General features: G+C 38.5%; 2 protein-coding genes across 2 annotated transcripts in view; both read left to right on the forward strand.

Moving 5' to 3' along the window:
- LOC139717035 (low-density lipoprotein receptor-related protein 1-like) overlaps positions 1 to 1,365 on the forward strand; it is a 184,005-nt gene extending 182,640 nt beyond the window's left edge. Inside the window, exon 90 of the mRNA XM_071628550.1 lies at positions 1 to 1,365. This exon is cut by the window's left edge and continues 2,208 nt beyond it. The gene's annotated coding sequence lies outside the window, so the exon portion shown is untranslated.
- Positions 1,366 to 11,763: 10,398 nt separating this feature from the next.
- LOC139717064 (A disintegrin and metalloproteinase with thrombospondin motifs 6-like) lies at positions 11,764 to 81,282 on the forward strand. The gene is made up of 19 exons (XM_071628573.1): positions 11,764 to 12,021; positions 12,476 to 12,776; positions 13,336 to 13,592; positions 14,351 to 14,440; positions 14,769 to 14,917; positions 15,526 to 15,684; positions 16,398 to 16,529; positions 17,164 to 17,335; positions 23,048 to 23,131; positions 25,482 to 25,697; positions 29,761 to 29,887; positions 30,129 to 30,209; positions 31,938 to 32,166; positions 34,026 to 34,104; positions 37,237 to 37,365; positions 37,873 to 38,077; positions 39,110 to 39,267; positions 40,099 to 40,106; positions 81,138 to 81,282. The coding sequence occupies exons 1-19, from the start codon at positions 11,764 to 11,766 to the stop codon at positions 81,280 to 81,282; spliced, it is 2,979 nt and encodes a 992-aa protein (XP_071484674.1).
- Positions 81,283 to 103,024: the final 21,742 nt, after the last annotated feature.

Below are 103,024 nucleotides of genomic sequence, written 5' to 3' on the forward strand. Positions count from 1 at the left end.
ATTTTGTGTCGTTCCTCACTGACTGAGCACTGAAATAGTTTCACAGATATTGTTTGTTTCTTTCAGTTTGCCTATTAGAACGTCATGCAGCACTTTTCTTGTCTCCCGTTCTTGGAGCTTGAAACAAATCGCATCGTCTGTGGCAGCAGTTCCCACAGGAAATATATATTGTATTGACATTTTTACTGAAAATCCAGAATGAAGCTGTGAATTTCAAGCTTTGATTTACATCGAATGATTTGGTAATCATGACCTTTAGATGATTGTCACATAGTGCAGCACAAAGCACTGCAAACAGTCTGTGTCACACTAACCAGAGGATATCTTTTGATATATCCAGGTACTGTGACCTAAGACATTCTACAGGAATAAATGTACTCATGCTTTGTTTTAGTGTGAATGGAAGAGACATACAAAGACAGTGTAGCAAAACTGATGGAATACATTTCACCATTTTGTGAAAACTGGATGAACTTGGTTTTGATTTCTACTAGAGAGTGCACTTTAAAGTATTTGTGCACACTAGATCTTTTTTGTTTTGTTTTGTTTTGTTTTATGACAAACAGGATATTTTTGTTTTGAAATATAGACTGTGGTTGTTGGAAGCTTGCTCTGCAAAGAATTGTATTTCAACTGGTTCTTTATAAACCTAGGTTAAAGTGTGAATTGAATTTGCTTCATGGAGTTTGATTTGGATTTTACTGGAGAGGATAAAAAGTGTTTGGTGCAGTCAGGGAAGGTGGTTTCCCACCTCCCTGGTGCAGTTTAGCATGCCATGCACAGAGTAATGATTATGTAAGTACTTCCATTGTGTTTAATTCTGTAGAAAATAGTGCTCTCATTTAAAGCCAGAAAGAACCTAAACCTATTTTTCACTTTGATTCATTTTTATTATTCAAATTGTATGTATTAAAAAAAAAAAAAATCACATACAAGTCATATTGACGAAAGACATACACTGCTTGATAAAAATCAAGGTAGTTGGTGTTCCCCTTTCTTTTTCTCATAATTATGTTTCATCTCTTAAAAAAGAAAATGACCAAATTCTCCCTATCATACTATTCATCATAAACAAACTCAATGGTGTATCTATAAGTCATTTCTTATGCAGCTACCTATATTTAGAGTGCTCTCCACTAAATATGCCCTATCGTTTTCTTTCAAACTTCTATACTAATACATGTACTTGTCTATTCTTTATTGCGATTAATTTCTTAACTTAATGTATGTTTTACGACTTCATCCAAGAATTTACCACTTGATTGAATGTGCATTGACTTTTTACCTGGCATTGTATTTCACATTGTTTGTATTCGTATGAGAGTTATGGTCCCCTTGAAAATTCAAGGTTTTGTCAAGACTTAAATCTATTGTGCTCATTATGAATTATGTAATTTTGAATAATTTTGATAATTTTGATTTGCAAAAGAAATCTAAGATGGACATTTTCTCATTCATTTTTTTTTTTTTTTTTTTTTTTTTTTTGGTCTCTGAGGCAAATGATTTTTAATTGACACATCTTGTCTAACCTTTTCGTCATTCTAAATTATTGGCTTGGTACATTTGGTATGAAATGGACGTCACCATGCTTCACATATCACTGTACAAAAATATTTTTGCCGGTGCTAGCCGTAAATATTTTATCCTTGTATCTTTCTTTCGGTGAGGTGTCTTTCGTCTCGATTCATCTTGCTATATGAATATGTTTACTTGAGAGTGGTTATCTTCTGTATTTTGCCATTTTATACATAGTTATCTTGTCTACCCACCCACAAGACAATTCATTAGGTGTGAGTAATTTAGAAATGTGCGTGTCATAACTGAAAACGCAAATTCATCTGTTGTTATGCCGGTGATCACTTGTCTTTAACACTTTTAAATGTCGTACATTCATTCATTCATTCACTATTGTGGCGGTGCTTTCACAAGAATTTTTTTGTTCTTGTCTGCTTGTAAATTAAACCAAGTGAAATATGTATGACATGTTATGGCCATATTTCTGTGTTTGTTTTGTGTCTTTATTTTGAGAACAATGAGGGAAGAGAATGAAAGTTGTTTTTTTTTTTTCATGGTCATGTGAAAGAGGAATGTATGTTGCGCATACATTATGATAGATATAAACGTACCATAAAGTACATGTACATACCATTTTTATACTGAATATGATTTTTAACCGATTAAATGTTAATTTTAATCGTACAAATAATTCTGGACTTGTATCGAAACACGAAAACAGAAGCAAACATGAAAAGATGCCTAGGTTTCGCCATAATTTGCTCAGAAATTTGTGTTCCCGACTATTGTCTCGCTGGATATCTAGTGCGTAGTCGATTGTTTCGAAGAGTAGAGAGAGCAGTGTATAATGAAACAGGAGTATCGCCCATTCAGCCGTATTTACAGAATACAACTAGATGTAATACAAAACAATGTGCATTATTCCCAAGGTGCAGTCAAAAGGTCACATTTTCCGCTGCGCGCTCAACGGACTGGCGTGTGCGGTTACCATGACAATTGTCCATTTGCTTGGGGTTTTTTTTTCAAACTTTTTTTTAATCATTACTCCTAAGGGTGCACGTTATTTTCAGAGCTAGTGAACACAACTTTTATCGAATTACAATGTATTTAATTTTCCGCATAGCTAATATGCGGACAATTGTGGGAGCATTTGTGAAAGGGGGTATGACAGGCCCTTGGTTGAGCGGACTCCTCCCTGGGAGCCCCAATCATCGGACACAAAGCAACCCTGCTCTCGGAACGCACCTTTATACTCGCCTATTCCACTATTGGCATCCAGGCTGGCATCACCACCACAAGCTCACCCTATATACACACATAGTACGTTACGCTCACATTCAATTCGATTCAATTCAATTTATTCGGCACAAAATAAAGCAAAAGTACATTATGTACACAATAAAAACAAAAGCAATGTGCATAAACATACATGCACATGTTATGGAAATTAATGCCGGGACACCTTTGAAGCATCTGGTGCTTGTTGTTGGGGCCCAAAACAAAATTATACAAAATGCAGTTGTTAATGGCATATTGTGCAAAAATGAAAAGAAGGGGAAAAAAAAGAACACACACACACACACAAACTTATCAGCCCTACACTATACACACACAACATGTTCTTATCACACACACAGCGCAACACACTCATTCAGTAGCAATGTCAGGATCAGAGAAGTGAAGAGAAGAAGAAATCTGGTATCAAGCAGTCTACTCAGTCATGGATAACAGTTTCTTAAAAGTATGTCGTTTGAATAATATTCTGAAGCGAGAAAGTGTAGTGCTGGACTTGAGATCTGGAATAACTGAATTTCATTCATTTACACCTGTAAAACGAATTGAATGAGTTCTAACTGTTACGAGCAATGTTCATATATACGGTCACGTGGTTTGCAGATCCCGCACTTTTATAATTAACATCCAACAAAGCAAACGTTCTTCACAGAATATGCACCACATGATACATGGTTCACACAGTTTCCCAATCTACTGACGCAATATCATGACCCAATGTATCATGATAATATCAACATACCGTTACCGCTTGTCATTTCCCTTTTACGATGTTTCAACACCTCCTGATAGGAACTACATTGCCGGTTGTATGTAAAACGCGACCACCTCTCATCTATGGGACCATACATACGACGTCAAATACGAGATTATTATTTTTTTTTAATGAAAATAGCCCCTCCCCCGACAAAAAAAAAGGACAGACACAATGACAAGTACAAAATTGCCCTTGGATGTTTAATTGATAATCTCAGTTTATTGTAGATTTTTTTTAAAGAAAGATTTTGATATTTCACTTTCACTTTAAATAGCAATACGACGTAACATCACAAATTTGTGTTACCGTATGACGCCTGTGTAACGAAGTTATAGAAATTACACAACAGAAAATCGGCATGTTTTTGTCATTTGTCACTATCAGGGGAAAAAGCAATTTAGAATTTGAACTGCAGCAGGTAGCTCTAGGGTAGGGCCTACGCTTTTTAAATAATAAATGTCAGTTCTCTCTGCCGGACAAAACTGAGGGTATATATAGGCCTATTCGGTGACCTCGAAAGAGCAATGAAAGCTACACACCAATCGTAAGAAATTGTGAAATGAGATTTCGGAAACATGGTTTACAAACGGAATGCACCTTATCAATGTGAATGCAGTGATTGCTGTAATAAATTGATGTTAAAATTGTGTTGTTATACCTGTTTCAATGTTCTCCTTTGTCTTTAAATAAAACTGCAATAAAGTGATAATGTTGCACAAATAATGAATGTTTATGAGTTCAATGGATAGAATATTTCATGAGGTGAAAGATGAAATGATCCATTCAACTCTGCTGCGCCTCGTTGAATGGATCAAACATTTCATCTTTCACCGAATAAAATATTCTGTCCATTGCACGAATGAAAAACATTTAGAATTTGTTTTATATAACGCCTAAAATAGATCCTTGTCATTTGATGTTTTATTAATTTAGAAACAAGAGAGAATCTGAGATCGTTAGAGTGCTCACTGGTAGCGCGCTGTCGCATATTATTCACACTGCAAACGCAAGCGTTTTACACGCGTATAATAGTGTGCCAGGCTCTCAGCGAGCGTGCAATGGAGCAAAAAATCGTATCCTCCCGGATCCAAAAAAATTGCGCGGAATGTAATGAAGTTGCTATTGCACAAATGATGACGTCATGGTGAAATGGGCCGAATAATCAGTGTCAAACAACCAATCAAAAGTAATGACAAGGATCTCTTCAAGCGTTATGTAATGAAGATTATTAATGAAGATATAAACTAGATATAATCTACATAAAAGATGATCCTTGTCATTACTTTTGATTGGTTGTTTGACACTGATTATTCGGCCCATTTCACCATGACGTCATCATTTGTGCAATAGCAACTTCATTACATTCCGCGCAATTTTTTTGGATCCGGGAGGATACGATTTTTTGCTCCATTGCACGCTCGCTGAGAGCCTGGCACACTATTATACGCGTGTAAAACGCTTGCGTTTGCAGTGTGAATAATATGCGACAGCGCGCTACCAGTGAGCACACTCTCAATCTCAGATCCCGCACTTCTCTCTTGTTTCTAAATTCATAAAACATCAATGATAAGGATCTATTTTAGACGTAATATAAAACAAATAAATGTTTTCATTCGTGCAATGGACAAAATATTTCATTCGATGAAAGATGAAATTATTGATCCAAGGGGGCAGATAACACTAGAACGCAAACGACTTAAAGGCCTGCTCAAAACATATAAATCCAAACAAAGTCCCACTGCATTCTATCAAGACATTAGCAGATTATGCAATAGTTGCTGGGGGGGGGGGCTGCTACCCCCCCCCCCCCCCACACACACACACACACTTTTGGGTCCGCAAAAAAGAAGAAGAAAAGAATGCGAAAAAAATCACAACCCATGAATTTTAGTTTCCAAAGATTCCGCTCTCAGATTCTCGACGTCTAAGCCGGGGGGGGGGGGGGGGGGTTCTTGACCTTCAACCCCCCGTCCCGCAGGCGTTTTTTTTTTAAAGACGGCACAGATTGGGGCATGGCGCGTGTTAAACCTATGGGAAAAACGTTGGGTTAGGGTTTTTGGTTATGGTTAGGGTTAGGGTTAGGATTAGGGTTGGGGTTAGGGTTAGGGTCAGGGTTAGGGTTAGGGTTTGATGGTTAGGGTTAGGATTAGGATTAGGGTTAGGTTTAGGGATAGGGTCCCCGATAGATTTTTAGTTTCCCCAATCTGTGCCGTCTAAAAAAAAACACGCGTCCCGCAGCCCCTCCACACCAAAAAAAAAAAAAAAAAAAAAAAAAAAAAAAATGTTCCGCGGCCCCCTTTTTAGGCGTTATATGAAACAAAACAATAAATGTTTTTCATTCGTGCAATGGACAGAATATTTCATTCGGTCAAAGATGACACCTTTGATCCATTCAACGAGGCGCAGCCGAGTTGAATGGATCATTTTCATCTTTCACTATTGCACTCATAAACATTCATTATTTTTGTACACGTTGTACTAATTTATGACGGAGCATGTGCTCATTGTGACGTAGCCTAAAGCAAGTTCGCGAGCGTGACCGACTTTAATACGCGCTTCGGCAGAGTGATGCGCGATTTGTTTGTTGTTGGTTTTTTTCACAGTGCAACGTCGCAAAACGATACGTGGAAGCCTACTCAAGTGTAACCGTACTGTGTGATACGGTTACGTACACCACGAGTATCTTGTGTAGGATCTTTGTATTGGATGATGTGCTGCTGGCATGGCCGGCTTGGGTTGCGCTTGCGCATAATCATATCAGCATGTGTGTAATCACATAATCATGTTGATAATCTTGGGCTAGCAATGTGATTATTATGCCGCCGGTCGCCCGTTTTCATTCACATTTTAAGTGAATACATCTGTCATGTATGAATGCCACTAATTCATCTCTGGAAAACAAAGTTGAATTGATGAGATTGCCCAGACTGCAACTTGCATCCAAAAACTGTAATCATGGGTCAAACGCACTGTCGTGGCGAGTATCGTGACACCAATGACAATGTCATTGTCAGGCTGATGCCACTGGCGATGATGATGACGATGGCGATGTCGATGGTAGTTTGTTTCAATTCGATAGCGACTGCAGAGGTACTTGTAAGTATAACGTTAGAACTCCGAGACTTATTTTTACAATTGGTTAATACAAAATAATCATTTAGATCTAGGTCTAATGCGACTGCTGTTGAATTTAGAATCTCAGAATCACATCGTTAACTCACTTGATTGTTGTATTGTCATTGATTGATTTTCTCAGGACCGAACGTTACAGCTTAATAGATGTCTATTTTCCAATCTATCAAAGACTTGCATGAAGTTTCAATATCTAGAACTAACGTTAGAAGTCTAGACAGACTCTAGATCTACAGCCACAGGGCCTATTCTAGTGCTACAACCAACCTGACGATCTATAGGCCTATACACCTTTGTCATTGGCTTTGGCTCACTCGTTTTTTGTTTTGGTTTTTTTTTTTTTTTTTTTTTTTTTTTGGGGGGGGTTGTTTTGTTTTTGTTTTTGTTTTTCGTTTTGGTTTTGGGTGTTTTTTTCGTTTTGTTTTGCTTTTGTCTTTGTTTTTGTTTTGTTTTTTGCTGTTGGGGAATTCGGTCGCAGAAATCATTTTACTTTGAATTGAATTGAATTGAAAAAGATGATTTATTGATTAATAGGGCCTATCCATCGCAGCCCACAGGCTGAATTGCAGACATTGTACACAAGGGACCATGAATACATTAAAAATATGCACATGATACAACGTATCTTTAGTAAATAAAAGAATACATAGAACAAAAAAAAATCAGGCTTAATCATAGCTATTGCACAATGAGATCAACCTGTGTCTACAAAACAAACACAAAATTACAATTTCTGAAATCACTAGTTGCGATAATTTTAAATAAATTGAGTAGATCTATGTGTCAGTTGTGTATAGCGGTCACTTATACTTATTAATACAGGTGATGATGTTATAAACATTCCTAAAATCTACACATTTTATGCAACAAAAATAAGTTTAACAAAAGAAAATATTTTCTCACAATTCGTTCATTCATTCATTTATTTTTCCATCTCCAACAGAACTTGTAAATACATTTTTTTTCCACATAAGATATAAGCACAATGTACAAATATGTCAACATTACAAAATATGAGAGAGAGATGAAGAACTGATAACATGATTGGAAAACACATAGTAAATTAAATGTCGATGGTGGAGACAAGTGATGAGTGAATTAACGGAGCAGCTAAGCCATACGCATGAAATTGGAGAAAAAACGAAATTAAATGTTCCAATACTTTTACAATTTTACATTGAGAACTTCAGCAAAAATTTGCCTCTTTTTAATTAGAATATGAAAATATACATATCTAATGATGTATTTAATGAGATACCATAGTGACACAATTTATAAAGAAGTATTTCATGATCGATGGTATCGAAGGCCTTGGAGAAGTCCAGGAAAACTCCCACTGTATGATAGCACTGGTCTACGGCTTCGGCGACTTTTTCATCAAAGGAGAGAATAGCTTGAGATAATTATGTTATGCTCTTTACGAGATCGTAATTGAGAGTTAGAAACAATCTTCTCTTTGTAAGCATTAACTCTCATAATTATTAAAATTTATTCAATCTCCACAAAACACATTTAATCAAATTTGTGAATAAATAACTAAATACTATGTTTACATTATTATACAAAGATAGCGTTTAATATTTGCACATCTCTCTCTCTCTCTCTCTCTCTCTCTTCTAATTCCCATTCCACTAATACACACACTCTCTCGTTTGTGTTATATCTACCAACGAATAACAAAATTATCTAACCAACATTTCTATTATTATGATTGCACATAATTACGACAGAATCGGATCTCAAACAATAAACAACACCAGAACGCTGAAACGTTACATCATGAAGATACATTGTACCTTGAACCAATTCGGAGATATGGAGAAAATACTATTCCAATATTTTAACATGTCATTTAACCCTTGGCCCCATGGTCCAAACCTCTCCTATGGAGAGACTCTCGCATTGCGTACTGTGCACACCATATTTGTATAAAAGTACTTTCAGGCTTTACATCTTTACATAAATATGAGGGAAATAGTGAAATGCCCGGCGGCACCTTATGGAAGAGGCATAAAACATTTATAAACAAACAAGCAAAACATATCTTATTCATTTAATAAGCGTATGAGATAGGGAAGGGCACTACTTTGATAAAGTTTGATAAACCGTTTTGTTTTGCAGTTAAATTGTTGGTATACGTAGACTGTAATTGACATCCTGGGTAGTGTAGGAAGCCAATCACTGCACAATGGGTTTCTGGCGATTTTAGTGGCAAAATCCAGGTAAAGCTTTTTTCGCCTGTCTCTGAGGGTTTCCAAGGAACATATCATACGTGGTATTTATTATCCTGAAAGACCGTTGTGTTTTCAAGGAGATCACTATTTTCTATTGTTAAACTGGCCCTGAAGAAGGTGCTCCGTATACACTCAAGGATAGGACGGATGTATCCACTATAGATTGTGGTCATGTCACGCGATGGCTGTATCTTTTCAGATACTTTAGCATGTAGTGTTTTGTTCACATCGTTTCAGTAGGTCAGATATATGGGAATCCCATTTCATATTTCTGGAGTCTAGTATTTTGGGGGTTGGAAGTGCGGCAAAGTTACTCTCACTGGAATTTTGCGGTTTCAAGCTTATTTCGCTTGTCGTATTATTCACACAAAGTTGTGTATGGCGGCATTGCTTTCTCGTACCACCCGAGTTCCACGCGATTATGAAGGGAAATAGCCGTAATGCCGAGATTTTTTCATCACTTTCCAAGCAGACAAAGGTGCTCTCAGTGTCTCGCTTGAATGTCTCAGTTGGTTAAGTGTCGACAAGGAATACAAATGTCGATGAACCGAGAGTGTTGCAGGATCAGGTCCAGGATAAGGGCTGATGTCACCACAAATTAAAAGCTCATTTGAAAAGATGACGTACTATTACTGTAGTACGGAATTCGTACAGTTTGAAGTCATTACAGTTACACTATTTAAACACCCGACAGTGCCGCCACTGATTCCGAAATGAAATGAAATGAAATGAAAATTTTATTCATATTCCACATACATTGCGGACATTGTAAACTACAGTCTTCATACCGGTTCAACATAACGTGACATTTTTGCATCTGTAAGTATGATGCATGTGGCGGGGACTACTAAGTAACTTTACTATGACGAAGAAATGGAGTTGTGGGTGGTAGGAATTGGTAAACTCAATGACGCAGGATAGATCGATCTCGTTGCCTCATTCTTGAAAAATTTCTAGATATCTAATCGTTCATGCAGAACCGCAATTTAAAAAAAACAACAAACAAAACAAAAACAAAACAAAACAAATCCAGCAAAGAAAATAGCTGAGCTTTGGGTTAACAACTTGATGTCGAATGCTGATCCATCATTACCAGAGGCTTACTCGTACAAGTTGAACGTTGATCGCATCATTTCTTGACTTCTATCAGCACTTCTCGTTTCATTACATTTCATTTTCAGAAACCGTTGCGTCTTTCCATTGAAGAAGTCCATGTTTATACAAATGGGAGGGACATAGATGGTAAGTACTCACTACGGTGCCAGGTTTAAATGTCAGAGGTAAACATGTCATTGGTCAAATATTCTAGGAAATCAACTGTAACGTAAAGGTTGATCTTTTAATAATACCCGCTACATTTTGGAGTGCATGCTCGAAGATTCATTAGAAATGGTGTCATTTTTGCCGTGCTTTCTTTTCCTCCTTTTAATTTTACTTTTGTGTAATCTTATATTTGCGTTGTTTCAGTTTTCCCAATCCCAAGATTTAAGATGTGAGATATTTGATGACTTCATCAGGAGTCTATAAAACGAGATTCCAGTAGGATGGAATCTGATAGTATTGCAGTCTCCGAAATTAATTCGTCAGAGAGCATTTTCACTTTGTAAAAAGCATTATTTTTCCACGCTTAATTTCCCCTGCTGATGATCGCCACATACTATTGTCAATCCATAATTTCAGCACTGCACTTTATGTGGTTATGTTATCTATGTATACGCAAAAATGATGTGCATTGGTGCATTGAATTTATCTATTTGGGCTTATTAAAGACACGATCCCGGGAATACGATCGATTAACAATGATCGATGAAGAAGGTGTACAGGGAGAGGGGGCTGCAGCCAACTTCCCCCCCCCCCCCCCTTGTGAAAATTACAACATTCGAGCAACCGCCACGAATTATATAGCGAGAAGCCCGAATTTCTTCATATGTACCGGAATATTTAATACGTATATCTCCTTTTCTCTTTCACAACAAAAAGGCTCAAGGTGTTTTATTACTCACTTCGCTCCCTTGAAAATCAGTGAACACACACACACAAAGGAAAGTTGATAATCAGACAAAATGTAAAGTTTTTGTAAGCTACTTTTTTTTTCTTTTGTGAGTTTGATTTATGTGCACTTTTTTGCCTCACATATTTTTACTCTCACTTTTCAACCTCCGACATTTTCACCTCTGACGACTTTACACCGTACCTTCGCTGCAGGAAATAAGGGAACTTGTGATTGTGACATAGTATACATGTTTGTACATAATCGGACTATAAGGCAATAATGACTATCTACTCATAAATTTGTGAGTAACTCGTGCAATTCGTGATTCTTGGATATAGGGATGCAGCAGTAAGAAGTCGCTCGTACATAATATGTATTGTATTTCATCATGAAATGACATTGTCGGTTTTTTCATATCACATGAGATTTTTCAGGAAGTAGACGTGCACAAACAAAAAGAAACAAAAAATGTGACGGACTTATAGCTCATTTAACAAGGTAGGAATATTGCTTTTACCAGTTAAGAAACGCTGAACAACCACTAATTCGTTCAATAAAATGTGCACCCTTTGGACCAGTGTGTTGTTTCTTCCTTGTATTAACATCTGGACAAAAGAACGTTGATATCTTGATATAAATGTTAGGCAACAGATAATATGAGACACACCATTACCTGGGGGAATTGCCTTCATCATCTCTTCATATATCAGTGGGGCGAGATTAATCTGTTGTAATATGTCAAGCTTGTTTTATGTAAATCTCTACTGATAAAAATCAATGAAATTCTCTCTATTCTAGATCACGACATAACGTCACCTGAATATCTCGATGCATCCGTGATGACTAAACGCAGTGTAGACTCACAATCAGCCGTTGATGGCGATCTCCTGGTGAAATTCCGTGCCTTCGGTGAGGATTACCTTGTTCATCTCCACCCGAACTACTATCTAATGCGGCCAAACCTCGTTATTGAGACACTGGGAGAAGATGGTGTGATTACAGAGGAAAGCTCGCCAAACCGAGACTGTCACTATTTCGCGCGTTTATTATCGCATGGAGACGAGTCGGAGGGAGCCCTCAGCACGTGTAATGGACTTGTGAGTAGACTGGAGACTGTACCATGTAACAAGTACAACCTGCGCATATCATCCATGCGTTGCCTAAAATCTATATCAGTCTGTGATATGTGCTTTATCAATATCCATACATTACATGCTGTTGATTGATCTTCTGAGAACTTTATTTCTCTGCAATAATGAGAAAAAAAAAAAAAAAAACCTTACAGGACAATTGTATTCGTGATTACCAAAAACGGCGAGATCAAATGTATGGTATAAATATATGCTGCTCTCTGCATTCCTATACCTGTTGTAATACACATAAATGAATGTGCATACATGTACGTAATATGTATCGTATGTCAATGTTGGTTTTCTGAAGTCACAGTGTAGTACTCTAGTCAATATATTCATAGATTGTGCAAGTACATGTATTAATCTCTACAGTAACCTGTCATCAGCATTTTTAATACAATGTATGATTTCCTTTCAGCGCGGTGTCATTATTCACGAAGACAATGAAATTTACGTAGAACCGCTAAAGGACGATCACGAGTCTCGCCTTAGACGCGATGTCGGGATATCGACGCAAGAACGTGCTCATATTGTTTACAAACGAAGTGCGACCAGCCCTTGGTCGAGTGGGTCGCCGTCGTACGGCTCGTCGTCGAAAAGTTCGTCGAGCAGCTATGAAGACGAGGACGAGTACGGCCAGTTTGACGAGGACCAGCACGAGGCTGATGTCGGCCGTGACAACGATACAGAACCAGAGAAGTTTTGCTCTCCAGCTACACGTGAGTGCACGAAAAGTCATCTTGACGAGAAAGTTTTTGTCAACAGCGGACAATTAAAGTCCTCAAATATAACCGTCAGTAGCAAAATATGACCTACATTTTAGTTATTGAAATAATGTTTCACATGGGTAACTCTAACAGTAAAACGTCTGATGGGTTCAAATCACCATTAACCTGTCAGCAGTTTGCTACTCTTAGCTGATTGCAGGTTTTGTCAGATTTCATGATATTAATTATTACCTTAGAGAATATCACATTTTCACAGTCAGATGTGCATTTTCACAGTAAATGGACACAACACTAAAGATTTCAACCATTAGCGAGTGCATTATTCGTTCATTTATACGTCCTCTTCTTTCCTACATCTTTATATCATGCTCTGTTGTCTCGGCATATATGTAGTTTCCTATCTAATCTTAATTGTGTTTCCTGGTCCGCCATTTTATCAATATTGATGCTCGATTGTTGTTTTTCAATGAATTACAATCTGCTATTTTTTAAGTACACTGTATCATATTAATTTAACACTTTTGACGTGCAATCTCCGTTAAATTGAAAGCCCCTGGACACAACCCATACCAGCCCAGACAGAAATTGCCGCCGTTTTCTGTGAATCCTAACGTGGGGAGGGCGGATGTATCTAACGACGAGGAGCCACAAACAGAGGACTTGGCAGACGAGCAGCCGAGGTTCGAAGACTTCCGACAGGCTGTGGTCGGGCAGCGATATATCGAGATATTTCTCTTGATCGATCGCAAGATGGTTAAATTCCACGGCGATGATGCTGTTAATTACACGATGTCTCTGATGAACATAGTAAGTGACCACTACAACAACCCGAAACAAGTACTAACATATGTCAACAACTCCATTCCTATGCAACCACGGCAGAGCGTTCACGCTCGTTTCATATCTTCATCAGATCTCATTTCATTTCAAAATCGTTAGTCTTTTAAGCTAAAAAAAATAAATATAGGCAGTTGAATACTTCTGCTGCTGTAGTTTTGACGAAAATAGATTTTGGTCATGTTGATTAAAGTGTTTTCGCTACTTTACCAAGAAGAATAAGGAAATAATTGATATTATGGTAACTCTGTATAAAATGATTTACAAGAATGATTTTTTTTCCCTCAATTCTAGCGACCAATAAGACCAGTGGTGTATTGCACAAAATGTTTGACCATTGCCTTCAGTCCAGGTCAATACCTTTATGTGTCTAGATAGGTTAATGAATACATTGTAGGTGAATAGATTCAGAACGTAGTAAAATTTGTCCCTAAATTTGACAGTTTCAAAGGTATCCTTGTCTAGCAAGATATTGTTCAGATACATCGTGGGAAGATACAGCGCAATAGGGAATGATCCTAATTCGCTTTGCTCATAGATGCAGTCTGTACTACCCCGAAGAGAAATAATTTAAATGGTAGTTAAAGTGCAAGAGGTTGCAACGCACAGGGTCACCTCAGCGGTAGATGTGAAAACACCGGACAAGATCAGAGGGTGTGTTACTCTGCACGTGGATATTAATCTTAGCACACCTTTAACGTTAATCAGATCTCTGTTCTCTTACACAGGTATCTAGGAGGTATGCACAAGGGTCTGTCGGTGCACAGATCAGACTTGTTATCGTACGGGTTTTGGTTCTGACGACGAACACGCCTTGGGTAAGTCGCACATTTCCTGGAAACTGCAAACCTGCCGTATACGGCCTGGCAGTGTGCCGGCGTCAAGAAACTGAGGTCGTGTTCAAGTGCATACTGTAGTTCATACTTTTGTTTAAGAATGAAATGAAATGAAATCATCCGACACGGATATAATATGCTTTCCTTTACCATCTCCCTTTCACGGCTTGCAAACCAGCACAGCCTTGCCATAAAGCCATTGCCGTGTAATCGGTCAGTCGTGCCCTCTACTATGGAAGGAAACCGTATAAGCAAAGAAGAATGGCAGGGCCTGGTATATTTAACGACCATTTTACATTTTAATTTTCAGATGATAGGGCTTGACGGGATAAATAGAACAATGGTCGTCTCTGGCAACGGTGATGAGGTCATGGATGAGCTGTGTGGCTGGCAGTATCACTTCAACCCCGTGAGTGACGACGATCCGGGCCACTGGGATACGGCAATATTGATCACAAGGTAGGTCTGACTGCCGTGAGCGTGGCAGTATAGATCGATATCCTACTTGGCGAACGCCCAACGCTATGGAACTGCGGTGTCCCATGCGCGCACACGTATGGCGAATACACAATGTAATGGCGACTGGCTTGCGCTCGCCGGCGCCGCAACATTATATCATGCATTCAGCACACGCGTGCGGAACTGGGACGCCACAGTTATAATGACGAATTTTCAGCCACGATAGGTTGAGATGGGTTGGAAGCAAATGAATAGAAGTCGGACCCTCAGTTGTTGTTTGGATATTGCTCAGAGTTTTGTTTCTATGTCTTTACTTGTTAAATTTGCTGATTTGTTTTGTTTAATCATAGTTCATATTATATCTAACTTTATAATTTTCAGGGAGTATACTTCTCACTACTACTACATAACAAATACAATGCATCTGACAAAAAACTGAGTATTTTACAACCTTGATAAGAGTGCAGTAATATAAAGTAGACAGGAATGAAGGCTGAGAACTGGCTGTTGTTTAAAGAAACTGTAACTGTGAAAATTTCAAAGTAGTCATTTGATAACAAAATATCAAAATTACTTTAATGATCATTGCATTTACTTAATTCGATAAGGTTGGATCTATACACGATGGCAGCTAACAATAGAAAAAGCTTTTCCCTGCTCGGCCGTGCCTATGTCGGAACAATTTGTGACCCCGAGTGGTCCTGTTCAGTCAACCAGGATGATGGTCTCCCCGCGGGCTTTGTGATCACCCATGAGCTGGGTCACAGGTGGGTTAGCTGAAAATGGCCATCGATGAGCATGCCAATCAATCATAGTACGTACTATAATCAGACAATAGAATCTGGCAATAAGTAATATCTTTGACAAGGTTTTGTTTTAGATACAACCACTCAACGCAAACTTTCCCGTTTCTCATTGATACTATGTTTAACCATTAATGACATATGACGTTGAGATTACGTTGGGACAGTGTTTATTTTGTTTGTTGCTGCATCAGTTCCGATGACCATTGATGTCGCTTTTGTTGTAATCTTGTCTTTATTAATAAATAAAAACAAAGGACATGTTGACATATATATCAGGTCCATGGTCCTATTCTGAACACATGGCAGGTAGTGACACACTTACAAATACTTACACAGTGAATAAATAACAATGTAGCTGTATTCGCAACAGATTTGTTAGGTTGACAACAATTACACAAAATTAACTAATCTACGTACATTTACACTGTATAACCAATGACTCATTTCGTTATTTTGTCCGGGATTTCTATCCAGAGAGGAAACTTTTTTTTTTCTCCTCACAAATTGCGCTCTTTCACGCGTGACATGGAAAACCGTTTGACATCGCGTCTTGACATAGTACCTTTTAAGATACCATGTAATGAAATATGCCAAAATTATAAGCAGTATTAAGATTTTGTGGAACGTATGTGCGTTTGTTTGATTTTGTTCATATTGGTTTCCACACCAACCAGTCTAAGTTTGAGCCATGATCCGACCTACGGCTGCCAGAACAATCGTAACATCATGTCATCCATGCGCCCCTCGGGAATCCACTCTCTTCAGTGGTCGCAGTGCAGCCGCGAGTACCTGGCCGACTTTCTTGAGTAAGTCCTTGGACCTCTCTTGCTCCGTTTGTACCAGCGACTTGCGACTTCGTCTGTTATGTTAAGATATTCTATCGTTATAGACATTGTAGATGTATTAAGAATCAGTGGGAATCTAAATTCATCGCCAAGTCCATACTACTAATGTGACATAACACTATTCGAAGACTGCTACCAAGCATATTTACTTTCCTCATTGTTCACAGAGAATTGCGTTATCGAACCTACAGTAGGCCTACTCTACTATTGTATGTCGAGAGTTTGGTGCTGTTTTCCACGTCTTTTCGGTAGACTATTCTTCCATTGACACACAGTAACTGGGTGTCACGCACACACACACGCGCGCATACACACTTTATAGAAGGTGGATGCATAGTCATAATGAGTGCGCTATATAGGTTGACAAAACAGGAAAAGCCACCATGTGAAATGTGTGATAAACCTTGCAGGCCTGACCGGCTCAATTACAGCAGATGTTATACAGTACAGGCGCAAGTGACACAAAGCCCCAACATTATGGGCTAGCTAAGGTCGTTTTACATTTTATGCACATGAATAAGGTATCGTGTCTTTCACTATTTGATGAACGTCATTTTTTTAAATTGATCTATTTTTTTTTCTTTTTTGTTGCCAGATCAGACAAGTCAAGCTGCCTCTTGGACGAACCAGCAACGGATGAGGAGAACGTCCAACTCCTCACGTGGGACCAGCTTCCAGGAGTGCGATACGATCGACTAGAGCAGTGCAATAAAGCGTATCGCCATCACCATCGCATCACGGAATATTGTTGGGCGAATCGACTTAACGTGAGCATAAAAAGGAAAGATCATAAATGAGAAATAAAAAGAGGTGGTAGCGCCACCTCGATATGATGAATGAAGCTTGAAAGAAGTTGCCCGGTTCGTGCAAGCGCATTGTGAGATATTTTCTGACAAACTTGCTCTCAGCCAATTAGATGCAAAGATTTCAGTAGCTTAAAACAGTTTGACAGATAAAAAAATCTAACAAAACGCTTGTTGAAATGCCACCAGGTGTGTTCAACCTCTCGGACAAGACACTTTAATACCCACAGTGTCCATTGTCCCCTAAGTCTAATATAAGTTGGCGAGGCGGTGGCAATGATGGCGACAGAGCTCCCTGGTAGAGTAGTGATGATGTATAAGAAGCTCCTTTAAACTATGCAAATGAAGACTACTATCTTTCAGAGACAGGGAGGGAGGAGAGAAGGGAAGGGGGGGGGGGGGGGGAGAGGGATTTATCTTTTGAGACACAGCCACAACTCGTTTTCATTAGTCCAAGATGCCGTGCCTCCTGCGTTCATGAAATGGACTGATAATTTACTATAAATTAGTTTACTATAAATGTAAACATGGCTTTAAAAAACAAACAAACAAACAAATGAATGATGGGTCACATGATTTAATTTGTAAGCATCAGCATACAATTATTTATACCCCCACCCACACATAGTGTGTATGGGGGTATTATAGGAATCACTCTGAGATCGGGTGGCCGGTCGGTCGGTCGATCGATCCGTTGCAGAATCTTGTGGATCGAACTCCTCTCTCATTTCTTGAGCAATTGACCCCAAATTTGGCATGTGTGACCGATATCAAAGGTAGATGTGCAAGACGCATTTTTCGTTAGTATGGCATGATGCGTTGCCATGATAACGGCTAAGTTTGATAAAATCTTGTGGATCGAACTACTCTCTCAATCTTTCGAGCAATTAACCCCAAATTTGGCTTGTGTGACCGCTATCAAAGGAAGATGTGCAAGACACCATTTTTGTTAGTATTGCATAATGCGTTGCCATGGCAACGGCAAATTTTTAAACAAATCTTGCCAAATGTGGATTAAACTACTCTCAGTTTTAGAGCAATTCAGTTGAAATGTGGGATATACAATCAATGTAATGTTTACTATTTCAAGATGCCCTTTTTTCATGCCGTCAAACCCCCGTTTGAGGCGAGACCCCATTGCCAAACGAAGCTGATGGGGTGCTATACCCCCCTAACAATTCCTTGTTTGAGAAGTGGAAGTCGATGTATTTGCCCACTGCAAAATAACTTTCTACTCAGGCGTGGCAAACCTGGAGGCCAAGCCAGGGTTTAATGACTGCAAAAGCTGTCATATTACGTAAGAGCATAATAAGGATATCTGCCTGTGGCAGACCATTCAAAGTGAACTCAATTTTCTCTATTCTTTCTAAAGTTTTAGAGTTTATATTATATTGAGAAATTCTATAGTCATCCGTTTTGAATTTCGAACGAAAAAATTTGACCCATAAATAACGAAAATACAGGAATAAGGAGAGCATTGTAGAAATTTGTCGATACACACACGCACCATGGAGCTACATAGCCCATGCCAAAACCAAAACAATCTCCTCCTCTCGCGGGTGCCCCCCCCCCCCCCCTCCCTGTGGCGGTGACTGATGCTTAGATTAGACCAGGGTCAAGAAACAGGTGTTTTATATCTTTGGTTTTTAAATCCTTGATTGCCAAGATATACACTGGCATTGTCTACAGGGGTGTAGCTTCTTCAAACGAGGGATTTGCCTCATGTGTGTGCGAAAAAGTCTGTTGCCGTGGTAACAGCATTTTTTATGCTAAACATACAAAAATATGAAGATTGACAAAACTCTCTGCGTTTTTTAGTATTTGACTTGAATTTTGGCACAATCATGTGACCACTACAGTATGTAGACGAGCAGAACACATTTTCTGTTGATGTTGAACAATAACAGCATATTTTGAATGAAAAATCATACAAAACTTCTCTGGATTCGGTTAACTGAGTACTCCCTTGAAATTTGGCACATGTGCCCACTATGATACGTAGATGTGCAAACTTAATCTTTCGTCTTTGTTAAACAATGCGTTGTCATGGTAACTTTTTTTCACTAAAAGCATTACAAAATATTGTGGATTCACTTTATTCCCTCAGTCTTCGAGCATTTGGCTTGAAATTTGGCACATGTGACCGCTATGGTATGCAGATGTGCAAACTTAATCTTTCGTCAACGTTGAACAATGCGTTGCCATGGTAACAGCTTATTTTGAATGAATAATCATGCAAAACTATTGTGGATTCAGCTAACTCCTTCAGTCTTTGAGCTTTTAGCTTTAAATTTGGCACATGTGACCGCTGTGGTATGCAGATGTGCAAACTTAATCTTTCGTCAATGTTGAACAATGCGTTGCCATGGTAACAGATTATTTTGAATGAATAATCATGCAAAACTATTGTGGATTCAGCTAACTCCTTCAGTCTTTGAGCTTTTAGCTTGAAATTTGGCACATGTGACCGCTATGGTACATAGATGTACAAACTTAATATTTCATCATTGTTGAACAGGCGTTGCCATGGTAACAGTATATTTTGCATGATAAATCATACAAGAATACAATGGATTTAGCTAACTCCCTGAGTCTTTGAGCATTTGGCTTGAAATTTGGCATATGAGACCTCTATGATACATTCATGTACAAATTTATTTTTCCGTCATTTTTGAACAGTGCGTTAAAAATTATACAAAAATGCTGTGGATTCAGTTAACTCCCTCAGTCTTATAGCATTTGGCTTATAATTTAACACATGTGACCGCTGTGGTATATAGATGTGCAAACTTAATCTTTCATCATTGTTGAACAGGCGTTGCCATGGTAACAGCATATATTAATTGAAAAATCATACAAAAATGTTGTGGTTTCGGCTAACTCACTGAGTCTTTGAGCATTTGGCTTAATATTTGGCACATGTGACCGCTATGGTGTGTAGATGTGCAAACTTAATCATTGTCATTGTTGAAGAATGCGTTGCCATGGTAACAGCATATTTTGAATTAAAAAATTAAAAAAACAGTGGATACTACATGTAGCTGACTCCCTCAGTCTTTGAGCATTTGGCTTGAAATTTGGCTCATGTGACGGCTATAATATACCGGGTGTCCCAAAAAAAGCGGAACGGTGGATTTTCAGTACCTTGCGTTCTAAAAGTGATATATTTTTTGACATCATTAGAAGGAGCATCTTCCACAGAAGACAATGATACCAAAATCATAAAATTTGGTTCAGTACTTTTTGTTCTACGCCAATTCCTGAAAATGCAGTCATTTCAAATTTCGCCGGATTTTTGCGACTTATGAGATAATAATTTGAGTGCGACACGCGATCCATATACGGTGAATATTGTGTAAGCTCACTGATCCATGTCAACAAAAGATACAGCTTTCACATTGGGCACGGGCCAGAAAAAAACAGTGTGTGTGTCTGTGTCTCTGTGTGTTTGTGTGTACGCCCAATATGAAAGCTTTATCTTTTGTTGACATGGATCAACGAGCGTACACAATTCACCGTATGGAACGCGTGTCGCACCCAAATTATTATCTCATTAGTCGCAAAAAATTGAAAATGACTGCATTTACAGAAATTGGCGTAGAATAAAAAGTACTAAACCAAATTTAATGGTTTTGGTATCATAGTCTTCTGCGGAAGATGCTCTTTCTAATGATGTCAAAAAATATATCACTTTTAGAACGCAAGGTACTGAAAATCCACCGTTCCGCTTTTTTTGGGACACCCGGTATAATTGTGCTGACTTCATTTTTTTGTTCATGTTAAACGTTGTGTTGACATGGTAGCCAGCATTTTTAAATGAAAATATTAGAAATTGCCAATTACTCACTCAGGTTTTGAGCACTTTTCTTTATATGTGGAACATGTGACTATCAGTGAACAAAATATACATTTTGATTTATCTGATGTTGAACAATACTTTGCCATGCTAACATTTTTTTCAATAAAAAGCATATAAAGCATTTCCTGGTTGAGCTAACTCTCTCAGTGTTAGATGGGGTATTAATCACATTGAGTGGTAGTGCTAATTTTAAGATGGTTTGCAGAACGAGAAAGTGGTTTTAATCATCAAATTAATATAATTCGTGTGTCGACTTGTTTTTATTGCAACTGATTAACACATTGCCGTACGTGATGTAAATAAGCACCATATTCATTGTTGTTTAGTAGTAGCCACGACAAAAATATTATGGGCATATACATATACTCGGGCAGGATTCGAACCTACGACCTCCTGATCACCGGACATTGTCAGACAGGCATCTTATCCACTAGACCACCTAGCTTCCGCCCGACAGCCACTGCTGATGCAGCGGGTACTCGTAATTATGCAGATTAATTAAATTCTTTAATCGAGTTCTTTTTGACAAGACCCTCTCGCTGTATGGTTAAGAGATCAGCTGAGTGGGGTCGCTCGCCCATTAAAGCGAGGGGCCTTGAAAAAAAAAGGCTATCTAAGGACCAGAACTCTGGCATGAACTGGAAACAAATAAGACACGCCCACTTCAGAGATGGCGTAAACAATGAGAGCAAAATATACACTGCTCGATTTCAAATTTTTCGCAGAATGTATATATATGTTTGTATGAAAAATGCCTCATTTTGACTACTGACAAATGTTATTTTTTCCTATCTATGTATCATTCCTGCAAACGCATGTCGAATTTATACTTTTTGTACATTCTGTTGAAAGAAGTGAAAATAAAACCTTTGAATTGAATTGAATTGAATATTGATTTTAACGCTAGAGTATAAAAATCACATATAGCTCGACCTCTTTGCTATATTCGAATTACTGTCCCATTTCCCCGGTCTTGACTACCGGCGCCCCATGAGGGCGTTCTTGCCAGTCAGTGGAATAATCAAAGAGATTTTTCTCCTCCACTTGGGAAACCTTTTGGGTGTAATTCATAAGTATTCCAGGAAACCTGAATGGTTAACCTTTTTGGGTGTAATTCATAAGTATTCCAGGAAACGTGAATGGTTAACCTTTTTGGGTGTAATTCATAAGTATTCCAGGAAACCTGAATGGTTAAATGGATGATACAGTAATTGGCGGAAAAGAGGATTGGGCTTTTAACTTTATGCGAGATACCTAGAAACCACTTGTGAAATAGTACAGAGCAAACTGTTCTAAGAGGAATTCAAAGTTTAGTTGGTGAAAAATTGTGGAATTGCTGCGACATAAAAAAAAAAACAACAACAACAACCAAACAAACGAACCAAAAAACAATCGTAATACAGGGTGGGACCAAACTCTTATTAGGAATACCTTGTTTTGGATATCTCAGCTATTTCAAAGCCAACTTTCATCAAAATAAACGATAAATTCCTCTCGGAATTACATGCTCTTTCACATTTCATAAGAGGTTTCTCATTATCTCGTTAAAACATTGTTAGAAACCTGAAGTTAGGTCTCATCAAAATAGTGGGGGATAATAGAGGGATAACGACGGGATTGAGCCTAGCATGTTTGTTTCCGAGTCTAAACGCTGTAGATCCCACGAAATGAGACACATATTTTCACCATGTGGAGATGGCGGGTTATTCAGAATTAATGAAATGATATGTGAGGGTGCAATATAGCATCTCCAGGGAGAAAACACTGGTTGCTTTCTCGCCAAATATATTAATAAACTTCCCTCTCTAATTTTACAGACTTGCGGTCATATTGGATGTAAGGTGTGGAGCTCCTGCGGCTGGATTCAAGTGATGGAGGGCACACCGTGCGGGACAAATAAGGTGAGTTTTAACCTTGACTGCAGCAAAAATACATATCAGCCCAAAACCGGAAAAAATATATTTCGTTAGAGAAGAAATCCACCCCAAAACTTTATAAATTCCATAAAAAGAGAAACGAAATTCCCTGCAGTCTAAACAGTCTACAAATGATCAAAATCGGATAAGAAATAAGGAAGTTATGACATTTGGAAATTTCAGAATCTTTTGGAAAAGACTTCTTGACCAGTCAAATGTAGCTTTTGACAAGTTTTCAAATTTTCATAACGAAACATGAAAAATTGTGCGGGCATGACATCATCAACTCGCTCATTTGACTGTTCATAAGGGATAATTAAGAAGTGTTTTCTGAAAAAATGTGAAATTTCGATATGTCATATCTTCCATATTTCTTATCCGGCTTTTGTTATTTTGGGGAGGTAATGAAGGGATTTTCTCTCTCTTTTTCTCGTCTTTTGGAGTTTATCTATTTTTGGGGTGGATTTCCTCTTCAAGAGGATTGGTTTTCGTACAGTAAGAAAGAAAAATTGTTCTGCACACTGAAGTGATGATCAATGCAGAGTATGGACTAAATTACAGTAAAGTATCAACATTTTGGTCGTATCATTTTTTATTTCCACTAGGGCTTTTCTGAAGTGTATTTGTCCCAAAATTAATGTGAAAAAAGAATCCTTGAAAGTTTCCATTAGGGCAGTAGATGTATAGAGTATAATTGTACGCACACATCAAAAAAGCAACGTGTAATACAATGTATATCACTTAGTTCTGTGTGTCGCAAAAGAGATAAGAGCATGCAGCCCTCAACTCATCTTTGCTTTGACCGATCAGCGAGAAACAGAAATAATTTCTGACAGAAAATGTGAAATACTAGGATTTAATGTCTTCAAAAGAAAACACACACACACACACACAAATACACACGCACTCACACAGCAAGAGTCCCTTGTCTAAGATTTCAGGGTACATCATGTTGGTTATGTCAGGGTCACCCTATAGTCCATGGGCCAGGCCAGATATTGGTACCATCTGAGGTGGCAAAACCTTTTTGGTGTCATTTTGTTTGTCGGGCATAGATATGCTTATCAAGCTATGATAGCATTTCCAAATGAGTAGCTTAGTCATAGTAAATGAATTTTTAACCAATTTGGTCTCGTTGTTATATCCCTATACTTCTGAATCGAAACTAACCGCCATATAAAGAAGAGCACTGTCTTCTGTATGTTCCATAGAGCTGTAAAATGCAGCTCTATGGTATGTTCACAGGTGTTCTGTTGTAAACGCGGTGCGCTTAGTCTTTATTCAAGGCAGCGAAGGGAATATCCAAAGGTTATGATGTCCACAGCGCTTAGTCTTTATTCTAGACGGCGAAGAGAATATCCAAAGCGTATGATACAGTGTATATCCTTTTATCTAAAAACAACAACAACAACAAAAGCAATTCCTAGTGAATATTACCGTATTTTTCAATCATTTATCATTTTCCGGTGAAAACGCTACGGTGAAAACGCTGATACCACGCCAATGTCGCTTTATTTCCCTCCAACAATATAAGATAATGCAAAAACAATGTACCGGTACACTACGATACATTATAATGAATGATATTGTAAATGAACAGAGTGATTTTTGTTTAAAACTGATGTATTTGTTGATAGGGTAGTATAAAAACAGTATAGATAATCCCTTTTATGAGGAACTTTAGATATGATAACAGTACATTGGTCTAGATAAAGAACTAAGCGCACCGCGTGACAGCTGTGGACATCATAACCCTTTGGATATTCCCTTCGCTGCCTTGAATAAAGACTAAGCGCACCGCATTTACAATAGAACACATGTGGACATACAGAAGGCAGTGCTCTTCTTTGTATAGCGGTTTAGTTTCGATTCAGAAGTATAGGGATATAAATACGAGACCAAATTGGTTAAAAGTGCATTTATTATGACTAAGCTACTCATTTGGAAATGCTATCATAGCTTGATAAGCATATCTATGCCCGACAAACAAAATGACACCAAAAAGGTTGTGCCACCTCAAATGGTACCAACAACCCATTTTTCGGGTCTTGGCCCATGGACTACTATAGAACGAAATTATGTCTACTTAAAAACATACATAATTATATACATGTCACATTTGAACGTGTCTTGTTTCTTTATCTTGAATATCTTTGTTCTTTCATCTTCGAGTGCGCCTTGAGCATTTCATTTAATCGATATGGTGCGATATAAATAACAGTTATTGTTATTTACATATAAACATATATTTATGTTCTTATGTTTAAATCTGCAAATATGGCATTCCTGAATAAGCTAACATGTAAGTTAAGTGGTTTCGTGCGTTATGCTCCAGTGGTGTTATAACGGACATTGCAAGTCGTCAATCGGAGGAGTTCCCGCACCGATTGATGGGGGATGGTCGGAGTGGGAAGGCGAATTCACCACATGTAGTAAGACTTGTGGTACTGGAGTCGTGTGGAGGCGGCGATACTGCAAAAATCCTAGCCCCCGTCACGGTGGGAAGGGCTGCGTTGGCAGCTCAGCTATCATGCGGCTGTGTAATACTGAGGTGAGTCGATCACTGTCCTACATCGTATGCCTATATCGGCCTTCATGAGTTTACTCATGTAGGTTACTTTTAAAGCAGGTTAAATGTCAGTTATGTCCACTAGATTTTGAAATGGCTGATTTTAAGCACAGCAATAGTGTGTGTGTGTGTGTGTGTGTGCGCGTGAGTGTGTGTGTTTGTGCTAATCGGAATTGAAATTCTTCTGGAAACATATGAGAACTTCTGTAAATAACGATGTACTTTGTGGTTTTTGATTTGTAAGTGTAATAGTATTGAATTTAACGGTGCTGAAAATTATTTATCACACCGCCAATTTGGAATCCGGTCTAATCAAACATACTTGAGATAGTCAACATCGTTAACGATAGTAGTTAAAAAAAAAACACCTAGACACCATGACGTCAGTAATTTTCTTCTGAATCGGGTAATATCGTCAACTGCGGATCCTTTCACTCACATATTTAATCCATTACTTTTTTGACGGCATCGACCCCGAAAGTATGAATATAGCAAAAGTCATCCCTTTGTTTGAAAAAAGGTGGCAAATTAGATGTTAACAATTACCGACCAATTTCTTTGTTATGTACATTGTCCAAAATTCTTTTAAAATATTCATAAAAGAACAACATATATTGTAAAATTAAATTGTATATTTTCAAATTCTCAGTTTGGATTTAGGGAAAAACATAGCATTACACATTACACCAATAATCATGATATTATAATTTTTAAGAAGGCTTTTAAGTGGTTTCAGGAGCAACCTCATGAACAGGAAGCAATATGTCTCTTTAAATGGTTGTAACTCACAAATGCTAAATATCAAACTTGGGGTCCCACAGGGATGTTTATCAGGTCCGCTCTTGTTATTGTCTCAAATGATTTTTTTTTTTTTTTTTGGTAGCTCATCAGATGTTAGCTCTTTTATTTACTTAGCGGATGACTTAATGTATTTTTTTTTTCGCAAAAGAGTCCTCTTACCCTTGTAAATACAAAAAAAACCAAACAAACTGTGAATTAGAAACTGTCGCACAATGGGGAAAAAAAAAGAAATTGTTGTAACTCACATTATGCAAGCGCGGGCTCCTTCGGAGAATTTCAGTATAGGTCCGCTCTTGTTTATTGTCTATACAAATGATTTTTGTAGGTCATCAGATGCTCTTTCTTTTATTCTCTTTGCGGATGACTCAAATTTATTTTCTTTCCACAAAATAATCATGCTACCCTTGTAAATACAATAAACTCTGAATTAGAAACTGTCGCTCTATGGATAGAAGCAAATAAATTATCTCTCAATCTTCAAAAAACAAAAAATATATGCTTTTTAGCAAATCTACAGAGGCACTATCTGGTGAAATTGTTTTTGACAGTACTCCGCTGGAAAGTGTTATGTTAAATTTCTTGGAATAACAGTCGATGATAAGCTTTCATGGACATTTCCTATTGACAGTTTATGCAAAACTATGTCACGAAACATCGGTATAACTATCAAGCTTAATCTTTGTCTTCCTTTATCGTCCCTGCTTACATTATATTCATCTGTAATATTGCCTTATTCAAATTATGAAATCCTCGGATGGGCAAATACATATCAAACACTCTGAGATGAATTACTTCTACATGTATTACAAAATGTCATACTGCATTTTTGTATTATACTGTACCGCTTTTTTAACAAATATATTGAAAATGAAAGATTTGTATTTGTTTAGTTTGGGACTATTTATGTATAATATTGATAGGTGTCCGCTCTTCTGCATTCTTACACAATTCTTTGCAATATAACAATCCAGGGTGCGTCTTATCATTACTCTTACATCATGGATTCCAGTTTGCTCGTGTCCACGATGGCACGTGTTGTAGTTTCATTTTTTTTTCTAGTTTTTCTTCCTAATTTGATCTCATGTCAGTTGACATTGGTTCCTTTGATTTTGTTTTATCTGTTTGTAGTTTCATTAAATCATAATCGTTCTCTTACGTATTTTCTGAGGGTACCATATCGTACAAGCTTTGCTTTTTAGTGGGACCCTCCGTTTCCATTCCCGTAATCCTTATTATACCCCCGCCCACACATAGTGTGTAAGGGGTATATAGGAATCACTTGGATGGCGGGTAACCTGGTGGTCGGTCGGTCGGTCGGTCGGGCGGTCGGTCGGTCGGGCGGTCGGTCCGTTGCAAAAAATCTTGTGGATCGAACTACTCTCTCATTTTTTGACCAATTGACCCCAAATGTCGCATGTGTGACCGCTATCAAAGGTAGATGTGCAAAACACCTTTTTCGTCAGTATCAAATAATGCGTTGCCATGGCAACGGCACATTTTCATAAAAATTGTGGATTGAACTACTCTCATTTTTTGAGCAATTAGCCCCATGCAGATTTGGCATGTGTGACCGCTGTCAAAGGAAAATGTGCAAGATACCTCTTTTGTTAGTATCTTATTATGCGTTGCCATGGCAACAGCAAATTTTGTAAAAATCCTACAAATTTAAATGTTGTGGATCAAACTACTCTATAATTTTTTGAGCAATTGACTTCAGATTTGACATGTGTGACCGCTATCAAAGATAGATGTGCAATACACCTTTTGCGTTAATATCGCATAATGCGTTGCCATGGATTTGCCACTGCTGCTCTATTCTTTTACTCAATTGATGAAATCGTGCAATGAAACGAAATTAGATGAAATGAAATTTTCCAATACAAAGTATTCGCGCATCCTTGTTTAGACTGTAATCAGGAACGCTGTACAAAAAAAAAGAACAGAAAACAGCAACAACCAACAAACCTGATAGAGAAAAATTTGTCTGTGAGTGTACACACGTTGTATGTGTGTGCATCCGCGTGTGAATGTATAGCCACGGCAACATACCATTTATCGTTCAATTTACTATACCGCTGCGATCGTTCTTTCACAGCCCTGTCCTGGAATAGTTACCTCTGATGACTTCAGGCGACAGGAGTGTACAGCAACAAACCCCGTGAGGTTCAGGAATCGACTTTTTACCTGGGAACCAAACTACGAGGGACGAATTGACGGTCAGATTATATCATTCCTTTCGTCCGTCATTCGTTTCTGACAACATTGTACACGTATCAGGATTAGCCGAGATTTTCATCTAAAGATATGCATGTATAATACGTAGGCCTACCTACTACATCATAGCTATTAACTAGTTGTAAAAGAGTGATATGTACTAGTACTTGATGTGTATGATTAGAGGAAGATTCAGGGTTCATTTCGTGAATGTTTGATGTGGTTTTTACTGAAAAGAGAATCAAGGTGAAAGAAACAGAGTTTTACGGCAGAGAGCAAAACAAGGATTAGACATACTACTCGGGGAGTAAAGACGATGCGCTCTCACGTTGCGCGTTGAACTTGTATCCATGGCGACGCAGATGGCAATCTACATCTAGGCTAGTAAAAAGCGATGAGGCACAATTCACATTAGTATTTGAATCATTCTCTTCTCTGCGAAACGAAACAAAACACAGGTAACGAACTTTGCACATTGGCGTGCAGAACCACGAACGGCGAGTTCTTCGCCAATAGAGATCCCAACAAGTTCGTTGACGGCTTGCAGTGTTGGAAGTACAACACCGACTCGAAGGAACTCCAACGAACCCGGCACTGCGTGGATAGGCATTGTGTTGTAAGTATGAACATGTGTTTATCCGTTGTCATAGAGACGCTATGTACTCTTTTCCCAGAAATACAGACACGGAAGCTAAATTCTACAAAGAGAGACAGAAGAGAGTCGGAGAGAGAAAGAGGAAAAAGAGGGACGAAGAAACAATAATAATAAAAAAAAAGAACCGAAAAGAAGGTTGGACAAGTTACATGACCTACATGAAACTAGATGTACGAGCTTTAAATATACATTTGACAAAGAGTGCTATACAAATATAAGCAAAATAATTATGAACATTTCCAAACAGTCATCTTCGCGACAAGTGAGCCATTAAACCAGCTGCATGCTTAACCTAATCTCGTTTCGTAAGTTGTTTTGTTTTGCATTGCTCTGCATGTACATATTTTGTTTTTACACATCGTATCTATTTTCAAGGAGTTTGGATGTGATGGAATTTACGGCTCTGGAAAGATGAAGGATGTATGTGGCATATGCGAAGGAACCGGTCGAACATGCACCCACGTCTCCGGGTCACTCAATGAGGCTTTACCGAGATGTAGAGGTGAGTTTATGTTAATTTTATGAGCTCTTCACCAGTCACTTGTAAACTTTTCTATTCAACTCCATACTTTATCATTGACAGGAGACAAAAACTGATGTTTCAGCAGTCACATTATGCAGTTATTGCAGTCATGACTTGGTATTTGTTTCTCCTGATTTATGAGCTAATGAAAAGTAATATCAACACAGCAAGGAAACAAGGCAGAACTATGCCTAATCTCAAGATGTTGTCATTTTTGCAGAGTGGTATAAGCTGTTTATCGTTCCCAGAGGCGCTGTTGGAATCAACATCACTAACATGAACAATCGATACTGCACATTAGGTGAGTCACTATAATAATTATGCTCTGCCTTACTCCTTTTCACAACTTATCATTCTTCATCTACTGCTGTCATTTGATTCTGTTTCGGTTAAATTTGTGTTTCATTGATAAGGTTCCTTTTTTTCTCCGCAAATGAGAACACGTATCGCCATTTTCTTGAGTTGTACCACCTCTTACGCATGAAAGATGTCTCTAGGATTAAAAAGCAAAACAAAGCAAAACGAAAAATTTTGCACTCCTCAAACGAATTTCTTTGCGACACCCAGCGCTATTCATGCCACCTCGGAGTCATTTAGCCTGTTTCATAAAATTTGTAATCAGTGACAACTGCTACATTTGACAAATGTTTTCTCAGCCAATCAGATGCAAGAATTTCAGTAGCTTGTCACATCTATGATAACAATGACAAGTTTTATGAAACGGGCCCCAGGATCTCAGCTAAATCTTTCATTGTATTGTACATTTTCTTATTACGCTCCTGCATTGGGGCAAATCATTGAACAATTATTATACCCCCGCCAAACGAAGTTTGAAGGGGGTATATAGGAATCAGCGGACGGTCGGTCGGGCGGTCGGTCGGGCGGTAGGTCCGTTGCAAATCTTGCGTCGCGAACTACTTCCTCAGTTTTCAACCGATTCCCATAAAACTTGGCACAGATGTGTGCCTTGGGTTGTAGAAGTGCAAGACGTATTTTTTGACAGTACCCAAAAGTGCGTTGCCATGGTAACGGCATATTATTGGTAAAATATAGGGCAAAATGCTTCATGGCAAAACTGCTTCATCAGTGTTCTTCCAATTCTCATGGAATTCATATTGAATGTTTGTCTTAGGATATAGGTCAGCATGACACATTTCTTGACAGTGACAAAAAGTATGTTGGCATGGTAACAGCTCACATATTATGAGCCAAAATGATGGAAAATTTTGTGTTGCAAACTACTTCCTCAGTTTTTGCCCAATTTCCATGAAACTTGGTACAGATGTGTGCCTTTGGTTGTAGATGTGCAAGACGCATTTTTCGACAGTACCCGAAAGTACGTTGCCATGGTAACGGCATATTAATGGCAGAAGATCAAGCAAAGATCTTGCGGATTTAACTACTTCCTCAGTTTTTTGACCAAAGCTTATGAAATGTTGTTTTGACCAAAGCTTATGAAATGTTGGTTGGCGGGGGTATAACCAGTCGCTGTAGCGACATTTCTAGTTTCGACATTCGTCGAGGCACATTTGTCATCATTAATGAATAATAACATGCAAATAGATAACAATAATTAGGCAATCAATCACTATTCACAGTTTTTGTAGGACATTCCAAAAACTAGGCCTTCCCCGATTGCTCCCATCCTTCTACCTGAACGTGCAATTGTAATTGTATAAAAACGTTGAAATTACAATACAGCGCAGTATTAGAAAGTTCTGTCATTTGTACTTTGCGCTAGGTTGATATGTCAGTTGCTCTTTAATTCTGACGGAAATACATTTTAATGACTGAAACATAATCCCTTTCATTCATTTGGCCTCAATATGTATTCTGCTGTTTGTTTGTTTGTTTGTTTGTTTTTCAGTTTGGTTGGTTGTCTTTATTTATGTATTTATTTATTATATTATCATATTTGTGTGTGTGTGTATGTGCGGTTTTTTTTTTCAAGGTTCGTATTTCAGTTCTTACAATACACATGTAAAAGGAATTTAACGTTGAAGCTTGCTTGATTTCTATCCATATCAAGGGTTGTATTACGGTGGGGTATCCATCTTTCAACCCAGAACGCTCGACCGAGTGCAAGACAGACGCTACACTGTGCAAGACGCACTTATTGTGCACTACGCGGATACATACGATTGGGAAAAGATTTGGGTCATGTCTGGACCCACGCTAAGGAAAGTCAAGGTTGAGGGTAAAATGGACTGGCCTTCCTGGTTCGGGCCTAGCCGCTTTCCTAAGTTCACCTGGGAATGGTATGAGCCAACCTCCCTCCCTGTCTCCTACTAGTGAGTGTTATATTGTCATACTTTTTCTTTTCTATTGTCTTTTATCCGTGGCAATTTTTCCCTGAGTTTCGTCCGACCTGACAGCAAATGCGCCATAACTGCGCGCATGGGTGTGCTGAAAGCATTATACAGCTGTACATATTGCGGCGGGCGCGAACTGCAGGCATGGGAGCACTGGGCGATTTTGATACACGGTCGGATTGGTCCACCAGCAATTAAGCGCCAGAAAATAAAAGCTGATGATGTTTAGATGAAAGTTTTAGTTGACTGATGGATAAAAGCAGGTTAGGAAGCAAACGACAATGAAATTTTCATTAGAAATAGGGCAAAAATGAGAAAGTTATAAAATTTCAAAGGTTTGCGTGTGATCACAAGCCCGATGTCGTTCAATGTCACTGAGGCTGGATGGATGAGACTCTCATGACATTGCTTCACAACTATCTCATTGGTGTGGACACAAAATGTTTTAAAATGATTGCTAAGGCCAAGTGTGGACACCATGGAAAGTTAAGTCACATTCCAGCCCAATTCATTTGTCCCGTAATATACCATTATTATTATCATTGATATTCTTATTATAATCATTATTATTATTATCATTATCAACTATTATACTATAACTTATTTTATATAACCATATTTTCAACTGGCATATAATACACAAATTCAAATAGAAGAAATAGAAATGAGACAAAGGAGGTATTGAAGGTTATTCATAGATATGGGAAGGAATAACCTTCGATTTGTGCCATTCCCTCCCGTTCTTTTCTTTGATAATGACTTTACAGGGGCACTTATTTTGATATTGCATACCCTCCGTAAAGCACATACCTTACCCCCAAAATAGGCATGCTATAGCATTCATTCTCTCTTGCACTGCCACCTGCACACACGACGCACTGTCACTCGCACACACCTACACTTCTATTGTCTACTATACCATGCAGAAATCAATGGTGCTGCGTGCTTTTTTTCTTTTTAAAGCGCCAAGTCACTGTTTTTCTTTTCAGTTTTTTTTTCTTTAGCAAAATGTGTTTCGTGAATCAAGATTAAGAGTTTTATGAGTACATATATAATTGGTGTTGTATTATATTTGTACTATATAGATAGGGCCTCATCCACGTCAAGCTCTGCGTATGATGACGGTCCCCTGTATTGATTTCTGCTTTGTTCATAGATACAGTATGCCTTAATATGATATTTTGATTCCTATGCCACTATAAAAGATTGATGTTGTTACGAAAATGATATTTTTTTTGTATTGATTTGTATGTTAACTCTCTTTTTTGTTTTTTTGCATACTCTTTATCACTCTGTTTTCATTTGCAATTGTATTTGGAGAAAGAAAATACAGAAATAAACCAAACCAAACCAAAAGCTATAAAAGGTTCAGTGAGTTTATTTTATTACCCTTGTTGGACACTTTGACATCGTCTGATATTGTGGGACTTTTTTTAACGCAGTCTGAAATTTGGTATGAAAGTAATACCAAAAAGGAAAATGTCCCAAACTGTCTGAGCCTTGTATCTGAAAGTACAGTGTACATCAAGTGTTATTTGAGGTCAATAAATGACACTTACGTATAGAGTCATATTCGGTGAAAGAAATGTTAAGAATTAACTTTTTTTTAACCTTTTGGCACAATACCTTGTTAACATTTTCAATCAAGCATTGCAGAGCCGTTACTATTCAATTGCGAACTATCAGGTATGTTCGGAATTTCAAGCTGAAGATCTATCATGTAAATTATTACTTCTATGTGTTTCCATAAATCCGTGTAACTTATTGTTCATATGTGTTTTTATTTGCATCTTTCTCATTCCCAGCTGGAGGCAGACGATTCTAACTGAATGTCCGGTCACGTGTGGTGGTGGAAACACGACTGCCGATATTTTCTGCGTGGAGGTAAAAGATCACAAGTCGATTAAAAAAAAGCTCCACAAAAGCACTTGCATTTGGCTTAAGCGACTTCTAAGCGGCACTCCATTCACAGTCACGTTCGGAGAGATGCTGAGCTTTTCAGAGTAACAGACACAGATCCAGATTCAGATTCAATCCTAATTTCATCTGAGTGATGATTAGCGACACAATAGAATTTCTCAATGTATCGATACCATCGATAGCTCCGAGTGTGAATAGTAAATCGGGTTGCAAATCACTAGCTCGACACCCATGAGTCATACAGGCTACGGGTCATACAGCCCAGGAGCTAGACACTATACATAAAGTGAACGAGGCCATTGAGCTCGAAATAACTAGAATAGGCCCACGAGCTGTACGGTCCACCAGCTCCACGCCAGGCGAATGAGACCCACGAGACCGACCGACGCAGTTTTGGTCTCGTGGGCCTTCTTTTGCCTAGTGTAGAGCCTGTTGGTCGTATTTTGTCTTGTGTCGGTTTTGTTGGCCTTGTGCCTAGTTTGGCACTTGAGGGCCTTTTTTGCTTAGTGTCGAGCTCATGGGCTGTATGACTCATGGACTTTTTTTTTTTCAATGTCAAGCTCGTGGGCTGTATGACTCGTGGGTGTCGGGCTCTTGGGATGACCCCGTCAAATTGACCATTGAACCCTAATCAGCCGGGGGCGGAATCTGCCCCTCCCCCCCCCCCCCCGACGTTTCGCGCAATAATTCTGCAACACGAGAAAGCCTCATCATGAGGCTTCTTGACTTTTTTCTTTCAAGTCTGGTGCAAGTTTTGAGAACAAATTTGCCAGGTCATCGCGTACCGTTATCAAGCCACGCCCATTTTTTCAAAGATTCAAAGATTCAAATTCATTTTCACTTCCATCAAATAAACAAAGAAATCATATACAATGTACAATGTATATGCACAATATATTTGTAATAATTACAGATATTTTTAATAATTACATTTTCATAACGACATGTCACGCCAAAACGTGCAGAACTTTATGATTTTATGTACATTGTACTGTACGTTTCCTATGGAAAACAGTGCTCAGTCTTGAAACTCATAAAAACCTATTTTTACTATTCATCACTTTGTTTGATTTTATGCAAATCATGGTAGATAAGTGGTCCATGGCAATTTCCATTTAAAGAATTAAACCGAAGTAAAAAGGTGAACAAAAAACCAAAAAAAAAAGATACATAGGAATTCCGAAAACAATAAAATAGTAGGAATTTAAATGACTTTAGGAAGTTTTTATCATGATGTAAAATTGTACTAAAACAGATATGCAAACCCAAAACATAGACTCTCAATGCTCTTAGTTAGTATTCAACAGGCTAAAAATAAGATGTTGGGCTTAATCTCTCTAATTAATTGATTAGAATAAGAAATTGATAATTAAAAAAGAACATAAGACACAATCTTGTAGATTATGACTTGGGTGTCGTTAACACGTCACTGATGTCCGACATGGGGGGGGGGGGGCTGATTACGTCCCCCCCCCCACCCTCCAGCATAGCCAAAAAAAAAAAAGAGCCTAGCTTGTTTAGGCATATACACTCAGCAAAAAAAGAAAGTAAACGCTTTTTCAAGTTTAGATTTCTCATCGAAAATTTGGCTGAAAGCTAATTTATTATATACCATATTAAAGGTAATTTAATTGGCTGTCAACCTGGTAGGTCAACATAGAGGGAAACTTAATGCATGAGTGAACACCATTGTTTTTCTCTTCCAGGGCACAAAAGTAAAAATTGCAAAACTGAACAAGTTGTCATTCATGCGTATGTGCTCTTCCATAGAACAAACAACAAATTTCACACAAAAAGAAACATGAATTAAGCTGCAAAAACAAACCTTTGATCTTTATGATATCTTTAAAGCCTAAAAGGCCAATGACGGCTAATAATAATGGAGGAAAATAAAGCATCTTATGTCTGATCTAAATTCAAATGAAATAAGAGAAGAAGTAATAATTAACCAAAATGGTACAAATTTGAGCTTTTTTTACAAATTAGGAAATTGTAAATAATGTTTGGTTCTTGAAATTGTCACATGCATATTAAATCACTAGTTTAAAAGAAATAAAGAAATTCTGCTCATTTAACCATCTTTATGCTTTTTATTCCCAATGTCATTTAAAGCTTGACTTGACATAAAATTCTTATTTTTCCACTTTAGTTTCTTAGTTTGTCTTTCTTAGAGGTAATACAGAGATAAAGAGAACAAAAACTTATTCTTCCTATTTCATTCACGCTCTTATTGTGTTAAACTGGTCTTTTGTTGTCAACGTTATCGTAAAGGTCATTTGCAAATGAAAGAGAACATGTCAATTTTTGCAATTTTTAATTTTGTGCCTTGTAGGACAAAAACCGATGTGCTCACTCATGCGTAAAGTTTTCTTTTGAATTTAATAATGAGCTTAATAGCCAATTAAATTACCTTTAATATGGTGTATAATACATTGATTTTCATAAAAATCTTCTATGAAATATATGACCTCGAAAAAGTGTTTACTTTCTTTTTTTGCTGAGTGTACAATATGCCTGTTGGAAGCTGGACTTCTACAGGTGGAGATGAGAACTACAGACTGAATTTGGTGATGTAAAAACATGGGACTATTTCATTTCATTTCATTTATTTACACTTTAGAACTACATTAGGTTTACAAAGTTTGCATACAGAAACACATGATATCTAGTATCATAGTGGCGGAATCATGAGAAGTAAAAAAAAAAAAAAGAAATACAAGGCTTATTGAAAACTAATTCCTAAACTAAAACTTTAATGTAAATACATGTATTGTATGAGGGTATATTCATTTTGTGATTAGGTGGAAACAAACATAAATTGTACAATTTATACAATACAAAGAAACACTGAATTCATTTTGAAAGACCAAAGAAGAGAAAATGAGGAAAATCTCCATTTGGGCTATTCATCAAGTCGTAGGTTAATTGTATCAAACACATGTAGGTGTTTTTTTTTTTATATTTCAAATTGTCATACCGTCATACTGGTCTTAAAGGAATTTTAAACAACAAGAAACAAAAAGACTCACAACCATATTATATTAATTGTTTATTTATTCTCAGTCAGTTTTAATCTTGCCCCTTTTCGTCTCGAAGGAGGTCGACGGTGTTCCAATGAACGTCAGTCATCGACTATGTGACGCTGAAACTAAACCAGCCGAGTATCCACCATGTAACACTCAGTTCTGTCCTGGACTCATGTGGCTGATAGGCGAGTGGTCCGAGGTATGGCAATGTGATTTCGATCACAAGTAAAAAAAAAAAAAAAAAAAAAAAAAAAAATGTCTGCTGCTTTCAGTGTCAATGTCATTTACATGAAAGCTCCTCAAATCAGAATGAAGCAGCCACGTCTATAATGAAATGCTTTATTGTTGAGTCATCCTTGTAAGCCTAAGCAATGGCTGACATACCCGCAGACAACAGCTAGTATAAAACCAGAGTGATTTCAGACATATCACTTATCTAGTGCAAGTGTCTGGTCTGTGCAATTGTTAAAAGAAACTCGCTAAAATGTGTAGACCAGGGGGGCATTTTATGTAGCGTTTTGTCTGATAATTTTTCTGGCAAACTGTTATGAGTTATGGAAATCCTTACATCTGGTTGGCTGAGAGCAAATTTGTCGGACAAATTTGTCAGACAAAACGCGTCATGAAACACTGTGAAATACCCCAAGAACTCAGCACACTGTGTGACATGTTTTTGGTTCTGTTTCTTCCTTAACTAACCACCAAGTGTTCGGCAACGTGCGACATCGGCCAGCGCAGCCGGGCAGTCGACTGCATCGAGGGGTCTACGATGCAACCAGCCCCTACGATAGACTGTATAGCGCACTGTTGCTTCAGGCCTAACAACACCAAGGGGTGCGAGGAAGAGCCTTGTCCTACCACTGCCTTACCTACCACTACCTTACCTACCACTACATCCCCGACAACTTTAGGTAGGATGCCTCCCAAATCTTAGTAATTGGCACAACAAAACTCAAATTTAAAAACAGTAGGCTACTACTCTTCTATCATGAATGCCGAACCTGAAAGCTAAAAATACAATTCATTCATGACATAACGCAATAAATCTAACTAGGCAAGCATTTCCTCCTTGTCATTATATAATTAGTTTCCAAGTAAAGTGTGACCAGGATATCCTTTGCAGTGTGTTTTAATTCATGATGCAAGTCAAGCCAAAGATATAAGTCGCCATCGCTGTTCTTGTGACGACTGTGTCTGGTTGCGTTTTCAACATCAGTACGAGCATCGTCTGTAAGAGAAAAACACGCCTTACTGTTTCGCGCTCTAATTGATAGTAGTCATCAAACTTGGCGATGTCCTGACTAGGGAGGAAGCCAGTAATGATTATGAAGTCTACCATCTGCTTGACCCACTAGTGTTCAGTTTGGCAGGTTCGGTTCGGTGGTCGAAATAATCATAATGGTTATGATTCGTTACTTTTAGAGTTAGAGGCGTCCTTTTCTTGGAGGTTGGATAAGAGTATGATGACTCACTGAATGTGACTTACTCTATTTCATTCGAAAACCTGAAGCTCAGTAGTGGTGGAACATAGGAATGAAGTATTTCGTACACAAGAAAAGGGGATTAATTTTCAAGTTTAAATAAGGCGTTAGGCAGAACATATATAGGCTAAAGGCAAAACATAATTACAGGTTGAGCATTTCTCGAACTACCGAATAGAAATATAAATGCATTCTATTATTGCAAAGCGTTATTGTGTGCAGTGCTACGACTGTTCGTACAGAATTATGTTACATCATTCCATGCAGCTTCACTCCATGGTTATTCCAAGGAGTCGAGAAACTTTGTCCAGCCATTATATTATATTTCCCTGTATAATCCTTCGAGGGGGAAAAAAGGTCAGAAAAGACATCAAATCAACGTCTAGAGAAGCTAGTCCCACGCAGATGGGCGCAAGCAATAGTGATTTATTTTGTCGTATTTTTTTTTCTCGTAACATGCAGAGATTACAACACAAGGTGGCGCCACAGCGAATCTCGAGAGTCATACGGACTCGACTGAGCTTGGTGATTGGGGGACAGACATTACCAGCGTGGGTGTCGATATGTCGGCCCTTGGCAGTACACAAGGCAACATTGGTACCGAAACAAATCAGCAAAGGGTAACGCCCTCTACAGCTGAAAACCCACTTTCATCTATTCCAAGAGGACACGCAAATGGCACGCACCCCCGTCTCCGCGACTTAGCATTCCAACTGTTTTTATGCGCATTCATGCACAGTTTGAAGTGAAAAGACAGTGGACTGTAACATACGATTAGGAAGTAGATTGCTCCTAATGCCTCATGGATGAGCTGCATTATTTTGGGTGGACAAATAATAATAAAAACCTCCCAGACGTTATGGTCGAGACGTCTGTCTTTCTTGACGATTCCCATTTTCTGGGAGTAATCTTTCTTAAGGTTGTTACTTAGCAAAGGATAATGTAGTGTTATTGTCTGTGAGAGCCTATTAGCCCGTGGTTAAAGAGCAGTGGTGTTGGCTACGAGTATGTTTTACAAGACATTTTATTTTAGTTCAGGCCTACAGTTCTTTATCTCGACGATTACACAATATCACCCTCTGACAAAGGCAACGTTTCAATGTTATAGATGTCACCATAAGTGCCATATCTATCTGTGGACATCAGAGGGTAACTCGAGGTCGTGAGAAGTCTCTTAATGACGTTTCCAATTTCATGAACGTCTCTGCCAGACAGGCGTTATACCAATACCAAAGACATAATTCACTAGGGATAGTCATGAGCGGTTTGTAACACCCCTCTCAGTGTCACTCTCAACTAATTCCATGTACAAAAAAACAAAAACAAAAACAAAACAGCGTTTACAGCTTTATAAAACTGCATTGAGATTTGTCAAATCCTGCATCCTTAGTGCAGAATTATTTTGCATAGCATATCCTCTCCTCCCCATCCCCTTGCTGCCCATGTCTCAGTACGTCAGGTAACCACGAACAATCTACGCCTTCAAATTCTCCCTAGATATTAAACTTTCGGGAAACCAACGCAAAATATGAAAGTAGGACTTGATTGCGAATCGTATGTTATCTACAATTGTATGTGGCATTTGTCTTAAGTAATCCTGTGTGGACAGATTCAAACGTTCTTTACGTAAATTTGTGACTTTCGTTTAGTTCGGTAAGAAAAGAAAAAATTTTTCCATTATTTAGTGGCACCTACTCACTTCAGGATGAAGGGAACAGGGTGATACTGTGAAGAGACGTAGGGTTGAGGATAAACCTCATTTGTTTTGTCTGTCTTCGTGCATACGTAGAAAAACAAAACCAACAGCTACTCAACTGCTTGAGCTTGAGTTAAAACAATACCACTTTAATGTACAGTATGTAAATTTTAACGTGGTGAACATTAATAGACATTGAGATGAAATGGATTAAATACCATGACATATTTAGGATGAGCAAATCTGCGAATTTTCTAGAAATGTGTGTGAATGATTCATTAAGGGTCCTCAATACTTTTGCCCCTGGTATTAAAGACTTTCTTGTAAAAACAATTTTAAAAAATGAAATCAGTTGTCATTTTCATCATTATTACCAGATTGTGTTATCGCGAGGATATAATGATATGAATATGCGTTCATACACATAGACATGATATAAATGGTGATTTACAGGGAAAGGGGACACGCAGCTTGTTTCATCCGAAGGTAAATCTCCTGACTGGGGTAGAATTAAGATCAATACAGCGATGAAGGGTAACATATGTTATGTAGATATTTGATGTGAGGCTAGTTTGGAATGAGTCAATTAAAGATATGATTCATAAATTGAAATATTTGCTGCAGAAACAAAGATATACAGTATGTCCCCAAAAAATTACAACGGGGCCCTTCGAAATGATATCTTTAAAAATAGTGAATCAATCTAAATACAAATTCAGGGTATGAAACTATAACTCATTGCCCACATCTTACAGAAAATCCCATTCGATTTGCTTTAGTGGTCAAAGAGAAATGAGGAATTTTGTAGAGAATGTCGGGAATCTCTTCTGTCCAAATTCTGTCTATTATTCACACACAAGAGCATTGAATTGCTAAATTGGAAGAATGAGACTCATGACATGCTTTAGAACAATCCTCATTTCTCTGTGACCGCTTAACCAAATTGAATGGGGTTTTCTGCAAAATAGAGCTAAGATGTTATATTTTAAGACCATGAAGTAGCACTTAGACAGGTTGATCATATTGGGTGCTATCAATTCGAAAATCTGATTGTTAATTTTGGTGCGACTTACTGCAGTATGTCCCCCCAAAAAATTACAATCAGATTTTCGCATTGATAACGCCCAATATGACTAAATTTCTAAATGCTACTTCAGGGTCTTAAAATATAACATTGTAGCTCTATTTTGCAGAAATCCCCATTTGATTTGATTAAGCGGTCACAGAGAAATGTGGATTGTTGTAAAGCATGTAATGAATCGGATTCTTCCGAGTTTAGCATTTTGATGATCTTGTGTGTGAATAATAGACAGAACTTGGACAGAAGAGATTCCCGACATCCTCTACAAAATTCCGTATTTCTCTTTGACCACTGAAGCAAATCAAGTGGGGTTTCCTGTAAGATGTGGGCAATGAGTTATAGTTTCATACCCTGAATTTGTATTTGGATTGATTCACTATTTTTAAAGATATCATTGCGGAGGCCCCCGTTGTAATTATTTTTGGGACATACTGTACTCGTAGCTCTTTTTATCCTTTTACCTGTAATTGCAGAAGCAAGGCTACATGAGATTCCTTGTTTAGCGTTTACACGAATGTACGTATGTGTGTATGCATGTATGTATCATGTATGTATGTATGTGTATATATATATATATATATATATATATATATATATATATATATGTGTGTGTGTGTGTGTGTGTGTGTGCGTGTATGTGCGTTCCATCAATAGTAGAAAAGATAACAGTAATAATAGTAATAATTGTGATTTATACAGCGCATGAAAGAATTCTTTATACGCTTTACATACAAGACAGGAAGGTATATAGTAATTCAGAAAGGTATATAACAAAAAGAAACGAATTACTATTTGAGTTATGAAATAATTTTTTACAGTATTTTTCAATTAACGGAAGATATCTTTGTGAAAACACAAGGAACTTTAGAACAACCTTAAATAATGCAAGTTAAATGCATAATTTGCCATTTGCAGACGAAACAAAAACCTTGCTTTAGTGCTCCAAAATAGTTGTGAAATGTGAGTGAGGGATAGAAACAACCAGTGTAAAAAATATTAATCAGTATAATCAAAGTTAAGTATTGTTAAATATACAAAATGTGAACAATAGTTATAATAGAATTGTGTCTAGACTGAAGTGTCTGCAGTTATGGTTTAGTGAGAAAGATAGTGACATCTCCTTGTATTTTAGGCTTTATTGCAATTTTTTTTTTAAATATGGTAGGATATTTGGGGATACAACCAACCTACACATAATATTATGCATAAAATGTGATAACTTGAACATTTTTGAAATCACCTTTCCCAATGGAAAAGTGCACCTTTAGGGTATTTTACTATTAACCAGATTATCATATTTTGACAAATTTTAGTACCGTCTGCTCAGGTTCGTTTTCATGTTTGTATTTTCTTTCTGGTGGGTGGAGGTTGGAGCATACTGAGGATGATTTCAAACTAACGTATACAAAGTTACCCATTGACAGTCAGCAGTTGTATGGAAAGAAAGACTAGATTAAATTGTACGAGTACACGACACTGGACTTTTCGCCGCCTTACACTTCTAGAAGCGGGTCAGGGAACTCGGTTCATGGGCGGCGTGTTTCCACCGGTGATCTGCGGGTCGCTGTACACACATAGACAGACGGAGGCCACAGGTCGACCTACAAGCCAATGTGCCGTTATTTCGATCGACTTTAAAGATAATCAGCAATAAATGTCGCCTCAAAAAAGCAGCTATCACCTCGAGGGATTTTACAATGGCATTGAGTTCATGAACTTGCGGAGCTGTCCTGCCGTATATGCAGCGGTCGTTCGACCGTTTAATCTCCCTCCCCCCCCCCCCCCGCTTTCTTTTTCTCTCCCTCTCTTTCTTCTCATTCTTCAACCGCAGACGATATACGATTTTCGCCTCTCTTTTGACGAAGTTTGATTCAGATTTCTGATTTCTTGATCCAATTTATTGCCTCCGCGATTTCGGTTTCCCACCACAGAACCCATCACCCCTATCATTTTTGGCGATCTTTCGGCGATGAGGCGGATGATTTGCCGAGTGGTGTACCGCGCGCGACCTCACGCAAGCCGTCCGGAGTCTTGGTGGTTTTTGGATCCTCTGGTTCTTGATAGTTTTCTGTTGGTCACTAGTTTAAAATGCACTCGTTGTGATGATCGACCGACACTTTCTTTCTAATCTTCCTTTATTTCACTTGAATGTATCAACCATCTTTCACCAAAAAAAAAAAAAAGAAAAAAAGAAGAGAAAAATGAGGTCGTGACCAAGAACAGGCTGCTATGCCTCAACTGGGTGACTTCTGCATTTTATACATCGCCAAACTATAGTTGAACTGAAATTGAATTGAATTGAACTGAATTGAATTGAATTGAATTGAACTGAATCGAATTGAAATTGACGTGGTTTTAATTCTGATTCTAGACTGAGATATACATGAAATAAAACTGAAAGCATCACAATAAATTCGACCATTTGAAAATGAATCAAAACACTTGAATAGCGCCGGAAATCAGATATGCATCATTCTTCAGGCGAAACCACTGAACTCAAACACTTGAGTTCCGTGTTTGAGTTCAGTGGGCGAAACGCAACTCTCTATAGGGATTTTGACAAGTTCAACTATCGTACTTTATGTTGTATAGAATACCAGCATGAACCAAATCAAGACAAAGTTCTTCGTCGCTGTAGATAAGTGAACATGGACAACAATAACAAGGACAAAAGAAATACGAATAGAACGGCTATAGTTTTTCCCGATTTTGAAACTATTGTATCGTGCGCATATTGGCTTAAAATCAGTGTCAATATCGCTCGTAAAGTCTTGTGATGTTTCAATGAGTCGTAGTGATCCTCTGACGTCACATTTTACGTCCATTTTCAAACTTCGTTCATTGTGGTAGCACGGTGGTACAGTGGATAAGACTTTGTAATTTCAAACTTAATTTTCAACGTATGATGTTGATTATTTAAATGTATACATAATGAAACAAATAATATATTCAGTTTTGAAACCTTTACTTTATATATTCAATTTATCTCTACAAACAGGTGCAGTTCCAAAAAAATTGAATGTTGCAAAGATAGTACCTGTTTATAAGAGAGGAGAATCTCATTCATTTAATAATTATCGACCCATATCAATATTACCATGCTTTTCAAAAATAATAGAAAAATGTATATATAATTGGGTTTTTTCTTTTTTGTCTTTTAACAATATCCTTTGTAACAACCAGTATGGTTTTAGAAAAAATCATGGGACTGATCATGCTTTGATAAAACTCCAAGATACAGTTGTTAAAGCTTTGAATATGAATAATTTTGCATTTGGATTTTTTTCTGGATCTTTCAAAGGCCTTTGATATTGTAAATCATGAAATATTATTGTACAAATTACATTATTATGGTATTCGAGGGACCCCTTTAAAATGGTTCTCAGATTATTTATCAAACCGTTTTCAATATACAGTTTTCGGAAATTGTTCCTCACCTTTAACTGCAGTTAATTATGGTGTCCCTCAAGGTTCTATTTTAGGTCCTTTGCTGTTTTTGATATATATTAATGATATCATCCATTCTTCTACAAATTTTGATTTCATATTATATGCAGATGATACCACCTTATTTTATACCCAATCTGGAACTGAAAATTTGAAGGATAATATTGAGTTTGAGTTAGAAAAAGTTAGTAACTGGTTTAAAAGTAATAAGTTAATTGTTAATTTTGATAAAACTAGTTTTGTTATGTTTTATAATAAATTTAGTAAGGTTTTTGATTCAATACAGAACATTGAAATTTCAGTTGACTCACATTGTATTGAAAGATTAGAGAGTGTTAAATTTCTTGGTGTTTATATTGATAAACATTTACAATGGAATACACACGTAGATTATGTTAATAGTAAAATTTCGAGGTGTGTCGGCATATTGCATAAGGTAAAATATCATTTGCCATTACGTGCTCTTATTATTTTGTATAATTCATTGATATTACCTTATTTAACATACTGTGTAGTTGTTTGGGGAAATTGTAGTCAGTATAAAGTAGATGCATTGATAAAGTTGCAGAAGAAGGCAGTTCGTATTTGCACTGGTAGTGATTATTTTGCTCATTCAGCCCCTTTATTTAAAAAGTTGAAGATTTTGAATTTCCATGATTTGTTCTTATATTATACAGCAATAATTGGATTTCTGCATTTTCAGAATATGTTACCTCTTAATATTTCTGAAATGTTCTTCGTAAATAACAGCATCCATCATTATGATACTCGTAACAGTAATTTATTTCATATGTTTAAGGTTAATACAACTTTTGCTAAAAAATCTGTCCGGTTTAATTTACCCGTTGTTTGGAATTCTTTGTCAAGTGATATACGCTGTCAAAAATATTCAAAGATGTTCAAAAAATCTCTCAAAAAGTACTTTCTTGACAGATACTGAACCATATATTTTTTCTGCACATATTCATATGACTGTTACATCTATATGTTTTAGTTGTTTTTGTTCTGTTCTTGTCTCGAAACTGTAAAACACTCTATGTGCCTCCATAATCTAGTACTCGTATATACCTGAGGGAACTTATTTCATACAAGGCCGCAAGGCCTTTCTCTAGTTCTCTTTTTCATTTCCATGAATTTTTGATTTTTGGCAAATATGTAAACTTGAACCTTGTTTTGTCTGTATTATGTCAATTTTCGATTGATTATTGTTTTGTGTGTTTTGTAACCACGGATTTTTATTGGAATGAATAAACGAAACTGAAACTGAAACTGAAAACTGAAACAGAAAGTTCGGGTTCGAATCTTGTCTGATGCGTTCATCCCCACAACTGCCCTCTTGGCGTATTGTATTAATAGGTACCTAATATCGGGAAAACAACAATGAAAAAGCCCTAGAAGAACAGGGGCAACATTGGAACATCTATACTCTAGGAAAATATACCCATTACAAGCAGCTTGGGCCCCCTTTGGAGAGTTGTAATCAGTGAGACCAGAATTACGTTATTCGCAAAACAAAACAAAAAACTTTCTACCAAAAAAAAAAAAGAAGTTTAGGAAAAGTTTTATTTACAGCTTAATGAGAGGTTTGTGAAGCGATTTCATCATAACCTCATCCCATCTGCATAGTATGTGATTATCATGTACAGATAACATTATTTCGTGAAGCGTTGAGACACTGTATGATTCCTGTCCAATCTTTTCCAAACTCTCACTGATCTGAATAATCCGATTTTGTTAGTTTGCCAAGTCAACTTGAAATCCGGAGCAGAGTTTCTCTTTAAGAACACAGACATCACCTTGTCTGACGCCGGAAGTGATGAACTCAAAATAATACAGAAGGGCTGCACATTTTGTCCGAAATAGTGATTATGATAGCGCACATCCTGCATTAATTATCAATGTCTAAATGGAGAGTAGTCAGTAAAACTCTTTGACGTCATAAGTCTTAGATTTGCTCGAGCAAGGCATATTTCAAAAAATGAGGGATGCATGAAACCAGTCAATGTCATTGCGTCAATACTTCAGAAGAATAAGATGTGGAAAATGCACGAATCTATTAAGTTGATTTCTGCCTTGTTCTTGTCCTTACTCCAAAAAATCAATCCCACATCATGATCAAGGGCAGTCAATTTGCTTGTATCCACTGTCATATTTCTCCGACGTCCAGCATGAGGTAACAAATCATTATTTCTGTGTCCGCTGAGGTGTGAGCTGGTCGGTGGATGTCGTGTCCTCCTCCGTACTAACAAGGGCGTGATGATTGATAGAAGACCAAGGCGGACTGTGACTCAACGATCCCGGCAGTAATACAGAACCACTAAACCTAGTGTCAAGATCTTGGAATCTTTTTGTTTCTTCCTGCACTTCTGCGTTCTCATTACATGTTATTGCAATGATCGTCATTCTGAATCGACTTCCGTTTTCTTTTTTCTTTTTGTTGTTTTTTGTTTTTTCTTACGTTCTAACGTTCTTTTTGGGAAACAGGGTTTTTTGTGTGCAGCTTGCCTTTGTGGGTGGCAATGAACTTGCTTCTTTATATTCATCGTGTAATGACTCATATCGAACTCATTTGGGCCTACCTTGATTAGAATGACAAAGATGATTATGATTACCATGATATAATGATACGACAAGAAATGTTCCTGCTCTTATAGGTTGTAGTATTTTGCAAGTTAGTAAACATACATTTGTTGAAATCTAAACAAAAAACCCAACAGAACAAAACATGTTCTTCTAAACCCCTCTCTTTGTTTTCGCTGCCGTTGTATTTGTTTTATTTTTTTAATTTACGTACATCCACACTCTGTCAGTCTGTTGTAGCATATTCTCAATGTTCATAAAGTAAAATTGTTTACTAGTATGTTATGAAATGCAGTACATCAATGAAAGATTTCATACATCAATGAAAAGTGCTAAATATCAATGAAAATCACCGCCTGACCTTGACCCGTTTTGTGCTGATCCCTTGTACTGCCCTCATCGGGCAAACAGCGTATAAAGCTCACACCATCACCCTTCATAATCAGTTTTAAAATCAATTCAACGCGACAGGTGAATCATAGTGTGGTATAGTTTTGTCAATTAGTCAACTCATTAAAAGAAGACACCAAGTTCAAATCCTGTTTGAACCCTTTTTTCCTCGCACAAGTTGATCCACTTGACCCCCCCCCCCCCAAAAAAAAAAAAAAAAAAAGTGTGAAAATTTTATGATAAGAACCTGCACGGATGCAGTCGTGGTGATCATGTCAGGATCGCTGTAAGATCAGCGCTATTGGCCTCTTTCGTGTTAAACACTGGAGAGGCCAACTTCGGAACCTAATAATTATAGACCTGCACTGCAACTACTGCCTCTACTACTGCTGCTGCTGCTACTACTACTATCACTACTACTACTACTACTACTACTACTACCACTACTACCACTACTACCACTACTACTACTACTACTACTACTACTCCTACTATTACTACTACTACTACGTACTACTACTACTACTACTACTACTACTACTACTACTACTACAATACTACGTACTACTACTACTACTACAACTACTGCTACTACTACTACGACTACTACTACTACTACTAGCTCTTTGTTTCCAGTGTAGATAAGAGAAAACAAAAACAAACAAAAAAGCAAGGACGAAGTTTACTGAATAAGGGTTACATCTTGGCATCAAAGACAGTTAACAGTTATTAGGTTTGTCCTCGTATAGCGTTTGCTGAAGGTGAAATTTATAAATTTACGTCGATGTCGATGTAATTTACGTCGATGTAGGGCAATTCGTCAATCAGTTGCAGTGAAATTTAGAGTTTCGCGGGTTTTGTTGTTTTGTTTCATCTGGTACTAAGTGACAAGGTAGTCTTATCTCGGCTCGCAAACAAAAAATGGCTTCTCTTGAAATTTCTTAATCAGTGAAGTGAGGTTAAGGACCGACAGTAGTAATGTTTAAGAAATTCTTCACCTCTTAACACAATGTTTACTTGCTATCCTGCCCCTCATATTTTGGTGTCCTCTCGCGTTCTTGGAATGTTGCGGCTGCTGCAGGCTCGCGACAGGTCTTTTGTCATGAATGTATGTTGTGACCTCAAATGTAAACGTTCAGACTAATGCCACAACAAAAGAGTGCTAAACCGATTTACTTTACCACTCAAACGCTAGGACTGAAGGGTTTCCAGAAAGAAAACGAACGTGGGCTGGTCTCCCCACCGACCTTCCACTACACTATGTATATCTTACAAGCCATTGAGTGCATAATGATAAACTTTCCGCGGGAACCAATTCGATAAACATTATTTATTGTAAATTCACAGCATTTTCTTTGTAACAACTTTGTACTGGTCTTGTGTTACTATGTGTATGTAAATGTTTTGTGCTGTTAGAAATGGAATAAAATGAAATGAATGATAAACAAAGGCGTCTTAATGAACAAAGTTTGATATGCCATGCTTCTTCGCCGTCGATTTGAAGAAGGGAAATATTTAGATTCATTATGATCAAAGACTTACTTAATAAAAGCATCGTGAAACATTGTACTCATTGACGTAGCGCCTGTTACTGAATACGTGTCACATGCACCACTCAATAACTAGTCAGAAGTACCATCCTTCCCTCTTTCATTGTGTGAATTAGATAGAAAGAGGGGGTGATGAGAAGAATTCTGTGAAAAGCAGAAACTTTTTCCTGGAGGATTTTTTTACGTGTCGAGGTATCACTCATTACGGACAAGAGCTGATACAATTCTATTTTGTCTTGTTTGATTTTTTCCCCCTAACTTTACGCTCTGGCTCCGTTTTGACGTTATCAGAGAAATCTGGGAAACCGCCTTGCAACGCCAGTGGCTGTATACGAGCAACGTTGAGCCCTTTCGATCACTTGAGCCCTAATCCTAATCCTTAATCTAAGTCTCAATGCTAATGCAATTCGTGTCAACTGATCCAGTGACTGCACCGAAGCCATTGATGCCTGTCGTGAGACACTACAGTGCTGGGAACTGCCACAGCCTGCGTCTTCTCAGTAAGTGATGATTACCTTGGTACATTATTGGTTGTCAGCATCCGTATCTATTCACTTGAAGAAAAGAAAGAACAAACAAAACTATACATTCAGAAGAAATCTGTCCAGCATCATAATTCCAAATGCTAGTATACAATGTATGTTAATGATTTGAACAACGATGCAACAGTGTCGTTATCATCTCATGTGTTTGATAAACTAGTGCGGGGGGGGGGGGACACCTTCCTTATTATGATTAACGTTCTTTGGCACGTGGGGTAACCTGTTGCGTATGAGACATTTTATTGTTCTTATATCGGCTGTATAGACATAGATGCGGAGAGCATTCTGTCAAATAAATGCCGAAATAATTGTCCTTTTACATTTTGATTTTCAGAAAATGAATAATTTGCTTATCAAAGTCCCTTGTGAAACGTTTGAAAACTGCTTTGTTTTTATATGGTTTCCATAAACCCTTACAAGCGTTCTCAGAAGAGTAAAATGAAACAAGATTATTCTAAAAAGAAAAGGTGGAAAAAGAAATCTGAACACCAAACAAAGTGATGACTTACAAGCATTCCCGTCCAAGCTTGTTGATGACCGACATTATTTTTCACCATCCTGTCACATGAGAAAGGTGCGCACCAGTGCTTCGCAAAGACGACCGTATTAGCACTATCCCCCAAAGGACAGTCTAAACAGCAATAGAACCTAAAATACATAGCAAAGAGATAGCAAAGAGTCGGCTTTGTTTCCACCTGGCATACCCCAAAACAGCCATGGGCCTACTTTGTGAAAAGGTGCATTGGCGGATTTATTCGCATTATTTTGTTTTTGGAATCAGTTTTGCAGTAAAAAAAAGGGGGGCAATTATTTCAAGTCTTACTTGATATTGGGCCCCATAATACCGGCAAAAATATCAAAAACAGCGCATAAACGAATCCTATAGCAACGGCCGGTGTGGTAGCCTATAATATTGTGGTTCTATATTTTGTCTCTTTGTTCTTGTTTTTCTCCCAGTACGAAATATTCAAGTTGATGTAGAGTTGCACCCCTTTCTTTACAGGTGCCATTATGACGGTTTCTTGATTCCAATGTTGCATGCATACATTCATATTTCTTTTTAATGAAACGAACGCGTACAAGCCAATAATGTAAATGTGAGTTGTATTGGTGGTACAAGATACTCAGATAATTAATTTATTCTTTATTTTATGTGTGTGCGTTTTTAATACATTATGCTTGTACTGGTGTATCTGCAAATTACGGAATATCTTATTGTTTATTATAATATGTGCTTTTTATGAAGCGAATAAAGAGTATAATAACTAAAAAGATGTTCACCTCTTGGTTCGCTGTTATATGCATGTGTAGTGCTGTCCATCTTAAAGCGGAATTAAGCGTCACGTATAGCAAATAGATATGGAGGAAACATATGCATTTCATGGCATCTATTATTTACGTGCTAATGTGCACGAAAGAAGTAGGTCTAACCAAGAGTAGGTCAGAGTGAAATGCTGACAATCAGACTAGCGATATGAATCAGACATTTTGATTGATGAAGACAGAGATAAAGGGGCAGGATATGATCATTATCATAAAATGACATTCCTGATTCTACATAAAACCGAACACAAGGAGATGAAGGAGAGTTCAAGAAGCTAAGGTCATCAAAAGGGGCAGCTTATTTTATAGGGTGGACGAAATAAAAGGCTCTTGATTAATGGATCAACTGTCATGGTGTTGTCATTCGAATGTCCTGCGATTATGCTCATTTCAACTGGTCGTCTATCGGTCTTTTCTGTCGAACCGTTTCTCTCGCGTTATTTCTGTGCCACGCACTTCAGGAAATATTTTTATTTAGGTGTTGCGACCTTGCCACCTTGAGTAAATCAAGTTGTCATTGCAATGATTTTTAGCCTTCGGGCTACGATTTTGCAAATTTTGCCTAATAAACCATTCTAATAATACCAATTGTTGATCATGCAGTACATGTATTAACAGTTGGCGGAGAGAGGATCAGGGAACGTTAAAGACTTGTTCATGTTTAATTACCAGTTATTAACGTTTTGCTTATTAGAAGCAGCAGTCACTGAAAGATTAAATACTATGCATACAAAATGCGGCGGTAAGACTCGTACCTCGAAAATCGGAATATTTGAAATCTTATCCCCAATCTTACATGACCTTAATTTATTGCTGGTTGAATCCCATATCAAGTTTAGGATCACTTGTGCTGGTACATCGCTATTTTGATGTCTTCATTGCAAGGTACCTGTTTACCACAAATAACTCATTCCCCTCTATCACCCCAAACCCTACACCCAAACAAAGAAGCTTAATTGCTGATTCCCAAGCTATTTCCTTTTGATCTGAAAGGTTAGGAAAAGGGCGATATTGGTACCAGATCTGTGCAATTCTCTTCATACTATCATATAAAGGAAGTTAGCGCAACCCAACCAGTTTCCACACAAGTGTTAGCTCTCAAAATGTTCAGACACTTCCTGTTATCAACTTCGTGATGTTTTTATTTTTATGATCAACGCACACAGGTGAGAGACTACTAGTATAATGGTGGAGTCGTGGTTTATTTTGTTATCAACGCTAACAGCCAAACACATTCGAGCTCTCCCTTGTGTTACGAAATACAACACGTGGAATGTTGGATATAACGGTTACTGTCATGGTGGAATGTTCTTGTATCATACAAGCGTACTTGAATGCTACAAAGGAGAATTAAACTATTCTTTACTCAACATCGACGCACATGCGAACATAATAGGAAGCAAAAGCGTTGTATTCTGTAAACAGCCGGGTTTGAAAAGAAATTGGGTCCCCTATACTCCCACCTCTCACCCAACTATGTATTGCAAAGTCAATCGATTAGGTAATCAACTATTGCGCTTGACATCTTCTGACGGCTGTCTTTTCCTCAGTGTAAATATTTTATGCATATAATTGCCAAGACCCATATATCATGAAGTCAGATGATCTTACCTAATGATGTTCGATGAAAACATAATGGCATATCCTGACAATGATGACAAGTGAAGAATAAGAATGAGAACATTAGGGGCGTCTACAAGTTTGTGACTGACACGCTATAATTGCTTTCCAGATGATGATTGAAACAAACGGTTTATTGTAACATTCATATTCGTGCCATTACTATGATTATGCTGATGACACTACCTACTTCCCTACTACAACTATGGTATGTGCTGCTGGAGGATGGACGTCAGAAAATACACGACGGGCTATCACAGACAGCTTATGGCTTCGGCAAGATTGAATCTGTTGTTGACAGACACAAACTTGGGAAATCTTTGACTTTGTGATAGATGAAAGTCTCGTCTGCCCAACTCTATGCATTGTGATGATTAAAGGATTATTGATAGGCTCGTCATTATGTTTTCCGCTTGTCGGGATGCGGCTTCACTGGCGCGTTTAAGAACCCCTTCCTAATCCTCTAATTACGCCTCTATTGTTTGTTGATGTTTGGGAAGGGATGGGTGAACTAACTGTCGACAGTTAATCCCAACTTCCCCTGCAAAACATGGCAAGGAGGTACTCTGCGAGCTTTTAGTATCTTCTTGCGAAAATCGAAAGCTCGGTCCAGCTGTCCATGGGAGTCAGAAGGTGCAACATTTTACTCCTAGATTTGTCGTTGAGCGAAGACAAATCCATAGGTTGTGACTGTGCACATATTGTGATAATTTTAGATAAATAATAAAATAATGATAAATCTAAGAAAAAAAAAACATTATGTCTCTATAATACTCTATATTATTACCTTCAATTTACGATTCAAACACATTTTGTCATTTTTTTTCATAAACGCAAATTCAAATTGGGTATCTAATTTGTAGTTAAGCGCTTGGTAGATAAGAATTCATGTTTTCATCATGTTTTATTAGTATTTAACTTTAACAATGTTTAATATAATTGTTGCACAGATAATGGAATTCTGTATTAGTCAAATTTCATGAGAACTGCATAAACTGCTACTGATGCCATTTTCACGAAATGAGTGAACAGGAACAGAGTAATCAATAATGTGTTTTAATAACAGCTTTGTTCATATATAACAGTAATTTCAAATTGCCGAGACCAAGCGAGCACACGGTATTTTGAACATATTTGATAAAACCCAAAGAGAGAGCAGGACTATTTACTTCACAGGTGATCCCGAGGGACTGTCATCTTGTCTCCCAGTTCTATGCCAGGTTTCACTGTGCTCCTCAAAAACTCGACCCCCTATGACAGAACTCCCAAGTGTGAGAAAATTGGGTCGCAGCCAAAAGAACAGGGCACCCCCCCCCCCACACACACACACATACAAAGAAAACCAAAGCAAAAAATCAAAATACAAAACAACAAAAATGCCCTCAACTACTTTTAAAAACACACACGGAAAATCATACTATTGCGCATATACCGTATACTGGTGAGTAGTTGGTAATCCAATTATTGAAATGATGCATTTTATTCTGAGCTGGAAATTTTCCTTTACTTGGTATTCGATGGTTTCGTGGTTGAGAGTCTTAAAGTTTGTTTGTTTGTTTGTTTGTTTGTTTGTTTGTTTGTTTGTTTGTTTTATCCCAGCTGATAATGTACGTTTAGATTAAGAAAAGTTATGTGCATACGTTGGAGGAAAAACATAATTTCGGGGATGGGAATGAACGGCTTGATTACTAATATATGTCTTGTTCTAGTTGCGTGCAGCAATCCAGTCTGTGTACAGAAGTCTCGCCTCGCGAGACGAGGATTTCCGCCTTGACATCTTCACATCATAACTGACGACGAACACAAGTCATTAAAACTATCATTTTTAATCACTGCTTGTCTTTCTTTCATGCTTGTGTAACTTATCCCCCAAACCAGAGCCCTTTCTCAGAGGAAGAAAAACACTTCGTCGGCAGTAAAATGAGATTTTGACAGGTCTGGCTGCCCTTGTATTTCCATGCATTTAGTGGAATCGGTAATGACAGTCACACACGGCCGGGTCACAAAACGGATTTGATCCGGGTGAAAATGAGCCGGATTAGTCCCGGAATGGAGGGTAATTTATGATACAGTCACACACGGCCGGATTTCGAACCAGGTCCATAAGGAATTAAAACCGCGCCGACCGGTTCGAGTCGTAGAGACCCGTATTGACCCGTATCGAACCGTATAAAAATTCGCTTTAAATCCTGTAACTGAATTCTTTTCGACCCCTATATATCGACCCGTGTCAACCCGCTTCGACCCGTACCGACCCGGATGTAAACCTTGTCATCATCCGTTGCATGAAGGCAATGCGGTACACGGCAAGGGTCCATACGGTTTTACGCTGCGGATTGCAGCGGGTCGATGCGAGTCAATGCGGTTTGAACCGAGTCAATTCGGATATCAATGACCAAAAAATTTTTCACCGCCGTATCGTAGCCCCCGGAAGCGATCAGGAATTGACACGAGTTACGATGCGGATCAATGCGGGTCTCTACGGCTCGAACCGGGTCGATACGGTTTTAATTACTTATGAACCCGGTTCGAAATCCGGCCGTGTGTGACTGTAGCATTAAGTGCTTTGAGTACCAAATGACATAGAAACCGTATGGCGTTGTACACACCGTTCAAAGTTCTGGCATAGAAAGAGTTTAAGGAAAATGTTTACCTTTAAGGAGTGATGACCATTCGTAAATGAAGTGTATCGTTGACTTTGTATTTGTATGTTTGTTGGTAAAAGATTGTGCACAAGTGACGTACAAAAGCATCGTATTGATACACAATTATAAAGCAATAACAACTGAGTGGGTTTTAACCTAATAAAGTCTTGTTGTAAGAATCAGCACTAAAGTGCATGGTGCCATCAATTATATTTTGTAACATTCATTCATATTTTATGCGTAAAGTAAACGCAAACCCATAGAACAAGGTGTCCTCTTTTAAATCGCCAAACTGATGGGAGAAAACCATTCATATACACAGTCCTCATGTTGTGGCCAAGAATATTTATGATTTTTATAATTATTATACCGTATATTTTTTATTTTACTCATTTTACACTGCATGCAAGGTTGGCCTGGAAAGTTTTGTAAAACTGCTTTCCAAAAGCGCCCTGCAGTAATAACAAACATAATTCTACATGAAAATACACAATGCAGTTATATTTTTATGTAACATTGTAAACTACAAACATCGAGAATGGATAAATGATAAATAAGTATATAATACGTAGATATATGGATATACATGTATAAATCACTATTACAAATGAATTGAATCTCTATATAAAACTACAAAATTGTATGTAGAAAACGATTCGTTACTCTTCTCATGATTGCACAACCCGGAAAGATGCGATAAAGTGAATTCAAAGGTGAAATGCCCAGAAACATGTGAGTGAATTAGTAATAATTCTTATAATATACTTGACTGAAAATGCAACTCTTCCTGTCTGAACAATTGTCTTCCATGAACAATCACACTGATTGATATACCTCCATTGCTTACAGAATTCCCACATAGTTTACTCGCCGAGCACCTAAAATGGATATCATGACAGTGACTATCGTGACATTTCAGGTGTACAATCATATTTATGTCTGATCGTGATGATTACCCGTGTACCGCCAGGACTCGGGACGTCTTCCACGCTGATTTCTCGTCCTCTGGCCTGACCAGTTGAGTGCCAACAACTTCCGACCGTGTTCGGGGTTCAGACACCTTATAATTGACGGTGACCTCGGCGACCAAACATTAAATCAAGACTTCCTCAAGATGTTGCTCTAAGATCAACTTTCTTCATAATTCATACTACAAACATTGAGCGAGTAAAGAGGATCGACTTGGAGCATTAGTTGGAAAGTTATCGCTTTTGTGTGATGATTACTTGTTTGTCGTTCGAGTCACGTCTAGCCGACGAAATGGTACTTCCAAGAATAGCTTTTTGAAAAACAAGAGGTTAAGCACGTGGGCGGTGGTTGTAAGTATGCATCATGAGGCTGATTAAGGAGTTTTCTTTGTTTCATTTCTCCTGGTCTCCCTGCCACAGAGTGAGCGTGACACGGGACAAGGAATGTTTCACGTCTTGCGGTTTTTTCTTTTTGTTTTTTTTTCAATTGAACAAACACAGAACAAAAGGATGTTGCGAATCTCCCAAGCACTACACCGTTGCTACATTATTTCCCCTCTTTGAAGATTTTCTACCAAGAATATCAGAACTTGAATTATGAGTTTCAAAGTAATTTTCTTTGGTGATTGTTTATAGATATTTGATGAGAATAGATAAACTATTGAATTGAATGGAATTGAATTGAATCAAGGTTCTCATGCTCCGGATATTGTTTTTTCATATATCCGTTTATGTCCAAGACTTCAGATTTTTTTTTTTTTTTTAATGTGAGAGAGTAGGGAACTTGGTCTATGATTTTTTTTTCTTTTTTTTTCCAACTATGAATTTCCGTTCTGTCTTTCCTTCCTTTTTTAAAGAAAATTAAAATTCGACACATCAGAAGAGTATTGAAACATTACATGTACTTTCATTTTTCACCTCTTGTGACAGATGCGCGCCACAACGTATCCTCTAATCTTGCTCTTGTACCCAATTAACTGATCCTCTTATAGTACACAGCATCTGGGGTTGTACGTGGCGTTGCGTGCAATCTTGTTTATAGACAGGATATCTTGACAGTTAAACTGAACTTCTTGCTTTCAGGACTTTTTAAAGAAATATCGTTATTCGTGAAGAAGAGGTCTCACGACCGAAAATATATAGGCTCTTTATAATGTTGAAATCGATTACAACAAAGTCTAATTTTTGAAATACAAAACACACTTATTCTTTAAAATACAGAAATATGTTAAGGCTAATAAATATGATAATCCTACATACTTCTGAACGAACTCCTCCGATGTCATAGGGAAAAAAGAATCTTGTTCAATTCTTTTGATAATTCTTGATATCGTTGTTCTCGTAGGACATCCAAAGTTTTGAACCGATCGTTCGATTTTCCTCACAAGCCCAGACTGATGCGTTTCATTATCTGTTACTGTATTAATTGAATTTACATATTTATGTCTCAGAAAATTTCTTGCCTGAAGAGGCTACTCTGGATGAAGAAGACCTGATGATAATGACGATGATGATGATGATGATGATGATGATTGTTGTTATTATATTTCCTGTCGTCTTTTTTCATGAATCAAGTGTTACATGTATTGTTGTTATTTTGTTGCTCTTCCATTTATCCCACTTTTTCCATCAACCACCCCCTCTCTATTTTTGCTTTCCAACAGGTGTGCATGCACAGTTCTTTTATTCATTAAATTCACCGTTTACTTCTTTTGTAGGGGCTGCTTTCATATTCCTGACACATACATCCTAAACCAACTGAACAAATACGGGAAGTGGCAAGGTTTGTTTGTTCGTTTGTGGAAGTTGTTTTCTTGTGATAACCTCTCTTTTTGTGGAAGGGGAGATACTAGTACTCACACGCTGTCATTTAAAGGGGACCTCCGGATGATTTTCAGACTTTTACATTTGAACAGCTATAAATCAGGTAAACTGAGTACAGAGTTTCAGAATTTATAGTGATTGGGATAAGGAATGAGAATGTTTTCAAAATTTATAACAAATTGCAATGAACAAGGATGATGACATGCCAGCCTCACCATAAGCATGATAAGAATGCATGAGTTGGGGCTCAAGGAAGCAGAATAAAAGAAGAAAGCATGCATAGATTTTTCACAGGTGAACTTGTTGAGCAAGTGGTATTGTAATGGAATTACACTGCTACATTTGTGAAATATATGAGGCTCTGATGTCATCAACACTGTTCAGTGTGATTTGTTTAAGATTTTCAATTTATTGGTTTCTCTGCTCAAGGACCACAATAAATTCCACGAATCTATACATGGAGCTGTTGATTTATGTACTTCATGATGTGAAATTATGAAAATCGTCCGGAATGCCCCTTTAAAGGGTGTATACAGTTCTGGTCAAGGTGAGGATTTAGCTTTTAATGTTTTGAGAGATATTCAAAAACCACTCTATGAGATGCCAAAGAGCATGCAATTCTAAGGGGTATCAAAATATTATTTGATGAAAATCGGTTTTGAAATGGCTGAGATATCCAAAAACAAGGTGAAACAAAGAGATCCTAATGAAGTTGTGGCATGTCGCCTTTTATTATTATCACTTTTTTGGATATCTCAGCCATTTGAAAACCAATTTTCATCAAATAAACGTTGAATAATTCTTAAAATTACATGCTCTTTCATATTTTTGTAAAAGGTTTCTCATTATCTCACTTAAGAATATTCAAAACATGAGTCCCCACCTCAACCAGTACTGTACAGTCCCTTTAATGCATTGTATCACGTTTGAATGTCTGTTTGGTTTGTTGGACAGACACGGGGGTGGGACCTTTGTATTTTGTGCTTATACTGTGTTAGAACTGTCTTCCATTTTATCATTTTGCAAAAAAAAGGGAAATGAAGGAAATTGTTAATTAATATAATACAAAATAAAAACAGTTTATGATGTAAACAAACTCCAAAGTACGTGTATATCGAGCAGAAACAGGGGGATGTGACGTGGGCATTAGCCTGTGTCTATACGTGAAAACATTGGGCCATTTATTTTGTCTTCAACGTTCAATGGTCACGTATTTTGCGTCTTGCCAGGTAGGCCTACAATACCTGCGGATTAGACGTCGTTTGTTATATAGGTAAACTGTAGTCCTACGTGCTGTCGAACCAGGGCAATGATCAGCTAGAAAGATTTGTGAAGAAAAAAAATCACCCCCAGGAGTTCTATAATCCAGTTGCGAATGTTTGCAGCGGCGGTTATTATCTCACTTATCACAACCAGGCAAACAAAGTTGGCATTTGATATAACAACAGAAGCACTTTATATCATGATACGACAATAACAGCGACAGGTAATTGATCACTGGCATTGAAACTGTTTTCATTGTATGTCTCTCCATAGAGTATAGGTCCAGGCGGTTTATCTAATTATCCTATGTGCTGTAATATGGGGTGATATGACGGTTCATTATTGTTGAGCCAGGTAACAAAACGATATACACCGTGCAAGGCATGAGCGACTTTTTAATGGCGTTTCCTCCTTTTTATTTCACTTCTATGCTATTCTTAGTTCTTTGTTCTCTTATCTACATGGAAATCAAACTCTAAAGATTCAATTCGCCTTTGTTCATGGAAGGTATACCAGCCCCAGACGTCACTCTTCATTGCAAGGTATATTAATACTTACAGAGCTTGATGGCGAACCCCTGCTGCCATATAGTCTCTCATTTTCATCTTGTTCTTTTCTTTTAAATAAACCAATTCCCAATTTCAAATGTGATGTTTCATGAAAGTGTTCATGCAGGGTAATGATAAACATTCACTGTAAAAACATCGGTGTTAGATTTAACACCACGGGTGTTAAATCTAACACCGATCAAACTTCAATAAAGGACCACACCCACAGGTGTTAAAAATGCACTGTGATGGTGTTGAAAAGTGTTCACCTGACACTTCGTGGTGTTAATTTGACACTGTACCTGGTGTTATTTTGACACTGTACTGGTGTTAATTAAAAAATGACACCACATGGTGTTGATTTGATATTTGTTGGTGTTAATATCAATGGTTTAACACCCGTCCAGCTTCAATAAGAGACCACACCAGCTGGTGTTACTTTGGTGTAAATTTATTTTCACATTTTTTCAAAAATCTAGTATTTTAATGTAAAATTCTTGATCGTCTTGTTTAAATTCAAAATCAACAAAAAGTGCAGTTACTAAGAAACTCTTCAAAAAGCAGTTTTAAATTTGGAAATGACACCTGGAGGTGTTAATTTAACACCATAAATGAGCACCGAAAATTTAACACCAGCTCGGTGTTCGCTATTTAACACCGGACTTTTTGCAGTGTTATGTCAAGAAATGTTACATTACTAGAAATATATTAAGTCTCCACTAAGACACATCCAATTCTAGCTAGCCCAGAAATTCGTTCATAGGACAGCGAGGTTCGAATGGTTTCAGCATGGAGGCATGATATTTACCTCCTTGTAGATTCCAGGGAGGTGGCTTTCCTGGTTTGGCACAAATGAACCTATTAAATAAACCTGCGACCCGGCGGCGTGACACCGACTCACACGATCCCGAAGAGTTTGGTCCTACAACAGAAGTAGGCTGAGATTAAAGACTTCCCTTACAATAAAAGAGAATGAAAGTAATCAAAATGATGTTTGGCAACAGAGATGTTATCCCAGGCCCGTGCTTCGTCAGCGTTTGATTGGAGCGGGAATGGAAACTCTCGGATTATTTTTATCACCTCCTATTGCGTCACACGTGGATTTCCCGCTAGGATTATAGTTTCCTTGTTTTAGGGTGTAAGGTCAGGGCATGATCGTTCTCATTAGCACTTGCCCCTGACATACAAAGTTGGTAGGCCCTGTAGCCAGATGATTGAAATGTTTTATAGTGAGTGATTACTAGGGTAGGCCAGCAAGGGGTGAAGCCGCGAATGTTGCCTCTATTCTTGTCAAGGCTCTGAATGAAATATGATGCGACATCAACAGTGACAGAAATTACCATCGATCTGTCACTGCTGTCACTGATAAGAGCAATGCCTTTCAGCTCTGTGGTATTGTTTCCATTGGAATTCATTTTTGTCATGTACAAACACTAACGATTGTGTGTTGCTGTGGGTTTGATTTTCCCCCGCAGAGCTTCTAAACAATTCATCAAAAGTAGTCAGCTGATTTTGTTCACCCACATTCCACACACACGCTATTTGCTCAACGTCGTTGTCGGATAGCTGCCAGGGTGGGAGGAGACAATTTGTGCGTTCAGCGTGGTTCCGCGTCAAAACGTAACCGCAGACATACGCGAGGGGAGCATTCAGCGCAGGCGATCGAGCGAGCTGCGGCGGCATTTCAAACAACGTGCGGCCATGTGTTCGTATCGTCTGCCCGCGTGCACAAGGCTAACCACGATATAAAGTCGTAGCAGACGAAATGAGTGACAAACGCATCAAAGCGACTGGAAGAAGTGCTTGTGACAGCCGTCACTTCGACGCTCGGCTTGAACTCAACTCGCCGTTGCTTCGCGACCCCGACTGACTATTCACTGCGCAGAATTTATAAACCCGATTAAACCATTTACAGTAAATCCCTTTTCTACACGAACTCTCAACTGTTTGCTCTAAGCCGACGTTCCGCGGCGGGCTCAGGTGTGAGTAGCGGAGAGTTGGCGTGCCCCTCTTGACAACTTGTCTTGAGAAGAACTCTGGAAGTGCTCTCATGCTTCGGAGAGCAATTTGAACCAACATGAACGTGAATCTATGGAATTTATTCAATTTCGTTTCGATTTGGTCATGTATACTTCACAGCACCGTCGGGAAGATAGTCAAGGTAAGTGCCAAGGGCTTTTCCCTCGTTAAATACACTTAATGGTTTGTACACAGTAGGCCCTATGCAAATTACTCTTTTTGTTTATATCTGCATGTCTCTTGTTTTGGTGCAGATTTGGTGAAGGATATCCATGCTATATCCAGAGGGGCACTCAAAAATGACTCCTAATTTAGCTTTCCTTAAGTAATCCTGTATATCCTGTACAAGGATTTAGCTTGGAATAAGCATAATATTTCCGAGAGTATATGGGGTACTTCTGCGACACATCGGATCTCAATGTAAACCACAGCACCAGTTCCTAGTGACGGATCCCCATGAACCCCTTATAAATTATGTGTTAATTAGCAAATCGGTAGGGGTTGCAATGTTGCTATACACACACTGACGTCCTAACCGGACGTCACATTTTATTCTCGGTCTATTTTTATTATCTGTTTTTAATGACCTTGCTCTTCTCTTGACAGGATCCAAGTAGTGTGCTATGTAGTTTGGTTTATATCGTTGTTATTATAGTCAATAAGTTGGAATGACTGGGGGCGGGAGGTAAAGTGTAACTTTATTCATGGAGCTACAAACGAAACAGATGTTCCTCTGCAAAGTGTCGCCCTCAGATGCCTTATACAGAGTGAATGGCATCCGAGAGTACATTCCTGTTAGTATTATCGGAGTCAAGACTAGTATTGACATCTGTCTCATTAATTTTGTGTTACGACTGGGATATTATTTTTAATCAGTCGAAAGCTTCACCCGGCGGCTTTGCTTTAGGCAGATTAATGTCTTTAGGCGTTATTTGTTTGTTTGCTTTTTTCAGGGATGATAATGTACGTCTATTACGGACGATCGTACATAAAGTTTACATATAAAAGAAAACAGTAGGTTTTATTTACTCCGGGTAGCCTCTTCAGCATTAGCACTGTTTTTTTGCGGAGAACCCTGGCGCTGTGTTCCCCAACACTGTCTCGTACCCATGTATACAGCTGGGTCGCGCGTGCGCGTAATCAAGGACATAGGCACTTATCAGGACTCGAACTCGGGACCTGCTTTTCAAAGTCACCATACCACAGTGCCTCCAATGTAATAGTTTATATCAAGAGGACATTTCATCATGGAATTTCACCTGTGTCACTGCATGCTGTAGATTATGGTTTGTGTGAATTCCACAACATTGAGTTGGTAATATCATTTTGTAATATTAGTGATTTTTTTTCTTTATGTTTAATACGTCGTATACATCTGCGACGTGCACATCAACTCCAACAACCTTTACATAGATACACTGATTCTGAATTACCCCCTTATAAATAGGCAAATGTATATGGTACGATACAATTATTAAGCCCTTAAAACTCAATCAAAATAATCTCAACGCATCATGAACCCCAAAATATGATTTTTTTTAATGACCTACATGATGATAAGATTGGAGCTGGGTGTGGTGCTACAGTGGTTAGGTGAGATCACTGCGACTGCGGCAGTGTGACAGTGTGTAGCGGCTACCTGACGTAAGTTCCCTCTCTTTATTATAATGTTCTTGTATAATGTCTCACTTCGAAGAATATTGTTATGCTGTCATGAAACCAAAGGACGTAAGTACGCGTTGTCATTTTAGCCGTGCAAGAGGGAGAAATAAAAACAAGTACATTACAAAGTTCTGTTGTTGTTGTTGTTGTTGTTCCGCACTTGCAATATTAATAATCGTCCTTAGATTATCTTTAAATGTGAATGCGAAATGCTAAAATGCATCCGGAGACAGACATGTTTTGATCACACAGGCAATGAAGGAAAAGCTATAGACTAAGTCAATGAAACAAGATGCGTAAAGACGAAAAAGAAACGGGAGTTCATTTTCTTGGAGCCGATAGAAAGAAATCTGTAAACTTGCAGCCCTGAGGCTGCTGCATCCTTGATGTTATGTATCCCGAGAGCAGACCAGCGTGAAATATCCGGGGTGACAAACCGTTAAATTTCGTCACTACTCGGTGATGATAGCAAAACTCTAAGATCAACTGATAGGAAAACGAGGTTAGAAAACTGATGTGTGAGCGAAAAAGTACAGCACCGTGTATCTAGTCTCGTACCAGAGGAAAGTAGTTATTTAGGACGTCTATCATAAAGTTGTGGGGACTCCAGAGGGATCTTTGATTTTCTAACACGCAGTCTGAGATGAAACTCGTACTTCTTTCTCATCTGCAGCATGCATTGGAGTTTGCTCCACCCTACGTTTGCACCAAGCTATACACTAAAAACTCGTCTGGGTTGTTGCTTGTCTATTCATGTATTACTGCAATATCCTTCGTGAAGTGCCCACTAATCCCCCCCCCCCCCCCACACACACACCATCCCTCTGTATACCTGTCTACAGTGAGCTACCTGTATTGTGGAGATCACTCCTCAAACTGTTTCTTGGTATCAGTTGGTATCGTATGTTATTACTGTGCACTTGTACATTCTTCATTTACGAGATTTAAGAGACATACAATATGCACAACCAGCATCATCCCATGAATCGGGTTAGACTCCTGAAATTACCAATCACGTTATTGCAAATTGTTATGGTTGCCATATTGCCCACATACATGGCGTACTAAGCATATGATTATAGTGTTTATAGATGGTACGTATAGTCAATACATTGGTATCACAGCAGAATTGCATTGCAGACTCCGAGGTTCTGGATTTACAGTACGTATCGTAACGACCATTGCCCGCCCTTTACAAAACTTTTTTTTCCTCTTCCTTCGGCTGTGAACAGAAATTGGACCGTAAAAGTAACTTATACAAAGCTAATCCACTAAGATTTAATCTGGCGTAATCACCGACTGCATAAAAAGTGGGCAAAAGGCATCGGGGAATCATCCCGCTGAATTCTTTCTTTTTACGCTTGACCAGCGTACAATGTCCAATTACTGGAAGACGTATAAGGGTAATAAAGATGATTTAAGCTCCTAGGGGAGGGAAAAGGGAGGAAAAGATCTACTGAGTATGATAAACGCTGAGAAAACTAGGAATGAAGAAAGTAAATAGATTAAAATGAAAGACGGGTATAGGTGGAGAAGGAAAACGGGTAGAGGTAAACATTTATTTTGCGAATCGTCGTAGAAAACACATCTGATAATCAGTTAGGGGCAGTGGTGGAATCTGGAAAGACTATAGAAAGACAAAACTTAATTTCTAGCAAGGAAATTCAATGAAATAAATTTAAAAAGAGAGAAATGTTGAGAAGATGTAACGATAAACTCTTACATTGGAAGCGGTCATCAGAGTATAGCAAGATAATTAATACTTAAAACATCGATAGGTATAGACAACGACTTACACCTTACAGTTTCTCTTACCCCCGAGGATCTCCTCACTGGGCGTGGATATGAGATGGATAACGGACGCAGGAGGGTTACGGCGTCCTCACTGTGTCAAAAGAATCTTACTTCCGTGAGTTAAAAAGGTTAACATCCGTGTAGACTGGTGCCTCCAGCGATGAGGAGCTATACAATTTACAGCTCGGCCATTCAGTGACCTTAGCTACAAGGCAGCATTGCTTCTACGGGGGTATATGGTCGATGTAATATGAACTAAAAAGACATGCTACAGGAAAGGAAGTATAGAGAAGAAGAAAAGATATGCAGAGCAATGGATAGTAAGCCTGAGAGCAATGGGAAATAAAAAAAAAGATGAGAAGAGGATCAAGAGAAGGAGAAGCTGAAAGCAAAAGGAAAGGAGATAGAGAAGAAGAGGAACAAAGAAATAGACCAAGACAAAAACGAACACGGAAAAAGCATATAAAAATAAAGGAATGGGAAAGGAGGAAAAGAAAGAGAAGCGACGGAGGAGAAAAAAGACACGAAGAAAAGACTAATTTGTCGAGATGCGATGCTGCAAGTACTTGAATAACTGCTCAAGCCGAACCTGCCACTAATGATATGGAATATATGATTTTACTGTAAAGGTATATTATCCGCAAAGTCTGGTTAATTGGGGCTTTCAAGTTCACAGAGGACTTCTTATTGTCATATCATGACCCACTTTCCTTTGGATGGCCGTGTCGTGACCTTCGTGATAAGGTTTGATGAGGCTGTCATAACAGCGCGCATTCTTGAATACTTTAATCACACTCAATTACTGGGAATCAGTGACTAAGCCCTATATAGTCGAGGTGACTATACATTTAACACGTCACCACGGATGATCACAATGTATAGCTATACACCTTGTAAGTACATGTAGTTGTATGCACGCTTGGGTACACCGTTATGTGTGTTTAGACATGTATCAAACATGGTACAACATGATACAATTATAGAGGTATAGTCTTTCTACCGCCATGATACAATGTAATGAGGAAATGGTGTAGGTTGACGGGTTCTGGCATTTTAGGTAACGTGTGATTGATAGGTGATGATAATCATATATTGCCATATCAATCAGTCGTCTGCTCATAAATCGGAATTACTATTGTAACGCTCTCATGGATCACTACTGTTCACGAACATAAAATATTAATTATCCACTTACGGTCCACATGCAAAGCCACTTCAACACATCTATTGATAAACAATTCAGTCCGAGTGATCATTGTTAAATCTGAGTGATTGTTGTATAGGGGCACGCGTATGTGATGGTGGATAAGATGTATACATCATGACGTCATCACCATTGGTTCCAAACTACATTCAAATTGGCTCAACAAAGTTACTTCAGGCCAGGTATAGGTGGCATAATAAATTTATTAACACTTATGCTCTCGAATCTTGCCAATAGTTTTGCTGTGATATCAGTGTAAAAGAGCAGGTATCGATACCTATAAGACTAGAATAGAACATCGTCCTGTCTTCACTATACATCTGTCGTGGTTTTCTGCTGGTCGAGTTCAGTTTGAACTGGCTTGGATATGCCACAGTTGATGATGACATGATTTCCCGTCACTCTCCAATATTTTGTGAATATTGTGGGCAATAAATCAAATGAACACTGCAAATATGATGGCGGTCATTCAAACAGGACAATTTATGTACTTACATGTATAGTTGTTTTTTATCGGCCAAAATTAGTTCCATGAAGGATGGTGAAGAAGAAGGGGAGGGGAGGAGTAGGAGGATAAGAAGAAGAAGGAGGAGGAGAGGAAGAGAAAGATGGAGAAGGAGGGATGGACAAAAGAAGAAGAACACTTTACCCACAGGGTCCTGGAATGAAATTCCGATGATACACAGACTGTGACTTGTGAAGGTTGAGGAGCAGCGAATCGGCGTTTTAATGAGCCCGAAATCACGTGGAACTTTCATCGTGTTGTCACATGTGGGCAGTCAACATGAACACTGAGAAGAGATAACGATGGCCTCTACACCTCTCCCCATGGCACACATTGGTCGAGAGCAAACGTGTGATCGGTGGATAATGCGATCAGCACAGTCCACATTGATACAGACCCGTGTAATTTGATTCCCATCATGATTATTGTAAGTCTCACACGATGAATTTCATTTGTTCATAACATTAGAGAATTAATGGTTTTCTGTTACCATTTTCTTTGCAAATAGTAAGACGAGTCAAAATGGTAGGGTGGAAAAGAGGGTAGAATAGTAAATAATCACCGTTGATATAGACACATCTAGTGATTTAGATATCTGTACATTGTTTTATTTGAAAACGTGTGACAACATACACCTATTGTTTCTCTGTATATCCATGATGAATTTGCCAATAGCACAGGATTCTGTACTACGTGCATCATGTCCATGGTTATTTCTAGAAGTGTTCCTGATAGAATTCATTATAAAACTCATGAAAAGACCTGTCACCTCTACTTATGACCCAGTACCACATCTCCGCGTTAGAAAATATCGGCGCAATCTCTCTAGACAGATCTAGATCCGAGGTCGTTGAACTCTATTGAGACATTATACCTTTTCAAACGGTCGTCATGAAACCAGACATGAAAGAAGAGTTTGTTCAGTCGTCATCCATAAAGATTCGGGATCACAAAGCCAGTATCCCCACGGTGTATTTCATGAGTATTTCTTTCAGAGAAGGGTGTCAAGCCCAATGGCGAAGGTTTGCCCCGAGGCCTGCCTAACCTATCAACGAGTAATATATTCTCTACCCTCATTGTCGCTCGCAGGGAGTAATAGCTTCTTTCAAAGACCATCAACGCTCTTGTGCTCCGAAAATTACGTGCTGAAATTTTCTCACAATAACCACGGCGAAATTGCCTTTAACAAAGGCTAAAGAAGCAAGTGCATTGATAGCTGATAACTGAGAGTTCGAATAATTATAAACAGTCATGATAAAATTCTCACTTCGTCTTTTCCATAGAGTCGTATATTGTCTAAGTTGAGATGTGTTTTGCATGTATCAGTTTTTTTTAATAGATCGAGAAATATTTATCAAACCGCAAACGAGTTTTAATTTACATTGGAGATGTATGTCAAAGGAAACAGAAACCGTTGTCACTTTGATGCATAACGAAAAAAATATCAATCTCAAAATCAAACCATAAAGTGACAAAAGACGATGCGCTATTTTACAGCTCGAAAAGATTGCAAACTAAGAGGGTGGTACAAGTGAAATGTTTATTTACAGAGTAAAGAATTTCAGATTCAAGCTGGTGACTGTGAGACAATTCATACAATTCTATGTATGATATGCACTAAACCTATATAGAAGGAACAGTAGCTTAATTGGCTCTATGATTTTTGTAATTTAGCTTCATCTCTAGTTCATTTTAGCAACTGCAATATTCTGTGAGCATGGTAAAAATTCAACCACTAGTGGTTCATTTACTTAATTGTCATACTTACAGTGTATATCATATTTTAGAACCTCGCACATAGTGTTTTCAACGTTAATAAGATTTTCACACTCCGTGTGAATTTGCACAAAATCGACTGGAATATCACAAAAGAACCTTGACGAAATCTGCAGGGCAATGACATTTACACTTGCCAGTACAATGTGACTATCGTTCCGAATTCTTCGTCAGTCGTACCCATGCACCGTCCGACGATCACAAAAGCGGTTCCATTTCGTCACCTCTAAAAGCCGTACAAAGAAATTTCCTGCTAAAAAGAATTACGTTTCATCGAAAAGAATAGTGTACTGTGTTAAAAATTATGATTCATTTATGACAGTAAAAAGACGCCCACTCCTATTCACAAATCCTGTCCTATATGAGGTATCGGGAGGGGAATTGAAGGTGGCATAAGGGAATAGAGTATAGAGCATATCTCATCATCAAGAGTAATATGAAATTACAGGGTATATAAAGGAAAGAATCAATACTGTTTGAGAAAATGACACAATGTCGCTTGTCTTGAACTCAAATGAACCGGAGTTTATGCATGTAATGATGATAAAGATTATAGGGTATTTGTAAATGTGAAAAATCAAAGTATATTAGGGCGTTTTGGGATAACGCAATCGTAACCCAAACTGATTAGCGTCTCGCAGACTGTTATGTTGAATTATTTACAGACTGTCATTTCTCTTTTAGACCCTTTTCTTCTAAAATTTGATAAGCATTGCTCTGAAAATTCATTTTGCAAGTCTAGCCTGCAATTAATGGCGACTTATACCACAATATCAAAACCGGGATTGTGAACTATAGCTAACACCGAGCCAGCTCAGTCGCATCACTGTGTTTATGCTGTAGGTTTGGCGCGGTATTGTTTAAATAGGAACACAAAGGGATGGAATTTGTAGAGGAATTCGAAATATTCGTAGGGAAATCACGGACACCCACCAGGATGAGACAGCTCTCATTATTAGGAGACAAAGGCGGTGTTGAGGTCTGCTGGTTTCATGATGTATGCTGACAGGTCTTGCGGTTCAAGAACAGGTCGAATAGCAGACAAACGGACCAACAAACATACAAACAAACAAAAAATCGTATATATTATATGTACAGACTTCCTTTATCCCAATACCTCTCTCGAAGTTTATTATTTTTTTTTATTTTTTTCGTAAGATCAGGATTTTCATGATTATGTAATAACAGTACTGTAGAAAGAGCGGAAGGCTTTGTAGAACTCATTTCCAGCAACAGATGCGGATGTAGCAGTGTCATATACTTTTTGCCATTGTGGTAAAATTACCATGGTATCTACATTTCCACGAATAATGAGGAATGTAAATGTTGATTTCATCATTAGGCTAATGCATTAGTAGAAATTCAGTAGAAATTGTATAAGTTGTGGTGACAGCAAAAGTCTTTTCTTCCCTTACAAGAGAGCTACCTCGTGATTGTTAATGTGCGTCCTTGTGTGTACTTGTACATCAGTGTATTTATGTGTGTACTACTCTGTCTTTTTTCTATCTCTTAGGCAAATTGTCCTGTCTTTTTGGGTGCAATTTGACTTTTTTTACACTTTTTATGAGGGGACTGCATACTGCAAGCTCTGCTTTTTAGCAGTCACCTCCATTTCCAACAATTTTTTCTTCTGTGTTAAACATAATGATATAGCATTTAGGGCTTATTTGTATCTCTCTTAATAATTTATCTTTCTCTTTATTACATGTTATTATGTTTATCATATTGTTGTACTGATTTCGTGACATTATTTGTATACGCGAACTTAATTGTATCCCTAATTTGTTAGAGATAAATAAATCAACTTGAACTTGAACTTAAAGTAATAGTAGCAGCTGCACTTTTTAGATCTTTAAGCTCACAATATAGTTGTACAATATAGTTGTGTAAGAATAAGCTGAAGCATGAAAAGAGCTCTTAATGCAGCAGCTATGAAATCATGTTTTCAATCAGAAGAAAATGACAGCTAGTAACGCTCTCATGGTGATGACACCGGGTTCAGTCGGGAAGACACCAACTTCCTCTTGCTAGGTTCCCGTACCCTTCGCTATACACACCCTTCCCAAAGAGATTGAGGTTACACCCGACACCAGGGTGGAGTAGGCGGGGTGTTGATCGACGTTCTCCCCGGTACGGAAAGGGAGGGAGATGTACAATATCTAGTGCTTAGTGCAATAATTAGTAATGTGTTCTCTGGCGTTGGCTGCTCAGAGATGCGCTATGGTATGACCTACATGTCTGCAAACTCGGTCTCGGCAAAAGCGCGCCAAAAGGCAGTAGCGCCTAGTACATCTTCTTATCTGTCACTGCCAAAGTTTTTCATGACAAGGGTGGCATTATATGAATGCATTTGGCAGCGATGTGCGAAAAAAAAATCCCGATTTTTTTTTCTTTCTTTCTTTGGATGCTCCACACGTCTTCGAGACTCTTACAAATAAGTTTTATCTGACGTCTTGGCTTTTTTCTGTTTTATAGCGTCATTTATCCAGTGTTGAATTGACAATTAATGAGGGTCCCTCCACCCCAAGAAATGACCTATAGCACTAACGGTCCTTTTCTATATTAAAGCGTGAGACACTGTCACACTGCCTCAAAACAAAACGAACTAGTTGTACTGCAATAAGCACGAGCTCTGTTTACCGGTACAAATTGGCAGGAAGTACCGTTCGTATTCTCTCCCGGCACGTCGAACTTCATGAAATTGAATCGAATTGACACAAATCATGATATGCAAACTAATGAGGATCAGCTACGAACTGAGCACCGCTTCGATCACACGCAGTTCGCCAACATTTGCTGTCAACACATCAGCACTAGCCCATGTGTAGAAGAGGAAAAATTTGTAAAATAAGTGAAACTCACTCACTGACTGATAATTGACAGACCGTATAGATTTCATCGGTCAGCGGGTGGAAGCCCATGGGAATGCCATGCTATATGATATCATTTCATAGCTGAGCACTGACGGCGAAGATTGAAGCGGGTCTGTCAGCATGCCCAGATGCCGAAGACGCAGTACGCAGAACAAAACGTATCAGCCATCAAAACGAAACGTGTCAGCCATCCAAATCTGCTTAACTTTACACACATCACAATGGTACCAGTTTGAGTCATCGAATGCAGTAGTAAGAAGAGCATTTGACCATAGCTCTTGACATTGGGATAAAACATGATAGCAAATATAGGGGGAAATCTACATCTCGGGAGCAAGAGCTTCATAATAATGAGTGCTGTATTCTTAGAAGATAGATAGATATTAGATGTACGGTGAAATGATGGATAGATAGGTATATAATCGATATAACCAGGTTGATACTAAACGGACACCAGAGTGAGCTACTGGTGCTATTTTTGTTTTCACTAACGAAGATAATTATGTAGATGACGGGCATTCATACATTACGTTATATAATGTAAGCATGCACAATTTTCATTGATGAAGAAGAAAATGAATATAAGATTGAAGGCAAATGAGAGACAATTGAAGACTTAAGACGAACGTAAAGAAAATACTCTAAAGTGCGTTGAAGGTAGCTTGCATTTGGTTTGTTTGTTTCTTTCTTTCTTTTCAGGCTGAATATCAGTTTTATTCACAAAGCTGATACACGGCACACTTTTTAGACTGCCGTTGGTCCTAAATGGTGGTCACGCAAAATAAAAAAAAAACGTAATATTTCTTTTACCGACGTGACTCTTAAAGATAGACGGAGGCATGTCTGACAATCAAATTGGTTATCAGTGGTTATAGGCGTTTTTGTCGATAAGTAAATATTGACAGAGTCCCTAAATAGTTACTTTTTCATTCCATAAATTCAGAAATTAAATCAAAATCAAATCAAAATCAAATATAACATTTGCAGTAGACTGTTCCGTGACACCGCAACTTCGGCATTCTCTTGCAACTCTCTGGAGATTGCGCACACACATTTTCGACAAGGGACTGTCATCAAATATACCTGTCTCGAAGTAAGATTGTAAGTTAACTTTTCTGGTACAAATCACAGAGAGAATGAGAGGGAGAGAAGGCGAGAAGAAGAAAGGACCGCACGTCAAGGTGAAGGTTAATTTGACAGCCGCAACTACTCTGAACAAGTCAAACTGTCGGGGAAAAAATGCCAGGTATAACATTTTGCTATAGGATAGGACGAAAGCAAGAGTTGCGTGTCGGGGTCGTATGCCTGCTGAGAAGAGCAAGGTTGGATCTCGCCCTGCAACATCGCGATATTTAGATGACCTGCTTTCTTTCTTTTCCAGCAGTAACCATGGCTTTCTTGTGTCACGGAATATAATATCAGTGGGAGTTTCTCCGCATTAATGGTCGAAAATGATATTCTGGACGGGGTTTCACATCAGCCCTGAATCGAATGACACAACAATTGCACAAAAACGCAATTTGACATTTCGTCAACGATTCAAAACGTAGTGTAATGTAACTCATACGAGCTGCAATAATGAAATTAGCGTATACAATTCAAACCCATGACCTAAAACGGCATGTCACAAAGGGCAATGGGGATGGAAATGAATGAGATTGAAAGGCCTGGCAAGAAAAGTTGTGAATAGAGAACTGCGCTTCGGTTGCCACAAATGATAACCCTGATTTGATAAACGAGCGAAGGAACCTCTGGCTTTGGAAGATGGAAGACCTTTAAGGACAAATTTATAGGGCACCTTATGATCAGTTTTTGAAAGGATCTTTTTACGTTTGATATAGGAAAACTCTAGGCTAGCAGAAATCAATTAAAGAGAATGTAATGTTTCCTCGAAATTAATCAGAAGAACAGTGCTTTCATCCTGTTTTTTTACGCACTGTCTGAAATCTAAGCTGAACCAAACAAGTCTACATCTTCACTTCAAACCTTCGCCTCACACCCACTGCTTGCCTTGCTACGGTAGTCAGTGAGTTATTTGTCACCAAAAGATCGTCATTTGTTTCCTCTGCTCCTCCTGCATCACACTCCTCCCATTCCTGATTTCAAGGTTTCATCTCTAATTTGTGGTCGATTCCCAAGATGATAGCTTTGACCTTTACCTTCTTTGGCTAGCAAGTGATGCGCAGTCATTTGAAAGGGACTCGCCGCCATTTTAATTCAATTTTGAAATAGACTGAAACAAATTTCGTGCTAGTGATGTCACCTCCTTTTGATATTCTGCTGAAGAAGTGTACATGAAGGTTACAGAATTACATTTAGTAAATTGTAACATGTAGTTCAGAAACGTCAAAATGCATTCCCCCTCCGATCGATACAAGATTGTTTTCTTTAAAAAGAATGTAATGGAATCGCTCTTTCAGGTCACGATGTAATGGAGTCTCGCAGGTCACGATGTATTAGTTATTCAGGATGTGAGAAAACAAAATGATGTCAACCTATTGTTGAATTGTCAGTCAGTGCGTGAGACTAGGCCAAAGGTATCTTATTCATTAACAAAAAGAATAAGTATATATATCATGAAGATAAGACCTACTATCCTATCAAAATCACGGACTACTCAATTATGGTGATTGATCTGCTAATTTGAAGCACAAAAGACTCCTTAAAGGTCTGATATTGAATTGAATTGATATACAGACACGAAATTGACGTGATTGATTTCAGCTTTCATCTCTTTCTGGGAAAAGAGTATGAAATGTAAGATTTTATTCTCTTTACAAATAGCGAATTTCTAGGGATAAATGAATCCAAATTTACACGTGCACTTAAAATTGAATATCTTCATAAATTAATATTCATACCGAAAGCCACATTCATCACATGATAATATGCACACAAACATATAATACACATAATCATATACATATAATAATTGATTGCACTGATCGGTCGAGAGAGAGAAAAAAAAAACAGACGCAGGCAGAATCAGAAAGATTGACAAGAGTGGCAGGTGGAATAAATGAAGTACATTCCTCAGCTTATGCATTATTTCCGGCTTAGGCCGTCATCCATCCCACTTACTTTTGGTACTTCACAATTGGAATTTTACAGCTTTGTTGCAATATTTGACATTTGAATGGAAAAATGACTTCAGAAATAATTTTGGATCAGTGCTATAGAATTATATCGCGCCTCCACCAACCACAGGCATTTGTCTAGTATCAGCCTCTCTTTACATTCACATACCTTACATAACCACGCGTATTTGCTTTAGCTTATCATTCTGATTGCAACGTGCAACAGACTGTAACCGATAAAAAGGCCACTTTTTATTTGCAACCAAGACAATGGGATGGTAACGTGCCTGTCATCGAGACATGAGAATGATACGCAATGCACGATTAGAAAGCACCGGACGAAAATTAGACAAATGCACAATGCCGAGTCAAACCGCATTAACACATTTTACAGTTCATTAAATCTCATCTCGTTAGCCCGAGTGCCTAAGACGACCCTCGGTGTTCCTAGGGTAGCTCCTTAAAACGGAAATCTGGGCCTTCTGGTGAAGCGATGATTAAAGAAAAAGTTAGGTTCTGCTCTGTTAGAACTCAGCGGCTGCGAAATCCTCTTTGTGACTTGTCACTATGTTTATGGATGTTTCAGATTCTCACAGTCCACATTCGTCATGATTGTATTCGAAGATTTTCTTTTTGTTTTGTTTTGAATTACAAAAGATGGTATTCAAAAGAAAATATAGCATTGACCATCCGAAAACAAAATAAGAATACAAGAATATTTGCCATCATTGATTACGAGTGGTGCGGCAACCAGTTACGTGGAATTTTAACGTCCAATCGTTTCTACTACTAAATTGTGGTATCATAGAGGACGTTGCTTTTAACCCCTTGAAGACTAGTCCCGCGCATACTTGAATAGATGTCTATGCATGGGGAATGCGTGTTATATGAACATCTGCTAGGCCTCAACGGGTTAAGATTATTGTAAGTGAAGTCAATGATTGTGAAGCTAATCTACTAACGAGAAACGTACCGATGTGTGTGTGTCGAATGAGATGCTCGGAATAGACTATACATCTACCCGTCATACTATGATTTGTGAAAGGTGGTTTCCGAGTTCCCCGTTTCAAATTAATCTCGGACAGAAATTGGGCTCGTAGAGTGACAATCTGCTCCGCAGGCACATTGCAGTATTCAGATCGCCGTCGCATCATAACATTTTTATCTGACAAAATTGGATCTGTTACGTCACACGGCTGCTTGATGACATCTCAAGGAATGATGGAGGAGAGCCATCAAGTTCTTATAGGTTAACGAATAACTCATCCAGCACATGCAATATTAGCTGATAAGAAATGACATTTTCAGGTGAAATTAGATAGATTCTGGAGGCTATCCAAAAGGGTTATTGCTTTTAATCCGGTATTCTGAAATGTACATCCATTTCAACCAGACGGACATACACACTCACACACACACGCACGTCATATGTATCAACGTGTGCCATCTGTAACGTGAGATATGAGTGAGTCAGTTCTGAATTAATGATCGCTGAAATCAAATATGTGAATAATCATTGTAAAACCGCAATCTAATCAAGTGTGGACTGCCACTCAAGTAGTAATGATCAGCGCGTTAAATCATTTCCTCTAAACAGACCGAAGTAGTCTCACTCTCTACACTTCCAATTTCGTGAATAGGGTGGTTAGTTTTTGGCATCAACATGTGAAGTAAATTGATTTGCTTGATCTGCCAGTCTGTTGTATTAACAATATTCGATTTCCCCAATCCAATCTAAAGATCATATAACCGCCTTCCACGTTACCATATGGCTCTATATCGAATAAGGTGACATATTTAGTTCATCGATTTTTCTTTTCTTTTTTTTTTTTTTTTTTGAGATACGGAGCCGGACACGTTTTGTTTTTAAACAATGTAATCTGATGATGTGACAGTGATCAAATAATTCCTGCTTGTCTAAATTTCATTCTCCAAAACCCCTGATGGCATTTTCGGAGTCAAGTCACTTCCCCTTGTAAAGGTCTGTCATCCAGGCGTTCAAACTTTGATGGGGAATAGAATTTTGAAGAAAAAAAAAATGAATAAGTGTGAAAGAAAGTGAAAAAGCCAAGCATTCTCTCCCTTGTCTTGTGTCGCACTGTTATTAGAGTGACAACGCCTCTTGAGCGCTGAGGTCTCTGGCACTCTGCAAAGTAAACAGCTCGCAAAAAGTTCGTCCTCTGAGCTTCCAGCGTGCTTTTGTTGTTAATCACCAATGGGATGACAAGAGGAGATGGGGGGGGGGGGGGGGAGGGGGAAGGGGAGGAGGGGGTTGAGGGGTAGAGGGAGGGCTAGTGGATCCTTACCTCCCCTTCCTCCCTATCCCCTCCCACCTTTCAATTTGTCATCCCTGTAGGAAATGCTGATTTTGATTCCCATTAAGAAAGCAATTCTAGCTGGGACTGGGTTTTGGTATGTGTGTTGTTTTTGTTCTTTGTCTTTTTATGTCTAACTTTCCACTCTGATCCTTTGGAGAGGTTAATTCTTCTGACTGGTCTTCCGACTTTTGACTGGTCCACTAGTGTTCTTTGAAGTATCAAAGCAGTGGGTGGTTTTCCAAACAACGAGCATTTAACAATTTGCTAAGAATGGACATTCAGACATCAGAAGTTGGTACAGAGAACCCCTTCAGACAGGCAGTTTTCTTTCAATATATCAAACTCGTTATAACTGAACAACAAAGTAAATAAAGACAGTAAATGTTAGATGATTGCGAGATCTGAACTTTTACCATGGTGTAATAAGATTTTTGTGATAGCCGTTTTCATTATAACAGGAGTGCACTGTATCTGAATGATAAAGAGCCAAAATACAAATTGATAGATGTATATTGCCAGTACATTGAGAGGCAACATCATGAAAATGTCTGAATTCAGCAACAGGGTGATGATTTTATTATGCCTCCGCCAACGAAGTGGCCGGAGGCATGTTTTCGGGTCGTCCGTCCGTATGTCCGTCCGTTTTGTTTTTGTCGATATCTCAAGAACCGTGTGTTGGTTTTACATCAAACTTGGTATGAAGGTATAACCTGGGGGGATAAAACTTTGTTTAGATTTTAGGGTCACGGGGTCAAAGGTCAAAGGTCACAGGTTATTTTGTGAAAAAAGGTTGAAATTTCATGTTTTTCTCCATATCTCGCAAATGGTTCAAGGTATCTTCATGGAACTTAGTATATATGCATGTACCGATGGGCAGTGATTATCTAGGGAAGTTGGGGGTCATTGGTCAAAGGTCAGGGGGTCAAAGGTCAAGGTCAACTCCTCAAAATATCACTGCTTTCCTCATATTTATGCAATGCCTGAAGGATTTTTTTTAAAAATTGATGTATGCATGTATAACCCAATATATATTCTTTGGGAAGTTTCTTGCCAAAAGGTCAAAGGTCAAGTGAAAATGCTAAATTGCATTTCTTCCTCCATATCTCAAAAGTAACTCAAGGTATTATCATGAAACTTACACATTTATGCATGTTCTACCTAACAGTGATTCTCTTTGGAACTGTGAGGTCAAAGGTCAAAGGCCAGGTTTAGATAATACTATTTTACCATTTGATACTGAAATTGTACTTTTTCTCGATACCTTGAAAATTACTCAATGCATAAACTTATAAAAGGGTCAAAAGTCAAGTAAAAATCATCAGTTCCCCAAATACCTGCACTCTGACGTTTTAATCATTCATCCAATTGAACCTAGTTCTAAGAAAGTGAACATTCAGCACATTTGTGGCAAACCTGTTATTTTAATATTTTGCCAATTGTGTGAAACTGTCATCACACATTGTCAGGACATTGTACTATAGACCTATCAGGAGAACCATGCATTATTGCGGAGGCATACACCAGTCGCCGTAGCGACATTTCTAGTTCAGGATGAAGGCATTCAGCTAACTTTTGATTGAGTGTGATTTGATTGAAACATAGTCATCCTAATTATATCTTTATGTGTTGATGATCTGTTTCTGATGTGAGCATGCAGATCTATTCCCAGAGAGTGTTGAGGTTTTTATTCCCAAGTGATAATTGTATGTGTATGGTGGCCACTGTGTACATACTCCCATTTGCAAACACGGAGTGATATTGAGGCCCTACAATAAGTACAGGAAAAACAAAAAACAAGAACTGTGAAACTTCTTGTTTATGCTATGTCGTTTGATGTTTAACCTTAGTGTTAAGTTGTCAAGCAGTGAAGTCAAGGAAAAGTCCTTTATCTCCACACTCTCTTGACATAGATGTAAATATGTACATTGCCAACAGGGAGGTGGAAAGTGATTTGAGTTCAGTGCACTGTGTGTATTCATGGCTGATGGTGCTCTGTTCACATCGTTCCATGAGCTAGGGGTTGTTTCACAAGATATGGTCACCAGTGTAAACGAATCTTAAGTGCCCTTTAGAACATGTTCGGAGAACATGCACACAGCTTTGTTTGAACAGCAATCACAGCCCTTCAATGACCTCACATTGCTTTGAGTCTTTACCGCGTTCTCCAAGGCTGACCAGTTATGTCCTGTGGTCAATACTGATTCTCGTTCTTCACACACACACACACTACACAAACACACACTGGCATATTATACTGTATATATGCTGTTATTTTGGCGAATGAGGAAGTCATAGACATTTTCGCGAGATGTTGTTTTCGCGAATTGATGCCGAAGCTAACATAGATGTGCTATTAGCCTAGCACATTAGGCGCGGTCAGACTGGCAAAAGATCGAGAAGTTTAAGATCTCGATCTTTGAGATCTCGAAGTTTTGCCAGTGTGACCACAAACTTCCCGCGAAACTTCTCAATCTGTTTGCGGGCGTTGTCTCCGAATCACGAGACCATTTTCATGTACAGATGTGCATTGTTACGTCACAATCACTAGCCATTGGATGGCGCACTCTTTCTTGTGTGCGTACGAATGGCCAATCTTCGCGATCTTAAACTTCTCGATCTTTTGCCAGTCTGACCACGCCTATTGAGACATTTTTGGGGTGTTGTTAAATTCACGATCCAACTGAGAGTCGCGAAATTCGTGAAAATTAAACCCTCGCAAAAATAACAGCTTATAGAGTAAACATATTTAAGTCTCTCTCTCTCGCACTCTGTCTCTCTCTCTATAGGCCTATATGTATGTACGTATGTTTTCCATATCCTATGTGCATTTATACAATATGTATAGATAAATATTCAATTTTTCAATCTGCTGTAAAACCAGAAATATTCACGTGCATGAATTTTGTGAGGAGACATGATTCGTGAAAGTAAAGTGCACACAAAAGATTTTTGTCTGCATAATGCATTGAATAACAATCACCAATTCCCAATAGTTTCATGCCCAAAATGTTTCTGATTAAATTACAGTACTGTCAAAGTGGATATTTTTGTGCGAGTAATTTTTTTTGTGTTCGGCCGGGTAAGATGAATTTCATGTGTTTTTAATTTTTGGAAATCGGGACATAAACTATGGAACATTATGGCGTACAAAAATATTTGTGGCTGATATTTTCTTGCTATCTTCTAGTAGCGCAACATATGCAATAATTTCCATAACCTGAAAATTTCCACTTTTACAGTAGGCTTATGAAAATGTATGTAATTTTTCTCAGTATAGTTGATGTCTCTTTCAATCCGTCTGTCAGAAAGCCTGTGATATGTTTCATCTCTCAATTCTACAGCTCCATCTGTGATACTGGTTGTAATTCCTGTCCTAAATTTCTTTTGTTTCTCTTTCTACGTTATACATTGTACTTGTATGTTACTAGTATATGCAGCAGTCTCGGCATATTTTTGTACAAGTATTTTATGCTCACCTCAGTTCCCTTTTTATATCTTTTTGTATTTCTATGGTGTGCATCTTCTATATTCACAAGCATTTGAATCATCCATACAACATAGCTGTCAGAAGTTGTCTTATTTTTGTATTTTTGTTAAATCTGCTTTATGGTACCAGGTTCGGCACTTGGGTGTGGGGAGGGGTCATGGTCGTTGTCTTTACTGTCAACCTCTCGCAAGTTGTATCAATGTCTCTTACTGGTGCAATATGACCATGTTATCCAATGTACTTGTACGGTAATTTCATTATCCGTGTTGATTTCTTGGATTCCCATTGGTCATAAAAGTGTTCCCTGCCCCGGTCATTCCGCGCGAGTCTCCCGTGCTTCGGCGAGTTTGAGCGGAGTGCAGCCTGCTCCGAATGCCTCGTATCCTCAGGAGGCAGTGTTAGGTGGCTACTGCGACAAGCTGCGGAGGAATGTCTGGCTCTAGTTTTGAGCAGGAATTGGCCTGTTCCAATCCTTGCGTCCTCATTTAAATGAACTGTGGCAGACAAGAAATGTCTTTTCAGCTAGCCTTCATCAAATCACGCAAACTCTTTTTAACCTATTGAAGACTATTCCTGAGTATACTTGTGCAGGTGTCTATGGGAAACATTTGTTATAACAATATCAGTTCATCCTCAACGGGTTTGAAGAAGAAAAGTCACTTTCAGGAGCATACTGTGGTGTAGCAAATAAAACATTAATGACCAATGGCTATAGGCCTGCACATTTCAACTGTAATATTTTGCTGTAATACATATCTCAGAAATGAAAGCTGTGACTGTCTTTATTCATTCAATCAATCTGGATGCCATGTCAGATCATGACGTTAGCGGCAATCACGTCTTCCTCTCTATTCTTGCAGCACTTGATGAGCTCAGTGGTTCTATGTAGCCATCCTAAGTGTGTTAGGTGTTGCTGGCCACGTGATCTTTAACCTGTTAAGGACAGACTGATATTGCTACAACACACATTTCCCATAGACACCTGCCCAAGTATACTCGGGAGTCGTCCTCAGTGGGTTAATCCTCTATCTTTCCTGTCAGGGCTGGGTCCTCAAGCTGCTCTTTTCTCAAAGCTTATCCAGGAAAGCAGATCTGGCTCGTATTGATAGCCTTCATAAGCTGTCTATTTGTGACAGCTGGATCAAGAACTTATTCATTTGTTATTCCCTCTGTCTGAGCTATCCGAACCATTCTTTTTAGGAACCTTAGTGGCTTGAAGACAATCCTGTGTGGTTTTACTGAATTTCTCAAATACCAGCTGCGTAAAGCAGAACTGAATATATATATAGCACTTTATTCATCGTCAGTAACAAATTGCTATTGGAGCGACAAAACCTCGTATCAGAAAAATGTAAAATGTTCAGAAGAGCGAAAAAAACATGGCAGCCACGAACTTTATCAAATGGGATCGCCTCTCCTTTGAAATGTTGTGGTGGCTTCATTTTTGTGGGTAAGAAAGCTAAGATTTGGACAGGACCCCACTTAACTGATTATCTGATAATCAATCCAAAAAAGTGATTTGCACAAAATTTGAGATACATGGTTTTGTTACCCAACTATGAAATGTGATCGGCATAAATATTGCATCGCACATCTATCCAGTTTGACAAATGTTTGCACATACTTACAGGGAAACATCTCCAAGTCATTTCTGGTGGATGCATCTCAGTGGATTTGTGTTGTCAAGTGTAAACTAAATCCTAATAGCAAACCCATTCACATACTGGTACACATCCACCATGACTTTGTCTGAAGAATGTAACCCATCCTTTGTATGAGGACATAGTGACATCACCACTATGTCAGAAGAGTGTCATACATATGAGTGTTTTTCATTGTCATAATGAAATTATAATTTTATATACTGTAAAAGTGGATATTTTCGCGTGACTTATTTTTCGCGGTTGGCCGGGTCAGAAGAGTTTCGCGTGTTTTTAATTCCGCGGAATCGATACATCATGCACGGGAGCGTATGGCAAGCAAAAATATTCGCGTGCATTTATTTTCGCGCTAGTTTCTGGTTGCGCGAAATGCGCGAAAATTTCAACACCGCGAAAATTTCCACTTTTACAGTAATATGCTTCCCCCCCCCCAAAAAAAAAAAAGTACTGAAGAAAGAGGACATTTCAGTGTGTCAGATTTGTGACCAACAAAGACAGTGGGAAACACATGTGAAATGTTGACATCATCTAGCTTGCATATGATATGGAATTATAGATGTCACTGTTTCATGGAAATATGACAGCTTTTAAAATTTCATAAGTTTCTCATCTATTGTCTGATTTTCATAAAACCATTAACATCTATGTATACTTTTCTTTGCTCATTTTTCCACTACATGGCAGAAATTGCTGTGTTGACCTGAGGCATGTTACCATGCAGGGGCCCTAGTCCCCAGGATTGTTGTGATGTTGGTTGATAAGTGCATGCATGGTGAGCTCAGTTATGATTTCACACTCATGTGACAAACTTTTCCACTGTTTGACTTACTTCCATTCAAATGGTCCTAACTAGCATAACTTCTCTCTGGTTACTCTTGAATTGTCTCAGATGTCCTGCCTTCGATTTACAACTTTCACAGGAACTAATTCTGAGGTGTATTACCAGTAGACAGTGTATAGTAACCTGTAACTTGTCACCTGAGTTCCAGAAGGGTGCAAACTGCAGACTTTTTACCATAAACGTCCTTTGCTGTGGGGGTGCTGTGACACAGTGGATAAGACTCACGACTCCCAATAGGAGTACCCGAGTTCGAGTCCCGCCCAGTGCTTTCGTCCTTGGACAAGATGTTTTTACCCACCATGTCCCTGTTGACCCAGGTGCATAAATGGATACCTGGCAACGCTGGGGTAATAATAATGGCAGGGCCCTCTAGTAGAGCAGTGGCAACACTGAAGAGGCTACCCTGGAAATATAAGACCTCATTAATTGCTCTCATTTGATAACTTGTCATAAATCACAGAGATAGGTTGGTATTGGTATTGGAGTCTCAACTGACATACTGGTACTTCATCTTTAAGTAATTCTGGAATATGCTACAATTAAAGCTACATGAAGTCTCCATTCAAGAGAAACATAAGAGGTGACCCTTACAGGAGATGGCCTTTGTATACAGGTGGCCATTATAGAGGAGTTGGCATTCAATTAAATTTCGTCTCGTGCCTGTAACAAGTGGGTAGGTCCTTCAAATTCAAGCATGATATCAGTATGAGTGCTATCCTGTGTAAGCAGTCATGGTCTGCTGGACAAACGTGGGACATGCAAGAAAAATGGCCATGTCCCTTCGTGATGTCCAAGTATCACATAATGTAGCGTTTGTATATAAAGCAGATGTTGAGCTTGTTTTGGCAGTGATCACATGTGTACTCACTTTTTGAAGGGAGTCCCTATGCCGTGTTCCTGATTAGAGAATGTCATCTCTAATATTGGTTAGATCCTCGGCCAGTGTCCCCCCAGAGAACCGTCCTTCTGATTGAGACCATTCTTGAATCTTTGGAAGGTGTGCGGCACGGCATCTGAATTATGCGGAGATTTCCCACATTTTATGGAGTCATCACCAATTTCCGTCGCCGAGGTTTTTCGAGATAGCTTAACTTAGCATGCGACCGAGGTGACTCATTGGGTAAGTCGCAATCGTGGCCATATCTTCCAGGGTATTCTTGACTTGCATCTCGTAGCAATTTTGGCTGCCAGAAATCAAACGCTTTGCAGCGTTAGACCACTCAACTGGGAAGACCATGCACTGTTGATCAACAAAATGCGCAAGAGATGACCTTGAGGGGGGCTGGGGGTTTCCCCTTTTCTTTAATAACAAACCTTCCGCTTTTTTTTTAGAGATCTGCATTGCATGTTGCCACTGAAGTTCCAACGAAATCCTTTTTTTTTAATTTGACACTTTACAAACTTGGAACGTGTATCGTCTTCTGGATCAGGATATTTTGTGGTTTCTTGTTTTATTTCCCTTTCACACTATGTCTTGGACCACTTTTGATTTCCATATCAAAATTCCGTGAATGATGAACATTTTTGATTAGGGAGTGTGTATTCTGTGTGTGCAGCTTGAATTAGAATTTAATCTAATCATAGCTGAAATCACAACTTAATTATGCAGATGCCTTGGAAGTTTCAGAAGTTTTGTGCTGAGGTTCAGAAGCTACACATACGTCCCAACTTTTGTTGTCCTGTTGTAAGACTTGGCAAATAATTGCAAGTATGCTGAGAGAACAGACAAAATGGCAGACTAGACTTTGTCTTGTCAGAGATTTCCAGTGCAGTGCATGTGGACTTCCATGCAGTCAACCCTTTCACTTCTAGTTGACGTCACTGCCGGACTTTAGCTTTGGGTGGCCTGTTTGGTAGGTGCCGTATAGGAGATCATAATGCACCATGACATTTTCATACTTCTTGAGTTGTGTTCTTCAGTGTACGTATCACATATTTATTGGATTTTTATTTTCATTTTTTTTTTAAACAAAGCTTGCTTGTGTGAGAAACCCACATGTTCATGGAGTCCTCTTACTTTTGATTGTACAGGTTAAATCTAGGGTGCCTTGTTGCTTTTCTCTTTAGAATTACACACCCCCACACGCACCCATCATACAAACTGCACCAAGCACATATTTCTTGGCTGTTCCTACAGTTAGCCATGTGCTGGAGTGTAATACTAACGTACATTATAGAAGGTATGATTCGCAATTGCACGACATTCCCAGTGGATTATGTGTGACTCAAAGTTTGGAAATCAGCCAATTAAGCATATAGTATCGGACCTGAAATGTGGAGTGCTTATCATGACATATACATTGTATGATGAAAAAGCAAACAAACTCATCTGTTTTTTTTTTTTTTTTTTTTGGAATTCCTTGATATGGAAGTTTGGAAGAGAGAAATAAAAAGATCTTTCACTTTTTCATAATATTTTTTTGTCTTTTTTGATAGGCATGATGTCATTTGTTATAAAAGATTAGTTCTTGAATGAGATTGCAGAATTTTCATGATGGGGGAACCTGCCAGGAGGCATAAGGGATTCATTACATCAAACTAGACTCATGTTTCATCTATGTTTTTGATGAAATCAATGAACTGTGTGAAATATCCAGGATATGGGTAAATTGATTTAAGTATGTGACGTTGAACAATCGACTCACATTTCTTATTGCTTATTCATAATCAACACAGTAGATTTCATATGGATACGATTATTTTTATCTGTAGAATCTGAACGTGATTACATGCTCCAGTTCGATAATCCTTTTCATTTCTATGTGACCTAGAAGATACGACCCTACATTGTATAACCCTTTGTTTTGAACTTCAAAGTTGCACTGTTTAATGTAGGTAATAGTCTTCAAGAATGCGTGGAAGGTGAACTTGCGATACAGATGCCTGGGTCTTGACCGTCTCATGTTATTGAAGTTATAAAAAGTCATAGAATTTGAGCTGAAACAATTGGCATCTATTGATATATTAAGTAATGACTTGTTGTTTGTGACTGCCAAGGAAACAGTTAATGCTTGTATTTAAAGCTTGCAAACACACAACCAGCAGCTTTTAAAGAACATCGTGGGGATCTTCTGGAGTAGGAAGGCTATCCCCTACTCGGATATTTTCGATAATCCCTGTTATGAATTGTGTACAGCTTTATCACTGAAGTACATATACTAGGTGTTTCAAAAAACATTTACCACTTTTGATTCTTAATAATTCATAAATTATATATCAGATAACACTGTCATTGATATGAGTGATAGCTGAATACTGTACAATTTGGTCGAAGGTAGTTTAAATATGAAAGCATAAATCAGTTTCATGAAATCCATGATTAATTTCACAGTTAGGTTCCAGATTTTGCTCTATTTTCAACCCTCTGTACAAAATTTCACTTTGCACAGGGGTCAATGGGTGTGTATGGGAGTGTGTGGTTAACACCCTGACAATGGTCCTGAACAATGGCCAGGGTTTGAATGCTTCATTATTTATTCATGAGAAATTACACTGTCACAACTAGTCTTTATTCAGCTTCTGGCAGTATCTGTGTAAAGTCAAACACCTGCCGATACTGTCTTTGAGTCGCGACAGTGCTCTCCCTACTTCTGAAAAACGAAATTACAATGAATACCGGTACCTTCTGTTCTATCGTAAACATGGTGACAGGAAGCAAAGAAAATCAATTAGAGTATACATTTGTGTATAATGGAGCCTTAAACAAATCTACTGTGAAACAAATCGCCCCAATGATAAATGCTGCTGAACTCATTGCCAAAAATGATCTCTTTTTATCGAAAAAGCGAAAATTTGTCAGACTATTTAATTAGTAGACAGTTGTATAAAAATGAGGAACTTTAGATCATTTATGCTTAATTATATCCCAAATTTAGTGATATGTGAAGCAAAATTTGAAAATGATTGCCAGCTGGAATGAAATGTGGTGTTTGCAAGCACATGGAAACATGTGCTTACTTTTTCCATGTGCATGCATTTTACCCTTTACCGTGCATGAATTCAGACTAGCAGTGCCCAGGGCAATTAACATGAATTATTGATTAAGCATTCATGTGCCAGGGAGCAGGAGACTGACGCCCAGTCAACAGGTGGTTCAGGCATGTCCATTGTTCAGGGCCATTGTCAGCACAACTCACATACACATAATGGTTTCTGTGTAAAGTTCATTTTTGTACAGAGGGTTAAAATTTGACCAAAATCTGAAACCTTACTTCAAAATCAATCTTAGATTTAATGAAACTGATTTATGCTTTCACATTCAAATTACCTCCAACAAAATTGTACACTATTCAGCTATTACTCATATCAATGACAGTTTTATCGGGTGAACAGTTTCAGAATTATTAATGATCAAAAGTGGGAAATGTTTTTTGAAACACCTAGTACTTGTAAGTGCACACACAGCCACAGAATCTCAGCAGGAGTTGACCATTGCAGATGAGCTTATGCTTTGACGCACATTATTGGCTGACTGCTGCTATTTATGGTTTTTAATGTGCCACAGTGAGCAGCGAATGAGTCGGCCCATTCATGAATCCCCACACTATCTGGTCTTTAAAAGTTCTCTCTGAAGGGCAAAGCATTGAGAATAAAGGGCCTTAATTGTCAACAAAAAGACGCAACCTTTGCAGCCAGGGGACTTGAACTAAGAACCTTGTGACTGATGACTGATGGTCCATTGTCTTATCCACTGATTCACAAGAGCTCCTCCTATGCAATTATGTAACTGACTTTAGTGATGATTTGACCTTCCAAAGTTGTCTAAATGGATCTATGAAAATGTAAGTTGGAGGAAAAGTTTATGGAGGGAAGGGGTTTGCTTTGATTTCAGTCATCAGTATAAAACTGAAATTGCAGTCATGAGCATTGAGGTGGCACAACATTTGCTCCTGTGACAATTGCTCCGGTCTTATTTTCTCCAAGGACTTGGGGTTAGGGTTGTGAAAGATTTCTAGGTTTAGTGTGATGTGAGGATTAGGATTTATAGGGTTAGGGTTATATTTGTGAGTAGAATGCATGTTTGGCTTAGCAAGCAGATATTTCATGGGAGCAATTGTCGCACGAGCAAATGTCATAGAATCAAGCATTGAACATAATATACTGTAGATGACCTGTCAAATTATTCTCGGGTACCCATGTCAAACTGAACAATGAAGATGTTCTCGATTTAATCAGTGACTACCTCTTACCTTTGGCATTGTTCCTGTCTCTCTCTCTCTCTCACTCTCTTTCCCTGTCTATCTCTCTCTCTCTCTCTCTTCCCCCCCCCCCCCCCCCCCCCCCCGCACTTCTATGCTCACCTGCTCGCTATGGTCGTACCCGAGTTGTGTAATTTTAAGCCCATCTACATGTAGGAAATTACTGTCCCCTTCCGCGAAACCCAACCGAGAGGAGCACGTCAATCCTCACCCCCTTGTTCCCGCCGCTACGCTCCGGCTCTTCGCTCCTCGTCGTGCCGTCCGGTCGGCCGCGCTAATCTAATCACCCATCTCACGTGGCCTACTATCTCACATCTAGCTTCCACTGGAACTTCCATGTTTCGGTTTTCAGCGGTGGATGGGAGGGGAGGCAAAGAGAAAGAGAGAGTGTGTATGGATTGTACAGTCTGGGTGTGTGTGTTTGTGTGAGTGTGCATTAAATGCCAAGAGAAGGAGGGTGGCAGACAGAAGGTGAGGATAGGGAAAGTGTTTGCAAATTTGTCAGGGGCTATTTTTAGCACTTACGGCAGGTGGTGGAACATTCTATGCATATGAATCTTAAAGGTACACTGACTCAGGATTCAAGAGGGCGCTGTTGGAATGGCGTGATGATCACTGCAATCTTCATTGTGAGGGTTGATGATGTAAAGCTGGTTTTAAAACTGCTGATAAAAGTAGATCATGGGCTCATATTGCTTGTGCTCTCTGTTTTACAGTTTCAATAGTAGTTCATGATTCACTGTATTCAGCGTAAGTGTGGTACATGCATGTAAAACTGGACCAATCATATCGATCTTGAGTAGATCTAAATCTAGTCTTACTCAGAAATCTGTAAACTATTATCTAGTACTTGATACACATATGAATACCTGAATACAAGAACGACTCAAGCCCAAATTTTGTTATCATCTGTGGAGGCCGTAATGTAGATAATCAGCCAAGTAACTGTTTTACATTTGAAATTTGTATGAATGATGTTCCAATAACTGAAGAACTGAAAACATTGTAAAGTTTTTTTATCCATTTCTGTTTTTTTTTTCTCCTAAATTTTCTGTTATGGACTTGGGTAATCCGCAGGGTATTTATATGTACACTCAAAGTTTTTGCTGATAGCTGGTAGGCAAACTTTATCTTTCAAGGTTCCTCACATAGAAGGTAGAACCAGCCAGGAACAACATTAAAGGCGGTGTCACACCTGTCCGGGCAAGCTACGCGGGCTTGTGGCGAGGAGGTAGTTTAAAGCACGTAGAAGATTTTCCGCGGGCGGATAAGAATGTTTGCAATTTTCGCACTTGTTTCTTACTTACTAGACGCGTGCTACTTAGCTTCTACTTGCGTGCGTTCCGTGTGACTCGCGTGAGAGCTTTGAAACCGATCCATTTTCTGTTACGAGCGACTTACGGGGATTGCGAAGTACCTGCTTTGGAGTTGCCTGTGAGGTGCTACCGGTAAGGGTTTCCTACTTGTGTTCTGCGCGTACTTCTACGGGCAACTCCCGTGACTCTTCCGGAGCAAGTTTTGAGCATGCTCAAGGCCTTGTCATACCCTATCTGGGGAAGTTTTGCGGCTTGACTTGCGGGGAAACAAATTTGCTACCCGGAGCTCTCCGCAGTTGGCCCGAACTTGACAGTACCTAGCACTTGTCTCGTCCTTAGTTGCCCGACGGTGCGCACGCTAGTCCAATTTTCCCGCAGCAAAGTTTTGAGCATGACCAAAACTATTTCCGGATGAGTCGCGAGGATTGCCCGAAGAGTTCCACGCAGAACACCCGTAGGAGGGCCGTAGCCGCCGCAATTCACAGGCATTTGACCCACTTGAAGTAGGTACGTTGCCCGCTGATCTATGCCCATGTGAAGGGAGTGCGTGCCATTTGTGGGCTCATTCTCTTCTTTGTCCTCTGTCCTCTGTGGCGTCGAGGACTACCTGGTCCCTTTCGGACAGGACTTCATCCGCTGAATGGACTTCAGCAGCAATTTGATGCATTTGCTGTGAATCTTCCGGGCTTTGTGGCTGTCCATCCACTGGACGTTCTCTGCCCTTGTGCACTTTCCGTCTACGGGGCATCTTCACTTCTTGAAAGCTAGTTGACAAATGATTGTTTGCCCATCCACTCGAACCAGCCTATTGTTCAGGCTAGCACTCACCTGGCAGGCGACTAGTACGCAGATAACACGCAGTTGTGGCGCAGGTACTTCGCAGAGCCCGTATGTCGCCCGTAACTGACATAAAATAAGCTATCACGAAGCTATCACGTGACACCCACGCGCCTAACATGCAGTTCAACGGAATACACGCAAGAAGGACTTAGGTATCACGCGTTTATCATGTAATACCCACGCCAAACTCGCCCTAAACCTTGTCCGGCCGTAGAAATTATTCTGCGTGCTGCAAAATCCCCATACGCAATAAGCCCGCTTAGCTGGTGTGACAGGGCCTTTTTTGGCAGCGGGTAAATAGAGCCAGCGTGCGCACCTCTGGGTAACTACTTTTGAGATACATGCTAGGTACTGTCATGTGCGGGTCATCTGCGGGGACCTCCGGATAGCAAAAATGTTCTTCGGAAGTCGCACGCAAGGCTGGTGTGACACGGCCTTAAGGCAGAATCAAGAGACAAAACAAGACTGACACTATGGACGTACTCATTACACATTGTTTTCATTTGGATGCTCAGAAAATGGCAGATGATAAGTATGGGTCCGTGCTACTGTCCTGAGTATACTCGGGCTGGTGTCTATGGGAAATGTGTGTTGTAGCGAAATCAGTCCATCCTTAAGGCCCCGTCACACTACAGCGAATGCCCAACGAATGTCAAACGAAAGCCCAACGAATTCGAAAATGTGAAGACAGTTTGCATGTCTGATGTTCTTTATATTCATTAGCTATTCGTAGGGATTCGCAGAGATACGCTGGAGATTTTGGACATGTTTAAAAAAAAAAAATCGGCTCCAGCGTATCTCTGCGAATCCCGATGAATAGCTAATGAATACCAAGAACGCCAAGCATGTTACGAACTATTCTAGTATTACCAACGGATGTGAACATATCTTCAAATTTTCAAATTTATTGGACACTCGTTGGGCATTCGTTGGGCATTCGCTGTAGTGTGACGGGGCCTTTAACAGGTTAAGTTCTGGGAGTGTTTAAACAAACAGCCGTTCATTTGGAAGAAATCAAAAGATGTTCCCGCAGTCGAGGTAAATTTTGTTTGGTAAAGGACGACCAAGGACAACCCGCCTTTGCAGCACACTCTGGCTCTCATACTTCCATCTGCATTCACAGAAAATCCCAACTGTCCTGCATTTGGCGGGAAATCTCCCACTTTGAGGACATTTTATCAATATCACAATAGATAAACAGACAGACAGACAGACAGACAGACAGACAGACAGAACAAGAGAGGGGTCATGTATGACTGCAGTTCTGTATTTGAAATGAATACAGAATGTCCCCCCCCAAAAAAAAAAATTACAATCGGATTTCTGCATTGATAACTTTCAATATGATTAAACTGTCTAAATGCTATTTCAGGATCGAAGAGTATATTTAATCTTACCGATATGTTTTGCAAAAAGACCCATAAAATTTGTTAAGTGGTCAAAGAGAAGTATGGATTGTTGTAAAGCATGTCATGGGTCTGATTCTTCCAAGTTTAGCACTTTCTTGGAAAGTATATCAACGTGTGAACACAATGAACAGAACTTGGAGAGAAGGGATTCCTGACATGCTCTACAAAGATCCTCATTTCTCTTTGACCACTGAAGCAAATCAGATGGGGTTTTCTGTAAGATGTGGGTAATAAGTTATGGTTTCATACCCTGAAATTGTATTTGGATTGATTCGCTGTTTTAAAACATATTGTTGCAGAGTGTCCTGTTGTAATTTTTTTTTTGACATACAGTACAGTCTTTCCACATATGCTAGCATTCAACAAAGCACCAAGTTTTAATGATGTTGCGTCTCAATCATCGGGAGTGGATCAGTGCTATCGATGTTACGCTGCATGAGGAGAATCATCCGTGTGGAGCCAGGACCAAAGACTGGCTGGAAATAATTCACTTCGAAAGAGTTGTGCAAAAGTCTTTTATGAAAAGGAGATGTTCACTTCTTAATGTATGTCAGATATCATGATCTGAGTAATGATTTTGTCATATTTTGTTCCACTTTTTGAGTGAATTGCTCTGCAAAGTAGGTGGGCATAGAAGTGTCAAAGACACCATAGCCTCATTTTGACAATGAAGTCAAGCAGGGTTTCTGTTATGTTAGAGATGTCCTTGTTGAAATAGCCACCTTTCTTTTCTTTCTTTCTTCTTTTTTGTGAGTTTTTGCCTCAAGCATTGTCTTAATGGCATTGTCTTCAGAAGGGATGCACTGTGCTCTCTAAATGCACAAGATATCTATCATTTATGGAAAGCATATGTTTTGTTTTCTGTCATTTTATCTTTTCCAGAGCCTCTAAAGACAATTAAGGGGAAGAAAGAGAAAAGGGAAATGCCCATGGCGTTGCTGCTGATCCCCGCAAAGTCAGACACTTGTGTCTTCATCTCTTGACAAATGTGCATCCTATCTTTGTTTTTTGGTATTTTTTCCTCTTTCTCTGACACATGTCTTATTTCTGATAAATATGGCTTTATTAAGACTTCTTTCTCTTATCTGCATCACATCTGACAGCCCTGGGGTCATTCTGGCAGCTGAGATGAAGTTCTGAGAGCGAGAGAGGGAGAGTGAGTTTACCCGTGGCCCGGATGGCCGGTAGATGATTTTTAAGAGACTCTATTTTCTAGGTGGGGAGAGAATTTGATGAGACCTGACGCGATGTAACCTCTCCCAGTCTCCTCCTGAGGGGCTGTTTTCACGAGGAAGCAGGCCGTTATCCAGAACAGATGTTCCGTGTCAAGCAGTCGCTTCTTTTGAAGCGGTTAGTGAAAACAGAGGAAATAACCCCTTCTGCGCTGTCTGTTTTTGGGATGTTGTTGTTGTTATTGTTGTTGATGTTGGAGGGTTTTTTTTTTCTGAGATTATGACTTTTACCTGCAGAAAGCTTTAAGGTGTCTGTCTCAGCCTGCCTCAACAATGGGTTTGTGAATTAACACAAAGATGGTGATTGACATTAGAAGGCTTTTGCAAATTCTGAGCAGTTCATGTTTCTGATGCATTCAACTGTTGAATGGGCAAGTATTTGGTTTTACCGAGAATGGAACACTGTCATCTATACTAAAAATTGCTATCCGGATCTTCATCCCATTTCGTCAGCGGTCATCTGAACCATTCAATGCAATTCGACGAAGACATCAAATGTTAGAGTAAGAATTAAAGTCTTATGTATTACCAAAATAATTGCAAATGCCAGACATAAAAGTGTAGCAATCATAATCGAAAAAAGGGTAAACTTCAAGCATGATTATCTTGAAATGTCATTCTTACGCGAAAATTGCATCAATGATTGATGCAATTTTTAAAAAAAAATTGCAAAAATTGCATCAATGATTGTGTCACATGCAATTTTTCGCTTAACCCGTTGAGGACGGTTTGATTTTGCTACAACACGCATTTCCCATAGACACCTGCCCGAGTATACTCGGGACTCGTCCTCAACGGGTTAAGAATGACATTATAAGATAATCACGTTTGAAGTTTACCCTTTTTTCGATCATGATTGCTACACTTTTATGTCTGGCATTTGCAATTATTTTGGTATTATAATAAGACTTTAATTCTTACCCTAACGTTTGATATCTTCGTCGAATTGCAATGTTAGGAATTATGCGAGAAATAGCAAGAGAGCTACATTTATGGTTTTTTTCGGTTTGCAAAGACCATTGTCATTTGCCATGTATATGACAGTTTTGTTGACAGGGAAATGAACAAAATGAAATGACATGACTGTATAAAAGTGATAATTATGGTACACAAAAATTGCATCAAGTTAGAAACTGAAAATTTCACAATATGTAAGACAGAATGTTCACTATCAAAATGACAGAGAATCTCGAGATTGAAAATTGGACTGAAAATTGGGATATATGACAGTTCAGATGAGCACCAATGATCTTATGTTATCCTCATTGGGTAAAGTATTACAGCTGGTCTTGGCAAAAAATATGATAATTTCACTAAAGCTAGGATGATGAACCAAGCAGAGAATTTATTTTCAGGTTGCACATGTTTTGTAAAACAATGGTAACTCTCTCAAGCACATATAATGTTGAGTGTACAAGGTGATGATGTCACTCCACTGTCTTGAACAGAAGTCTTTACCAGATTTCCTGTCCTTGCATGAATTTAAAAAAGAAGAAAGAAGAGGAAATTTATATCATTTGCTTCAAACATGGATGTCATGATGTCAACTGGCATTTGCACATGGAACTAAGTGAGTATTGTGCGTACCAAAGATGACAGCGCATGTTTTACAGACACGCTCACATCATGTTTGATTGAACACAGCACAGAAGGGTTGTTTTTCTTGTGCGTGTCTAGTCCAAGTGCATCATGGGTAATTATCAACAGGCCATTCCAGTTCTAGATCTTCTGATGTCACCAAGAAATTGCGTAAGTATCTTCCACATTTATATGCGGCATTACTGACAAGACTGTGGCATAGAACTTGGCAATGTTTGCAAAGTGACATCAAAGCAATGTAGTCCTTGAGTGGCAGCCGTAACCTTCTAAATCGTGGAGTGCCACATTTCATTCTGTTCATGTCATCAACAAGTAGTCCCATATGTACTATTTGGTGTATTTTTCATGTTTTTTTAGAGTTTCTTCAACGTTGCTTATCAGCGCCACTTTGCAAGCAACTCAAGAGGTAGCTAAGGTAAGCAGTGAACAAAGACTCTGACTGCAAGATGCTTGAACATAGATGTAGATGAGTTGACAGAGATCCTTGCAAGAATCCTCTTGAAGGCTGTTGGACACCTCAAAGTAATGTTTGGGGGTAGCGATGGGATGGGAGGGGTAGATAGTTAACCCTCTTCCCATCTTCATAAGCCCCCTCTGTCCCCTCTAGGTAACTTGGAGTCAAATCGACACTCATCTAACCCTGCAGAGTGTGAATCACTCACAAAATTTCCTGTGAAACTTTTCTTTACTCCTTTTTTCTTCTAACTCCCCCCCCCCCAACCCCTGTCATCTGACTTCTTGCATTCCTCTTCCTGCTGTAGTCCTTCTCTTTTGTACTGGCAGCCAAAGGTTTGTGCCATGGAAGCAAAGTGAGAGGCAAGAGATGCATCACCTTTCAGTCAGAGGATGTGCTTTGCATGTTGCGTGCATTCTGCTTTAGAGCCTGAAGACACAAAAGCTCTTTAATGGGCTCCCCTTCCACCTTGCCAACACCCCTCCCTCCCCCTCCCCCCTTCCCCCTTCTCCCCCTTCTCCACTTCTCTTCTGTTCAAACCTGTGCTGGACCTGTCCATGGAGAACATATCATCACTTGGGTGACAAGACCTTGTATCTGAAATTTTTGTGAAAATGAGTTTTTTAGATTAATGGTGAGATAATCAGTTAAGTGACATTCTGCCCAAATCCTAGCTGTCTTACCCCAAAAATGAAGCCACCATGGCATATCAAAAGAAAGGCTTTCCCATTTGATATATTGCTTTGGCTGCCATGTTTGTTTTTGCTCTCCTGAACATTTAACATTTTGTAGACACGAGGTCTTGTCGCCCCAGCAACAATATGTGAATCGCATGTACAGTGTATCTAGCAGTCTGAGATCAAGTGCATGCTTCCTTGATTTTTTGTTTGCTTTCATATACAGAAATCTGTCAGATCTAGAAACAAGAGCAGACACAAACTGTATCATCCTTGTTTTCTGCAGTCACAGAAAAAAAAAACAACAAACAAAAATACATTCATGAAGCAATTTGTTGAGATAAGTAGAGTGTAAATAGGTTACTTATCTGTGTTGTGTGTGTCTGTAGCATGATATGATCAAACATGCTTGCCTATGTAGACATTGACTATATCTTTTTGTCCTATGAGGAAGGTCTAGGCAATTCTATCATGAGCTTATCGAGATAACCTCTCAAACTTCCGCTAATTTGCTGTTTATCAGAAGGTATGTTGTCTCACAAACCTTGATTTGATAAAAACTCATCTAATATCTTCTTGACTATGTGCTGCTTGCTGACGCAGTAAACTGTATGTAGTTCCCCATGTTTTGATGAACGTGACACAATATTATATAGATGATGACTGGCGGGGGAGGGAACATACCGAATGTTCCACCCGAAGGGTTTGAAATGCTATTGAGGGAGGTTATAAGTCCCAAGACGAAGTCGAGGGACATATAGCCTCCCGAAATAGCATTTCAAACCCTGAGGATGGAACGTTTGGCACATGTTCCCGACAACAAAAGTTATCATCTGTTATATTATATGGGTTAGTCAAATATGATCGTTCAATCGTTTTATATCGTTTGTCATTTGTTACATGAAAATGTTTTCCTATGGGAGAACATTACAAAAATGTTCTACCCATGGGCAAACATATGAAATCAATGTGCCTCCATCACGTGACTGTGTTTTAGCCAATCACTAACCGGTATTTGACTATTAAACCCATTTAATATAATCAATTCTAGATGTTTCTGTTGTATTAGCACACAGTGCTAAGTGGAACTTAGTCACTTGATACAATTATCTCATAGCGACACTGTCAGTGTGTCACAAAATTGTAACACATTAAATCACATCAATGCCACATTGATTCAGTTACTGTGAATGGATGCCAGAGAATTGATTCAGTTTATCCTTTGATATGTCATTGACATCAGCACAATGAATTAATTTTTCATCACATTTAGCAGGCAAAGTTTGGACATATTTATTTTAGATAAATTAATACTTTTTTGTTGAGCCTGTTCTTCACCAACAGGATAGGTTTTCAGAAATACCAAGTGTAGGTGGACATGTCATAAGTGCAGTCATCATCACTATCATTGTGTCACTAATTATGCAAAAGCATTAAAAAAAACCATTCATGCCTTTTAGTAAATTATGTGTTATCTTCCTTGAAATCTTGATTACCTTGCTTCATTACATGACTTGGCTTTTGTTTTTAATTTCTATTAATTACAGGGTTAAAGTTTGTGTGGATGAAGAGTACTGCTTACATGAAATCATTAAATTTCACTGTTTTCACAATCAATTTCCCATGAATTTTTGTAATGTGATTTGTAAAGAGATTTACATCAGTGCTAAAAACAACCAGGAGCATTATTGACTGGTAGGAATTGACATCTACTTATATGTTTGGCCTGTTTGTTGTCAGTTGATAGTTTGTTTGTGATGTTCCCCCAAGTCTGAAATTCAAAAAAGCCTTTCGTTCTTGATGGTTTTCACAACTACTGTAAAAGTGAATATTTTCGCGCGACTAATTTTTCGCGCTTGGCGGGGTCAGAAGAGTTTCACATGTTTTTAATTCCGCAGAATCAAGACATCACGCACAGGAACATATGGCAAGCAAAAATATTCGCGTGCTTTTATTTTCGCGCTAGTTTCTGGTTGCGCGAAATGCGCAAAAATTTCAACACTGCGAAAATTTCCACTTGTACAGTACTTGTTGGCTGTGAATGTAGTAAAGACACAAAGTCATAGAATAATGCCATCAAAGTGAATGTCAAGTTACCCTTTTATTTTGCAAATAAATAACCATATTTACAAAAGTAACAAATAATCACACTGAAACAGCAAACATTCAAATCGAAATAATTCTGCCTATTTCCTAGAGGTAGCAGTCCTCGTTTGTGAAGACTTGAAGTCAAAGATCCTCAAAGGAGTTGCTGCAACATGGAGTAAAGACTAATCATACAAAATTACATACATCTGTTGTACTTGCAAAAAACCTTTAAAAATCATATCTTTTGAACAGATTGTTCAGTTTTGCTCATACTTCACTGGTATGTTCTATATTGCTGTATTCACTCAATCCACACATATATTTGAGTTTCATTTCCCTTTTAACTTCTCACATCAACATTGATGGAGATAACGATCATTGCCCTGTGAGGTGCTGTTCTTTAAGAAACTTGCTTGCCTATCAAAAGAGATTCTTTAAGAAAAATCAAGTCATGCTATATTACTCTGGAACTCTGGGACGAGCCTGGCTCATTCCAGAGTAGGATTTGGCGTTATTGATGTTTAAAGTCACTTCAGTTTTATGCTTGCCAGTGACATAATGTTGCTTTAAGAGGCTGCTACACATGATTGATGGTTTTTACTTTTATGTGTTGTCAAAAGATGGTCCAGCTGCAGACTTCAGAGTGGATAATACAGCATAATTCACTTTCACACAAATGATTACATCAATTGGAATTTTGCGTATTCATTTTTTAAGGTAACAAAGTTCACTCTTGTGTGTAGCAGTAAATAATTTATTATCTCGAAGTACAATACTCCCAATAGAGCAGACTGTGTAAGTGCTGTTGAGCTGTTTTACCTCAAGTAACTCAACAGCTGTTGATAGTAGAAAAGAAACATTTTTGTCATGTAATAACACGTCACAAAGAATAACAACAACACAGCGATATGAATGTATGTTCTACATAAATCATACACCACCGACATTTGCAGCTCTAAGTCACATGTCATTTGTAAAATTGCTTTCAGCCTGCAATGCAATGTAGATGATATGTACCTCAAAGCCTCATTCTTCATGCAATAAGGATTTCTCATGAGATTAGCTGCCATAGATTCTTGAGTGGTTGATTACAGAAGTTAAAGGGATCGCAAACCCAAAGAGAAATGTGGATTGAGTGAAAGCAGTAACATTAGTAGAACACATCAGTGAAAGTTTGAGGAAAATGGGACAATCGATGCAAAAGTTATGAATTTTTAAAGTTTTGGTGTTGGAACCGCTGGATGAGGAGGCTACTAGAGGTTATGACGTATGAGTGGACAACAATGCAAAGAAAATATAAAGGAAATTCAACAAAATTCACTTTTCTAGCATTATGAAAGAGCACTTGACTAACCGCTTTCAGAAAGCAGGGGGAATAATTGTTACCCTTAACATATATGTCAGTATCAAGTAAATGGAATTTGTAATTTTCATGAAAAATGAATTTTTGTGGAATTTTCTTTATATTTTATTTATATTGCTGTCCACTCATACGTCATAACCTCTAGTAGTCTCCTCATCCAGCGGTTCCTAAACCAAAACTTTAAATATTCATAACTTTTGCATCGATTGTCCGATTTTCTTCAAACTTTCACTGATGTGTTCTACTAATGTTACTGCCTTCACTCAATTCTTATTGCTCTTTGGGTTTGCGCTCCCTTTAAATCTTAAAGAACCATGCAAGCAATGTTTGCAAATAGGACTAATATTGTGATAGATAGCTCTCAACGAAAAATGGTGAACAATCATATCATACTTTCATGATTGAGTAAATCATTAATAATTTTGATTACACTAGTATATTAATGTGAACTGACCAACCTGGTTAATATTTTGTGAAATTTGCTTTGTGAATACTTCAGCAATTGGTATGGCTAGTGATTCCAAATTCTTTTCATTGAATAGACACGTGTGAAAGCTGACATAATAGCCATGATTACAAATGTTGGTAGAGTAACAGGTTAAAATATGGAATATTTGGAATTATGTGACAGATATTCTAGTCTACATTTGAAGAAGAGCAATTTGCAACAACAAAAAATGTGCTGCGCACAGTAAAATCTGGAGTGAGACCTTGTTGGGATAACTTGGTTTTTCTCAGCAATCTTAGGGTTTCTAACAGCATACGTCATAAAATAGGTTAATAAATTAGGCCTACATGTTTATGTACAATTGAAATAGACAATTCAGCCTATTTAGATATGTACAGTACATTGAATACAAACATCCTTATTCAGTCATTGAAAATTGCAAAATCATCGTCTTCATGTCATAAATTACATGTAGATACACGTACATTACTGTATAGTATGGAAGCCATCCAGGTAATGGATGATGACCATTTGCATTTACAAGTGAGAAGGGAAAGTTGTAATATACATGGTGTTTGAAATGATTAAACCAGAATGTACATTTCTAGATATACATGCAGAAACACACATATTTTTATACCATTTCTGAGTGTTGTGTGAGTTTAAACAGCTGCAGCAACTTACAGTTTATTTGAGATTAGTCATGTAAAGACTGAGTAGTAAATAGCTGAGAGAAATGGTCACCACCTTGTCTTTTACCTGTACTGAGATATACAGCATCAGCAATCCAAAAAGTTATTGTTGAATAACTATATGAAGTAGTAATATCTACATGTATTTCTTGATAAGTCATGTCTCTTGTTTTTCATTCTGGAAAGTCATGGTTTTGTTTCCTTTTTTTTTTTAAAAGTAGATATTCACTTTCTCTTTATCACATCTTTCTTTGGGTTCTGTTCTTTCCCCACTTTCTCTTATTCTTCTCATCTCTTGGTAAAGTGCAATGCTGTTAATGAACATGATTGTAACAGAACTCTTGTTACAATGAAGTGAAAATCCAGGTCCCAAAATTATTGTCTATAAAAATGTATTTTATTGTTTGGTTAGAAAAAAAAAAGAAAAAAAAACTTTGATAAAATGAAAGAAAACTGTCAGTCCCAAGGACTCCGTTGATAACAGTAGTCACCTACAGGTATTTACTTTTTATCACATCCAAACTTGAGAAAGTAAAACTTATTCAATCTTATCCAAGTCTTGAGCATGGTTTCTTTTTTTTTTACCTTTAGAATTGTCATCGTATAAAGCCAATGCTGTACTGCTGTTACTGTTCCACATCTAGATTTTTGTGCTGCTTTTTATGACAATGATATGCACTGATGCCATGTTCCTATTTTTAGCACTTTGTGCTTAGATTTCAGGTCGATGACAAAGTTGCCATGGCAGTCGTTGCCATGATGATTAATGACCGTTCCTTCTTATCTTCTACTCTGCCATCATCTTAATGTAGCATTTAATTTTGACAGTAATTGAAAATTTTATCATCTATCTGATAACTAGATAGCCCTGTATCAGAGCATATCAGTTAATGATGAGTTATTGATTCATCTTTAAATACTTTTTGTTCATACAAGCAATGCTATCATGATCTGTAAAGTCTTGATTTGCGCATACAGACTCATACTTTGATGTGTGATGTGTTTTAAAAAAAAATGAATGCAAAAGATTGTCTAGCAGTAGTTCTCTTCAGGACAATCATATAACATTACAAAGAATTGCATTCAATATTAGTTTGAATCATCAATTGTCATCATGGAGTCAACTACGCTATGTATGCTGACGACACTCAAATTTACATAACTATGTCACCTGGCGATAGGATTGCTGCTGTTAATTCACTGAGAGAATGTCTCAACGACATCAAAACCTGGTCCACTGCCAACAGACTCCGTCTGAACGAAGACAAGTCTGAACTCATCCATTTCTCTTCACAGTTTAGGAGCACAGTTCCTCTACCAGATCTAACTACTCGGGATGGGATTATTAAGGTCTCTGACTGTGTTAGAGACCTTGGCTTTACTTTGGACAAACACTTAACTCTTAAACACCATATCACAAACATTTGTAAGTCTGCATCATGGGGTATTTTCAAAATAGGGAAGATCAGGCGTCTGCTTGATCAATCATCAGCTGAGCGGCTCGTCCATGCCTTCGTCTCCTCCTATCTGGACTACTGCAACTCCCTCCTTGCCGGCCTCCCTCTTTCTCACATATCCCCTCTCCAACGTATCCAAAATTCAGCCGCTAGATTAGTCTCCCTTAGTAGGAGACATGACCATATATCTCCTGTTCTCCGCTCACTCCATTGGCTTCCAGTACATTCCCGTATTACTTTCAAGATCCTACTTCTGACGTACAAAATCACACGTAATCTTGCACCCATATATCTTCAAAACCTAGTCTCTCTCCGCTCCTCCTCTTCTGCCAGACCCCTCCGTTCATCTTCCTCTCTCCAATTACTTCATGGCCCACGTACAAAAACCCGTTATGGTGACCGAGCCTTCTCTTCCATTGCTCCCACTCTTTGGAATAAACTTCCTCTTTATATTCAGAATGCCTCATCTGTCGAATCATTTAAAATTCTTCTTAAAACTCACCTGTTTAATCAGCTGTAATATTTTTTTTTTTTTTTCTGGAGGCGCACACAGTTATCAATTATTGTACCATTGTATCACATGTATTTTTCTTTTCTTTTCTTTCTTCTTCTTTTGTTACTGTTAACGTTAATTGTCCCCGCCGAACGAGTTCGAGCAGGGGACTATGAAACGGGCTCCGTACGTGTGTGTGTCCGTGTGTCCGTCCGTCCGTCTGTCCGTCCGTCTGTCTGTCTGTGCGTCCGTGTGTGATCAAAATGTTCAATTTGCTACTTCTCTGTCATTTATGAGCCAATTTTGATTCTGTTTGCTTTATATGATAGCACTACATGGGAGCTTTGAAACTTCTACACAGAATTTCAGTTGTGACCTTTGACCTTGACCTTTGACCTATATTGTGCATTTTGCTTC

This window comes from Diadema antillarum, unplaced genomic scaffold (genome assembly GCF_040938485.1).
Source record: "Diadema antillarum isolate AM-2024a unplaced genomic scaffold, OU_Dant_1.0 scf00000071, whole genome shotgun sequence".
Lineage (NCBI taxonomy): Eukaryota > Metazoa > Echinodermata > Echinoidea > Diadematoida > Diadematidae > Diadema > Diadema antillarum.

What these genes read in the sequence shown, in the direction of transcription:
- LOC139717064 (XM_071628573.1), top strand. Translation starts at nt 11,764, where the DNA reads ATGACTAAACGCAGTGTAGACTCACAATCAGCCGTTGATGGCGATCTC. An exon ending in ACGGCAATATTGATCACAAG is followed by an intron (nt 14,918 to 15,525) that starts GTAGGTCTGACT and finishes TAATTCGATAAG; the next exon opens with GTTGGATCTATACACGATGG. An exon ending in GGCTTTACCGAGATGTAGAG is followed by an intron (nt 29,888 to 30,128) that starts GTGAGTTTATGT and finishes TCATTTTTGCAG; the next exon opens with AGTGGTATAAGCTGTTTATC.